At 40.8% G+C, this 144179-nt stretch overlaps 1 non-coding gene and 1 pseudogene across 1 annotated transcript; both read left to right on the plus strand.

Annotated features, from left to right (window-relative positions):
• Positions 1 to 19701: 19701 nt before the first annotated feature.
• Positions 19702 to 19806, plus strand: LOC125932434 (U6 spliceosomal RNA). Its single transcript, XR_007460605.1, has one exon. It is a non-coding gene; the product is annotated as a U6 spliceosomal RNA (small nuclear RNA).
• A 10032-nt stretch (positions 19807 to 29838) lies between these two features.
• Positions 29839 to 55621, plus strand: LOC125931267 (60S ribosomal protein L10-like; annotated as a pseudogene).
• Positions 55622 to 144179: the final 88558 nt, after the last annotated feature.

Consider the following 144179-nt stretch of genomic DNA (forward strand, 5'->3'; position numbering starts at 1 on the left):
AATGGGGAGGAACAGGGCGAAAGGGGTCTATGCAATCTTGTCTGGAACTGGAAGTCTGGACTGATTTTTAAGATAAGCAAAGAGGTGGCCATTTTAAGGTAAAAATTGAGGTGATAGGTAATGGCTGTTTTTTACTGTCTTTTTTTTTTTTTATCTATTCAGAGCAATATTACACAGCAGCAGCTCTGACCCTGACTGGTTTCAGCCTTTTGCATGTAAGATTTCCCCTAGTTTTCACATATCTAAGCAGATTGCTACCCTCCCATCTTTTATTATGGGGTAGGAGTGGAGTGGGTGGATGGAAATAGGAAGTTTCACCCTCATAGTGGACATTTGTTTCAAAGGACTCATGCCCCTTTTTCTAATTTCTTCTAGGGAAGAAATGACTGTTGTGAAATTCAACCCATACTCCATGGCCTTATTGAGGTGGATCAATGGGAAGGTACTTCCCTGCTCTTTAGAACCAACGTTGAACATCAAGCTTTAGACAGACACCTGCCAGAGACTTAGCAAGCATTATATGTTCCATTTGTTCCAACAGCATGAAATTTATCTTTCTGAGAAAGGAGCACTTCGAATTTTGTTGGACTAATTTAAGAAGAGCTAATAGACACGATCTTTTATTTCCACCTTTTCTTTTTCTTGAGAGACAGAAGACTAATGCATCCATGACAGGGGTCAGGGGCTTTAAGCTTCTGAAGTAGAATTTTTCCCAAGAATCTTCTGAACGATGCTCATAAGAATCCTGTAAGATAGGTATTATTTCCTCCATTTTATAGATGATGAAGCTCCATCTCGACAAGGGTAAATGACTTAACCCCTGTCTAATGAGGGACAGGAGAATCCACCCAGCTTTGAATTCTAGTCATGACTCAAAAGCCCATGTTGTTCCCTTAATTTAGTTAAACTTTTATTAAGTGTCAAGCATTGTGTTAAGCTCTATACACATCAAACGCTGTCTTAGCCAAGAAATGCTCTATTATAAATTTTTAAGTCCTGTGAAATTGTTCTCCTCAGTTTTCCTTTAGGTGAAAGCTACATGGACACAGGAGCAAGGTACAAATGTAATGGCCAGCAAGGGACATGATCCATTTCCCATACTACAACTGTAAGGAATCTCTGTGTTCTTTACGTCTGATGTCTTGAAGATAATGATATTGATTGTATTTCCATCCAAAATATCACTAGTACAGGATTTCCTGAATAAAGGATATAATTATAGTCACTATTTAAGTGGTAGTTTAATGGGGAGATTTTTAAAAATTTATTTTGGGAAGAGAGAGAGAGAGTGCATGTACGGGAGGGACAGAGCAAGACAGGGACAGAGGATCCCAAGTGGGCTTTGTGCTGACAGCAGAGAGCCTGATGTGGGGCTCAAACTCACGAACCACGAGATCATGACCTGAGCCAAAGTCGGATGCTTAATCACCTGAACCACCGGGGCACCCCAATGGGGAGATTTTAAAATAGATTAGATGTTACAATGTTCAGAAATGTAAATTTTACTCATATTAAGAAAACAACAATTTCTTTAATTCTGCATCATGTTTCTCTTACCCTACTATGGTAAATATTTTCTCTCTTTTAACTTCATTTGGCTATGGCAACGGGTAGCGAAGGAAGAGTACAACTGTGAAGTCTTTGCAGCTAGAGACATCTGGTTGGAATTCCCGCTCTGCCACTTACTTTCTCTGTGACCTTAGGCAAGTGTCTTCAGTTCGCTGAACCTTAGTGTCTTCTGTGTGAAAATAATAGCACCTCTCTCATATAGCTGCTTAGAGGGTTGAATGTGGTTAAGTACCTGGCACATAGTAGGGTCCCCCAAATGCTAGTTCTTTCCCTGTTTCCTCTGTCCACTCTCAGAATGACCTTTGATTAAAAGGATTTATATTAAGTTCTTAGAGAGGAACAAGTCCCATTTCCCATTGAGTCTGAATTCCTGAGTTGAATCCTTTGTTTTGTCAATGACACGTGTAACAGAATCATCTCTTCCTGGGGCGCCTGGGTCGTTCAGTCAGCTAAGCATCTGACTTCAGCTCAGGTCACAACCTCACATTTCTTGGGATTGAGCCCCCATCAGGCTCCCGGCTGTCAGTGTAGAGCCCGCTTCAGATCCTCTGTCCCTCTCTCTGCCCCTCCCCCACTCACACTTGCGCTGTCTCTCTCAAAATCTCTCTCTCTTAAAAATAAATAAACATTAAAAAAAAAAAAAGAATAGCCTCTTCCTATTGCTTTGAAAAGTGTGTGCGATAGTCTCACCCCTACCATAAGCTAAAAAGGGCAGTCTGAGTTTTGGTTTCTGAGTTCAGAACTCTTTGTCGATGAGATTGTTATTGGCTTGTGTACTGCAGAGCTAAAGATAGAGTTTTTGAGGCATGGAAAAAGCCTCCCCACTCAGGGGATTCTAGAAATTCCAGGCCTGAGAGGCAGAGATGGGCCCACGAGGAGATAGGTGACTGGGAGGACAATTTTCCCCAAGGCCAGAGAGGGTTTATTTTAGAGAAGGACTTTCTCATAAGGTGTCTCATGTAGTACCATGGATGTCTATGACCTTTTTATCATGAATTGCCAAGAGGTGGCTAGGACTGAAGGATAAGAGATATGAACTTGAGAGTTCAGATACAGATCTTTGGGCCACTTTTAGGCTTGGACAATAAGCATCTGCTAAGACTACAGGGCCCTGCCAGAATATCCTATAAGAACCTCTGTGAGGCAGGTTAGGTAAAGTACTATGGAAACAAGGAACTCTTGAATCTCAGTGACCTCACACGAAAGACGTTTATTTCTTGCTCACAGTCTTCATGGTTGACTAGGGACTCTGTTCCACATTGCATCCACGCCCTGGGGCCCACACAAGGAATAAACCCTCTCTGAAAACATTGCAAGGGATGCAGTGGATCTCAGAGAGCTTCTTCCTGGAGTGGCACACATCATTTCAGCTCACTTTTCGCTGGCCAAGGTAAGTCTCTTTTTTTTTTTAATTTTTTTTAAATGTTTATTCATTTTTGAAAGACAGAGAGAGACAGAGCACAAGCAAGGATGGGGCGAAGAGAGAGGAGGACACAGAATCTGAAGCAGGCTCCAGGCTCTGAGCTGTCAGCACAGAGCCCAACACGGGGCTCGAACTCAACAACTGCGAGATCATGACTCGAGCCAAAGCCGGACGCTCAACCGACTGAGCCACCCAGGTGCCCCTGGCCAAGGTAAGTCTTATGGCTGCACCTAACTTTGTGCAGGTAGAAATACAATCCTGCCATGTGCCCTGGAGGAAAGAGAACAGAATATTGTGAACAATCCTAATGCTTTTAACAGTCTGCCTTTCTGGTCATGGAATGCTCAGTTTACTCCCCTCTTACGCATAAAACATTCAGACTTAACTCAAAGGAGGCAATCCAAAAGTCCCATTTAGTCTTGGCATCAAAGTTCAAAGTCCAACATCTCTGGGTCATGCACGGTAGTCTCTACATCTAGGAGTGATATGCAATGATGACTATTTCAGGTCTAGATGGAACTTCTCTTGATCCAGAGACGTATGAACTAACACTGGGAAGTATCCCCACGTATATAGCATTCACAGTAGAATAGAGGCAAGCTAATGGCAATAATGTTTCTATTTTACTTGGAAAAATGGGAGACGTTGGTCTGTAGAGATTCTACTGGGCAGGAATTGGAAGGGTCCTCTGTCAAGGAAATGGAGAACACTTAATTATTCAGCCCCAGTTCTATTTCTTAGCTCTTAGTCACTCTCTTGGGCCTCATTTAGAAAGGCATAGGAGGGCATGTTCTCCTTGGGGGATAAGCCACTGCGTCAATCTACTTTGGCTCGGTCATGTCAAACTGCCACAGACTTTCTTTATCCAGGCCCGTGGCTTCTTTGTCAGTACAGCTCCCTCAAAAAATTTGCTTTGTATCTATTTAATTCCACTTATGTGTATATTCCAGTGACCACACACACACTTCTTCTGTAGATATCTTTGTTTTGATTTAAATGAAGGGACTTTACTACTCTTTGATGGGAGAGCTACGTTCTCATGTTTGTAACAATTATGAGAGGTTAGTTGTTTATGCTATACTAACAAACAAATGCAAAATTACAGCGGCTTAAATAAATAAAGATCTGGTCTCTCGCTAGTGCTTTGAGACCACTGAAAGTCGGCTGAGAGCTCTACTCTGTCCCCTCACTCTGGTAACCAGGCTGAAAGAAAAGAAAGCATAGTGAATCACAGTGTGGCTCTTCGAAGTCCTTTCTTGAAGGTATGCCTTATACCCACTCACACTTCACGGGATGAAACTTTGGGACCGATGATCTGATACAGACATAATTGTAGTGGGGTAATATTTTACTATTAACTGATATGTTTTCCTTTCTCTGTAAGTACTTTTGCCCCATGGCTCCTCTCTCGCCTCATCTCCTTGGGCACCCAGGACTTACTGAATCAGTGAAGGAAGGACACAGCACAGTAAGAGAATACATTCTCAGCTGGGGTGGAGATCTGTGGAAGATTTCAAAATAAATGGTTCAAGCTCCTAGCAGAAACAGTGGGTTGAAAGAATGGGTTTTGAATCTCAACAGCCTGTGTTTTGAGTACCAAAAATCAATATTTATGCCATAAACAGTAGATTGGTGATGCCACATGCTGAGAAGGTCGGTTCTCCTTCCTTAGACTCCGTAAGGATTCTATTGTCAGGGTAGTAGAGAAAAGGGGACATACAGATAAAAGCTGGAGTGGTCTGACCCTGTACTGTAGGCTCCCTCTCCAGGTTGTCTTGATCTCTTATCATTTTTTTTTTAACTTAACCGATTTACAAAAGTAAATCACCGTGGCTCTTTGTCTCACAGAGCTCAAAACCTTGGGGGAGGAAACAGATATGTTAAGAAATAATTATAGAATATTCAGCAAAGATTTAAATACCAGAAGTGCAATTGTTAGGGGAGAAGAGGAAACTGGTGTCTCTATGGGAATCAGGGACAAGAAAAAAGCTTACAATTTCCCACCTCTTGTAGGGAAAAGCAGGGACAGAGCTCATGCAGCATTTCTTAAAAATGCTATTATTACTCTTATTCCATTCCTTCTTCATCCTCTGCCACCCCCACCCCCCACCATAAACTGGTTTCCATTGTACTCGTGCTCAGAAATTCCTGCTTTTTTCCAAATTGGTCCTTTCTTGCCACAAAAGCATAAGATCTTCCATTGATTGATTGATTGATTGATTTATAATCTTTTTTAAAAGATTTCTTTAATGTTTTTTTATTTTGAGACAGAAAGCACATGCATGAGTGGGAAAGGGACAGATTGAGAGAGAGAGAGAGAGAGAGAGAGAGAATCCCAAGCAAGCTCTGCACTGTCAGCTCCATGCAGGGCTCAATCTCACCAATTGTGAGATCATGACCTGAGCTGAAATCAAGAGTCAGACACTTAACCCGCTGAGCCACCCAGGCACCCCTAAATCTTTTTTTTTTTTTTTAGTTTATTTTGAGAGAGAGGGAATGAGTGCTCTACTCCACAGGTGTGGGATAGGAGCAGAGAAAGAGGGAGAAAGAGAATCCCAAGCAGGTTCCTCATTGTCAGTGCAGAGCTGGACATGGGGCTTGAATTCAGGAACCATGAGATCATGACCCGACCTGAAACCAAGAGTCAGATGCTTAACTGACTGAGACAGGCAGGCACGCACCCTTCCTTTTATTTATTTATTTTTTTAATGTTTATTTATTTTTGAGAGAAAGAGAGAGATACAGAGAATCCCAAGCAGGTTCCTCACTGCCAGTTCAGAACCTGACACCAAGCTTGAACTCACACACTGGTGAGATCTTGTCCTGGGCCAAAGTCAGGAGTCTGACACTTAACCAATTGAAAACCCCCGGGCCCCCCAAGATCTCCCTTTTAGACCTTCCTCAACACAACCATCATGGCTGCCTCGTGTCAGAGGAAGATTTACCATGAAGCTAATGAGTCTTAAGCTTCAGGGCCCCTCACTTTCCTGGGCCCCTCCCAAGGCCATGGGAGGGGCCTAAGTGATAGGCTCACATTGTCATAGGATTTTCTACAATGAACAAAAGTATTTCAACAGCAATTGGTTACAATAACTGTCTCATTCTCCTCCAACTTCCCCTCTTTTACATTTCCCCTAATGTAAAGTGGGTATGGAAAAGCTATGACCCTAGATGGGATCTGGCTGTAAGGAAGTGGAACTGGGAGTCTATATTAGTTCCTTAGGGCTCGTGTAACAACGTTTCACAAACTCAGTGGCGTAAAACAATAGAAATTTCTTCTCTCATGGTTCTAGAGGCCAGATGTCCAAACTTAAGGTTCAGCAGGGCTCCCTTGGGGGGGTTCTGGAAAGCAGTCCGATTTTTGGCCCCAAATCTTCTAGCTTCTGGTGGCTGCCAGGATTCCTTGGTGTTCTTTCGCTTTATGGCTACATCATTCCAATCTCTACCTCTGTCTTCACATCACCTTCTCCTCTGTGAGTGTAATCTCTCTTTGCCTGTCTAAGGATACCTGTCGACACTATTTAGGCTCCACCTGGATAGTCCAGAATAATCTCTTTATCCTTGAGATCTTCAAGATTCTTAATTATATCCCCAACACTCTTTTTGTTTATAAGGTAGCAAGGGCATGTTCCAAAGATTAAGATCTGGTATCTTGGGGTTGCCATTATTCAGCTCACTAGAATCATTTTAATTGTGTTTAGCAGGATACATCCGTGCAGCCTGCAGTCATTTCTTTGCACAGTTAAGTAGCTGCTAGCCATCCAGATAAAATTACCCTCCTTCCCAAGGTGGTGACTCACCTCATATTGTCACATGAAGGTACAGGGCCGTATTGTGATGTGAAACTGCCCCATAGGGGCCTGGAACCAGAAGTATATAGAGTTAACTAACTGGGATTTAAATAAAAACTTAAAAAAAAAAAAAGGGAAGTATGTAGCTAGGTCGTGGAGGAAAGACAAATGTAAGGGGCCTGAAACTGATCTGTGAAAAATTATTCTAAATATCACAGCATATCTATAACAGAAATTTGACACAGATTTTCCTAAAATTAAAAATGCACATGCCACAGGGTGCCTGGGGGGCTCAGTTGGTTAAATGTCCCACTCTCGATTTTGGCTTGGGTCATGGTCTCATGCTTTGTGAGTTTGAGCCCTGCATCAGGCTCTGCACTGACAGCACAGGTTGAGATTCTCTCCTTCCTCTCTCTCTGCCCCTCGCCTGCTCATAGGTACTCTCTCTGTCAAAATAAATAAATAAATAAATAAATAAATATTTCTTTAAAAAATTTTAAATGTACATGCCAGTATCCGTAACAGGTTGTAAAGTGGAAAGAAATTTTTCCTCAACTGTGAATAAGAAAAAATAAATCTCTGGGGCACCTGGGTGGCTCAGTTGGTTAGGTGACCGACTTCGGCTCAAGTCATGATCTCACAGTTTGTGAGTTCAAGCCCTGCACTGGGCTCTGTGCTGACAGCTCAAAGTCTGGAGCCTGCCTCGGATTCTCTCTCTCTGCCCCTCCCCTGCTCATGCTCTGTCTCTCTGTCTCTCTCAAAAATAAACATTAAAAAAAATTTAAAAAAAAATAAATTTCCATCATCTATGCTAGAAGACTGAATTATCTTTCTATTCCCTGTATAGAATATGATTTTTATAAGAGATCAAGCAATTGGTGGCCCCAACTTAGGAAAACCCTGTTGTTGAGGAGTGTCAGGCAGTTAATTCACACAAGGAAAGAAGTTTTAGAGATTTTTGTGATATCTGACAAGTTTTTCTAAAATTTGCATTTTTTGTGTGTTTTTCCATTCTAAATAGCAATTAATTTATGTAGTTGATTTTGTGTTCATCTCCTAAAGGGACTCTCAGAATTGTATAAGCTTCTGTTGCAGTAAAATCTAGACAATCCCCAAACTGAGAGCTCAGACAGCTCTAAGGTTCAGGCTCCTTCTGAAGTGAGTGAAGGGGACAGCTTCTTATCTTCTTACGGGCAAATAAGGGGAAACTGCCCCAGGAGTTGAATCTCCTCAACATTCCCATGAAGTTACCCTTATTTTTCTGGCTTGGCAAAACTGGCAACACAGAGCAGGTACTCTCCAGCTTTTTGTCCGGGGCATCAGGCTGAACTCAGTGCTTCTCTCAAGCTTGGGTGAAAAATCAAATACTTGAGGGTGATTGATTGAATAAGTGATGTGCAGTGCATCGGTCCATTTTTTGGTGTGCACTGATAGGCTGGCCTCGTGTAAGCCGGGCCGTCGGAGATGTGTGTAGATTCCCATACTGAATTGCTCTTCCTGGCTAATGTTTATATGGTGGCACCAAGGGGAGGATAAGAAACTGATCTGTGAAGCTGGTGTCTGTGTTTACTGTAAGGATGCTGTTGAGGAAGTTGTCCATTACGTTCCTATTTATGAGGACCCAAGGGAGGCATTTTGCTCTGGCTCTCCTGAGCATCAAGTCTGATTTTTATCTTAGGGACACTGCAAATCATGTATCTGGTTTTGTCTCACATCTTTGGTTTTTAGTGGAACTATGAGGACTTAGAACGACAAACATTTCAGGTACGAATATTATCTTATATTAACTGCTTGAATTTTTCCCTTTCCCCGATTTTCCTATTTGCTTCTTCTTTTTTTTTTTTTAATCTTACAATATTAAATATATTTATGGGGGCACCTGGGTGGTTCAGTCAGTTAAGCCTCCCACTCTTGATTTCAGCTCAGGTCAGGTTGGTGGGTTCAAGCCCCACATTGGGTTCTGTAGGGAGCTTGCTTGGGATTCTCTCTCTCTCTCTGTCCCTGCCCCCCCTCAATATAAATGAACATTAAAAAAATAAATGTGTTTATGTAAGTCACCCCAAAATCAGTCCGCATCAACCTGGGCATAAATAAATAATAATTTAAAAACCACATCCAGTGGTTAAAAAAAATAGCAAAACACCTAAAGTATATTTCCCTTCAAGGCATTATTAATTACATGATATTTCTGCACGGGCCTTTTTCCAGCAAGTTGGAACCTCATTTAGAGAGAAAGGATCCAAGTTGCATTAATGAAACCTTAGACATTCTCAGCTGAGGGGGGAAAAAAAACAGCCTCATTTTCTTTCCTCTTCCTTTTTTCCCTTTTCCCTTTCTGCACTATGATTATTGTTCACTTAAGAGTACAAAGTTTCTCTGAGGCCATCCGTTCTTTCTTCTTCAAGTAGGTTTAGTCAAATTACACAGGACAGAGATGACAAAGGCTTTCCTGCTTTCCGCTCTGGAGAGAACTGGCCACATGTTCTCCTTTCCTTTTCCCGAGTCAGCATTTGGTTCATCCAAAGCTTTGGGAAGACTGCTTAAGTTAGAAGAAAGAATAAGCACAGGGAGAGACCCACAGCCCATATTTTAAATTTGAAAAGTAACCCTGCTCTGTCAATGACTGAACAATTGTGTTGTTAATACGGTTCAGAAGAGAGACTGGGGGATTCACTTAACTTCACCGTGACACTAAACTCTAAGGTGAGATCATGCTTTTCAGGCTAAAGAGACACCCAAGATACCCACCTAAGGTTATTTTACCTACCCAGGGCCGATTCCCCTTATTTTCTCGTTCCCCAAAGGAACATTCATCTGGTTGGTTGCTGATTACGTGATACAAGCTGAATAAGTCTATATGAATTCTGATAGCCTTTTTTTTTTTCATATTTTCTTCAGCACCAGTTCAAAGTCTCTAGTAGGGGCACCTGGGTGGCTCAGTTGGTTAAGTGTCTGACTTTGGCTCAGGTCATGATCTCATGGTTCATGAGTTCAAGCCCCACGTCGAGCCCCACGTCGGGCTCTGTGCTGACAGCTCAGAGCCTGGAGCCTACTCAGCACAGAGCCAGGAGCCTACTTCAGATTCTGTGTCTCCCTCTCTCTGTCCTTCCCCCACTCACACTGTGTTTCTCTCCCTTTCTCAAAAATAAATAAACATTAGAAAAATGAAAAAAAAATAGTCTCTAGTCAATGCTTCACATGATTTTTAGACATTTCCAACTAGGAGGTAATCTGGTGATTTTTTTTTTTTAATTATCATTATTGCTAAAATCTCTTGCCCCCTTAGCATGGGCAATTTTTAACTGCATATCTAAATTAGATTCCTCTTTATTTTTTTTTTATTTTTTTAGATTCTTCTTTATTTTTGACCTGGTGCCCCACCTGATTTCAAGTTCAGGTAGTTATGTTTTGTCTCAAAACTTATGAATCAATGTTCTGTTCTACATCTCCCTGAGTGTTAAGGTTCTTATGACCTCGATATGACATTCCTTTACTTACCCCAGGCTCACACTCCATCTTATACATCATCCTCCACCTTACAATTGACTGTCTGTTTCCATGTTCTGTCCACGGGCCGTTCCACAGGAACACTTCCGATCAATGTCTGTCTTGTGAACCTATGCTAACTATACTCCCATTTTCATGACAATTTCTGTTCACTCTGCACCCATTCATGATGGCTCCTGGTCTGCCTTGTCCTGAGCTGCTTAGAGCTCCTCTGAGGCCACATCCTGCTTTGAATGGTAAGGACATGAAATTGAGGCCCCTAAACAAATCATTTAAAGTAAACAAGCAATTCGAAACAAAAGCCTCCATCAGAGAATACATTTGTAGAGAATGAAGGTTATTAAGATCGATTTTGAATGGCTCTCCACAGATGGTTGGGGGTTGTGTGTGCTTGTGTGTAGGTGAGTAGGAGAATATTTGCTGTATGAAAAGAAATAGAGGCAAGACCTTACAATGTAGAGGCTAACCTGGGGCTCCTGGTGGCTCTGTCGGTTAAGCATCCAACTCTTGACTTTGGTTCAGGTCATGATCTCATGATTTGTGAGTTCAAGCCCCACATTGGGCTCTGTGCTGACAATGCAGAGCCTGCTTGGGATTCTGTCTCCCTCTCTCTCTGCCCCTCCCCCCACTCTATCTCTCTCTCAAAATAAATCAAAATGAACTTAAAAAAAAAAAAAAACAATGTAGAGGCTAACCTGAACCCATAATGGGAAGAGATGTGAGTGACATTACCAGGGCCCTGTTTACTTTGCCTCCTTACTTGGTGCCTTGGATACTGGCTTGCTCTGAAAAGGAGAGAATGCTAGGGAATCTTTTTACTTGACCGTCCATACTCCTTAGTACATAACAAGGAAACTTACACATCTTGCCACCATGCCATGTCCCAGAAGGGATCCACCTGTCACCCCCCTGACTGTCTTATACCAACCTTTCCAGGCACAAGCAAATCAAGTGCTCCATGACTGCTTAATTACAATGAACTGGCAAAACTATTTGTTTTACTTCAAGTGCTCCATTTTTTCCTCCATGTTTGACTCATGGAATATGCTTATGTGACAACTGCTAAATCAGAATCCTTTCCATTTGGTGCCTTGTCACAAGGCTTTAGAAGTTGTGTGCACCACATGTAAATCATGCTTCACCTACATTCTCTTTTTTTATCCCAAGCCCCACAATCTCAATGTTATGCACCCTAATACAAGCATCCCAAAAAGGAGCCCAAGAAAAATATTACACATCATTTGGTAAAGACCATATTATGCAAAGGAACATTAAACACAATAATAGCAGGGCGCCTGGGTGGCTCAGTCGGTTAAGCGGCCGACTTCAGCTCAGGTCATGATCTCACGGTCCGTGAGTTCGAGCCCCGCATTGGGCTCTGTGCTGACAGCTCAGAGCCTGGAGCCTGTTTTGGATTCTGCGTCTCCCTCTCTCTGACCCTCCCCCATTCATGCTCTGTCTCTCTCTGTCTCAAAAATAAATAAACGTTAAAAAAAATTTAAAAAAACACAATAACAGCAGTTCTTAACATGTTGAGAATTTACAAGATGGCAGATACAAAGGCACAAAGCAATTTGCATGCAGTTTATCTAATCCTAACAGCAACCTTGAAGAGTGGGTATTGTAGAAATACAGACAAGTACAATTCTTGTCCTCCACTCCAGAAGGGAAAAGACCAGCTGGCTGGTTCCTAGAGGAATTTGTTACCTTTGTGAATATCAGTCTGACTCTCAGCCTCGTGGGCCTAAAAACTCGACTACATTGGCTCAGTGAATGTGGAACCATCTCTCAAGGGTAAATCATAAGCCAAAGAGAAACCACCATCAGACAAACCAGATACTCAAACCCACATGCTTAGCATATGTATCAGTCAGGGCTCAACAGGAGACAGATGGCATGCTGAGATCAGGATAATTGGGAAAAGGCTTAATAAAAGAGTTATTTACAAAAGTGTGGGCAGGAGTAGGGAAACCAGATAGGATAGTGCAGAACTGGAGTAAAAATTGCTCCATTTTTACCTCTAAGTCTGAAAAGATGAGGGAAAGGATTGGTTTCAAAGAGAGAGTTTTAGAGAAGGGATTATCTTAACAGGAGCAGCAATCTTCAGTCCAGGAACTCAGCTTACCCAAATCAATCTTAGAGGGAGGTACTATAAGGATCAATCCTCTGAAATCACTCTCCTTCTCTCCAGTTTCCAGGTAAAGCTTCCCACTGGGGAAGCCCAATAAGAAGCCACAAGGCAAGATTGTTCCTTGAGGGAATCTATACAGATGAACTTTCTGGACTAAAGAGCAGGATAGAGAAGAATGGAGAGCAAATGTTTAGAGACATAGGATATACGCTCCTGAAGCCAAACCTTGGTCAGAAGACACGTCATTAATTTGTCATAAATAATTGCCTTACCAGGGGCTAGGAATCCTTGGGGTTCATGTGGTCAGTCCATTGTCCACCTAGGTAAACTATGTGACAGGCCAGATCATGATTAGACATTTGTTGGCGAGCATGGCCTCAGGGTAAGAGAAGTGAGGAGAATGGAGTCTTTGATGATGTCAACGTAAAATTGCCTGATACATTCATATACATATATACAGAGTGGATGACCTCACCCCTGAGACTGGAATACCGAAAGCTAAAAAGTCTTCTGGCGTCTGATGTGGTATAACAAACTACCCCAAAACTCAATGACTTAAAACAACAAACAACCATTTTTCATAATGCTGTGGGTTAGCTGTGGTTCTGTGGTTCTCCTTGTTTGGGGAGATGGTCTAGGACAGACTTGTTTGGGGAGACTTGTTTGGGGCTAGATGGTCTAGGACAGCCTCACTCGTACGTACAGGGCCTCAAATGTGATGGTTCAGATGGCTGAACAGTTGAAGCCTCCCTACAGGTAGGCTCTCATCCTCCAGTCTAAGTCACATGATGAGAAAAGATATCAGCAGCAAGAGAAGGCAAGCCTCACTCTGTAAGCACTGTTCAAACCTTTGCTTGTGCCATATTTGCCAGTGTCCCATTGGCCAAAGCAAGTCACATGGACAAACCTGTGTTCAAGGGTGGAGGAATACACTCTACCTTCTGACACGAGGAGCTTTTAATCTACTGCACCTTTATTTCTATGTTAGGTATAGTCTACCCTGTTGGGCAGGAAACATCCGAAATTTGTTGGCTCATACTCTGGCTCCCTTTTCTGATATTTGGACAATTGTGTTTGTAATGTTCTGCTATGTTTCCATAGCTAACTGCAGCTGCTATTCTGATTGCATTTGTTACCAGGTCTCACAGCCATTTTGTATTTTTAGGACTATCGGGCAATGAGTCACGGTGTTGATGTTTAAGGTTCATTCTCAAACACAATTTTTATTTTCCTTATTTTCAATTCTTTTGGGGGGGGGGGCTCTAATACGTCCCTAACACTTATAATATGTATTGTTATTCTCATTTTTCAGATGGTAGCATTGAGAACACAGACAGTAGAGGTTGGATTTGAACCCAGATCTAGCAGAATCCACAGCCTGTTCTCTTTCCTTTGTATTCAATTACTTCTCCAAATTTACATGGTTTTGAAACCACAAAGTACAACTGAAAAATAAAGGAGCAGCAGCAGCATTTTTATTATTATTAGCATTGTCAGTATTATTCAAGGTAGAGTCTGAGTTCACAGTGAGGCAACAAGCACTCCACGGGCAATATTTCATTCTTCCCTTTTCTCAGGAGCCAGTAATTAACACTTCATAAGACTTACATAAGAATCAGTCTTTATTAGAAGGTTCTGGGTTTAATGGTTTCCCATTCTATTAAATAGCCATTTATTCTTTTAAATTAGCTGTCATTTCAATAAGGAAGCCAATTGGTTGAGCAACTGGACTACCAGGTGTACAAATTAAACCATCTGTGGAGCAAGCATGTCTCACACTCCCATTATACTCCACATCAGGGGCAAGGACAAGCCCACAGTTGATGAGTCCCTGCCTTCAGGAAAATTGCTGTCCAATTTAGGGCCATCAACTAATATCTAATTATGATTTAGCTAAGTCAATGTCCCCCTATATTCAAATGGATTGCCGTGGCAAGAGTTGATTGAAAATCAAAAGAGGAAAATGAACAGGTGTTAAGGGGAAATAGTGGCTTCTTCTATAAAATACTGTTAAGTAAATATTTTGGCTTTGTGGTGTCACCACAAAATGGTGGCTTTGTGGGTGTCACCAATGACAATATCTTCCTGGGTTTTTATAATATGCATTATCAATTCATCAGCGTCTCACAACACATACTTTGGAAAATGCTGATCTAAATGAAACGTTTTGTTTTATAGATCCAACAGAATTTTATTTAACAAATATTTATTCAGCAGACAGTATATGCCAAAAACTGGTTTTTAAGCTCTGTAAAAGGACAGATAAGGAAATTAAGACCCAAAGGGGTGAAGAAACTTGAGAGTTGATACATCAAGTAAATGGACTGAGCCAGGACCAAAGTCTGAGCTCTTCAATTGCCATGTTCTTTGACAAACATGATTAAGTCTCACAAAAAAAAATTATTTGGGCAGGTATTATTATAATTATTCTCCTTTTTCAGATCAGTAAATGTGGCTCAGAGAAAAAGAGTAACCTACCCAATGTCATCCAACTAACAAAATATTGACCAATAACTCTGTCCTGACCGGTCTGACCCCAGATATTTACTCTTTTACTACAACATGTTTATTATTTTCTTATTATATCTTTGATATGGCAAAAGATAGAACTGGCTTTGGATACAGAAGCTGGCAGGCTCTAAGGACGTCAGGGCTGGGGTTTAGGATTAGCTCCTTATCCTAGAGGGAACTCCTGTGGGGACATGGAAACAAAGGCTTGGACATTCATGGTCTCAATGAGTTGGCCATCTTTGATGGGGATTACTGTACATATCAAGCTGTACTCTGCCCATCTGGGGTCACCACAGACTCCAGATGTGTTAGTGCCAGTCTATTTCAACAGTCTTATTGCTAATAGAGAGTCTTCAGTGCATTTTTGCAGACATCATTGTCTCAAGTCCTGGGCAGGACCCAACTTACCAGATGTAGAGTAGTGACTTCCATGAGTTTTCTGACACTCCATGAGTTTTCATAATCTAGTCTTTCTTTGCTACACACTCTTTTTGCCCTACTTGCCCTTTATATCCCATCTGCCACCTAGTACTTCCTAAAGTTTCTTCCTTGGATAAGTATTTTGAAGAATTTCCTTTATCTATTCTATTGTTGGCCTTCAATGCTGCATTCCTGGATTATTGTCATGGAGAGACCAAATAGGAGACTGTCACCGGCCTCTGCCATTCTACAACCCATGGCTTTACACTTCCAGAAAAATCTTCTTTAAACCTTATGACATATCCATGTTCAAAATGCATTCATAATACCTAGCCTGTCATTCATGTCCATTGTCAAATTTCGTAGGCACTCCTAATGGCTTATCCATGTCCCTTTTCTCCTTATGGCTTAACAACAGAACTCTAGTTTTATTCAGGGCAATAAGATGCCTGATGAAAAGACTACATTTGTATGCCATTTCTTGAAGATATGGTTGGCCTATCCACCACAGTAAGAGAAAAGCATGGGATAGGCTCCTAGAGAAATCTATTAAAAGTGGGATGACTTAGCTAAGAGCTGTTGGAATGTGGACTTGATGACTAATGCTCCATCTGGTAATTCTGAGGGAGATGAAATTCATACACAAAGGAGAAGGAAGACAGAAGACACTTGTCTTTGAAAACTTCATGTCTCCCAGACAGGCTACTTCTAGGAGAATTTTCATGTGAAAGAAGAAAAGTCTAAGCCAAATATAGGCATTTCCCGATTAGCATCAATAATCCATTACAGGAAATAAGACATACTACATAAAAATGCTAACCGGGAACCTATTTCCCATTATTTTAAATGAGAAAAAAAATGGGTTAAATGTCAACCAAAAGCAGCTTACCAATTTCTAGAACATAACTAAAACACAGTCAAATGCCAACATGTAAGTTACAATAAATTGTGTTGATATGTAAAATGCTCAAACTATCACTTTCTGACATGCAAACAATCCATGTGGTTAGCAACAACTAGTTAGACTTCCAATTCCAGCCCAAATGGAGTAATAAGCACCAGATTTATTCACCCAACAGAAACAACCAAAAATTGGACAAAACCTATGAAACAATGGTTTTTAAGACATTGACTATCATGTGGCAAAATACAGTGACTCCTGAGAAATGAAAAACAAATGCAGTAAGCCCAATGACTAGCCCAGTTTACTGATTTGGAAGAATTTCCAGGTTGAAGTGCAGAGAAGGGGAACTGAGGCAGAGCCAGAAGGGCTCCCTGAGTTAAGGAGATGTGCACGAGAGTCTAGAAAGAATATGGCTAGAATTTGCAAGACAGGGTATCAGAGAAGAGATAGCTTCACACAGAGAGGACTTTGGTGATTTGTGGGGGCATCACTCTTGAGTAGTTAGCAGAATATTGATCAGTGCATGCAAGTGTGAAAAATTCTAAGGCTGGGGAAAGAACCACCGAAAAAGATTATAAGTAACAGTGCATAATGCTCATAGTGAGTTGAGAGTAATCCCCATAGCTATACTGGAAAACCTCATGATTCATGAAGCATCAGCCAGAGTACACAGAAGGGCTTTACCTCAAAAAGAAGGGATAATTAGTGTTAGACAACATAGTTCCAGTCCCACCCCTGATACATTTTAAAAACATAACTCAGAATATCTGGCATTTAATCAAAAATTGCCAGGCTTGCAAAAACAAAAAGAAAAACAAAACAGGGAAACATGACCTATAATGACAAAAACAATCACATAATCAAAACTGACCCAGAACAGGTAAACTGATTAGAATATGTAAACAATGATGTTAAAACTGTTATTATAACTGTCTTTCATATGTTCAAAACTTAAGTAGAGATATGGAAGATATAACAGAAATCCAAATCAAAATTCTGGAAATAAAAACAGCAATGTCAGAGATGCAAAATAGGATTAATGGCAGATTAGTCATTGGAGGAGAAACGATTTGCAGAATTCAAAGACATAGCAAAATAAAGCACACATAGAAAAAAATAATTTTAAAAAGTAAGGGGTGCCTGGGTGGCTTGGTCGGTTAAGCGTCCAACTTCAGCTCAGGTCATGATTTCATACCTAGTTCATGAGTTCGGGCCCCACATTGGGCTGTCTACTGTCAGTGCAGAGCCTGCTTCAGATCTTCTGTTTCATCCTCTCTCTGCCCCTCCCTCCATCCCTCCCTCTCTTTCTCTTTCTCTCAATAATAATAACAATAATAAAAATAATAATAAACATTAAAAAAGTAAAAAGAGCACCCATTAGTTGTGAGCAACAGCAAGTGTATTAACCCATGTGTAATTGAAATTTCTGAAAAGAAAGTAGGAGAATAAAGATAATTTGAAAAAATAATGGCCTCCAAATCCAAGTTTTATGAAAAATATTGACCCAGAGATTCAAGAAACTTACCATACCCCAAACACAAGAAAGATGAAAGCAAATAGTGCAAAGCATATGACAATAAATTTGCAAAATCAGTGATAAAGAGAAAATCTTAAGAACAGTGAGAAAAAAAGCATATATACAGAGAAGCAAAAATCAAGATGACAGCAAATTTCTTGTGGGGGGAAAACCAAGTGAGAAGACGAAGCAATATTTTATTGGAAGTAAAAAAGGTCAATTTAGAATTCTACAGCCAGTGAAAATATCTCTCAAAAAGGAAGGCAAAATAAAAATCTTTCAGATACAAAAGCTGAGAGAATTTATCACCAGTACACATGCACTATAAGCAGTGTTAAAGGAAGTCATTCTGACAGAAGGTAAATGATACCAGATGGCAATAGAAATCTATACGAAGAGGGGCATCTGGGTGGCTCAGTTGGAGGAGCATTTGACTCTTGATCTTGGGGTTGTGAGTTCAAGTTCAAGTTCAAGATTACTCAAATAAATAAAGCTTAAAAAAACTGAGAGGAGAGAATTCTTTAAAAAAATCTATATAAGGAAATGACAAGACCTGGAAATTGTAACTACATGGGTAAATTTATAAGATGTTTGTCTTGTCTTTAAGGATTTTTAAGTCAAAATGGACTATTTAACATAATAACAGTGTAGTTCAGTGTTTATAACATATGTAAAAGTAAAATGTATGCCAACAACAATACAGAAGTTAGGAGGCAAGAAATATACTTTTGTTAAGTTCTTATACTATATGTGAAGTGGTATAATACCATTTTAAGGCAAACTGTGATGAGTTCAAGTTGTATACTATAAACACCAAAGCAACCACTAAAATTAAAAAAAAAAGCAGAGTGAAGCCAACTCAGGAGAGAAAGTGGAATCATAAAAAATATTCAATTAATCTAAAAGAAGGCAGAAAAAAAGGAAAAGGAGAACACAGACCAGATGGAACAAATAGAAATCAAATAGCAGGAAGATAAGTTTAAACCTAACAGTATCAACAATCATATTAAGTGTAAGTAGTCTCAGTGTCTCAATTAAAAAGTGGAGATATCAGATGTGATTTTAAAAGTAAGATTTGATTACATGCTGCCTACAAGAAAACATTTCAAATATAAATACACAAACAGTTCCAAAGTAAAAGTATGGAAAAAACATATACCATCCTAACACTGATAAGAAGAAAACTTCAGTGTCAATATTAATATCAGACAAAGTCGATTTCAGAACAAAGAATACTGCCATGGACAAAGAACATCATTTCACAATGATAAAGGATCACTTTATCAAGAGTATGTAAAAAATCAAAAATATGTATGCACCTAATAACAGAGTCTCAAAATACATGAAACAAAACTGATAGAATGTCAAGAAGAACTAGATAAATCCACCCATACACTAAACAATTTCAATATCCCCTCTCAATAATTGATAGACCAAGTATACAGAAAATCACTAAGGATAGAAACAAAAAGCCTAACAGTAATGCTAACCAAAATGACCAAATTGATGTTTATACAGAACATGCCACCCAAAGACAATAGTTTTTGTCAAGGACACATGGAACATTTACCAAGGTGAGCATATGATGGGCCCTAAAATAGTTGTCTCAATAAATTTAAAGTGTTCATACCTACAAAGTACATTCTCTGACTACAATGGAATTAAATTAGAAATTAATAATAGGAAAATTTCCAGAAAATCCCTAAATATTAGGAAACTAGTCCACTTCTAAAATACTCATGGGTCAAAAAAGAAATAAAAAGAGAAATTAAAAAGTATTTTAAACCAAATAAAAATGAAAGCACAACTTTTTGTGGGATGTCACTAAATAATATTTAGAGAAAATTTATGGCACTAAACACCTATATTAGAAAAGGAGAAAGGTCTCAAATCAATGGCATCAGTTTCAACCTTAAGAAACTAGAAAGAATGCTCACTTCGGCAGCACATATACTAAAATTGGAACGATACAGAGATATGCATGGTCCCCTGGGCAAGGATGGCACACAAATTCGTGAATCCTTCTGTATTTTTAGAGTATTACGCTAAGTGAAATACATCAGGGAAAGACACATACCATATGATTTCACTCATATGTGGAATTTATGAAACGGAACAAATGAACATGGGTGGGGGGAAGAGGAAAACCAAGACAACTATAGAGAACAAACTGATGGGCCTGGAATCAGTATTTTTTTATGTTTCCAGATGATTCCAATGTGTAGCCACGTTAGAGAACCATCGAATGACTTCAGTCTCCTAGCTGTCCCTTCAATGTTCCATGTTGGTTCTCAGCTCCAAGTGGTCTTCATGCCTTCACTACGTGATGAAATGCTACCTTCATCTCTAAATACTATCCATCATCCAAAGTACATTTTAAGTCCTGCCTCACCTACATATCTTTCCCTAACCAGTTTATCCTTCAGGATATTTTCCTTCTTTCTACATCATCTTTATTAGCAAGGCATCCTCCACACCTCCCTTAGTAATCTATAGTGAAACTTTTTAAAAATTTTCTTTCCAGGGGCACCTGGGTGGCTCAGTCAGTTAAGCGTCCAACTCTAGATTTTGGCTCAGGTCATGATCTCACAGTTTGTGGGTTTGAGCCCAGCATCAGGCTCTATGCTGACAGTGCGGTGCCTGCTTGGGATTCTCTCTTCTCTCCCTCTCTCTGCCCCTCCCCAGCTCGCTCTCTCTGTCTCTCTCTCTCTTTCTCAAAGTAAATAAATAAACGTAAAAAAAAATTTCTTTCCGTACTTAATTGCTTTTCTCTTTCCACCCACCCTTGAGCTCCTAGGTTTTAATTTACACACGTTCTTAACGTGAAGGGGTTCTTCCGCTGAAAATTATGTTTGTTCTATTTTGAAAAAGTTCAGTGTGGCAAACAGATTTTAAGGTGACTCTAATAATCTCTATCTTCTTGTGTTCATGTCCTTATATAATCCTCTCCTTTGGAATGTGTGTAAAACCTATGACTTGCTTCTGATCAATAAAATATGACAAATGTGATGGATGTCATCCCAATGTTTATGTTACATTATATAAGACTCCATCTTGCTAGTGGTCTCTTTCTTTTTCTGTCTCTCTCTCTCTCTTCATTGCTGGCTTTGAAGAAGCAAGATTCTATTAATCCTACAGCCCCAAGAAAATGAATTCTTCTGGTAGCCTGAGGGAGCTAGGAATCAAATTATTCCCCACTCAAACCTCTGATTCCTGGCTGATCCTTTGATTTCAGCCTTGTGATACCCTAAACAGAGGACCAAAGTAAGCAATATCCTAACTTCTGACCTACAGAAACTGAGATAACAACTGAATCTTGTTTTAAGTTGCTAATTTCATGGTAATTTGTTACTCAGTGATAGAAAACCAATACATATTTTGGTACAAAAAGTAGGCTTTGCAACTTAGCAGTAGATAGACTCTGGAAGAATCTGGAGGAACATTATAGAGAAAGCCTAAATTGCCTTGAGCAGACTGCTAGATTGCTAGTAGATTTTTCCAGTAGAAATCTGGAACTGGAGGATGCTGTTGGTGAGGGCTCAGATGAAGTAAGGAGTATGTTTTAGGAAACGAAAAGGAGAATCTTTGTTATGTAGGGGCTGAAGGCTCAGAAAAATGATTTCCTATTGTTATATGCAAAGCACAACTTATAAGTGGTGAACTGGATTATCTAACTAAGGAGATCCACCAGTGAAGTGTTAAAGGTATTGCCTAGTTTCTTCTTGGTGCTTGGAGTAAAATGTGAGAGGAGAGAAATAAATTGAGGGAAGAACAAAAAAGAAAGAGGACTTGATGATCTTGGAAACCCAGTCTTTTCAGATGGCAAAAAAAGATGCTAATGTTAAGACAGCTTCATCTAGAGAAAATGTTGAAGAGTGGAACCGTACAAGCTCTTGCTAGAACATCAGAAAGGTAAAAAAGTCAGAGTGTTCAGTCATACAAAGGATTGTTTCAAGAAATGGAGGGAGGATCATAGATCCTCTCAATCAAACTGGAGGCTTTCTCAAAAGCTTCTATGCCCTCTCAACAAGAGGTCCAAATAGAGAAGGGATTGTTTGGAAAAAATCTGTGGGTGTGGCTTTTGTCTACTGGAGTAAACCCCTTTGAAATCCATGGAACACCCACAAAGTTCCTGAGAAAATTGTTTCATAATAAACACTGCCAGCTTGAACTGAAAAGGAAAAAGAGAGTACAAAATGGAGAGGTTGTTGGATCCCCAAAATCACACTGGCAGGAAGCAGGCTGATAAAACTAATAAGCTGAAAACACATGCTAGCTTTCATGAAAAAGGAAGGACAATGACCACAGAACCAAGAGCCCAGAGGGTGGAGCTGAGCCATGAAGAATGATTCCCAGACTGAAATCTAATCAAGTAACTTGCATTATTTACCTGGCTGGATTTCAATATGGCTGTGGACCATTGACTGACTGCTTTTTACTTTCCATTTTGTCTTTTTTTTTTTTTTTTTTTTTTTTTTTTTTTTTTTTTAGAGGGTAGGGAGAGGGGTAGAGGGAGGGAGAGAGAGAATCCACACTGAGCATGGAGCCTGACACAGGGTTCGGTACCACAACTCTGGGATCATGACCTGAGCCCAAATCAAGAGTCGGATGCTCAACTGACTGAGCCACCCAGGTGCCCCCATTTTGTCCCTTTTTGAACTTCAACGTCTACAGCTGTTGTGCTGTGCTTTCTCACCATTGTACGCTGGATATGCTGAGAGCAGGTAATGTGTCTCTTTAGTTTCACAGATCTGCAGATGGAAAGCAATTGTAGCTCCAGGGCTGTGCTTAAGTCATGACACCCAGGAGCCTCCTCTATACTTGGACCTGATTTAAATTAGGAGATTTTGGACTTTAGGCTGATGCTTTAATGCCATGAGATTTTTGGGAAACTTTGGACATGGGTAAATGTATTTTCCATGTGAGAGAGACATGAATAATCACTGGGGGGCAGAGGGAAGACCATAGAAGACTTTAACATGGCTCTTAAGATCCTCACCTCCCTCTGTTCACACCCTTGTATAATTCTCTATCCTCTGCTTGTGTGTGGGTGAAACCTCTGACTTATTTCTAAACCAATAGAATGTGTCAAGGTGATAGGTTGTCACTCCCATGATTGTGTGATGTTATATTAAACTCCATTTAGCCAGAAGTTTCTCTCTCCACTACTGACTTTGAAGAAGCAAGCTTCCATGAACCCTATAGCCACAAGGAAATGAAGTCTGGCAACAATGCAAGGGAACTTGGTGGAAAATCCTTCTCCAGTCAAGCCTCTGATGGGAACCCAGTCCTGGCCAATACCTTAATTGCAAGTTTGTGAGAGACTAAAGCAGAGGACCCTGTTAAATCATGCCCAGACTTGTGACCCACAGAAACTGTGAGATAATGAATGTGTGTTGTTTTAAGTTAGTAAATTTGTGGTCATTTGTCATGCAGAAATGGAAAACGAATACGGTCAGACTTTCCACTACTGTATTTTAGTCACCATTCCTACTCAGGTAAACCACAGGGAAATTATGAGATATTTGCCTTCTATTTTCGAACTTTGCTTGTAGTCTCTTTATCATGCACACCCTTGCATGTTTGGACATTGGGAGTTGAAGCTACATTTCCTGACCCTTAGAGCAGTGGTTCTCAAATTTTAGCATGCATCTAAATCACTCAGAAAGCTTACAAAAACACAGTATTGGGCCCCACCCCTGGAGTTTCTAATTCAGTGCATCTTGCGTGGGGCTCAAGAATCTGCATGTGTAATAAGTTCCCTGGCTGCTGGACCAGGACCAATATTTTGAGAACTTCTACAGACTGTCTCTACTACAGTTCCTCTTTCTATGGCCTCCATGATATACATTTTTTGCAGTTTGCTCTGACCCCTTTTCTCATGATGATTGATATCGTAAGCTGCTGGAATTTCCAGATTCTGGCTGGCAGTTGCTATGGCAACACACACAGGGTTGCCCTGTGCTTGGGGCCCTGAGTGAGGACGGCACCAGATGAATCACTGGCATAAGTGACTTATAAGTGGCATGGATGTTTCTCTCGAGTCGTCCATTTCCTTCTGTGACCTCATTCCTGGTTTCTTCCCTTTTCTGGTAATGTGTTTTTTGAGTTTCGCTCAAGATTCTTCTCTATATGTGGTAATAACAAAACCTTAGATGTATGCGGTCTCCACATTTATAAGACAATATCTTTTGCAGCACAAAACTAAATTGTATCAACATCGCAACCCTATGAGACATGCTGGGTAGGCCTTATTATTCCCATTAACAGATAATGAATAGAAGGCTCAAAAACCCTCAGGTAACTAAGATTGTTAGTTAGATTGTGTCTTGTCGGTCACGCCAGACAGAAAGTGACAGAGGCAAGTCTGGAATCCAGAACTCCTGATTTCTCCATTAGCCCTGGGATTGCCCAGGGACCTGGCAGAAACCAGAGTACGGTCAAAAGGATAACTAGAGACAGCTTACCAGAGAGAACTAACAAGCGATGGTGAGGTACCCCAGGATGAGAACGTAGCCTGGAGGGTCAAGGGGACAGAGTGGTTAAATAACCTTAAGGGAGAGCTATAGTACCAGCAGGTATCTAACAGGAGCTGTGGCCTTCGGGGAGGAATGCAGATCAATGCAGATCGGGTCAAGCCACGGGTCAGCAGGAAGGGGGCTGGGACAATAAACAGCCAACTTCTCTTCCCAGCATACGAGGGAGGCTTAGGGTGAGGCAGAGACATTTTTCGTTGTTGCTGTCCCATTAGGAGGCCGTTGCAGATTTCTGAACAGGGAGCAATACCTGAAAATGGGGTATTAAGAGAACTGGCCTGACAGTGGGATACAGGGCAGATGGGAGGGAGGAGACGCTGGAGGGACAGAGATGAGTTAAAAGGATGGTTTACAACTTACAGCAGCTTCCATTTCTGGCCACACTGCAGTGGCCCTGAATAGAACAGGGAAGGAAAGACACAACAGAGTTGTACGGAGGGAGGAGGGGCACTCCTCCATCCCCAGGACACGTTTGTTTAAAAGAATTATCCTCAGGGTGCCTGGTGGCTCAGTCGGTTAAGGGTCTGACTTCGGATCAGGTCACGATCTCGCAGTCTGCGAGTTCAAGCCCCCTGTCGGGCTCTGGGCTGTCGGAGCCCGCTTCAGATCCTCTGTCCCCTTCTCTCTCTGCCCCTCCCCAGCTCACTCTCTCTGTCTTTCTCAAATGAACTTAAGGAAATGAAAATAAAGGAATTATCCTCATATACTTGGAGTTTGAAGTCTTTCACAGGCTTTAAGTGGGGTATGACTGGCCTTTTGGTTTTTGTTTGGGTTCCTGAAAAGCAAACTCAGGGAGATAAGGATTTGAGTCTTAGTAGGTATTATCACCTACTACCACCACACATCTCAGGAGCATCCCGTTCGAGAGGCAAAGGACCTGGAACATTTGTATACCGACTCCTGAGTATCATTGGTTGAGAGTTGCTATTGGGGAGTGTTAATTCCTGACACATCCAGCCAGCCACGTGCACAGGCAGAGTGACCATCCGTGGCTTGGGACATGGCCTCCTGACCCGGAGATGTGGATGTTCGCAGTTGGAAGTAATTTTGAGTGCAGTGAACTGGGTGTGGGCGGGGCATCAACAACACCTGCTACATTGTCATTTGCAGGATGGTGCTCATCAGCTCTGTGGTCTCAACCCACTTAATACAGTGCCCTAAGCTGTTATTTCCAAACAATTCTACTCGATCACGTACAAAATCAAGCCAGCATGGTGGTTTTGAAGGTTATAGCACTGTTGAACAAATACCATACAGGGCAGTGGAATGTGTAGTTAAATGCAGGAGGTAAATTTTGATAATTTTTTAAGGTTCTGGGGAAGGGAGTGGGAAAGATATATTGCCAAACTGCTGGGGGAATCAGCGCAACTAACGTATCATAACAAACCAATGATTTGTACCCAGGACTCTGAGCCGTCAATCCAAAAGCAAAAAAGGAACACGATCTGCAAGGAAAGTAGCCAGAAAGCACTCACCCTGTTTTGCATAGTATGTCTGTTTATTGCTCTGACCTGGCTGCAAAAGACACCTAATAGCTCTTACTTCACCGAAAAACAAAAGCTTCAAAGTGGTGTCATTTTCCATCAAGTTTTGAGAACAGCCAATTGTCCCATGACTTACACTTCACTGAGTTTGTATCTCTCGATTGAGCCAGGACATCTGCCCTGCTCTATATCAGAGCACTCAGCATGATCTTGAATCCACACAGACACAAGTTTTGAAAAAATGAGGCAGAGGGAAGCATTTTCTGTGCCACACTGTGCTGAATTATTTACTCCCAGGCTGGGATTCAGAGAGCTAGCTCTTCCTCAGCCTTGAATTTTACCGCAATACAAAGAAAGAAAATAAGTAAATAAGGAGAGAGAGGAAATAAATCCCTTGGAGACCTACCGGCATATGAAGTATCTTTTGAAATGGAGCCTGATGCCGAAACAATTGTGTCATTTCAGAGTGCGGTACTAATATGCTCACAACTATGGCTAAATGCTGGAGCAAAGCACAATTTGGAAGCAATAGATTTGTGGTCGTTTGTTTAAGCAGGAAAAAAAAAGAACCTAAAATTTGCATGCATTTATTTAATTAAGCATCTCAACATTTAGAAATTGACTCCAAAATAATGCCTTTAAGCATTGTGGGCAAAATAATAAGTGCAGGTAATGGAAATGAGGACGTCTCCATTTCCTCTGAGAAAAGGGTGAGGAAAAGGGATACGATACACATTGGGTGGTATTCACGTGTCCGTAAAAGAAAACAATCTGCCTCTTTCCAGGGTATGTATCATGGAGAGGGATCACGAACATTCCCAATGTATTCTGAAGGGGCTGTAACCACGTAGTCACATAAATAGACGGTAACTTTATTTTTTGTCTCCTCCTGCTCCCTTACATTTATTCAGAAGGATAATTCCTTCCCAGCCCCTAGACAAAATACTGGGGAGCCCCATTTCTTTTCTGGAGTGCTTAGGTAAGACAAATTCTTATGGTTACTTTAAGTCCAAAACACATTCTCTTTTTAGTAATTAGCAGTAACCAAAATTTCCAGGTCCGTGTGGTGATGAAAATTTTGAACATGACCGGATGCTGGTAGGAAGCCTGGAGCAGGGGGTAAGGTGGGGGAGAGACATGATCAGCTTTTTATCTGGAGAAGAAATAGTGCTTCTTCATTTTCTTTCCCCAGCTGTTCTCCCCGTCCTTCACGCCCCCTGCACGGGTGTGGGAAGAGGGAGAAGTATATAGCTGGGGGTGGGGGTACACGGGCCTTTTGCAACTGCGATGTCTCCCCCCACCAAATGCTTGGAGGTTCTCTTGCCCCAGGTGATGGACTCTCTCCTGTCTCATCTCTTTGCTTCTCTCTCTCTCCCTCCCTCCCTCTCTCTCTCTCTCTCTTTCTCAAACACACACACACACACACACACACACACGTCCAAATCTGTTTCACGGTAAACACTTATGCATCCTTTTCTCCAATAGATTCCAGAACTGTTGGCCCTTGGTCCACCCAATGCAGCTACTAGACTAGAGCAGTTAGTCTATCCATTCCAGGTACGAAGTAGATGTTAATCTACTGTGTCTCCCCTTGAACGATGGGCAACACATATTACCCTGCCAAATGGTTTCTGGAAAGCCCCTCTCTCATGATCTGAGGTAAAGAAGGAAGTATTTCCTGGCCTTCTCAACAGAACTTTCTCAAATAAATCATGTCTAAAAAAATCTCCCTCTCAACTCTAACCCTCGACCCTTTCTCCCCATGTTGTGAGTGAGTCACAAAACTCCTAATTGTGGGTTTTCGCCATTTCTTTCTGCAAATCCTGTAGGAAAGTTTATCTCACATGTCATTTTGGTATCTGGTATCTATTAGTGTCTCAGCAGAAATTTCTATTTTAACATCCAATTATAAAGTAAAAAGTGTGAGGAGGCTATTTTTTTTGCCCTCAGCCAAAACTTGGAAGTGATCACAAACTCAGCAGTAAGGAACCCTTGGCTGGTACTTTTGGATTTGCAGAAGACCTCAGAATTACTTTTAATGGAAAGCTAGTATGTCGACTGCATTTACTGGGAAACCACTGTGGGTCCTCAAGATAGATATGATGTGTAAAATGTCATTTCTCTCCCCCCCCCACACACACACCCTAGAAGGAGAACTAGAGATATAGAAACATGAAGTGGTTTTCCTGGGGACAGTAATGAGTTGTTAGAACTTCAGAAAGAACTCTATTATTGTGTGATCAACCAACTGACTAAGCCTGTTAACAAACATATGACAGAATTCAATTTAATAATTTCTTTCTGTCCCATAGGCTTAGATTGATCTGAAGGATAAGACTGCATGTGATCCAAGATCAGAAGAGTCAAGGAAAGTCTTTTCTGTAAAAGCCTTCAGGAGCCAGAAGTAGTACCAAAGCTGGAGGGCAGGAGATCATCGGATTAATCATATGGGCAGACAGAACTTCAGAAGAATAAATGCACTAGAGACAAGAAGAACTTGAAGTTGAAGCTAAGTTCCCCCACCTTGGGGGATTCTTTCACACTCCTAGCTCAAACATGAATCACCCTCATGAAGAAGAGATATACCTTGGAAATGACCATAACTCATCTCTCTCAGCACAGCTCAGAAGTCTACTGGGGAGGGCACTGGTCTAGCTTTCTGCTCCCTTACTTGTATCCATCTTGCTCCAGATAAACCCTCCTATGCCGAAAGCCACACACACACACACACACACGCACACAATGGCAGAGAATGGCTGCTGCTCATCAAAGCTTTTTTCTTATCTCCCTGAGTACACAGCTAGATCACATTTTTCAGCCTCTCTTGAGGTTAGTTGTGGTCACGTGACTAAGGCTTAGCCACCAGAATGAACCGGGAACTCTTGTGTTCCACTTTCATATCTGGCCCATAAAAACCTCCCACATGCCACCCTCCATGTTGCTTCTGATGCTACTGACTTGATGCAAATGAGCCCAACAAGCTCCGAAGCTACACGCTGAAGATCGAAGAAGCCTGGCTCCCCGAATTGCTACTTGGAAGATTGCTGCCCACCAGTTGGACCACCCACTTTGGACTGCACATGAGAAAGAAAGAAATTTCTGTTGTGTCTGAAGCATTATATACATTTGGATTTGTATGTTGCAGCATCTAAGGTTACCTTAAGCAGTACAGACACCAAGAAACATTGTTGGATTAATACACATGTCAGCTTGGGTTTCAGCTGAGAAGTTCAGAATAAATATTGTAAATGTGACTTTGAGCTCCTTTATAGCAGAGTCCATATTCTAGCTATCTTTGTGTCCTCCTTAAAAAATAGTTCTTGAGGGAGTATCACATAGAGTAAGAATTGAGTCGTTATTTGTTTAAAATGTGCAAATGTTCAAACCTTAAACAGATGTATTGGCTGTGAAAATATTGAAGAGCTCATACTAGGGCCAAATAAGGGTATATTGAGTAAATGAGTGAATTAATAAATAAATGGTATCGTTTGGTGAAAATAAGTCCCACCTGAGGAGTTGTAGAAATTTGCTCATCTGGAAAATGAAGACTATAATATCTTACCCTTATTATCAAATCTGAAAATATACTTCCAGGCCTTTAATTGCTAAATTGGTAAGTGGTAGACACATGTAAGCTCTCTGTATAATTTGGATAAGTTACTTTGTGTGTTGGTAAGTTGGCAATATGTCCATGTTAGGGTTGAAGCTCGAAGAAGGTGAATCAGGTGCAAAGCACTTTGGAACATCTTGAGAAAAAATTTTTAAAAAGTTGTATGAGTGCCCTCAAGACTTCAGACTTCTCAAAGTTCCTAGTCTCTTGTGATTTTCGGGCAATGTAATACCCACCATTCACCACTGGACTCAAGAGAACAGCTTTCCATCAACGGTGCTCTGCAATCAGGAGCAGACATACGCCTTCTGTATCTCCCTAGGGAGTACCTGCCACTTCTTAGGTTCCTGCTTGGTGATCACAGTCAGAAAAGAATTAAGCAACACTGCTGTGCCAAATACCATGGAAGTTCATTCAGCCGTATTACGTGATTGAAATGTCAGAATGTTTAAACACTTCCAGCCACATGAAAATACATTTGGACACGTTTGGAACAAAGCTGGCAGAGAACAACCGCGGGAAATGTTCCTATAAAATAGAGATGATCCAGCGATTGAGAGAATGCTTCTGTGTTGACTTTCGGCCACAGAAGCCTGGGAGTGGGGATTGGGCAAAAGTGGCTGCCCAGTATGCCAATGGGTAATGACAACCCCTCACCAGCTAAAGTGGGGAGGTATATGTCAGAGGCTGCCATGGCTGCACTCATCCCTGCAAGAATGTCTCTTGTATTGGCTGGGCAAACGACCATCACCAGGGGTCAAGAGATTTCCTGTGAGTTCAATGTAAGGTCACCCCTCCTTGAGTCTCTAGTCCTCCACCAGAAAGAGGAAGCCCACATGCTAGGGGTAAGGTTTCCTTTACGCAGGCTTCATCCTCCACCCATAGAAGTCAAGCAGTGGCTCCCCAATTCTATACATCCCCATCACTCCTCTCAAGCTGCCTGACACTTACTAGCACAGTCTGCTTCAGAACAACATGTTCTGTGTCAGTCACTGGAAGACATCTAGGGTTCCCAGCCATCCCCTATCACCTGGCTTCTAGTCTCCTTATGGTTTAAACACTGCCTTTTCTGCAACCATCTCCCCTCCCACAGACCCATCTCCTGAAAGAACTGGAACTTTCTGCCAAGCATCTATCAATCATCAGCCAAATGCCTCATATCCCCTTACACTTCCTTGACTATTCCCTTCACCTTTTTACTCTAAGTGAAACTTACCTTTCCTCAGATGCCTCCTCAAACAGTAGCCGTTCCATCTCCCAGACCCTTCATCTTCACTGGGTCTAGATGTGAGGTAGTGTCTTCTTTCCTCCTTATTATCTCTTCCAGATCATCCATCACTCCTCCCTAAAACTACACAGTTTGGATGACCTCCATATTGCTAAATCCAGTAGTGCGTTCTACATTTGCATTTTACTTGCTAGATCAGCAGCATTTTACTGAATTGACGACTCTTCCTGTTGAGACACTTCCTTCACGTGGCTTCCAGGACACCATACTCTCCTGCTTGCTTCCTACCTATTGGTTGCTTCTTTTCCATCCCTTGATACTTCCTTCTCATCCCACCGACCTTTAAATGAAGCCACAGGACTTCATCTTTGAATGTCGTTTTTCTGGATACACTCACTATCTTGATGATCTCATTCAATCTCCTAGATTTCTATACTCCCTATAGGTTCATGACCCCCTAAATTTTATCTCCATCTCAGACCTTCTCCTGCACTTCAGATGCATACACCCAAGGGCCTGCCTGACATCTCCATCTGGATGTTAATAGGCATTTCATGTGCAAATTGAACAAACTCCTGGTCTTCTTCTCCGAACCTCTTCCTCTTGAAGTCTCCCTAGCACCACTAGAAGAGTAAATGATAATTCTAATCTTCCAGTCGTTCAGGCCAGAAACCTTGAAGGCATCCTTGACTCCTCTCATCCTCACACTGTACATTAAATTCATCAGAAAATCCTGATGGATCTACTTTCAAAATAGATCTGGAATCTGACCAGTTCTTACCAGCTTTCCTGCTACCACTCCAACCCAAGCAATGGTTATGTCTTGCTCGGATTGTTGCAGTAACCTCCTAACTGGTCTGTCTTCCTCTGTCCTTGCCTTCTTCATTTTGATTCTAAACACAGCACCCAAATAATCCCATCAAACATCAGCAGAACATATCATTCCTTCACTTAACAACCCTACAATGGCTTCCTAGCTCATACTGTAAAAGCCAAAGTCCTTACAATAATGTGCAAGACCCTTTGTGATTTGGTCAGGCACGACATCTCTAACCTCATCCCCTACCACTCAAGACCCCAAAGCTTTCTTGCCATTCTCTGACCATCCGAGGCACAATTCTTCCTTGGGGCCTTTGTATCGCTCTTTTCTCTGCCTAGAATATTTCTTCTGTAAGTATCCATATGGCATACTCCCTCACCTCTTTCAGTTCTATCTAGAAAGCGATCACTACTCCACATCTGACCCTCTCTATCTCCATTCCCTCCCTCATTTTTATTTTAACCTCAGCACTTATTGCCATCCATCATACTAGTTTAGTTATTTACCTTATCGGTAGTCTGTCTCTTCCACTAAAATAGAACTTGCATTTGGGCAGGGGTTTTGGCCTATTTTACCCACTGTTGTATACCTAAGACCTAGAAGTATACTGGTGCATAGTAGGTGCTCAAAAAATATTTGTGGAAATAACTGTCTCACAACATACTCAGTGCATAATAGGTGCTTAGAAAGTGTTTATCAAATACTGTGTGACTTCTCTTTAATGACCAGAAATACAATGCAGGACCTCTTCGGCCCCCAGTATCTTAGTTAGCACCGTGACCGCACATTCAACATCTATATCTTCCTCAAGTGCAACTTCCATTAGCATTACCTGGGTTGTATCACCATCCTGCTTAACAATCAGCTAACATTCTACCCACATTACCATGTGGTTTGAATTACAGTGACATGTCATGTTACAGCATTTCTTTTTTTTAGTATCCATATTTAGAGTCTGAAGTAGTATCAGAAGACTCTACAAAGATCCTGGAGGAATAGGGTGGAGATCACACCCATAGTCATAATAGGTCAGACCATTCTTGAATGTCCTCTAAAGGGCCAGTGTATTTGTGAACCAGCCCCCCATGATTTGGAGACTGCCTGAGAGACAAAATCATGTCTAGAGTTCTAGAGCTTTAGGGTTCTTTGGGGTCCCCAGAACCTCTTAGGAACAGATTACTAAAGCTTTACTACCATTAACCTTTACTGAGTTCTTACAACGTGACAGGCATGGTTTATGCACTTCCCACGATTAACTCATCAAATACCCTCAACAACCTAATGAGGTTGGAACTATTATTTAATTTTTTTAACATTTATTAATTTTTTGAAGGAGAGAGAGACAGAGGGTGAGTGGGAGACAGAGAAGGCAGAGAGGGAGACAAAGAATCTGAAGCAGGCTCCAGGCTCCAAGCTGTCAGCACAGAGCCCAATGCGGGACTTGAACTCACAAACTGTGAGTTCATGACTTGAGCTGAAGTCAGACACTTAAGTGACTGAGCCACCCAGGCGCCCCAGGTTGGAACTATTATTATTTTCATTTTCCATGTAAGAAAACTAAAGCACAGAGAGATTAAGTGGATCCAGAAGTCACACAGTTTGAAAGTGGCAGAGACTAGATTCAAACTCAAACAGTAATCACTGCCAGCGTACCATGGGAAGTTGTGGTCCAAACACTATCAAGCTACAACCAAGGAGTTTTAATCTTGGGACTTCCTTCTCCAGTGGATGAGAGAGAAGAAGCAGGAACTAAGTCTTCTACTCTGGCTGTGTGGGAACTCACTTTTCCTGCTGTATATTTCCCGCTCCCTACCCTCCTATACATTGAAATGGTGGCTGAGGGAACATTCTCACCCTTCTGTTGTCAGACAAGCAAAGACGAGATGCGCTTTTCCACCTTTTGCGCCAGCTCATACTTTAATGGTTGGAAGTTTCAAATCACAACCCAAGTTTCTTGGAACTCAAAATTGAGTTATCTGATTCAGTAAAATGTAGCTCTCTCGCTTAAAAGGATTTGCCCAAGGGACCTCTGGGATTTCAAACATACTTAAAAGCAACAACTGTGTTGAATCACAGAAGCATAAGGGATTGCATTTCCCCTGGAGAACACACAGGATGTATTAAACAGAGGAGGAAATGTTTGAAGTCCAACAAACTTTGAGTTTCATCCCACCTACCACATCTGAAAACTATCTGAGTCATTTGATGGAGGCAGACTACAACTGGGCTTCCTCATTCTTAGTGTTATTGTGGCTCTCCTGCCTTGACATAGAGATGCTAGCTCCACAGGAACATTTTTACCTACATCTGCTAACCCCTTTTTATGAGAATCAGGAAGGGCCCATTTTTTAAAGCCTATCTGGAGGAGGGTGGAGTGGGGGTTGCTGGAAGCAACCATCCCGTCAACAGAAGGCTAGGGTTCTCACGGCAGCAAATACAGCTCTGGAGGAAACAGCAAAGGGGAATACATAGATTTATTCATGCTTAGCTGCTACCTAAGAGGTTCCAATAATAGATTAAAAACTATATAATTAGACTTTGGGATAATTACTTAACCTCTCTAATTAGGTGTTACTTTCATTCCTATTAAATGGGGATAATAATAGTTACTAAATAGGGTTGTTGTGAGGGTTAAGTGAGAAAATATTTGTAAGGTGCTTGGGGCAGTGCTGAACACATAGCAACTATTCAATAAACATAAGGTATTGTTATTGTTGTTTGTGTTGTTACTGCCCATCGCTCAAATATCCATTGCTCTTTACTCTGTACTAAAACCTGCTCTCAGATGTTTTATTCACCTAGGGAATGGATGAAAATAATTCAAAGTCTTACCTTCCTTCCTAAATTCTTGATTCCAGATCAGCACCTAACATGAAACTCAGAGGGCAAAAGATGAATAGAATAGAATAGAATAGAATAGAATAGAATAGAAAAATAAAATAAAAGTGGGGTTCTCCCAAGGAGCAAATTTGTTCCAGTCCTGTCCAGACCTCCACAGGCATATAGTAGAAAGAGTACTGACTTTGGGGCCAGATTTGCAGGTCAAATCTAAGGAAATCCAGATAAATTTGGAACAAGTCACTTCAATATCTTGGGCCTCTTTATAATATGAAAAGACTTCGGGCTCTTAGATCAATGCTTTTCAAACGTATTTTTGACATGATTTTCAACAGATCTGGGAGGTAAATTTCAGAAGCCCCTCTCCCCAGGCTTCGGGAGGGTTCTATGAGCCCCTAGGCCCTGCAGAGTCACTACTTAGCTACAAGATCACCAAAATCTCTTCCGGGTCTAATGCCCTAGGCATGCTACCTTCTCTCCTTAAACACCAGGCTAGAGTGCCATGACCCTCTGAACGTGCTTTGCTTAAGTATAAGTAGACTTTTCACCCTGAGATTCCTCTGCTAGAAAGGCATTCTGGTTTCTCCTCCCAGTGGGATCACCATCACTAGGCATAGTCTCTTACACTTAGACCATTCTAAATGGCAAACCTCTTTCACTTGATCAGCATGATGTTAACAATTCTATACTGACAAAGCTCTAGGTGAACATGCATTTTCCAGTTCCTAGTAGGCCTCATTCAGACATGCATATCACCTGCCTGGCCCCCAAAGGCATCTGAATTTATGATGCCTGGTCTTCCCTGTCATTCAAGGTTCTGCTCAAGTTTACCTTTCAGGGTCCTCTGGTTGCTCTCATCTCAAGGATCTTATTGTACTTATAATATAGCTGTGAAGATAAAAATAACAAACATAGAAAAAAGTGGAGACTAATTTAGAGTTTAATTTTGGAGAACCAATTACAAAAAGAGAGCAGCTGGTCAACTTTTTCTGGATCTCTTACAACAACTTACAACAAATATGCAATCTCTTCTTGATTGAGTGGTCAAATATGTGTTCATGGAACAGAATTAATTTGAAAGGATTCTGCTTAATAATTATGATCAACAGTACATTAGGATGACACTAATTTCAATTAAGAAAAACCCTCTGAATTTCAAAGGCTTAACACAAGAGAATTTAATTTCTTATATACAAGTCCAGTGTGGATGTACTTAGTATATGGATAACTTAAAAATCTTTTATTTTGAAGTAATTGTAGGTTTACGGAAGAATTGCAAAGATAGTACAGGGAGTTCTCAGATACCCTTTCCCCAGCTCTTCCTAAAGTGAGAATCTTATATAATCATGGTGCATTTATTAAAACTATGGAATTAACATGGGTACAACCATATTAACTAAACCACAGACTTGAATCAGATTCCACCAGTTTTCCCACTAATAACCTTTTTCTGTCCCAGAATCTAACCCAGAATACCACCATGCATTCGACTGTCATGTCTCCCTAGTTTCCTCTAATTGGTGACAGTTCCTCAGTCTTCACTGGTTTTTCATAACCTTGACACTTTTGAAGTCAGGTGGTTTGTAGAATGTCCACCAAATGGGGTCTGTCTGATGCATTCCTGTGATTAGATTGGAGTTATGGATTTTAGAGAATACTTTCTTACTGCATCATATTAGGAGGTACACGATACCCACATGACTTATCCCTGATTATGTTAACCTCAATCCTCTTGGTTAAGGCAATGACTGCCAGTTTCTCCACTGTAAAGACCAGCCCATATTCAAGGGAAGGAGAATTATGCTCAGTCTTCTGGAGGAAGGAGTAGCTAGGACTTCATGGGCATATGCTCAACAACCATAATAATTAATAAATATTTAGAGGGAGATACTTTTGAGGCCATGCAAATATTTTGTTTCTCCTGAAAGTTTTTTCCATTAATTTTTGCATCCATTAGGGGTCTGCTATGTAAATTATGACTATACTGCTCTGATTTTCTATTTCTCTCGTTCCTTCTACATGTATTATTTGGAATTGCATTATAACAAGTTATTCCTTTCTCCCCACTTGTTTTTTTTATTCAATTATTTATATCAGTGTGAAATCATGGATATTTATTTGCTCTCTAGGTTTATACTCCAAAATTAATGTTATTTATTTTGTTCTTCAAATTGTTCCGGCTTTGATCATGGGGAGCTCTTTCAGGTTGGCTCCTGTATCTTTTTGACATGCCTCCAACTCTTAAAATTTATTTCCTATTTAGTTTTCTTTATTAATTAATTTATGTTTTAGAACTTCCTTGCTTTCTGTTACTACAAGATGCTTCAGGGTGATTTTCTGCCTGAGCCTTAGAATCAGCCAAATTTTGAAAGGCTGTATTTTCCTTCTCATTTAAGCCAGAATACTTTTAACTTCCATTGAGACTTCTTTTTTGACCTATAACTCATTTAGAAATGTGTTGTTTAATTTCCCAATATTTGACGATTTTATAAATAGCTTTTCGTTATTGACTTCCAGTTTAATTCTAGCATGGTGTAAGAACATACTTTGCATGGCTTCTATTTAAAATATCATAAGGCTTGTGTTGTGGCCCAGAATGGGGTCTATCTTGGTACATGTGCCATGTGCACTTAGAAAGAATGTGTATTCTGCTGTTGTTGTTTGGCATATTTTATAAATATCAATGAGGTCAAGTTGGTTAATAGTGTCGTCCAGATCATCTATATCTGTCCTGATATTTTGTAGGCAAAATATCAACCAGTATATTCCAACTAGAATTGTAGATTTGTCTATTTGTCCCTTCAGATCGGTCCTTTTTTATTCCTCATATATTTTTAAAAGTTTATTTATTTGTTTATTTAGAGAGAGAGAGTATGAGCAGGGGAGGGGCAGAGAGAGAGGGAGTGAGAGAGAATCCAGAAAGAATCCCAAGCAGAGTCTGCACTGTCAGTATGGAGCCCAAGGAGGGGCTCAAACTCACAAACCATGAGATCATGACCTGAGCCGAAACCAAGAGTCAGACAGACACAGGCTCAGACCGAATGAGCCACCCAGGTGCCCCTATTCCTCATATATTTTGAAGCTTTATTGTTAGGCACACACACGGAGGATTATTTAAATAACTGACTTCTTTGTCATTATGTGATGTTCCTCTTTATACTGACAATCTTCCTTGTTCTAAAGTTTACTTTTGTTGTAATCAGTATAACCACTTCAGTTTTCTTTTATGTAGTGTTTGCATGGCATGCATTGCTCTATCCATTTATTTTTAAGCTACCTGTGTCTTTATATTTAAAGTGGATTTCTTGTAGACAGTATGTGTTTGAGTCCTGATTTTTTTTAATACAATATGAATATCTCTGTCTTTTAGCTGGTATGTTTAGACCATTCACACTGAATGGGGTTATGTATGATTGGATTAAAATCTACTATCTTGTTAGCTGTTTTCTATTTGCCTATTTGCTCTTTTTTATTTCTTCGTTTCTGCCTTCTGTAGGTATAATTTAACACTCTTGTGAATACATTTCATCTTTTATTGAATTATTATTTATCCCTCTTTAAAAACATGTTTAATTGGCTTATAATCAGAGTCTACCTTCAAAGACTGTTATATCGCTTCATATGTAATGTCAGTGTATTTCTACTTCCTTCTCCCATTCCTTGTGCTTTTGACACACATACAGAGAAGAAGGCAATGTGAAGAGAGAACAGAGATATTTGAAGATGCTGGTCTTCAAGACTGAAGTGACTCAACCCCAAGCCAAGGAACGTCAGTAGCCACCCATGACTGAAAGAGGCAAGGACTAGATTTGTCCCTATAGCCTCAAAAGAAAGTACATTCTGATTTGACTCTGGCCCATGATACTGATTTCAGACTTCTGGCTTCCAGAACTGTGATTGACCAAATCACTGTTGTTTTAAACCACCAAGTCTGTGGTAATTTCTTACAGCAGCCACTGGAAACCAACGCACCTAGGTTTTGTTTTTTCCTTGCTTAATGCTCTCTGAGCCTCTTGGATCTAGAATTTGGTGTCTGTCACAAAGTTTGGGAAATTCTCAGCCATTACTTCATTATTTCTTCAAATATTTCTTCTGCCTTGTTCTCTCTTTCTTCTCCTGAAATTTCATGACAAACGTGTTATATCATTTGGTATTGTCCCATGTCTCTTTGATCTTCTGTTTTTCTTCCCACTCTTTTTTTTTCCCTCTTCTTATTTAAGTTAAGATAATCTCTACTGATCAAAATCACTGATTATATCCTTGGCTGTGTTGAGTTTACTGGTGTGCCTTTTGAAAACATTCTTCATCTTTGTTACTTTGCTTTTCATTTCTAGCATTTCCATTTTGTTTCTTCTTACTGTTGCCATCTCTCTGATGAAATCAACTATCCTTGCATGTAATCTTCCTTTTCTTTAATTTTTTTTAACGTTTATTTATTATTGACAGACAGAGAGACACAGAGCGTGAGCAGGGGAGGGGTAGAGAGAGGGGGAGACACAGAATCTGAAGTAGGATCCAGGCTCTGAGCTGTCAGCACAGAGCTCAATGCAGGGCTCAAACTCACAAACTGCGAGATCATGACCTGAGCAGAAGTTGGTCGCCTAACCAATTGAGCCACCCAGGCGCCCCTTAATCTTCCTTTTCAATTAGAGACTTTAATGTATGAATCATAGTAAATTCCTTACTAGTTCCAATATCTGTGTCATAACTGAAGCTGTTTCTGATCATTGCTTTGTCTCTTTAGACTGTTTTTCCTGGACTTTTTGTATGTCTTTTTTTCTTTTTCTTTTTTTTTTCTTTTTTTTTTTTTTTGGTGGAAGCAGGATGTATTATGTAGGACAGTAGATACATTTTTTTAATGCTTGGAGATGAGCAGGCTCTTCCTTCTGCGATGCCCTTAGTATGAAAGCCTGTAGTAACATGATCGGGAGATGGGTTGATTTTGAAGTTTGCTTTCCACTTGGCTTTGGGTCTTCTTACTGTCATGCTCCTCGAAGACAATTCCCAGCTCTATTCTACTATTATTTTCATTTGACACTTGTTAGCATGGAGGTGGCAGTGTGGTGGGGGGAATTCTCTGATGCTCTGCATTATCTTCAGTCTCAGACAGGTGCTATCAGTCTGGGTTGGGAGTTGTAGCCTTCCCAAGTATCTCTGCCCCTCTTCCAGACATAATGCTGGGCCAAGCATGCACTCCTGTCTTATTCCAGGGACAGAAACTTGTTGGTTTTTTCTCTGTTTCTTTCCCTTAGATGAACTCTGGTTTCCACCAGTGCCATAAGGCTACAGTTTTTGTTGCCCTTAGCCCTGCAGATTGTTTTTGTTTCTTGTGGGAGAGAGGGGTGGAGTCTGGGTGGAGTTTTTACCCTCCACCAGTCAGCGTCACAGAGAAGGGAGAAGCTTTCTTAGAATTCTCCCCATCCACGCCTGGGTGGCTCAGACAGTTAAGCGTCCAACTTCGGCTCAGGTCATGATCTTGTGGTTCGTGGGTTTGATCCCCAGGTCGGAATCTGTGCTGACAGCTCAGAGCCCACTTTGGATTCTGTGTCTCCCTCTGTCTCTGCCCCTCTCTCACTTGCACTCTGTATCTCTCTCTCTCTAAAATAATAAATAAATAAACAAACAAACTTAAAAAAAAAAACAGTGCTCCCCATCTGCCACCCACCCCCCACCCCCCACCTTCCATGAGCACCTGTGGGTCCCAAAAGGAAAATCCTACAAGAAGATGTGAACATTTCTATGCCTGAAGCTAAGGGGCTTTATTCTCTCATACTAGCCTACACTCAGCCTTTAGCAATTTGATTTTAAAAATTCTAGCTAAATCCTCTGCTGGGCTTCTGTGGCTTTTGGTAGCCCCTGTGACAGGTTGGTAAATGCTAGCATCCTGTTTTTCCCTGCAGTCACCTATCTCTCTCTAGATTTCAGGCTAGTTGTTTGCCCTATGACCTCAGTTCTTTCATGTGTTCAATAAAAGCCATTACCGTGAAGCTTGTTCACCTTCTTTGTTATTGTTGTTGAAAGGATGAGAGCAAAGCTTTTTCCAGATGTCTATGGCTTGGAGATCCAAGCTGAAACTGGTGGATGAAATTTTTCACACACTGATTCAGGGACCTAGGTTCCTTCCTCTTGTGGTTTTACCATCCACCAGGGTTCATATATAATTCTTTACATTCACAGTAGGCTTTTACTTCAGATATGTTCTTAGATGTTAAATTCCCAGGTGCTGCTATGTGTGTTCTCCGGGATGCAGATTCTAAGATGGCGATCACCTTGCCCAAGTTTTTTAGGAAGTACTCTTAGAATCAAAAGCTCTGGGGGGAGGGGGAAGCAGGATTGGGCAGAGGGAGAAGTTGAGTTGTGACAGAACCACCACAAAGGTTCAGTTGATCCCATGGGAAGCTCTGCAGCAGCGACGGTCCTATAGAGTTGTCCTATATGCAGTGAGGGAGCTAGGCCTTTATATTTTTGTGTCATCTGGTCATTGCACCTGGGCCAGTCCAAAGTCATATGGTGACAAGGCAGATGTCTCCAGCTGAGGACAATAGAGAGGGCTGAGAGCTGAGGACCATCAGCTGGCGGCAGCTGGAGGAATAAGTTGTGAAGAAGACCTGGGCAATGCACCACAGCTCGAACTATATTGAGCCAAAGCATGTGCATATTTTAAGGCTCCTTATGGATACCATCAAAAATTTCACAATTTACCCCAAACTGCTCCAGAAATGGTACACTTAAATCTTTTATATTTAGTCTTCTCATCTGTAAAGTGGAAACAATAATAATAAAAAAATCTACCTCACAGTTTTCATTGTGAGAAGTAAATGAGTAAATATTTATAGTACGCTTAGGACAGTGGTCAATGTCCACTAAATGCTAAATTCTCGTTAGCTATTATTATTGTGGTTGTTGTCGTCATTTTTCAACTGGCACCAGTGAAATGAAAAGGCAGGTGCTACAAGTCTGGGTTGGGAGTTGCAGCCTTCACAAGTATCCCTTTTCATTAAGAATAAAAATTTCCAACTTAAGACCACTTACATTTCTTCTATTGTCAACTAGCTGCCTGCATCCTTTATTTTCTGTTAGGACGTTATTTTTTCTTATTGGGTTGTGAGGATCTTTCTCATTTATTTAGAATATTCATCATTTATCAGTCATATAAGTCATATAAACTAGAAACATATTTCTACCTTCTTGCATATCTTTCAGCTTGTTTAGACTATTACATTTGAAGTATTTGTCGTAGGGAAGCTAACTACTGGATTGATGTCAAAATAACATTAATGATAATGATAATTACAAAGATATTGTGTCATGTTGGCTAACATCTAGTGAGTATTTACTATCCTAGCGTGGTAAGAGGCACTTATTCATTCATACATTATCTTAGTTCATTCTCACCACAAATGTATGAGGTAAGATCTTCTTTTACACCCACTTCATAGATAAGAAAACGGAGGATTAGAGAGATTAAGTATCTTTCTCCAAACAGGCAAGTGGTAGAACTGGGAGTGAAACTCAGGTCTGCTCCATTCCATAGTCAACGTTTCCCAAGTTGAACTTTGTGAAACCCTATCTTGTGCAATACTACACAATACACACGTGTACAAATATGCACATACACACAAACATGTGTGAGTGTTCCATAGTCAAATCAATGCGGTAGTCTTGAAGATCTGATTCCAGAGATAGCCCGTAGACATTAGCATGTTAATAGCTCTAAGGGATACTTTAAGAAAGAAACTTGTTTAATTTGTGCAACCCAGGGTTTTCCCCAAAACTATTTCATCATGATCTTTTGCCTTCCATTATACCATCAACCCACTACAGAAATAGTGTTCTATTTCCCACACTATACTACTCAGTCTCTCCACCAGAGGAGGTCTTCCGTGCCCAGCTGTCTGGGATTGTGTTCAGTCATCAATACAGGGGTGCCTGAGTGGCTAGTCGGTTAAGTGCCCGACTTTGGTTCAGGTCATGATCTCATGGTTTGCGAGTTTGAGCCCAGCATCGGGCTCTATGTTGACAGCTTGGAGCCTGGAGCCTGCTTCAGATTCTGTGTTTCCCTCTCTCTCTCCCTTTCCCTTGCTTGTTCTCTCTCTCTCCCTCTCTCTCAAAAATAAATGAAACATTACAAAGAAGTTTTTTTAAATCATCATCAATACAGATGAAAACAAAGAGAACGACCTAATGCAATTAGCTAGTGACTCAAAGTGGAGAGGAAAGGTGCTACACTAGAAAACAAAATAAGGATTTAAAAATCTGGAACAATGGACAGAAGTAAATAAGATAAAATCTGACAGGGATAAATGTAAAATCTTGCAGTTAGGTTACAACAGAAATCGATGACATGAGTACAATTTAGGAGGAAGCTTTATTTCACAGTAGTTTGTGTGAGGAGGCCTGGGGGATTTAATTGATCATAAACCCAATTAAAAAACAATTGAAATGCATTCAATAAGCAAGGAACCACAGTGTTAAACCTGCATTAATACAAAGGTAGCATTCAGAGTGGCAGAGATTGGTATCCATTACCCTGGCTGCTGTGCTACTCAGAGGGTGTCAAGAGCATTGTGGTAATTCCTGGCCACATGCTTCAGGACAGGCAATGAATGGCAGTCCAGAACCTGCCCAGATGGCGTTGACTTAGATAATAAGGAATCCAGCACACATGACCTTTGAGTAATAGCAGAAACAACTCAAGCTGTTTACTCTGGCGGGAGTAGATTTAGGGTAGCTGTTGGGATTGGATGATTGTAGTGGATAATTTTTATTTGTCTCTCCCCATTCTTTTATTCTCCGTCTTTTTCCATTGGGCCTTGTATCCTAGGAGGCTCCCTGCCCTTTATCTACCAGTGAGAGGCATGGGGTAGGGGGGTGGATTAAAGGGTGGGAAGAATGTGAGATGGGTATGTATTCCCTCGATTGGCCACCTTCCTACAGGCTTGGTGGGTGGTCCTCTCCTCCAGCTTCAACTACTCTCTCTGGCCTCAGGTAAGCTTTCCTTCCCCTCGACCCTTCAGGTTTAAGATCTTGCTCTTGCTAGCTCTGGGGTGTGCCCATCTTTGTAAACACCCTTTTATCACACTGTCCTCAATTACCCTGCCTGAGTGTGGGATTTGTTTCCTGCTGGGACCAGATTCGTGCTGATGCTGGAATGATTAGGATGATGGTCTTTGAATATTTCAAGGGCTGTCATATGGAAGAGGATGGAATTAAGACAAGAGAGTAGAAGTTACAAGAAGATTGGGTTCATGTACTCATTTATTCATTCAACTAATCTCAGTAGGCCTCTACAACATGCCAAGCATTGTGCTAACCCCACAGCAAATGCTTCAAGAGCTCAGGGCAAAGGGAGTTCATCAGGGTTAGAAGTCAGAAAGGTCTCCCAGAAAATGATGCAGGGGAAAGAAAGGCCAACCTGGGCAGGAGTGTTCCTGGGGGGCGCCTGGGTGGTTCAGTCTGTTGAGCGACCGACTCCTGATCTTGGCTCAGGTCATGATGTCACAGTTAAGTGGGCTTGAGCTCTGCATCGGGCTGGGCACTGATGGCCTGGAGCCAACTTGGGATTCTGTCTTTCCTTCTCTCTACTCTTCACCTGTTCGTGTCCTCTCTCTCAAAATAAATTAATTAAAAAAATATTTTTTTTAAAACAGAGGAATGTTCCCAGAAGAGGAATTTATAGGTGAGAGGGCTGGAGGGTTAAGAGTGAAAGAGGTTCATTCTAGAAAATGAAAGAAACCGTATGTTAAGCATCTGTCTCTTCCGGGGGTGAGAGTGGGGGTGGAGGGTGGGAGATGTTATCATGGATGAGGCTGAGAGTGGGGAGGGCCAAACACACAGAGCTGTTGTGAACATGGACTTGATCCCAAGGGCCATGGGAGCCCCTTGATGGGTTTAAAGCTACGGAGACACCTAGTATGATTTTCTCTCTCCATTATAGAGTGAAGAGAGCAAGAATGTCCAAGGATCAGAGCTGTTCAGATATAAATCCAGCTCCCTTGCCAGAGAAGGAGCAGCCAGTTCCCAGAAGCAGCCAAGGAGAGAATTCTTCTTCTTGGATGACAGCCTCAGGATATTTCCAACGAGGAAGCTGCACCGAGTGTGAAATGGACCTCAAAAACATCCATGGCCCTTTCTAATTCTGAAAATTTGGAAACTCTTCTGGTCTGGACCCCATGCTTCACAGTGGGATGGAAGGCACCTAAGTTTGAGAACCTGTTTGCTTTCTTCCAAAACTGGCAACGAAAAGTCATTCTCTTCTTTCCCAGCCTCCCCCCTTGGGCCTAGAAAGCAGGATACACGTCCAGACCGGAGCCTCTGGGAATACGCAGGGCTCTAGTGTTTGTGTTCTTTTCTCATCGCAGCTGACACAAGAGGGGCACTGGCCATGGCAAGTTCAAGAGAATAGCTCTGCCAGCAACTGACCTTCAGCCTTGCTAACAGTTGGCTCTATAGTCTAGGATATTAGACAGTTTCACTGATTTTCTTTCTTTTAAAATTAAACCCGTCAGAAAGAAAAAGAAGAAGAAGAAGAAAGAAAGAAAAGAAAAAAAAGAAGAAAGGGCAAGGTCTGAGGGCTCTGAAGGCAGCGGTGGCATCAAGCACAGCAGCCCTCTTGTTCTGGAACTCCTTCTCAGGGACTGGGCAGATCTGTGTGTGATAACGCAGCTGTGTGCAAATGCCAACGCTGGGGCGATAATTATAGAAACCTTCTCATTATGCTTGAATGGGGGCCAAGGCATGGCCCTGGCAGTGAGGGGGGTGCGAGGCTACAAAATTGGCACTCTTTAGAGCGAGTTGGCTTTTGCAGCCTGCATGGGTATGTGAGGTGTGCCAGAGAGCCCAAGTTAGCACATCCTGTTGTCAAGCGCCCCTAGTGCCCGCTTCTGCTCTCTTACCTCGATCAATCTCTTTGTTCCTAACCAGACTGCAGCCAACATGGCCCTCTAGCAGTAAGGCTCAGTTTTCTAGTCTATTCCACTCAGCTGTTCCTGTGACTCCTCTTCCAGCCCCGTGGCATACTTCTCTTTCTCCTGGCCCCTGGAATGACCTCCTGTTCCTTAACATTCCAGGTATAGAATGGGTTGGATCAGAGGTGTCCTGATCAGTGCTGATCAACCCAGTAAGTCCTTGCTCTCTGCCCTACAATGACACCAGAAGCAGCCTAGCTTTCCAGGACCTTCTAATGGTCTTCAATGAAGACAAACTTATCTTGGCTGAAATACCCAGTAGCGAAAGACGATTAGAAAATTATCAAATTGTACTTCAAGTCCTATTTAACAAGAGCACGGGAGAGGTCCCCCTAGTCTGGCCAAGATCACCATATCAGGGCAACAGGAGGGAACAGCAGGGGCATGGGGAAGAGGAGAAGGAAAGAGGGAGCTGATATGAAAACAACAGCCATGAAGGAGGGAGCCAAGCATAATGAAGTGAATTTGCAAGGGTTTCATTTTCTTCATGGAAAATATGCCATTATCAAAAAGCAACTTCCTCTACAGGCATTTTTGCTTTTTCCAATAGAGATGAAGAAGTACAGTTTTATGTAACACATATAACAGGGAAAAGTAGAACGGTGACCCTGCGAAAATTACAGCATTAAAAGTAATAAGCCTGCCATTGCCGATAAACCACACAGACACCATGCTGTGCTATCTTGAGTATAAAGGTGACATTTTTACAGTTATTCCTATAGTAACTTCTTCAACAGCAACTGCATTTTGAATATCATGCACTCACACAGAGACGTTTTCCAGAGTTTGAGAATTTCTGAGGCTTTGTCCTTCAAGGTCCAGGTCAGGCATCCCGTTCCTAAAAATGCCCGCCCCCCCCCCAACCTGGGTTTTTGGCTCCCACAGTATCTCCCTCTCATGCAAACGATTTCCATCATTAGTAACTGTTTACTTCTCTTTCCACCCACTAGATTATGGGCTTCCTGAAGACAAGAACCACATATTCATTTCTGAATCCCTGGTGTCTGCCAGTGGCTTGCTTTATAAATGTTTGGAGAGTTTAACAACTAATGAGCCCTATTTCTTGTCTTATCCTTTAAACCAATGAGAATACAGCTGGGAGCCAACTGAGTTAAATTAGATACATTGACTAATCCCTTCTATCCCCAAGATGCTGTAATTTTAGAACGTGCTGTTTTCTGCCTAAATCAGGAAGTGAATGAGGTTCTAAAGCAAGATAATTGTTTGGCTACATGAGAATGTGAAAAGAGAAAGAAAAGGATGTCTTCTAAGCAGCATCCTTCATTTAAAAGAGTGAGGTAAAGTGTGCCAAGGGTGGCCTGGAATTTAGGCTGGGTATATACAATGATGTATAAACAAAATTATAGAGACATAGAAACATGAATTCTCATTGTTAGCAGAGAAGAGTCAAGAATTGAAGTCCAGAAGCAGTGACAACTGAAATTCTGACTGCAAGAAAAAATTGGAAGCCCTCCCTCCTTTTTTTTTTTTTTTCTGGAAAGGAAAGCTTTGACTTCATAAAACTAAGTTCAGAACGAAGGTGAAGCTTGCTTCTTTTCAGAATCAGCGGCTCAAGGGAGGTAGAAACCATTGGTAATCAATACAGAAAAGGCAATTTAATTGGATTTTTATTGTTTTTAAAAGAGAAATGTATAGCATCAGACTTTTCTGAGTTATACAAAAGGAAGAGGGAACATAAAAAATGCAATAAATAGAACAAATAAAATATATATGCACCTCTATTCTCTCTTGTCCATAGTTACTGAAATAAGTAAAAAAGAGGATTAGAGAGAGAGAAAGAGAGAGAGGTGGGTTGGGAGAGGCTTTGGATGCACTAACAGAAGGTACAGGAGGACACCAGTAAACCCACATAAACAGAGAAACATAACTAGAAAAAGACACACTCAAATAAAGACCCAGATAAAGGTTTCCATGGCTTAGAATTTCCATTTTGTGTTTTGGAATAAGCTAGCAAAACGTTTTAAAATTATGCTTCATGTTTGACCTCGGACATCTCCATTTCCGGTGTATGAGTTTGTGAGACTGATGTTTGTGCTGTGTGCGTGTGTGTATGTGTGTGTGGGTGGGGAGGTGTGTGTGGGAGGGTGAGAGAGGGAGACAGAGACAGAGAGAAAATGACTCTCGAAAGGAATTGGCATAAAAGGTATGATGAGAACCTTTGTTCCGAGGAAGGACTGTTTTAGGAAGGGAATATTTTGAGATTTTGAATGGATTCCTTTGCAGACTTATTTTGGTTGCTGAAAAAGACAACATGGCATTATTCGCGGGAGGGTCAGAAAATAGGTTTAATTGGCTGCCATTTCTCTGGATACCCACATCATGTATTTGTCCTCAGCTCACACTAGCCAGAATCCTGGAGTGGGATGGTGCTTGGGGTGTTTGCATTACTGTTAACACGCTGATTCCTTCATGACCCCGTGGAAAGGGGGACACGAACCCAGCATCTAAGATTTTCCATCTTAGAAAAGAGATTCTTAACCAGAGAACCATTCGTTGACACAGTGATTAATCGTGGTCCACCAACGTGTCTACAAAGTTTGCTATGGGGAACATATCTGGGTTTATTCCATGCTAAACCTTTTAATTTTTTACTCTTATGTAGCTAGATACTGGAGATATCCTCCAGATAAGCAACTTCTCACAGCTTTGTCGCCCTTATTATTGCACCTTTTGAAAACATTCCACTTTCTTATTCAATTCCATAGCTATTGATTCAGAAAAAGATAGTATGTAACAGCATGGGCTTATTATTTCATGAACTTAATGTGCTCATAAATCATTGAATGTCTTCTGTCACTGACTGCTTCTCGTGTCTGTGTTATTATGTATTATTGATCCACAATGACTTTGTAATAAAATCAGTTTTCTTTTTATTCCTTCTATTGATGTTCTATTCAATACCACTTAAAACTCTGGTAACTCAATTGTATCCATTTTGTTTTGCAGACAGAAACCTTTTTGAGTTTATTCTATGGGCAAGACATTATGCTAGCCAGTGGAACGGAGTGTCTTATGGCTGGGACTCCATGCTGCAAAATGGCTTCTAGCTTTACGTGTTGATTCATAACCTATTTCACGTCTCAGCTCACTAACATGTTTCAATTAAATGGAGCATTATTATAAAAAGTTCTTGGGGGCACCGGGGTGGCTCAGTCCGTTAAGCATCCGACTTCAGCTCAAGTCATGATCTCACGGTTTGTGGGTTCGAGCCCCACGTCAGGCCCTGTGCTGACAGCTCAGAGCCTGGAGCCTGCTATAGATTCTGTCTCCCTCTTTCTCTGCCCCTCCTCCACTCACACTCTGTGTCTCTCTCAAAAATAAACATTTAAAAAAATTTTTTTAAGTTCTTTAACGAGGAAAAAGCAAACTTATTTAGATGTGTGTTTCAAACAAAGCACCATCAAACAACCATCCTCTAACTTTTCCGTTAGCCATATGGTAAAATATGACCAATACAAATGTTCATAAACTGTAGCCTTTTCCTTTCAGGATGGAAGTGGTTTATAGGAAAGGAGATATTCAAGTGTTATGTGAGATGAAAGCTTAGCTGTGCTTGTCTTACATGAGGGGGAGTCCGGGGCTTGAGTTTACTTACCTTAACAAGATGGATGAATCCTGGCTGTAGCGTTCAGAACACTGATGAGATTCTCCACCGATTCCTCCTCTCGACCTGAACTGGGCCAGGTCTTTCTTCTTTCTCTCTCTTTCCTGTTCCTCTCTCTGGAGTAGAGGTCTGCTCCATTTTACTTCTTAAAAAAAATAATAATACAATAGGAAAAATACAAACAATGATTTGGCTATGGTATAATGACCTGTAGAAAGTTAATTCTGATTTCATGGTATATTTTAAGCCAAAATACCATCGCTTTCTGAACTCTAAACACGGCTAAAATGACTTTTGCTTCTTTTTTTTTTCCTTAAGGCAGAAAATCATAACCACATTCTATAAGAAGATACCTAAAACACTATCTGAAACTTACTTTATTTTTTCTTAGCCTTTTAGATTGGCTAATACTGGCAGAATTTTAGATCTTTTGCCATAAGTCAAACTGAAGCAAGCATTATAAAATAAGTATTAAAATAAACAGAGAAGAAAGAAAAAATTATTATACTGGAGGATGAAGGCCTGTGAATAAGAATGTTTCACGGAGGGGAGAAACTTTAAGGAAACCAACTGCTTCATAGACTACCCAAAATATTTTGATGAAGAGGGAAGGAAGGAAGGATTATCAGGTTTAAGTGAAGGCATGCCAGTGTTACTGTGTTTGACGTGTGTTTGGGGAGCAAGGAATGGTTTAATGTGGTCCTGACATATGATTGGGAGTAGCTGGACACCAGGCCAGTGAAATATTTTTGAACTGAGTTTTAAGCATTACTAGTGGGAATCAGAAAGACTATCAGGAGGTAAATCATCAGTGTGTATAAATACAGCCAGACCTCTTCATTGATCTATATCTACAAAACCTGCCAAATCAGAAACAAAATCTTTTCTCTCCCAGACTTATTTCATTCTGAATCCTAGGCAGGGGAATGGTACATAATCATTATTGGCTCAGTTGCTTTAGACCCAAAGTATCAGCTATCTATTGTCATAAATAATGCTGCATAACAAATTTTTCTCTCTTCCCCCCACCCCGAAAATAAAACGAGAGGTCATGGATCTGTGGATCGGCTGGGTGGTTCTTCTGGTCTGGGCCAGGCTAAGATGATCGCATCTGGAAACACTCATGTGTCAGTAGTTAGTTGGCGGATCAGCTAGGCACTGGCTGGTCTGTGCGGGCCTTGCTTGAGATGGCTCTCCTCCTTGTGATTGCTCACGTCCCCAAAGGCTGGTCTGGCATTGTTCACATAGATCATCAGGGTCCAAGAGAGCAAGCAGACGTACACAAGACCTTATAAGACCTAGGCTTGGAACTGAAACAGCACTGCATTCTATTGGCAAACCAAGTCACAGGGCCAGGCCAGTTTCATGGGATGGAGATAGAAACTTCACCTTTGATGGGAGAAGTTTCAAAGTCAGGTTGCAAAGGCCATGGATCCAGAGGGGCATGTCCAGTTGTGCCATTTTTACAATCAATGTACTTTGAAATAGGAAGCCTACAAGTTGAAAAGCACATCCCAGGCTAAGGAAATGTCTCCTAGGTTTGAAAGAATTATGGTATTGTTTGGCAGTGAAGAACTACATCTGGCTATGTCTTTGTTTGTTTTTCTTTCACAGTAGCATCCTGGAAAGTTAAAGATCACAAAATTAACTAGATCAAGAGTGACAAGTTATATTGGAGTTAGAGTCTTGTCTTGTTTTCTTTTCAAATTTTTATTTAAATTCTAGTTAGTTAACATATGGTGCAATATTGGTTTCAGGAGTAGAATTCAGTGATTCATCACTTCCATACAACACCCAGTGCTCATCATAACAAGTGCCTTCCTTAGTACCCATCACCCATCTAGCCCATCCCCCACCCACCTCCCTCCATCAACTCTGTTTTCTATCTTTAAGAGTCTTCTATGTTTTTTTCTTCTCTCTCTCTTTTTTTCTTCCCCCACCCCTTCCTCCCAGAATCTTGTTTTAAAAATAAAATCCAAGAGTGCCTGGGTGGTTTAGTCTGTGGAGCATGCAACTCTTGATCTCGAGGTTGTGAGTTCCAGCCCCACATTTGGCATGGAGCCTACTTAAAAAAATATATCTCTTAGGAAATCCACTTTAAGTGTAGCTCAAAGCATACAGTGAGATAATCCCTTATAAGTTAAAAAAAAAAGTTGTAAGAAGAGCTGAGATTTTATGAAGAAATACACAAAACTTAAAGTGCCTGGGTGGCTCAGTCCGTTGAGCATCTGACTCTTGACTTTGGCTCAGGTTGTAATCTCATGGTTTGTGGGATCCAGCCCCACATCCAGCTCCATGCCGAACATGAAGCCTGCTTGGGATTCTCTCTCTCCCTCTCTCTCTGCCCCTCCCCTACCCATGCTGGCTCTCTCTCTCAAAATAAATAAACTTAAAAAAATAAATATACAGAACTTATTTTCAATCTTAATTTGAACTGGAAGTCCTAATTTCATAAATTTCAGTTTGGATACAAAGCAAAGTTCTGTAGCTTGTGATTATGCAACAGGTAGCAAAGTAGAAAAGAGACTATCTTCTCTTTTCCCTCCACACCACTGAACATCCTGGTGTTGCAATGGGCCACGGGCTGCCCAGTGTAACTGCTATTCTAAGAACAACCCATATCCAAAGCCTCGCCTCTGCAGAGGTGTCTCTGAGGCCAAGATCTACATCTGTGACCTGGGGTGGAAGAAGGCAAAAGTGGATGAGTTCCCACGATGTGGCCACATGGTGTCAGATGAATGAGCAGCTCTCTTCTGAAGCCCTGGAAGATGCCTGTATCTGCGTGCACAAGTACAGAGTGCAAATCTGTGACAAAGAGGGTTTTTCACTTCTGAGTGCAGCTTCACCCCTTCCACGTCATCCTTATCACTAAGATGTTGTCCTGGGCTGGACAGAGCTGACAGGCTCCAGACAGCTATGTGGGGTGCCTTTGGAAGACCGCAGGGCACCGTGGCTGGGGTCTACATTGGCCACATCATCATGTCCATCTATACTCAGCCGTAGAACAAGGAGCATGTGATTGAGGTCTTACGGGTCCAAGATCAAGTTCCCTGGCCACCAGAAGATCCACATATCCAAGAAGTGGGGCTTTACTAACTGTAATGTGGATGAATTTGAAGGCATGGTGGTGAAAAGTGGCTCATCTCAGATGGCTGTGGGGTCAAATACATCCCTAATCGGGTCCCTCTGGACAAATGGTGGGCTCTGCATTCATGAGAACCTCAGCATTGCCCTCTTCTTATTCATGCCCACCAATAAATCTTACTTCCTGTCTAACAAGGAGAGAGAGAGAGAGAGAGAGAGAGAGAGAGAGAGAGAGACTATCTTCTCAGGAAAACCCACACTTCATTCTTGGGGAGGTGGAAAGTGACTTTCTGCTGCCTCCTGATGGCAAATAACTCCTGATGGTCTAAAGGTATGACTCATCTTATTACCATCATAGGCTTTGTAGTCTAACTTTGTTTTCAATAACTGTTTGACTAATAAATCTTGATTTTGATAAGGGAAGCTACCAGACTCAGCTTTTCCAAATACCACTTATATAGATGCAATGGATACTGTTCCAGTAGTGTAAGGAATAGAGAAAGCAGGCTCATAGCTCTGGTGTTAATCCTCTATGCCCTTGATTCTCTAGAAATCGGCACCTTGATTTCCTCAACTATTAAATATGGATGCCTTAAATTTTTCCTACATAAAGTTTGTAAGTACAAATGATATCACATTGAAAAAGTGCTTCATGCATTGTTAGGAGATTAAATTAGAGTGAAGGTAGTTTTTTTATTATTAAAAAATTTTAATGTTTACTTATTTTTGAGAGAGACAGAGACAGAGACAGAGACAGAGTGTGAGTGGGAGAGGGGCAGAGAGGGAGACACAGAATCCCAAGCAGGCTCCAGGCTCTGAGCTGACAGCACAGACACACAACTCGAACTCACAACTTGAACTCACAAACCGTGAGATCATGACCTGAGCCGAAGTCGGACGCTTAACCGACTAAGCCACCCAGGCGCCCCAGAACGAAGGTAGTTTTGGTGTCAAAAGCCTTTGAATTTCACATACTTCTTGACCCAAGAATTCCACTTTTAGGGAATTATTTTAAGGAAAGAATCCGGGATGTACACAAAGCTTTAGTTGCAAAGACTCTTATTCTTCTGATTTCATGACAACAAAAATACTGAAAATGACAAACATGACCCAGATTAGGGGTCTGGATAAATAAGTTATAGTAGATCCATACATGGAAGTGCTAAATAGCAGTGAGAAATGAGAATCTGGAGAATTTTTATGAATATATACTGAATAGTCTCCATGTCACTAAATGAAAAAGCATGCAAAAATAATATGTTCAGCACAATTACATTTTTGAATTAAATATGTGTATAAAAAGACTGAGAGAATATGCTCTAAAATGTTATCAGTGGTTATCTATGTTGGAGATAGGAATGGATTTCATTTTCTTATTTTTGCTTAACACTATTTTCTCCATGTATTGCTTTTATATGATAACGTTTATTGTTTTTTTCCTTATTACAAAGGTTTGTGGAATAAAATTTATAAGTATAAAGCATCTTTTATACTTACTTCTTGAATCAGGACACGGTAATAATGAGAACTCAAATTCAAAAGTCTGCATCTTTAAGAGCTTTGCCAAGTGACATTTGTCCTTGTCACAGAGAAAACACTTTTCTATTTATGTTTACAGCATTGAAAAATGCACAGTATCCTACAGCACAAGGAGGGAGATTTATAATAAAGCCCTTCATCTCGGTGCATGAGGATACCTGTAAATCATTCAACAGACTCACATTAAGTATAAGCCTCAAAGCGCAGATGTATCAAACAAACAATAAAATTTGAGTGTGTCTGCACTATCTGCACCTTTGTTTCTCTGTGTAAGCATGAAGGTCTTGCTAAACTCTCTATTCCAGAGCCATCTCATTGTTGATTCAACATATATTTACTTGGGGACTATATTATCACCTGAGCCTGGTACCATGATTCTGGGCCATCAGGTTGCCAGTGATTTCTTGGAATCAGAATCCTTGCAAACACTCAGCAATGCCTCTAGCATAGGGTAGGTCTTATAGGTAATGTCAAATAAGCAAAATACATTAGCTCTGCCCTCAGGAAACGTATTTTCTGGTTAAAAAAAGAAAAAAAAAACCCCATACACTGCATGACCAGGGAAGAAATGCCATTCATCCCTCCTTTCAACCACATTTATTTGGAACTTATTGATTGGCACCTTGCCAGACAGAGTGCAGAGGATATATGGAACAAATTTAGAATATAATTCAGAGTCAACTTTTGCCAAATGGTGTAATTTAGAATGGGGGGAGAGTAATATTAACCCCCACAAAATTCGTTTCAGAGCTGGAAGGGGCTTTGGGAGCATCTCGTCCAAACAAACCTAGCATGATTTCATAGAGGTAGAAATTGCATAGGTGGGGAAGGTTTCCTAGTAGAAACAAAACTTGGGATGGGGTTGTAATGAGGGATAGAATTTGAAGGAAAGAATGACAGAAGAGTGCTCTACCAGAGGAAGAAACAAACAAAGGTTCTGAACTAGGCAAGGATATGATGTATCAGTGAACCTAAGAAATAAGAACAGAAGCTGAATGAGCATCTACACAAGGTTCAAACACAGAGAGAAAGGTTCTCTGCTGATTCACAACAAACACCAGGCTTTAGAGAATGGAGCTCTACAGAGCTCTACAGAGCAGGGAGGACATTATTCTCCCTGAAAAGAGAGATGGAGAGTAGATCAACAGTCCCCAGTAGCTGCTCACCTGTACTCCTAAAGACAAACAAAGAAACATACAAAAATGACAACAAACCAACAAAAACTAAGGATTAAACATAAAATGAGCAATTATTAAAAGCCATAAGCTGGGGAGGGGAAGGGGAAAGCCCTGCAGTTTCTCCAGCTATACAGATATTTCTAAGATGATGCTTTTGAAGCAGGAGTCAAAAGAATGGGGCATAAATTCTAGCTCTACCACTTACCACAGCACTAAGCCCTCTCGAGCTCATTTTAAAATGGAATAATTGGAGCACCTGGGTGGCTCGGTCAGTTAAGCATCCAACTCTTGACTTTGGTTCAGGTTATGATCTCACACTTTGTGAGTTCTAGGCCTGCCTTGGGCTCTGCTCTGTGTCAGCATGGAGCCTGATTGGAATTCTCTCTCCCTCTCTTTCTGCCCCTGACCCCACTCATGCTCTCTCTCTCTCTTTCTGTCTCTCTCAAAATAAATAAATAAACTTAAAAATTTTTTTAAATATTTTTCATCTTTATTTATTTTTGAGAGAGAGAGTGACAGAGCATGAACAGGGGAGGAACAGAGAGAGAAGGGGACACAGAATCCAAAGCAGGGTCCAGGCTCTGAGCTGTCAGCACAGAGCCCAACACGGGGCTCAAGCCCACGAACTGGGAGATCATGACCTGAGCCGAAGTCGGATGCTTAACCAACTGAGCCACCCAGGTGCCCCCCCAAATTTTTTTAATTGCATGATCATATTTCCACTTCTAGCCAGGGTAGAGCAAGAGGGACCAGATTTATATTCCTGCCTGAAACAACCACAGAAGCCAGACAAAATATTTGAAAGAACAGTGTTCAAGTCACTGAAAATCAGACAGTGAACAATGATCCCTGATATAAGGAAAGATATGAGATGAAAATTATGATTACCTCATCTTACTGTTTGTGTTTCCAGGTTGTGGTGCAGAAAGGGGAATACTAGGCAGAGTTTCATGGTCTCCTTGAGTTGGAGAGAGAAATCTGAGAGTCTGGGGGACCAAGGCAACTAGTAATAGCTGGTCAGAGTACCAGAGAGGAGAGAGGTGAACAAAGAGAGGGTTCTGTAAAGATCTGTAAAGAGTTCCACTCAACTACTTAGGAGGATATTGATCAAACCATGTGTGTGAATAAACCAGCTGAGGGTGGGGAATGAACCATCAGAGAGAATCAGAGAAAACTGTGCCTAACACTCACACTGAGCCAGGATAATATGTTATCACCAGCCAGGCTGGGAAAAGTCACTATTCATGCAGCATTAGGTAGAGTACACAGGAAGTTCTTGCCTTACTAGTAGGGAATAATTAGCCCTAGATTTAAGTAAGAAATTATAAAACACTATCTGAAATGACTGAACTGTTTTCAAATAATGTAACTACATCCCTGAAAAAAAAAAACTCAAGAATATTTATAGGAATATAAAAATATCCAGAACCCAACAAGTTAAAATTCACAATGGCTGGCATCAAATCAAAGATTGCAAGGCAAGAAAACAAACAAACAAAAACTGGAAAATAAGACCCATAGTGAGAAGAATAATCAATCACTCAATCAATCAACCAAATACAACCCAGAGTTGGCATAGATGTTAGAATTATCAGGAAAAAACTCTAAAATAGTTATCATTACTATATTCTATATGTAGAAACATGAAAATTTTTAGATCAAACTTCCATGTCTGAGAAAACACTCAAAGTACCATGAAAACTATCATGTCTGAGAGGAAAAAAAAAGTAAACAAACAAACAAAAATACTAAATGGTATTAACAAGAGGTTAGAAATAGCAGGAGTAAAGACCAGTGGATATTAGGACATAGCAGTAGAAATTATCAAAATGAAAAACATAGAGAAAAAAGACTCAAAAAAAAGGGAAAGAAAGAATGACAGAAAAAAGGAAGAAGAAAAAAAAAGAAAGGAAGGAAGGGAGGAAAGAAAAGAGCATTAATGGGCCATGGGACAACTTCAAGCAACACAAGGGATATGTAATTGGAATCCATGAAGGAGATGGGGAGGACAGAAAAAAAATCTTGAAGAAACAATAGGTATAAGTTTTCCAAATGTGGTGAAAACTTTAAAGCCAGAGATCCAAGAATCTCAGTGAACCCCAACCACACACAAAACAACAAGGAAACTATTCCAAACTGCATTATAATTATAATCAAATTGATCAAAGTCAATGATAAAGAGAGAATACAGCATATTATGTACAGAGGAATAAATGTAAGGATGACATCATATTTCTTGTCATAAAAAATATAAGCTCAAAGACAGAGAGAAAACATCTTTAAAACACTAAAAAGAACCTGTCAATCTACCATTTTTTATTTAAATTTTTGTTAATATACAGTACAACATTGGTATCAGGAGTAGAATTCAGTGATTCATCACTTACATACAATGCCCAGTGCTCATCCCAACAATTTCCAACCTACAATTCTATGTTTAGTCAGAACTATTTCAAAAATGAAGGCAAAACAACAACTTTTTAAGATATAACACTGAAAGATTTAATCACCACCACACCATCAGTACAAGAAATACTAAAGGAAGTCTTCAGGCAGAAGGAAAATGATACCAGAAAGAAATGTGGATCTATATAAAGGACTGAAAAGCACTGGAAATGGTAACTACCTGGGTAAATCTGTAAGAATTTAATTTATGAGGAGCACCAACTTAACAGTTGGTTAAGTGTTCAGCTCTTGATTTTGGCTTAGGTCATGATCTCACAGTTCATGGGTTAGAGCATCAAGGAGCCCGCTTGGGATTCTCTGTATCCCTCTCTCTCTCTCTGCCCTGCTCCTGCTCATGTACACATGTGTGCTCTCCACCCCCTCTCTAAAATAAATAAACATTTTTTTTAAAAAGAATGTTATTTATGATTTAAGTCTTGAAAAGATAATTGCTTAAAAAACAACAAAAAAATTTAAAACCCCAGTGTATAATAGAGTTTTAAACATATGCATAAATAAAATGTATGACAACCATAACATACAAGCTGGGAGGGGAGAAATAGAACTATGCTATTGTAAGATTTTTATACTAAGTGTGAAGTGGTATAGCATCACCTGAAGGTAGACTACAAGGGGTGAAAGTTGCATAGTATAAACCTTAAAGCAACTACTAGTACAATAAAACAAAGGTATAGCTAATAAGTCAACAAAGGATATAAAACAAAGTTTAAAAACACTCAATATAAAGAAGGCAGAAAAAGAGGGAAAATAGGAAGAAAGAACAGGTGGGGCAAACAGAAAACAAATAGCAAGATGATAGATGTAAATCAAAGAATGTCAATATTCTCATTAAACGTAAATGATCTAGCAATCCAGTTAAAACGCAGGTTATCAGATTGACAAAGAAAACAAGACCCACTTATATGCTACCAAAAGAAATACAATTTAAATATTATAATACCAATAGGTTAAAAGTAAAAGAATAATGAAAGATAATCGCACTAACATTAGTCAAAAGAAAGCTTTGGTAGCTATATTAATAACAAAATAGATTTTGGAGGAAGGGATATTATCAGGGATAGAAAAGGCTATTGCATAATGAAAACAGGATTACTGCATCAGAAGGACATAACAATCATAATCATTTATTAACCTAATAAAACAGTTTTAAAATACATGTAGCAAAATCTGATAGAGCTGTAAGGAGAAATAGACAAATACACAATTATAGTTGATTTTAATGCTACCCTCTCAATAATTGATAAAAGTAGATGGAAAATAAGCAAGGATGTAGAAGACTCAAATAACTTTACCTGATTGACATTAATAGAACAACCCACTCAATAAGAACATCAAACCATTTGCCTTTCAAGTACACAAGAAACATTTATCAAGATAGACCATATTCTGGACCATAACACAAGTGTCAATAATTTTAAAAGTATGTAAGCTATACAAATTAGATTCTCTAACAAATTAGATTCTCTAAATTCATTAGATTTCTCTAAATGAAATTAAAAATCAATAACAGAGATATTTGTAAAATCCCCAAGTATTTTGAAACTAAGTAACATAGGACACTTTTAAATAACCCATGGATCAAAGAAGAAGTCAAAAGAGAAATTACAAAGTATTTTGTACTAAATGAAAATGAAATTCAAAAAGCATGGGCTGCTGAGACAGCAGTGCCCAGGAAGAAATTTATAGGACTAATAGCTTATATTAGAAAAGATAGTCTCAATCAAAGACCTAAACTTCTACCCGAAGAAATTACAAAATAAAAGCACAGTAAGCAGAAGAAAGGAGTTAACAGAAGTCAAAGGTGAAATCAACGAAATAGAAAACAAACAAACAAAAACCCCAGAAAAGTAAATCAATGAAACCAATAATTCTTTATTTGCAAAATAAAACAACAAAATTGATAAACGTCTCACCAGAAAAAGAGAGACAATGCACAAATTACCAATATCGGGAATGAGAGAGGTGACATTACAAATCCCACATATATTAGAAGGGTAAGAAGGAAATGTTATGGACAACTTGATGCTAACAAATTTGACAATTTATATGAAATGGACAGACTCCTTGAAAGACACAAACTACCAAGCTTACTTAAAAAGACATAGATAATGGGGCGCCTGGGTGGCTTGGTCGGTTAAGCGTTCGACTTCGGCTCAGGTCACGATCTCGCAGTCCGTGAGTTTGAGCCCCGCGTCGGGCTCTGTGCTGACAGCTCAGAGCCTGGAAACTGTTTCAGGTTCTGTGTCTCCCTCTCTCTCTGCCCCTCCCCTGTTCATGCTCTGTCTCTCTCTGTCTCAAAAATAAACGTTAAAAAAAAAAAGACATAGATAATATGAGTAGACTTATATCTACTAGAAAATTGAATTTGTAGTTAAAAATTTTCCCACAAAGTCATTGCTAGGCCCAAATAGCTTCACTGATAAATTCTACCAAATACATAAAGAAGAAATAATGCCAGTATTACACAAACTCTTCCCAAAAACCAAAGAGCAGGGACTACTTTCCAACTGGTTCTATGAGGCCAACACTACCACCCTCTCACCAAAGCCAGGCAAACACATTATGAGAAAACAAACAAACAAAAACCTACAGACCAGTATTTCTTATATTGCACTAACATAGGTATAAGAACTATAAACAAAGTTTTGTCAAGTAGAATCAAACAATATGTAAAAAGGGTAATACATCATGAGCAAGTGATGTTTATCTCAGGAATTCAGTTTTGGTTTAACATCTGAAAATCCAATCAGTGTAAACAAGCCTTAAAAAGTCACCAGATGAGACGAACTAAGAAAGAAACCACACGAAGTACAATTCACTTGACATAATCCAACATCCGTTTTTGATAAAAACTCTCAGCAAACTAAGAACTGAAGGTGACTTCTTCAACTTGACAGAGGGCATTGTAGTAGGCTGACTATAAGATGGCTTCTGATGTTGCCTGCCCCCTATATAAGCCCTTCCCCTAAGTGTGGGCCAGACCTAATGATGACTCACTTTTTTACAAACAGAAATCTGCAAAAGTGATAAGATGTCCCTTCTGAGATTAGTTTACAAAATGAATGTGACTTTCCTCTTGCTGGCCCTCTCACGCTCTCTCGTTGACTTGTTCTGAGAGAAGTTGAGCTGCCTACGGAAAGCCCCATGTGGCAAAGGGTTGATGGAGTCCCCAGGTCAAGACCTAAAGAGGAACTGACACCCACAGTCAAATGAATCCTGCCAACAACCACATGAGTAAGCTTGGAAGTGGATCTTCCCTGAACTCAGACTTTGGATGGCACGACAGTCACAGCTAATGCCTTGATCACAGTCTTGTGAGAAACCTGAAGGCAGACGCATCCAGCTATGCCATGTCTGGATTCCTGACCCACGGAAATTGTGAGATAATAACTGCTGCTCTCAGTTGCTAAGTTTTGGGGTAATGCATTATGAGCAACAGAAAATGAATATAAGCATGTACAAAAAATCTACTAACATGATACTTGATAGTGAAAGATGAAATGCTTTCCCCCTGAGATTAGCAACAAGACAAGGATGTTTGCTCTCACTACTTCTATTCAACACTGGATTGGAGTTCTAGTCGGTACAATCCAATGAGGAAAACAAATAAAAGGTATTCAGATCGGAAAGGAAGGTGTGAAACTCTCTTTATTCTTAGACAGCATGATCATCTATGTAAAAAATCTGATTATATCTACCAAAAAACAAAACAAAACAAAACAAAACACGCTGCTAGAACTAAAACACAAGTTTAGTGAAATTGAAGGACACAAAATCAATATATGAAAATCAAGTGTATGGCTAAATACCAGCAACAATCAGAAACAGAACGAAGCAGTAACATTTAAAATAGCATCACATCAAAGAAGGGCACCCAGATGGCTCAGTCAGTTAAGCCTTGGACTCTTGATTTTGGCTCAGGTCATGATCTTGTGGTTCCTGAGTTCAAGCCCCGCATTGGGGTCTGCACTGAGAGTGTGGAGCCTGCTTGGGATTCTCTCTCTTTCCCTCTCTCTGTGTCCCTCCTTGTTCGTCTCTCACTCTCTCAAAATAAATTTTAAAAAATAAACTTAAAAAAATAAAATAGCATCAAATATATGAAATACTCAGGGATAAACCTGACAAAAGACAAGAAAGACTTGTACACCAAAGATTAGAAAACATTGCTGAGGGAACAAGACCTAAATAAAGGGAGAGGTACACCTTGTTCATGGGTCAGAAGATTTGATATAATTAAGGTATGAATCCTCCTTAATTGATGTATTGAGTTAATGTAATCCCAATCAAGTTCTCAACAAGATTTTTTTTTGTAAGAAATGAAAATCAAATTCTAAGATTCATATGGAAATGCAAAAGACCTAGAATGGCCAAAACAACTTTGAAGAACGATAATTTTGGAGGACAGATACTACCTGATTTCAAGACTTATTTTAAAGCTGTAGTAATCAAGACAATATTAAATATATAGTAATCAAGACAATATACGATTACACCAAGATAGACAAATAGGTCAATAAAACATAACAGAGAGTTCAAAAATGGACTCACACATATATGGAAAACTGATTTTAAACAAACATATAATGGTAAACTCAGTGGAGAAAGATAATCTTTTCAACAAACAATGCTGGAATAATTGAAAATCTGTGTGCTCTCAAAAAAGTGCTTCAGTCCATATCTCACGCCATATACAAAATTTAACTCAGTATGGATCCTAGACTTAAATTTAAAAACTAAAACTAAAAACTTCTATAAGAAAACACGGGAGAAAATCTTTTTGATCTTGGATAATACAAAGATTTCTTATATACCATATCAAAAGCATGATCTATTTAAAAAATTGATAAATTGGACTTCAACAAAGTCAAAAACATCTGTTCTTCAAAAGACACTGTTAAGAGAATGAAAAGACAAACCAAGGACTGGGAGAAAATATTTGCAAAGTACATGTCTCATGCAGGACTTGCGTTCAGAATATATTAAAAAAAAAAAAAAAAACAACTCCCAAAACTCAGTAATAACAAAACAAAGCACCCAATAAAAAAATGAGCAAAAGATTTTAAGAGACACTTCACCAAATGTATACTGATGGCAAATAAGCACAGGAAAAGATGTTCAACATAATTAGTCAGTAAGGAAATGCAAATTAAAACCGCGGTAAGATGCCGCTATGCATCCATTACATTAAATTAAAATTAAATTGAAATGATAAAGACTGACCATACCAAGATTTGGTGTGAATAGAGGGAACGGTAACTTTCTTATGCTGCTGCTGAGAATATAAATGATATGAACAAGTTGAAAAACAGCTTTGTAGTTTCTCAAGAAATTAAACATATACCTACTATATGATCCAAGCAATTCACGTGGAAGCATTTACCCATAAGAAAAGAAAGCACATATTCATATAAAGACTTGTGTATTAATGTTCACAGCAACTTTATTTCTAATAACCCCAAACTGGAAGCAACCCCAGGGTCCTCAGCAGGTGAATGTAACCTGGTCATACATCCATACAACGGGATGCTACTCAACAATTAAAAGGAATGAACTTTGATTTATGCAGCCATATGGATGAAACTCAAAATAATCATGCGGACTGAAAGAACCCCAACAGCAACAAAAATGAGTGCAGAGTGTGTGATTCTATTCAGAGAAAATTTGAGAATGTGCAAACTCATCTATGGGGACAGAAAGCAGATACTAATCTGCCCCTAGGTTGCTTGGGAGAGGGGTGGGCAAGAGATGATAAAGGGGAACCAGGAAACCTTGGAGGGTGATGCATAGGTTCACCATCTTGATTGTGGTAATGGTTTCATGGGTGTATGCATATGGCAAAACTTAGAAAAGTATACACTTCGGGGCACCTGGGTGGCCCAGTTGGTTAAGCGTCTGACTTCGACTCAGGTCATGATCTCACGGTTCATGGGTACGAGCCCCACATCGGGCTCTGTGCTGACAGCTAAGAGCTTGGAGCCTGCTTCCAATTCTGTGTCTCCTCCCTCTCTCTCTGCCCCTCCTCTGCTCGCACTCTGTCTCTCTCTCTCTCTCAAAAATAAATAAACATTTTTAAAAAATTTTTAAAAAAGAAAAGTATATACTTCAAAATATGTGCAGCCTATTGTATGTCAATTATGCCTCAACAAAGCTGTTGAAAACTAAAAAGCAAAAGGATCATAACTCTTACAGGAAAGGACTCTGATGATACTGAACTGAGACACTGCAAAGCAAGGGCTTTGGAAACAGTCTACAACACGAGCCACTGTTCTGATCTGTGCCTATAACTTATCAACTTTGTTATGTGTTGATGATGTTTACTTAGACACCAATTTCAAAAGACCCTTCTTGGTGTGTGGGGAGTGTGTCCCCAGTGATTTTACCATATATGATGGTTTTGGGTTTTTTAAGCCTAGTTTGGCATCAATCAACAGTTCCTCACTTGTCAGAAACATGACATATATTAAATCTTTCTCCCTCCCTATCCTTCTGTCTCTCAATCTTGACCCTGATTACCTTCCAGATGCTCTATGAGGATGGCTGAAAGCACAATTGGGTTCATCATTTATTCAGCATATATAACGCAGCTATTTAAAAATTTACTGCTGAGATGTATATCATCATTGAGGTTCAAATAAAGCACACTAAGTACAAGTTCCATTTTTCAAAAGGCTTATCCAATAAGTCAAACCAGAGAAAGCAGAAAGTCTGGCTCTTAACTGCAGTATCGGGAAAAATATCTGTGCCTTGTCCAATCAAACATTTGAGGCCAAGCAAACTCCTTGGGAAAGCTTAATTTTTTTTATTACCAATTTATGAGTTTAGGGATGAAATGTTTTAGGAGCCTCGTTGCTAAGCCAGAGGAATCAATATTTTTCTGTTAACAGGCAAGCTGTCACATAAACAAATCAGCTGAAAAACCTTCATTTGACAGCTCAGGGTAGATGCCCGCTCCCGAGGCATACTGGAGCCAGCATCCTGCTGTATTTTGGTCTCTTAAGTTGGGCCAGCCACACCCTCATCAGCTCCTGTTCTAGTGACTATATGTACCTCTGTTTCACACCTATTTAGGAGATTCTAATTCACTGTGCTAAATAATACGTTGTAAGTTGTCGATTCACGAACAAAGCTCGTCTGCCCTGTGATTTGGGAAAGGGGAATTGGATGCTTTGTGTTGGCCCCCATTAATCATATCCCTTCTCCTTCTCTAGGAGTTACAAATGTAATAGATCATAAAGTCTCCTGGCAAAGCTGAGGTTATAACTTTTAAGGTTAGAGACGAAAAGAAAGACCCTGAGACTAAGGTAACCACTTTTCTAGAGGCTTCTCATTCAGAGAGCTATTTCAGTTTCCATCTTATATTTGTCTTTCACCCTTCAGAATCATCATGCTTTATAATCATTAGATGGAGATGAGAGTGAATGATGTTAAGATGTACTGCTGTATGTTGAATGAGTCTTTGACTAGTCATCAAGGTTCAAGACCTACCCCCTCTTTGAACAAGATCAATAGTCATTCGTTCAACCAAGATTCAATTCAACCCAAACCAGGCATTGTGCTTAGGTGCTGAGGAGTAAACAACCTTTAAGATGCAGCCCTTACCCTGAAGAAAAATACTATGTGAGTGTAAAGTCTTTCGCATGTGAAGTGATATATAAAATGTAAGACACATACAACCTTTTAGAAAACAACTTACTACATAACACAAGATATTCTTCTGTGGGTGTATTCACGTGTATGCTGTTTTAGCTCCTTGTTACAACACAGTACTGATAAGGAGGAGCATTTATTAAAATTGGCCAAGGGGCGCCTGGGTGGCTCAGTCTGTTGAGTGTCTGACTTCGGCTCAGGATCTCAGGGTCCGTGAGTTCGAGCCCCATGTTGGGCTCTGTGCTGGCAGCTCAGAGCCTGGTGCCTGCTTCAGATTCTGTGTCTCCCTCTCTCTCTGCACCTCTCTCTCTCTCTCTCTCTCAAAAATGAAGAAACATTAAGAAAATCTTTCTTAAAAAAGTTGGGCACGTATCACCTCCATCAGAATCACATGAAGGTACTTGGAAAAAATACAGTCTTGGGCCCCTTTCCAGTTCTAATTAATCAGAATCTCTGGGAGGCAGGGCCTGTGAATCTGAACATTAACTCAGTTCCTAGACAGGTCTGTGCATATCAAGTTTGCAAAAACGGTGCTATATGAACAAGTCTCAAAAATGACCTCAATTTTTTAAAATGTGAGGGCACAGATGGCCTCCCACAACTCCAGGGAAAGACATATAAGCTTCATGGTGCCAGCAGTGGCTCAGGGGCACAACCTCCAACGTAGGGCTGCTCTATTCCCAGAACAGAAAAGAGGGGTTTGCGAGGGAGAATGTCTGACCAGCAGAGAAGGGCAGGGGACAGAAAGGGCTCCTCACTGGGGAAATGACCACTTGGTTCCCACCCTGCTTCTGCTGCCCAGTGGTTTTGTGATATCGGAAGAGTCGCTTCTCTGACAGTCCCTCACATAGTATGTTTTTTTAACACAAGGCAAGAATCACAAAAATACACTTTTACTCTTTCGAATGTAATTCAATGCCTTCCCTGCCCATCTGATTTGGTCATTGGGAGGTGCCAGTCGAGATAACATCATGGCAGCGGCTTGAAAAGAATAGAGCATTAAACAAAGGTTAAGTATTCAGTTTGGTTTGTTACTATTTCTCCTTCTGAACGTATCTGAAAGCCAAGCAATGTCCTTTCCATTTGGCTGGAAGTGGGGTATCTAAGCTGGCCTGCCTTTACCACCACCTTTCTTGCCAAAGACTAAATAACTACTCCCCCTACTGTCCCTTGCACTCAGTCCTAAACCACTGCTGGCATGCCAAAAAAGACCACTGTGGTGTGATTCTGGGACCAATGGCCATGTGACAGGCCCACTACCTATGTCTCCCTCAACATTTAATTCCTCTTAATTGAGGAAATTTGTGGGCTCAGAACCATCAGCATTGGTAGCCGGTGTTTACACTGGGCATAAGAAAACAGTAATCTGTTGCCATGGCAACAAGATTTCCTGTGAATTTTTTTTTTCCCCTGACTGGACTTTCTCAAATGGAAAGTCCACCCTTTGTGTGTCACAAGAATAGAGGGGCACTGTATTAGTTATCTATGGCTGTGTAACAAATTACCCTCATAACTTAGTGGCTTAAACCATGAGCATTTATCATGGCCCCTTTTCTGTGGGTCAGGAATCTGGGAGCAGCTAGACTGTGTCCTCAGACTCCAGGTCTCTCACAAAGCTGCAGTCAAGGTGCTAGCTGGGGCTGAAGTCTTATCTCAGGGAAGATCAGCCTCCAAGCTCACTTACCTAGTTACTGGCAGCATTCAGATCTGGGGGGGGGGGGGGGGGCCTCTTGGACTGAAGGCCTCAGGTTCTCACTGGCTGCTGGCCAGAGGTCTCCTTTGATTCCTTGTTACATGGACATATCCATAGGGAAGTTCACAACATGACAGTTTGCCTTCCCCACAGTGAGGACTCTCTGAGATCAAGAGAGAAAGGGCTTTCTGTAACCTAACCTCAGAGGGGGCACCTGTGATCTTTGCCATAGCCTACTAATCAGAATCAAGCCACTAGGTCCAGCCTGCACTCAAGGGGAGGGGATTATAGGAAGGGCAAGAATACTAGGAGGCAGGAACCACCAGGGACCCTTTTAGAGGCTGTCCACCACAGGCATTGAACTCACTGAGTTTAGAAGCCCAGAAAAAAAACAAAAAAAAAAAAATGAAAACCAAAAAACGCTTCTCCAAGGTCAGTTTAGTGGTTTGTCAGTCAATGAACAATACTTGTTGTGTATCTTCTCTATGTAGGAGGTAACTAGTCAGTTAGGTGCTCCAACAGTACAAAGTATACTTGAATCTTTCATAAAATATTTGCTCTATCTCCTCCTGTTCCAACACATGGGGCTTATGTTTATTTCTTTGTTTTATTGACTCTTATAGTTACGGAATATAGAAAGTAAAAATTACTTGAGGACATGGGATAATCTGTTCTGGGTAATCCTGTTGGGGAAGTATTTAGGAGCATGTAAATATTATCTAGAGTTGATAGAGGTAATATAGCTTAGAGCCTGAGAGTTTTGACCCTGTAATCGAGGAGTTTTAAATTCAAATATTGACTCCAGCACTTAGTAGTGGTGTGACTTGGGCCAAGTAAGTTAATTTCTCTGTCTCAATTTATTTAGCTACATGATGAGGGTTAAAAATAGTTCCTGCATCATAGGGTTATTATATGGATTAAGTAAAGCCATGCATTTGAAAAAAGGAGCAGAGCCTAACACACAGTCGGTACTCAATAAATACCATGTTATTATATGATTTATTGGGATCTTGATGTAGGGTAGAGGTTACTAGGTCACTTCTAATTGAGGAATCTGGAATTCAGGGCTCATTCTACCTGTTAATTAGAACTCTACACTATGCCAGTACATTTGCCTTTATTCCCTCCCCTTTTTTATTTTTTAAATTTATTTTGAGAGAGAGAGAGAGAGAGAGAGAGAGAGATATCAGGATGGAGGAGCAGAGAGAGAGAGGGAGACACAGAATCTCAAGCACTCTGGGATTAAAATCTGCACTCACAGTGCAGAGCCTGACACTGGGCTTGACTCGGGCTCAAACTCACAAACCGTGAGATCGTGACCTGAGCTGAAATCGAGTCAGATGCTTAACCAACTGAGCCACCCGGGTGCCCTTTTATTTTCCCCTTTATACCAAGAATTTGATCGTGCTTTAATGTCCTTTAATAATACATTTCACACTTTCCCCACACATCTTCTTTGCAGGGTGGGGGCGGGGTCAATCCTTACAGTGTTGACATGTTCCTTAGCAAAATCCACCATTATCGTTTTATGGCAACCCATTTGCAGGTAAATATGATGTATTAGGAGAAGAATTCCTGCCTTCACCAAGCTTGAAGAGTGATTTATATACAATGACAGGTTAAAATGAGCTAGTTTCCCACGCTGATATAAAACAGGTATTGGGAATTTTGTCCTTCCTGGTCCCTGACTCTGCTCACTTAAAAGGTGATTTATTCTGATCTACTCCTCTATTTTTCCTGACTTTGCCATTATTTTCTCATGAGCTGACATCACTCTAAGTTTTCTTACTGCTTTTTGTCCAGGAGGCAAGTCTCCAGAAATCACTGACCCTCTTGCCTTTATTATTTTTCTTAATGTTTATTTATTTTTGAGAGAGAGAGAGAGGTGGGGGAGGGGCAGAGAGAGAGGAAGACAGAGGACCCAAAGGGGCCTCTGCACTGACAGCAGAGATCTCGGTGCAGGGCTCGAACTCTGGAACCGGTGAAATCGTGACCTGAGCTGAAGTCGAGCGCTTAACTGACTGAGCCTCCCAGGCACCCCTCTTCTCTATTTTGACGAGGCTTTGTTTACTCCCTGCAGCAGAGTCAGTGTTTACATTCTCTTTGGAGTTTATATCAGCCCCAATCTTGGGATTCGGGGGGCCCCATCCCCCCTCCACCACCACCTCTATGTTTCCAGCTCTGTCTGGTACCGGCCAGAGTGAGCTGATAGGAATAGGGACTGCTGTTGTTCTGTGTGTTCCTGGGAATGTTGTAGCTCAACATTCATGTTTATCTGCTCCTCTGAGTTCTTGTTAGTTTGATGCCTTTGGTTGCCTGGGGCATAGGAAATAACATGTGTTTTGATTGATAGCTTTGAGTTGTAATAGATAATTGATGCTGTGCATCCTCAGCCAGTTACCGTTACCCAAACCATATGGTTTTGTATGACAAGGAGAGCATCCTCTTAAAAAAGAAAAAGAAAACAACTGGATATCAGCAAGTTATTCTTGTAAATATGTATAGTTCCAGGTACTCCTTGAAAACAACTGAACTAGGCCTTCACCCCAAAACTTGAGTACCCGCTTTGTTTAACGTTGCTGAAGAACTGAAAACCAGTCAGCTTCTTCTTGCGTTGAGAGTTTCGCCCTATGTGGAATCAAAAGGGACATTGTGGTGCCAAGGGGATCAACGATTATGGTACACTAATCACATGCCAGCCTCTGAGCCCAGAGCTTTACTTGGTCAGCTCATCGAACACTCACAACCTTGAGAAGTACTACTATCCCTGTACCACAGAGGGGAACCTTGAGGCCCAGAGGGGGCTCCAGAATTACACATAGATGGTTGATCCAGGATTTAGTCTCAGCTCTGTCTGATTCTAAAAGCTCACTCCTACTGTGTTGAACAGAAGGGCGCTGTACTGGTCAACAATGTTGAGGCCCAGCTCTATGTCACAATAATAACAGCTAAAATCTAGGCTAACGTTAACAACTCAGGGTGAGAATGTGGAGAAACAGGATCTCTTTGGCCCTGCTGGTGGGAATGCAAACTGGTGCAGCCACTCTGGAAAACAGTATGGAGGTTCCTCAAAAAATTAAAAATAGAACTACCCTACGACCCAGCAACGGCACCACTAGGGATTTATCCAAGGGATACGGGGATGCTGTTTTGAAGGGGCACATGCACACCCATGTTTATAGAAGCACTATCAACAATAGCCGAAGTATGGAAAGAGCCCAAATGTCCATAGATGGATGAATGGATAGAGAAGATGTGGTATATATATATATATATATACACACACACACACACACACACACACGCACGCACACACATATACACACAATGGAGTATTACTCGGCAATCAAAAAGAATGAAATCTTGCCATTTGCAACTACGTGGATGAAACTAGAGGATATTATGCTAAGCGAAATTAGTCAGAGGAAGACAAATAAGACTTCACTCATATGAGGACTTTTAAGACACAGAACAGATGAACACAAGGGAAGGGAAGCAAAAATAATGTAAAAACAAGGAGGGGGACAAAACATAAGAGACTCTTAAATACAGAGAACAAACAGGTTACTAGAGTGGTTGTGGGAGGGGGGGATGGGCTCAATGGGTAAGGAGCATTAAGGAATCTACTTCTGGAATCATTGTTGCGCTATATGCTAACTAACTTGGATGTAAATTTAAAAAATAAAATAAAAATAAAAATAAATAAATAAAAATAAGAATAGCTAAAATCTATATAAGGGCTTCCTAAATTTCCAGGCACTGTTGTAAGTTTTCAGTATTCAGTCCCCAGAACAACCCTGGGAGGTGGCTATTATCTCCATTTTACAGATGAGAGAACTGAGGCACGCGTTGCTCAACAGCATAGAGCTTTTAAGTGGCAGATCCAGAATCTAAAGGCAGGCAGTACGACACCACAGTCTCAAAAATGCATCTAAGCTCCCATACTTGCCAGCATATTTGATTAATGAATCAGGTTATTTGCAAATCCCTTTGTTTCAGTTATCTATTGCTACATAACAAACTACTACAAAACTTAGAGGATTGAAGAAATTACTTTATTTCGTTCATGATCCAGAATTCGGGATGGGCTCAGCTGGGCCCTTCTTAGATCCACATGGCATCGGTTGGGGTGAGCTACTTCCAAGATGACTTCTTCACATGCATGCTTGGTGCTTTGTTCTTTCTCTCTCTCTCCCTCTGTCTCTCTCTCTCTCCCTCCCTCCCTCTATGTCTCTGTTCATATGGGATCCCATCTCTGTGTGGCCTGGGCTTCTCACAGTATGGTAGTTCCGGGGGGGTTACATTTCTAACCCAGCAGCTGGCTTCTAAGATGCAGAAAGAAGTATTTGCCAAGCCAACTGAAGGTTATGCTTGGAATAGGCACTGCATCACCTTTACCGTATTCTAAAGGTCAAAGCACTCAACAGGGCCCTACCCAGATTTAAAAGGTGGAGAAACAGACTCCACCTCTTGCTGGGGTGGTAGCAAGGTCACATTGCAGAACAGCATGTGGGGTGGGCCATTTTTGAAAAATGTAATCTGCCACACCCTCCTTCCCAGCATGATCAGTCATGGTTTGGAGACTTAAATGTCACAAACAGAATCAATCTGGTAAAGGAATTGCTGTTTACCTCACAGTGCTGTGTCATTTATTTTAGCACTGTAATTTAAGAGAGTGTCCTTACATAATATATGAAGGCATGTCTTATGCATTAAGCCTACAACAAAGCAATCCAACGGTGTTTCTTGATGGAATAAAATTTTGTAATTTTTGATGCCCAAGAAAAGTATCCGTCAAGAGAGACCCATTCTTCACCTAGATTTGAAATAACTCCCAATATAATGCAAAATCTATTGAGGGCAGGGGTCATAGATGAGACACCGTTTGTTTTGTGGAATGAGCATTGTACATAAGCCACAGACGTAGACCTTTTGTCATCTGGACTGGCACAACTCAGGAAAGTCTATTGATCATCCTGGACACATGTCAACCATCCCAGTATGTGGAGGTGTGCTCACTCAAGGATGTTAAATGCACACTGTGCATGAAGTCGGACTGCCTTTGAAAGAGTATGACAATTAAAGGCTGTTAAACTCCATTCAGGAGCTATGAGAGCAGATCACACGACCTGGCTTCAGTACCAACATGTTTCTGCACTGTATGGCATTTCCAATAATGTGCAGTATGGCTCTGAATTCAAAATGGAGGTGTCTCTGTTGCGTGGAATCCGTGACTGGTAACAACATTTCCGATCTTTTTTTTTTTTTTAAATGCCATTTGCCAGTGTTGTTAGAATTGCCAAGTATTCATCAAAATAACAATGGTAACTTTTCTATGAATGTAGCATGCTGCTATAATCTACACTGAATTTGCATAAGTAACTGCTACCATCCCTATTCTTTTATGTTTCGGTAAGTATTTATCCAATATCCCCGTACGGTTTGCTACTGTGTGTTGTTACAAAGAGCACAGCAAGAAAACTTGGGACCCGGCTGGTTTATCATACTGGGTGTCAGTGTTCAAGCCAGTGGTACTATTAGAATTATGTATCTTCAAGAATTTTGTAATAGCATTCTCAAGACACTGTGTGAGAATTTAGGAACTCACAAAGTTAAACAAATCCAGTTAAGCTGGATCCAGATCTTGACCCACCTCACATTAAGGATAAAAACGTACTTGTTCCTCTAAGCTTAAGATGAGAAACAAAGAAGATCTTTCACATCTAATCAGACAAGGCATTTTTGAACAAAACAGATTGTCCAAGCTTTCTTGCTTACGGTGATTATATAATCACGTGAACACTTTGAAGAACAAGGCATTTAAACAGAACTTACACTCTACTGTTCCATAAACTCCTTGGTTTTCTTTCCGAAGGGAGATGTTACGTGATTTGACCTCACCCAATATTATTTCACCTGTTATTTAACAATTATAATTGGAATCACTTAAACTCTCATTCATTAAAGATCAGTTGGAGTATAGGACTTTTGGTTGGAAAATTCTATTCACCCTGGACTTGACCATTATTCTATGGAGAGTGTGCATTCTTGGATTCTGACTGTAGCCAGGTGCTTTGATGAAATGTGATCCAGGGACCAATAGATGATGACCTTGTTGAAGAAATTAAGGAAGCCCTTAAAGAAGATTGCAATACATAAAGATATCTCTGTGAAAAAGGGAATGAGATATCAGAATGCCCATGGTTTCATATCACTGTAACTGGTATACACTCTACTCACTGTGTACCTTTTGCAGGTCAAGTTTCCAAGAACTAGACTCTGACACAGAGATTTGCATGTAGGAGGTTTATTGCAAAGTGTTTTTTGGATTAATAACTATGGGAGAGTGGAAGAAGCAAGATGGATAGAGGAAGAAGTTGAATTGAGAAGCAATTACTAGAAAAGCCTCAACCAATCATATGGACTGGCCCTGAAGAATGGTCTCGCATTGGGTCAAATGGGGCAGCTCTTTATATACCCAGATTGAGCCGTCATTGGCTATAGGTTCAACATGGGAAGGGGGTATGACCTTGGATGATGCAGCACTCTTCAGCAGAGGACAATTTCTAGAGAGGGCTAACAGATAAAGGCTTGCTGCTGCCAACACTCTCACAACCTGAAGAAATGAGAGCTTCAATCTGCAGGTAGCATCTGAGCTGCACATCACAGCATCCACCACAGTATTTATACTGTATAAAGCAAGCACTCTTGCAACAATTAAAGACATTTGCGTCTTTCTAGTTATTAACGTCTACTGAGTTTTTATTCTACAAACGGCACTCATTCCTGAGCCCCTTCGTGATAATACTGAAAAAGATAGTTCAGGAATATCAAGCAGTTGTTCATTTCTTAACCTATCAGTGCATTTTCGTGAACATGTATTACTTTTTCTTACAACCCATGCTTCACCTTAGGGGGAGAAAGTGCCAGATAGTTCTTGAGGCATTGGTTGCTTTGTACTCAAAAACAATGTCATCTGCATAACCAAAATCCCACGCAAATTGGAAAATGAAGATCTGCTATTATTTCAGGATTCTAACACTTTCTGACTACCTCACTGTCATGCCTTCACAATTCATAAGAATCCCTCTGCTATTTTTTTTTCTAAAACAAGCCTCACTTATTTCTTTGTCTATTTTTTCCATGCTTCCACATGCTTCACAAATATTAACTCATTTAATCCTCAAAATGACACGACGGGTTAGGGAAAATTATTACACACATTTTACAAGTGAGCAAATGGAGGAACAAAGGTTAAGTAAATCACACAGCCAGTCAGTAGTAGAGACAAGATTCCAACCCAGAAAGTCTAACTTCTAGAGTCGCTGTTCCTTATCCCAGTGCTATGCTATGCTCCCTTGTGATATCAGATGCTGATGCCATGTGTCTTCTGATACCCCACATGAAAGATGATGTGAGATCTTAGATGTGAAACACCCATTTTCCACCTCTTGGAGCTATTTAAACAATTTATTAATCCCATGCGATCCCAGTTCTGCCTCTTAAATGTGTATATGGTATGTATGTGTGTGTGCACGCACATGCGTGTGTGTTGAAAGGAAAGTGCTGCCGAAGGTGATAAGGGGGTAAAGCAGAGAGTGTGAATAAAAAAGAAAAGATCTGTGTACATATGAAATTTATGTTCTTATTCTAAGAGGAAATAATCATATTATTCTGCCAAGATTGTGTCCTAGAATCTCATGGAGGTCTACACTAGAAGTTAGGCTGGTGGTCTAAAGCTACTCTTGATAAAAAAAAAAATTTAAGGATGGAAACCTAAAGCAGTTGCATCCAGTTCAGATTAGTTAGGAGATCCTACCAAAGTGATCCATTTTTCCATGTGAGATTAACTAAAAAATTTTGGTCAAGAATATATAACCATTTTTCCAGACCACAGTAAGAATTTTTTTTCTTACTATGCTCAATTCCTTTACAAAATATCTTGGATTTCTTCCAATTTTATCTTAAATGTCACAGATACGCACCAGTTATTGTAACAGATATTGCCTTCTACATCCATTTCTAATGGTAGGGCCCTATTTACCTCTCTTGCGTTATGCTTTTTGAAAAAGAACTTTCTCAGAACTGTCACCTAGAACAGTGCAGGCTCCTAAGACCTGGGCAAAAAGCCATTTTGCCTGAGCTTCATTGCCTTACATGCTATTTTCCCTTCAACCTTAAGACCCAGTCTTGCCTTATGACTGATGGGCCAGCATCATAAAATTTGCTCTCAGGCCTTCCTTCTGCCTTAGCTGTAGATTTCAGGCACAACAGAAAAGGTGCAGATGCTGCTTGCCTAGATTCTAATCTCCTCTCTCTACTGCAAAACTGACAGAGTCGTTTCCTGCCCAGATAATTGTGGGTAGAAGATCTAGGCGGCACATAGTTTCAATCGCAGAAGCTTCTCACAGGTGGGTATGACAACAAAAGACTGAAGGTTGTTGTTTTGGATTTACTTTCTAGCCAGACATCCTGCAGATTCCCCAACCATGTGTTGAATCATTCAGCCATATCACCGGAGCTGAAGTGGAGAAATCTTGCTAGTGGAACATATGGCCATAAGCCAGCCAGGATGAAGGCCAGCTTCAAAGCATTCCCTCCTGGTTTCTTAAAGTGGGATTCCTCAGACCACACGAGATCCATGAACATATTGTCAGAAGCCTGTGACTGTTCTATGAAACTTTACTAGTTCAGTCTTTAGATTTTGATAATAATTTTAAAATATTAAGTTAAACATAATCCATATGATCCTGTTGACCAATTAACCCTGAGTTCCATCACTGTATTTCAGGGTCTGCATGTGTGGTTAGGTTTGCTATCACATTGGTGTTAAATAATATATCACTTGATTGTCATTACCTGTATTAGGGTTCTCCAAAAAACCAGAAACAATAGGATATAGGTAGGTAAATAGATGATGAGGATGATGAAGATAGATAGATAGATAGATAGATATTATGGAAATTGGTTCCTGTGAGATTATGAGGTTTGAGAAGTCCCACAATCTGCCATCCACAAGCTGGAGAATCAGGAAAGCCAGTGGTATAATTCAGTCAGATTCCAAAAACCTGAGACCCTAAGGGCCACCAGTATAAGTCCCAAGTCCAATGATCAGAGAACCAGGAACTTTGATGTCTGAGGACAGGAGAAGATGGGTATTTTAAGCTCAAGAAGAGAAAATTTCCCCTTCCTTTGAGTTTTTATTCCATTCAGGCCCCAGCGGATTGGATCATGCCCACCCACACTGGAGAGAGTGAATGTCTCAGTCTCTTGAATCAAATGCTAATTTTTTCCAGAGACACCCTCACAGATGCACCCAAAAATAATGTTTTATCTGGGCATCGTTTATGCCAGTCAGGTTGACACATGAAATTAACCATCATATTATGTAACTTAAACAAAATGAAGTAGATATAATATATAAAAGATGTCTTTAGTCTCCAGTAAAAGACAAATGACCTAACAGCCAAGACAGGAAGAGCAAAAGTTTCACAATAATTTGAAAAAGGGGAAAGTGATGGAAAAATCGAGTTGTCTTAGGGCACATGGTAGTAAAAGTCTGTTGAACTCAAAAGAACCTGCCCTATAGCAGAACCACTTACAAACAGGCTCACCCCTGCCCCAGAGCCTTTGCACTCACTATTCCCTCAGACTGGAACATTCACCATGCCCCGCCCCCAATAATACCCAAATACTCACTCAAGTTTGTTTGTTTGTTTGTTTGTTTGTTTTGTATAATTCATTGTCAAATTGGTTTCCATACAACACCCAGTGCTCATCCCAACAGGTGCCCTCCTCCATGCCCATCACCCACTTTCCCCTTTCCCCCACCCCCCATCAACCCTCAGCTTGTTCTCAGTATTTAGGAGTCTCTTATGGTTTGCCTCCTTCCCTCTCTGTAACTTTCCCCTCGCTTCCCCTCCCCCATGGTTTTCTGTTAAGTTTCTCAGGATCCACATGTGAGTGAAAACATATGGTATCTGTCTTTCTCTGCCTGACTTATTTCACTTTAGCATAACACTCTCCAGTTCCATCCAGGTTGCTGCAAATGGTCAGATTTCGTTCTTTCTCATTGCCAAGTAGTATTCCATTGTATATATAAACCACATCTTCTTTATCCATTCGTCAGTTGATGGACATTAGGCTCTTTCCATACTTTGGCTATTGTTGAAAGTACTGCTATACTCACTCAAGTTTTTATAACAAATGTCACCTTCTCCATGAGGCCTTCCTGTATCACAAGTGGCAATTCCCTTTTCCTCAAATTCTTTCCCTCTCTTTCCCTAGATTCTTCTCCTTAGCACTCATTACCATCTGATACACTATATATTTTACTCATGTATCCGGTTTATTATCTATTGTATCCCAGTAGAATGTGAGCTCCATGAAGGCAGGGAATTTAGTTTTGTTCTCTGACGTATTTACAGCCCCTAGAAGAGTGCTACTGGAAATAACAAGCACTCGATTAATGTGTACTGAATGAATAAATGCATAAATGAATGAATATTTACACTGTGAATACCAGCTTGGCTTTGTCACAGCCACCTTATTTATCACATTAATGTTGTTAATTTATATTTTGTCACTTTGTAGTTTTGTTCATATTTCATTTGTAAGCCTATCTTTGATTTATATTTGTACAATAGCAATACACAGGAGTGGCTTATTATACCTAGCATATGTCCCTACATATTTAAATAACGTAATAAGAAATAGTAAAGCTGCCATTTGAAGTCTTTGGGGTTTTTCTTTCCTTTTTAGACATTTTTATATTGTTCACACTTAAAAATAACATTGGAGGGGCGCCTGGGTGGCTCAGTCAGTTAAACATCCGACTTCGGCTCAGGTCATGATCTCACAGTTCATGAGTTCGAGCCCCACATGGAGCACTGTGCTGACAGCACAGAGCCTGGATCCTGCTTTGGATTCTGTGTCTCCCTCTCTCTCTGCCCCTACTCTACTCACATTCTGTCTCTGTCTCCCTCAAAACTAAATAAAAGTTTAAAAATATTTTAAATCACAAAAGATAATATTGGATAAGAAGAGAGCTGGCTAATGAGAGTGTCAGGAGGGATCCTATTTTCTGGGGCATTCTGTGACTCAATCCTTGTGTTGGATTTTTCATATTCCCCTTCTCCCCTTGCACCTTGCCTTGGGTAGCAAGAATCACGTGGAACAAGAAATAGGATGTGGGTTGTTAAGTAGTAGTTTTTACAAGGAAAAATAAAACACTGTTACTGAAGCCAGCTCCTGCCTTGCCCATTAGTGTTACTCAAAAATTGCAACAGCTTTAAGAATCCATCTTTAAAATAAGGTCTCATTTCTCCGAAATTGTAGCTATTGTAAAGCACATTCAGAGGTTTATATGGTAGTATATATTTTCCCCCTTAAGTTGATGGGTGTAACTATTAGGCAGTTGTTGAATGCACTGAAAAATCAATTGTTCTGGGGAAGATTTCCCCACCAATTGTTCTATCCCAAAGTGTTTTGATGGTGTTAGCTCAGTGTTTCAGATGCTTGCTAAGCTCTTTTTTTTTTTTTTTTTTTTGAGCGATTTCTTTGATTGTTCGAGAAGGCCCAGGACAGTATTTTCAAATATAGAAGGAGCTCCATAATTTTGAAAATATTTTATAAACAGGCTCTTCCAGCTTCAGTCTTAGAGGCAGGAATAAAACACTATATTCGAATGCTCCATCTCATGGCTCAGCCGGTTAAGCGTCCAACTTCAGCTCAGGTCATGATCTCGCAGCTCCTGAGTTCGAGCCCCGTGTCGGGCTCTGTGCTGACAGCTCAGAGCCTAGAGCCTGCTTTGGATTCCGTGTCTCCCTTTCTCTCTCTCTGCCCCTCACCTGCTCATGTTCTGTCTCTCTCTGTCTCTCAAAAATAAACAAACATTAGAATGTTCCACCTCAGCCCACTCCCAAGCCCCACATCAACCATGGATACCACACACAGTAATTCTTTAATTTTTTTAATGTGTATTTTTTTTGAGAGAGAGAGAGAGAGAGAGACGAGACACACACACACAGAATGTGAGTGGGGAAAGGGCAGAGAGAGAGGGAGACACAGAATCGGAAGCAGACTCAAGGCTCTGAGCTGTCAGCACAGAGCCTGACGTGGGGCTCCAACTCATGAATGGTGAGATCATGACCTGAGCCGAAGTTGGACTCTGAACTGACTGAGCCACCCAGGCGTCCCATACATGCAGTAATTCTTAAATCCCTCTTTTAGCCACGAAACAACAACTAATTTGCAGCTTAAGCTTCGGAACTGCGTGCAGGAAATCTAGTGATCACAAAATGGCAGAGAAAAGAGAAAAGACGATGCTTCAGCCTATATGTAGGAAGTATGGATTACCAATGGGCAAACTCCCCTTTCTCTCTTTCTCCTTCTGAACACAAAAAATACCTCCTGCTACTGGATTCTGTGTCTAAAGAAAGCCAGAATAAAGCAATAGTCCCTCGTGGTCCCGACCACCAGACCACATTTTTCTGAGACCGATGATTCACCTTTTAATGTATGCATTATCCTACTACTGCATCCAATGGAGGTAAAGATCGTTGTAAACATCATACTGTCTTCTTTCTGGGCTGTGATGTTGGATCGCATGTGTCCAGTGGGAATCTTCCATCCCCTGGGACAGTTAGCAAACACAGAGTTTACTTTTACTACTGCATTTCCCTTTCCTCAGTGTTTCATAGAGTGCGTGGGCTTTGAGAAATCTTTTGTCTGCCTCACTTAACCCCCACCCCAGCTACCCATTATCAAATCCATAAAATTACGTAAAGCAAAAAGACTTGGGACCCTGAAAACCATCTGAGGAAGTCTTACTATGCACAAAGCTTTGCACAAGCATGTTTCTTCTTCATTGTCTAACGGGCTCTCGTTCTGACACACGAATCACACATTTGCACTGAACGTTCTTGTCATTGAGCATTTCCAATTGCAACCTCCTAAAAATATCTTTGAACTTGGCAATAGGATGCCAAGACCTTTCCTGTTGCCCAAAAGGATCGCCATGTCTGCACCTGATCTCCAGCCTGTTCCATTCCGCAGGGCCTTTTTATTTTATGCTAGTATTTCCTAACTCTCACCAGAGGCTTGTCTTGTCCCTTAACCAATCCTCTTAGCCATGCCTCATCTTGGATGCCATAGTAGTTATCTATTGCTGTGTAACAATACTACCACAAACTTAGCAGCTTTAAACAATGCATTTCTACTTCTTCTCTCAGTTTCTATAGGTCAGAAATCCATTGCAGCTTAGATGGGCCCTATACATCAGGGTCACTCACGAGGCCTAACCAGTAGCTGGGGGTGGAGTCTCATCTGAGACTCAAATGAGGAAGGATTTGCTTCTTTTTTTTTTTTTTTTTTTTTTTTAGTTTTTAAGGTTTTTATTTCATTATTTTGAGAGGAGGGGGCAGAGACAGAGGGGTACAGAGGATCCGAAGTAAGCTCTGTGCTGAGAGCAGAAAGCCTTATGCAGGGCTCAAACTCACGAACTGGGAGATCATGACCTGAGCTGAAGTTGGGCACTTAAACCAACTGAGCCACCCAGGCGCCCCAAGAAGGATCTGCTTCTAAGTGCATGTTGTTGCAACAGGATTCTGTTCCTTGGGGGCTGTTAGCCAGAGGCCACTTGTGTTTCCTTGCCATGTGGACCTCTCCAACATGGTGGTTTACTTCATCAAAACTAGGAAGGGAGAGAATCTGCTAGAATGACAGAAGTCACAATTATTTGTGGCCTAAGTGTGGAAGTGACATCTCATCAATTACTCTATTGGTTGGATGAAAGTCACAAGTCCCTCCCCAACTAGAGTAGAGGAGATCACACAAAAAATGTGAATATCAGGAGGCAGGGAAAATTTGGGGCCATCCTAGAATCTATTCACCACAAATACTCCACAACCAAAAACAATCTCTAAAGCTTTACTAATAGAAATGAAGGAGTGCCTGGGTGGCTCAGTTGGTTAAGTGTCCAACTCTTGATCTCAGCTCAGGTCTTGATCTCAGGGTCATGAGTTCAAGCCCTGCCTTGGGCTCTGTGCTGGGCAGGAAGCCTACATTGAAAAAAAAAAGCAAGCCTACACTTCTGGGGTGCCTGGGTGGCTCAGTCCATTAAGCATCTGACTCTTGACTTTGGCTCAGGTCATGATCTTGTGGTTTGTGGGATGGAGCACCGAGTCAGGCTCTGCACTGATAGCATGGAGTCTACTTGGGATTCTGTCTCTCCTTCCCTCTCTGTCCCCCCCCCACCCCCGCTCTCACGCACAGGCTCTGTAAATACATACATACATAAGATAAATTAAAAATTAACACACTTGCCAAATCAGTCCAGCTGCAGCAAATACTGTTGATATCTCCTTCATATTCCCCTAAGCTCAAGTAATTTTAATGCACCCTGGCTTGACTTGTAACTGCTGATATCTGTATGTCTGTATTTGAAACCTTCTCTCACATGATGAGCCTGCTCTGCCCAGAGGATACATTTTTCCTTCTTCCACCGTAGTGGACTGTTCTGAGATGCAGTGGTTCATACAGCCTTTCTGTAGAAGCCTCATAAGACCAGGCAATTGCCTCTACTTGTTATGAAGCTGTGGCTAGCTTGAAACAAACAAAAGCCTCTAATATCTTTCTCCTCCCTTCCCTACTTCAGTACCTTTTCCCCTCACTCCTGCTTTCTTGGATTTGCTCTCTAAAGTAAAGTGGGGCATGAAAACTTGTTGCTTAAAACTGTTTCCTGGGGAACTCAGGCTAAGACTGATAAAATGTCCTCTCATTCTCAAACCTCAAGCATTTTTCAAATATTACTTCTTCCTCACCCCCAGGTACCTATTGGGTTTAAACCCTGCCCTGAGGTGACCATGAAGTACTAACACTTCTGTGCCTCCCAGTCCCATTTGCCCATAACCAAGATGGAACGGCTGTCCTTCTTCCTGACGCCCTTGTTCTAGTACTGGGGAGCATGTTTATTATATATGATACTCTCTTAACTTATCCTAAGGGTATTCCTGTTGATCTTTCAGGGTCATGGTTCACCTTGTGAGCTATAAAACCACCACGGGAGAAAGAGTAGTTCTAGCTAAGATACAATTTTAAGAAGACACACAAAACAAAATGGAAAAAAAAAAAGCGGGGAGGGGGGCCTCAGGCTGCTCTACACTTCTAAAGTAAAGCTCCAAAAAATAAAATAAGCAGGCCACACACAAGGAAGCAGGCAAACTTTGTTTTGCTGAGAGGACTCTTTTCCTTGGGTTAATTCCAAGAGGGAACAGGCGCTGAGTGAGTCACAGAATAAGTAGGGCAGAGTTTGCCTTTCAGGGAATGCAATAGTGTAGGCGTACCCAGAGCCCCTCAGGGATGCTCAGCAGGCACGACTTCCCAAATCCCAGACTGTGTCAGGCAGAAGCCTACCATGCAGAACTTACACATCCATGCAAGCTCGCTCTGCTTCTGTTCCCATGCCAAACTGAGTCTTCAGAGTGAGCTCATCTCTCTGTTTGATCTGTCTTCTTAGTGAAAAGATGGGTGAGGCAGAGTTGGATCTGTGGTTGATAAGGGATCCCCCAACCTGGAGCTGTGCCAAGCTGTGGGAAAGACACACTAGAAATTTGGCCTATGCGGGCTGAGAGTTGCTCAGTGGGGTGTCATAGCCAAGGGCTCCAAGGTAGGTCCTGAGACCAGCATACAGGGCCAAGGGTGGGATGTGCGGGAGGGGGAGTTCTAGAAGGAAAAAAATTCCAATGGGCAAGGAAAAGTGACCCTGTCTAGTACCAGGGTTCAGAAGACTACTGCCCATAGCTGGGTATTTATGGAACTGGGAAGTCCCATGTTCCAGAGGCAGCAGAGACACTGCTCTAAAGTCAATGAATACATCACAGATTTCGATGTGTGAGATAGACTCAAATCCAATAACTCATGATTTAGTAGTTATTTTGTGGTGATTGTTTTCCCCTAGAAGCAAACTCTTTCCTCAAATGCAAACTGACAGGGAAGCATAATAAATAAAGCAGATAAGAGAGAAGCTGTTCTTGTTGACAATGAGGCAGTAAAGATGAATGGGTTAGATGTTTCCCCACCTCCTCCAAAATCTGAGCCCGAGTTCCTTCTATGCCACTTCAAATGTTCCATGGGATATCCTGTGAAACAAAAATTCTATGCTACCTGAGAGCAGACAAGTAAGGAGACTGGGGTAGAGCATTAGGGGTAGTGGAGGGGAGGGAGTTGAAGCAGACAGTTCCCACTCATCCTGCCACTGATAAGCTTATGAGTTGAATATTTTAGAGTGCAAGTCTTGCCTCCACAATGCCCATGGAAAACATTCATGAGCATTCAAAGCTCTAGTCACTGTTTAGAAAACACTGATAGTCTTGAATGTTGTTCCTCATTTTCTATCCGTGTGTGTGTGTGTGTGTGTGTACCATAAAATAAAGACCTCTTTCTTGCTTTTTAACCTGCAGATAAATTACCCAATACTTCTTGTGCCTTATCAAAACAAGACTTTCAGAATCATGATCTTTGATCAATGAATGATCTTAGACTTTATTCTGCATCATCAAAGACTAAATTATATTCAAAGTGACTTTAGTGTTAAATTTATTTTATTATACATCACTTCTTTGAAAAACCATCAATGTCTATGAGTACAGTTACTTGCAGTCTATTCCTATCTAGTGGACATTTAGTTTCTAGCATTTTAGATAAAAGAGAATGTACTAACCCTTGTTTGAACATTATTATTTCATAGACCCTCCCTCCCCCCAAAACACCCTCAAATTTTCTGTCCTCTGTCTTCTCTACCTCACTTGGCAAAGTTTACATCATATTTTATTTTGCTTTCTTACTTTGACCATGTTCTTTTGGTCAGTTTTTCCCCTTTGGGCTTTTTAATTGCCTATGGTTTTTTTTCCTTGTTATTAAATAGAGCATATGTTTTCACCTAATCACCAAGATGACCCACTTTGCTTAAAGACATTTTTATAGGAACTTCATATGCCTGTGTTTAATACTGACCTGTTGCCTTAGAAGCTTTGCTGTATAATTGTCATCTTGGAATTTCTTTTCATTGCACTGTTTCTTGGCTCTCAAGTCTTCCATGTTTTTCTCATTCTTGGATTCCTTCTATTTTTGGTTTTGCTGAACTACATTCTCAAGTAACTTTATTTTTTTCAGAAGTATGTGTAGTTATTAAACTTCCTCAATCCTTGCCTGTCTGAAATGTCTTTATTTGGCTTCTTGACTTTGTTCAAAGTTTTCTGGGATATTAAATAGCATGTTGAAAAAAAATGTTTCTTCAGAAGTTTGAGACATTGACCCATTGTCTTCTAGAATGTGGTGTTTGTAAAGTCATGTATCATTTTGGTTTCTTTTTCCATCTGCCACTGACCCCCAGAATCTTCTAGGATTGTGTCTTTATCACTATTATTATAAAATTTTAATTATGTGTCTCAGTGTGAGCTTTTCTGTACTTATTCTGTTAGACATTTATTGAGCTTTAAAGTTGAACATATGATTTTATTAAACTCTGGGAAGTTTTCTTCTATTATTTCTTTGGTTATTTCCTTCCCTGCATTTTCTTGCTCTATCTTCCTGGAACTCTGATTAGATAGATACTCAACTCCCTACATGTGATCTTCTGTATCTCTTAATTTTCTTTTTATTTTCTCTCTTTTCTCAAGTGTATTTAATAAATATTTTTGATTTTCAAGAATGTTTTCCTTTGCATACTGCTTTTTATAACATCTTATTCTTATATTATGCATGCAACATTTTCTCGAATCTCCCTGAGGGTTTTAAATAGCTTTCTTCTTAACTTTCAGTTAAAGCTTTTTTTTTTTTTCTTTCGGTCTTATCTTATATTCCCTGAATTCCTTTTTCCTCTGGGATCTTTTAAAAATTATTACATTAAAAATAATAATAATAAAAAATAAAAATAAATAAAAATAAAATAAATAAAAATAAAAATAAAAATAAAAATTATTACATTAAGGGGTCACCTGGGTGGCCCAGTCATTCTCATCACGAGAATCCAACTCGTGATTTCTGTGCTGATAGTGCAGAGCCTGCTTGGGATTCTCTCTCTCTCCCTCTCTCTCTGCCCCCCCCCTCAGTATGTGCACACGCATGCATGCTCTCTCTCAGTCTCCCTCAAAATAAATAAATAAACTTAAAAAAATTATTACATTGGGTTCCTCTGTCATGAGTTTTTGGTTTCTTCAAATGCCATGCAATCTTTAGTTGTACATTTGAACTTAGAAATATGGGAACAGGTTGATTTTTTAAAAACAGTTGATATTAATTTCCCTCTGGAGTTATGTAGATCTGTCTTCACCTGAGAGGAAAGGCATATCATTCATGAGGGAGCTTTATTTTGGGGGGTGAAGGACAGAAATAAGGGAGGCAGGCTGAAGATCTTCTCTGTAGTTAAAACTAAGAAACTTTTCCTGTAGGGCACCCCAGAACCACAATAGGACTCCAGACCTTTCAATTTCTTTATAAAGTCATTCTCCTATTCGAAAGTAGAGGTAGTCCTCCTACATGGGGGTGTGGGGAGTGGAGTACCTGTTATAGCTATTTTTGACTATATTGACTAGTCAATATTGACTATTTTGACTAGTATTTCTGTTAATCATTATGAATTCTACCCCACTTTGCAATCCAACTCTTTGTACCTGACAGCTTTTAGCTCAGAATCCCCCCACCTTCAGAGGCTGTTCAGCGACCTCTCCCCCTTCTGTGTTGTGAGCTTTGCATCCACCACTATTTCATCTGTCAAAATAACCCCTTATGTTTTCAGTCTTTCAGAAATTTGTCAAAATCTCTGGCCAATCCATGGCCCTTTATCCCCTTTTTAGTTCTATTATAGATGTATTCCCTTTTATACTTCTTTACTGTCATTTCAGTGATGGTGGGAAAGAAAAAGCGAAGTCTGCCATCCTGAAGGAGGCTGAATGAATTTTAGATAAACTTCATTCGACTGAAGTCTGCTCCAAGGGAAAGAGAATTATAGAAAGAAGTCAGGCTATTTATGCTAATTTTTATGTAGTAGTTCTATCTTTCAAATTCTGTTTCCAGAAGTTCCCTTGGCATTCTAAATATTAAAATGCTGGTTGGCATATATGCTCTATTACTAAATTACACATGATCTAAATTTAATAATTGTATGCAAATGTTAATTGTTATTAAACTACACATACTGCACAACTAAAATCTGTAGGCACGTGTTGACAAAGTTCATAGTTTACAAAGTATTTACATATATCTCAGTTGAGCCTCTCATCACAAGCCTTTAAGGTAGGTATATGTCAGGTTACACTAGCTGTTACATAGTTGTGAAGACAATTAGACTGGTTTGTTTCTAGTCTTGGAGTCACCAGTGAACTTGTGAAAACTACCTCCATCTTCTACAAACGACTTAACTTTTCTTGTGCCCAATTTTCTTATCTGTAAATTTAGATTAATAGTGGTAATTCCCTCAAAGGGTCATGAAATTAGAATACCTGTAAACAAGAACAGAGCCTGGCACATAATAAGTGCTCAAGAAATATTAGCTATTGTTGTTGTTGGTATTATTTTCTCCATAATTGTCTCTTACTCCCTTTTACATATGACAAAACTATGTGGCATTAGTCAAGTCACTCTTAGACTCAGTTAATAAGATACAGATCCTGGATACAAATTCATGTGTTCTGACTCCAAATTCAAGTTATTTCTTATACACCATATTGTTTCAACATGCTAGAAGATTAAAGATTAAAGCTAAGCATGATCATAAAATTCTCTTCCCTCTCCTTAGCCACTAACCAAAAATGTGGTGCTATGCAGATTCTATGGATAGAAGAGGGGGGATCTATTTAAAATAGACATTCAATATCCTTTGTCTGTGCTTTCTCAACACTTGCCTATTAAACCTTTGTCACAATGTGTTGCAGTTATTAAGCAAACATTTGCCCCAGTAAAAGGAGCTCCTTGAGAACATGGACTGGATCATTCATTTTTGCATTCCTAATGCAATATAAACAAAATTTACGTAACATTTCAAGTTCAAGGATATTTGATTAAAGTTACTTAAACGAAGAGGCATTAGTGATAATACCAAAATCTACGTACTCACTTACACATTCTTGGGTCCTCTCGAGACAAGCAACTTACAATGATGAGACTTATTGTATGGACTTTTTCAGATGAGCTGAACTACCAGCATATCAATACATGGAGGGTAAATGTTTAAACAAACAAAATGGTTGGAGTCCCAGATGGTCAAGAACCTGCCAATGCGCATATTATGTACCGCTAGTGACAACATAATGAAATATAATGAAAATCAAATGTCAATATTGTTTTGTCTGTCTTTACACAATAATATACTATCTTGTTTCATGTATCTTTCATGTGTCTGTTGGCCATCTGTATGTTTTGTCTGTGGCAGGAAGAAAACAGCAACATATGATGGAGAAGAATAAAAGTAATGCGCATGCTATTTAGCATTACTTACTTATTTTCATGCAATACCATTAATATCCCTGGAGGTATCCCAACCTGTTTATATTCCCATCTGTTTTCTAGATATGTCTCCTGGGGCAAGGGAAATAAAAGCAAAAATAAACTATTGGGACTACATCAACATTAAGAAAAAAGAAAACAAAAGCTGGAGACATCACAATTCTGGGTTTCAAGTTATATTACAAAGTTGTCATAACCAAAGCAGTATGCTGCTGGCACAAAAATAGACACATAGATAAATGAAACAGAATAGAAAACCCAGAAATGAACCCACAATTATATGGTCAATTAATCTTCATCAAGGAGGAATGAATAGCCAATGGAAAAAAGACAGTCTCTTCAACAAAGAATGTTGGGAAAATGTGAAAATTGAATAGCCACATGCAAAAGAATGAAGCTGGACCACATACAAACATAAACTCAAAAGAGAGTAAGGACCTAAATGTGAGACCTGGAATCATAAAAAATCCTTGAGGAGAACATAGATCGTAATCTCTCTGATATTGGCAGTAGCAACCCAATGTCAGACAGGACATAATTTTTAGGAATAGAAAAAGCAGACAGAAAATTAAAATATAGTTTCTTTCTTCTTTATCACAGGGCACCAGAAGGGCACTGATTAGAGTCTTGGAGTTGATACCCCATAACTACAGATAGCACTCAAACTATGACAAATCTTTAGTGAATTCCAAAGGTAACATGGAGGAGCTTCCACCCCATGATGATAACTTGCATGTATTTTCTAACAGATGGCATGACCATCCACATTTTGGGTATGTTGGATGGATTTTTAAGAATGTAGCTGGTATTTATTTGTTGTTGGTTGGACTTGAGATTGTCATCAATCGGTGTCCACACAGGGGTTCACTCCTGATCAGAGTCTGATAAACCAACAGGCCAGAAATCCCCAATACATTGTGGATAGATAAAGTGAGATTCGGGGGTCCTGCAGGACCTGAACAATAGGCTGATTAAAGCTCCTATGCCAAGAGTTGGGGACAAGGGGATCCTGTCAAACCAATCTCTAAGTGTGGCAATGCTTAAGGCAGGTGTTCCAACCCCTGTTTATTTCTCTCTTTGTGCCTTTGTTACTAGCTTTGCACGCCACCTTGCCAAGAAAAAGTCAGTAACCACATGTATCTCTGGCACTGCAGCCAGCAGTAGATGGTATAGATGACTCATTTCTGACGACTGGACAGAGATGTTTTGGTTTGACATTAGATCATTCTCAGCTCTGCATTTTTTTTTGAGAGAGAGAGAGAGAAAGAGAGACTGTACACATGAGTAGGGACAGAGGGAGAGAGAGAAAATCCCAAGCAGGCCCCACACTGAGCACAGAGCCTGACACGAGGCTCAATCCCACAACTGCTAGATCATGACCTGAGCCAAAATCACGAAATCAAGACTCAGACTCTCAACAGACTGAGCCACCTAGGCGTCCCTCAGCTCAGCACTTCTAATGTTAGAGGTCTGTCACAGGTTGGTTTTCCTAGGAAGCAGACTTGGGGAGTTATTAGAGGGGCTCTTGGGAACAGCACCAGGTTTGGGGAGGGGAAGGACGAGAGACTGGGCTGAAGGAGAAGCCCATCTGTGATGAAGTCTCAGGGCTAAGTCTTGGCCAGTTCCACAGGGAGTTTTGAAGCTGGAATTGCCTTTCAGAGTTGTCCTGAGTTGGGTCCAAATGAACAGGCCCCTTAGAACCCTACACTGATCAGTCATTGGTTTTGGGCCACCTCAGGAAGGAGCTGTGATCTTGAGCCAAGTGTTTCTCTTCAGCTGAGCCTGTCCTGGAGAAGAGTGGGCTGACAGTGGAGGGCTGTCTGTAGAGGACACTCTCAGCAGCTCTAATGCTAAAGGGGGTCTGGATGGGATATCACAGTGTTCACCACAAGGTCCAATAATGGTGCAGCCAGGTCTCCGTTCAAGAACCAAGCCTAGTCTGTGATGTGAAGAGTATGCTGGCTCCTGTGATGTGTCCCGCCTACCTGTGAGCAGCAGAGTTTTCCCTTGTTCAATGCCAGGTTGTGATTGATCCTGTAGCCCCATGGAGAGCTCCAAGACAGTGCTAACAATATCAAAAAGAATATTAAATAGGGGCGCCTGGGTGGCTCAGTTGGTTAAGCGTCTAACTCTTGATTTGGGCTAAGATCAGGATCTCACAGTTCGTGGGTTCAAGTCCCGCATCAGGTTCTGTGCTGACATCGCAGAGCCTGCTTGGGATTCTCCCTCTCCCTCTCTGTCCTTCCCCTGCTTGTGCATCCTCTCTCTCTCTCTCTCTCTCTCTCAAATAAATAAATAAGTAAACATTAAAAGATATATATATATATTAAGTACAGGCAATGGTGTCTGGCACTGTTCTAAGCCCTCTTCTTGTGTTATTTCATAAGTCCTCACAACCCCACGACATCAGTAGTTTTGCATCTCACAAAGAGGAAGCCAAGGAGACAAAGAAGAACGGGACCATGAGCACCTCTTCTTCTGTCACTCAGAGAAGATAGGAAATTTAGACGTAGTGGGTTGTCCCGAGTGCACCACTGATCTTTCTTGTTTTTCTGCATTTTCTGCTCAGGCACCCCCAGAGGAACAAGGTACCTCCTCACACAGCTAGAAAAGGCACAGCGTCAGCCAGAGAGGGTGTCAGGTGCTGGTCTGTGGTGAGGTTTTCTAGGAAAGGACAGATGTTCCCTGAAGGCTTTTCTGAGTTCTAAATATAAGAACATCCCCCGAATCAATTTGAAAACACATTTCAATCTGTCTTCAATTTATATTCCCCATATATAAAAGAGAGATGGTGTGGCTATATACAAATATGGCTTCCCCTTGGCTTCATAAGCCCTGGGTGATCTTTTGGCCTCTGCTGCTTATGAGACAGAGAATTTTACCTCTAAGGTGAGGGAGTTGGAACAAAGGGTCTTTAAGGCCCCTTCCAGCTCTAAACATTGTACGCTGCTATCAAAGTCTGTAGTAGCTAATAAAGAGACTTCTGAAGAAAAAAAAAACATTCTGAGAATATAAAGTGCTGTGTGTTACTGTAAGTAACTGAATGTGGTTCTTACCTTTGGCTTGGATTCATAAGACAGAATTAATTCCTTTATTTCATAAACTTGAAACTGTTCTTGAAGTTTCAATGAATTTTATTTATTTATTCATTCATTTATTTTAAAGTTTACTTATTTATTTTGAGAAAGAAAGGACGAGCAGGGGAGGGGCAGAGAGAGAGAGGGAGAGAGAGAGTCCCAAGCAGGCTCTGCACTGTGTGCCCCATGCGGGGCTCGATCCTACCAACGTAGAGATCATGACCTGAGGGGAAATTGAGAGTTGAATGCTTAACCGACTCAGCCACCCAGGCGCCCCAAAGTTTTAATGCATTTTAAAATTAAAATGTATACCTGGCTTTACATCTAAAGCCTGCTTCCTGCCCTCTCATTTCATCTCCTACTCCTGGTGATGAAGACACCAAAGACGTCTTCAAAGAGAAGGTTACTTGAAGCAGCGGCCACTCAAGGCTTGCCTTGTGGGAGCATTTCACTCTGTCTTCACTGGTGCCCCTCACAGCTCATGGCCCCAAAGCTTGAGGGGCCTCAGGTAACAAGCTCTATTTGAGCGTGGCCACAGTTCCTGTCTCCAAGAGGCCCGTGGTCCAGTTGGAGACAAGAGATACGTTCAGAAATATCTGACACTGTTACAAAAATGATCAGCACTTTAGCAGGTGTAGAGAAAGATGTGTGCACGTGAGAAAAATGGTATTTTTGAATGTATATTCAATATTGATTTGAGTAGTTTCAAATATCGAATAAGAACCATTCAATAACATGTATTGAATAGTTACTAGAGGCCATGGGTTTTACTAATATTTTTTCATTTAATCATTCCAACTACTGGGAATGGAAGGTATTATTTATTATTGTCTTCATTGGATTGTGAGGAAACTCGACTCAAAGAGGTGACAAGCTTTGCCTCAGATGACTCAGCTAATACATGGTGGAGCCTGGGTACACATCCAGATCTTTCTGACTCTAAATCTGCTATTGTCAATTACTAGACTCTTCTGCCTCCCCCAAGGCAGGCACCCACTATTCTGACTCAGGAGTCTGAGGTGTGGTTTGCACTAAATGTGGAAGACTGAGTGAAACATGCCGTGAAAACAGGAAGACAGGGACGCCTGGGTGGCTCAGTTGGTTAAGTGTCTGACTTCAGCTCGGGTCATGATCTCACGGTTGGCGAGCATAGAGCCCGCTTCAGATCCTGGGTCTCCCTTTCTCTCACCCCTCCCCCACTTGCTCTCTGTCACTCTCAACATAAATAAATACACTTAAAAAAAAAACACAGGGAGACATGTATTCTGGGCAAAAGGAAGAGCCCAAGCAGAGATGGAGATGTGGGAAAGTCTTGGGACCCTGTAGTGGCAGCAGGAATGCCCATGGCAACAGTGACTGAGTGTGTATGTGGGTTGGTGGGTGAGGATGTGGTGTACGGGAGGATGAGGAGGAAGGACTAGACAAAGAGTAGCAGGAGGACAGGTAGGGACAGTGGTCTGAGTTCGGCTGCGGTCTGAATCAGGCAGCATACCTGTGGAAGTTTCTTGGCAAACCTGTGCACAGTCCTGCCATTCAGTGTGATAAATTTCTGCAAAATTGTATATACATCACACACACGCACACACACACACACACACACACAGTAACTGTGAGGTCTGACACACACACACACACACACACACACAGACATACACACACACAGTAACAGTAAGGTCTGTCCCACAGAGTTGAGCTCAGCTAATTAAAAAGCTGTATTGTAGAGGAGTGGTTCTTAAACTTGACCGTCCATAACAATCCCCTGGGAAGCTTGTTAAAGCACCAGTGGCTGGCACCAGTCCCAGAGATGCTGACTCAGGAAGTCTGGGGCTGGCCCTGAGAATTTTGCATTATTATTATTATTATTATTATTTAGGTAGGGTTCACACGCAGCGCAGGGCCCAACTTTGGGCTTGAACTCATGACCCTGAGATCGAGACCTGAGCTGAGATCAAGAAGCAGACGCTTAACTGACTGAGCTGCCCAGGCACCTCGAGAATTTGCATTTTTAAGCAGCTTCCAGGTGATGCTCATGGCGCCAGTCTAGGGACCACACTGCCTGGTGCTAGTGTAGAGAGGGCTCTGACCTGGCTATGAGTGAAAGGTGAGAGATTCAGCATTTGAACATTATAATCATTCCCTTTCTGAGACCAATGTTACATCTGTGCTCCTGTCCCCATCTCTGTCCTCCCCACCCTGTTCCATTCCAGACCCTACTGTGTGGCCACGGGGTCTTTCAAAAATAAGAGTCTATGTTGCTCTCCTGCTAAGCATATTAGCGGGTCCCTTGCCTTTGTGTGGTACGTGAATCCTTCCAGAACCTTTCTTGTCTCTTTAATCCCTCACCTTCCCTGGAAAAGGACACCTTGCAGAGCCCTGAAAAAGCCACATTACCTCTTTTTTTTTAAGTTTATTTATTTATTTTTGAGAGAGAGAGAGAGAACAGGGGAGGGGCAGAGAGAAAGGGAGAGAGAGAATCCTAAGCAGGCTCTGCACTTAGGCTCCCTGACATGGGGATTGATCTCATGACCATGAGATCATGACCTGAGCGAAATCAAGAGTCAGTCGCTTCACCAACTGAGCCACCCAGGCGCCCTGGCATTGCTTCTTTTCTGCATCGGGAATGCCAATCTTCCAGGGCCTGCCCCTCTTCACTCAGAAATTCCATTTCTGGGGCGCCTGGGTGGCTCAGTCCGTTAAGCGGCCGACTTCAGCTCAGGTCATGATCTCACGGTCTGTGAGTTCGAGCCCCGCATCGGGCTCTGTGCTGACAGCTCAGAGCCTGGAGCCTGTTTCACATTCTGTGTCTCCCTCTCTCTGACCCTCCCCCGTTCATGCTCTGTCTCTCTCTGTCTCAAAAATAAATAAACGTTAAAAAAAAATTAAAAAAAAAAAAAGAAATTCCGTTTCTTCTGCAAGTTGTTATCCTCAAACTAAACTCCACAGAAAGGTGTTTCAAGACCTCGGACAATGCCCCTTAAGTGCCTCTGTATAGCACTCCGGCACAGTAGAGAAATGGTCTGGTGACAAGGCCGAGCTCTCCACTGATCTGGCAGCTTCTTGAAGACAAGCTCTGGGTCTCAGCATTTAGTGCCTGAATAAACAACTTAATATATTATAATTGAACTAGTGTTATTCTAGACCTGGCAAGAATTAACCATCACATCGGTTCTTCCTGGAGCAAAGGATTATGTGCTTTCTTCGAGTCGGAGCTACCACAGGAAAAAACTCACTCACAAATAGCATAAGGAAATGACAACATGCCATTAATATCCCAGAAGAAGCTGTATCTGTTTTAGGATTTTTCCATCTGGGCATTACAAACCACAAAAGCAACTGTTTTGCCTCCACAAAGAACATATTTTTTTTTTTTTACAGCACACTTTCCAAAAGGACACTCCTTCTGTTGCATTTTGATCTCTCCTGATTTAATTTAAAGTTTGGAGATGGGGTCTGACCTTATCTATCAGCGGCTGAGCTGTTGTGTCATGGAAATGCAGCTTGAAACTCATTAATAGGGTAGCCTGTGTATTATAACTTAGAAGCTCTGGGTTATCACTGATGCTTGCAATTGCTATGGAAACCGGGTTCATATGCACCTTTCAAAGAGTCTACTTTAAAACAGGAAAAAAAAAGGAAGAGGAAAAAAAAGTCTTCTTGAAAGAATAAGATATTAGTACCCAACACGCATAGTCAGGTTCAGTGATGCAAAAATGCTCAGCCTACACGATGATAAAAACAATTCTTTATATTTTTTAGGAGCTAATAATGTATAACCTTGTACTAGAGAACTGTGTTTATCCTGGTGAGGAAGAATGCCTATGGCAGCTTTCCCCCCTGCCCACACACATGCACGCGTGCGCGCACACACACACACATGCACAGACACACACCTGCAATTTTCAGCTTTCCCCTGACTTTCCACAACCTGCATCCTTAAGTCCTCCGAAAGCCGCTGCATATGCAGCTTCAGCCACTCAAGCCCAACCAGTGTGGACATTAGCAGACAGCTCAGCCCCTGCTGCTCCCCACCCGGACGAGTACCGCGTGCTGCGACCATTGCTTATGGGCTGAATTTCCCCATTTGGAAATGGTACCGCTAAGTGGATCAAGTTTCTTATCGAAAAAATTCCAGCTGTATTCCTCCACCAATCTGGGTTTGGGAGGCTCCATCTTTCATCCCTCTCCTTGCCCACATTTCTCCCCAATAATCCTGTCAATGGAAGTGTGGCCAGAGGATAGGGTGCGGGGCGGAGGAGGGTGTTTGATGACAAACGACAGAAGTGGCTCCTGGGTGGTGTGGCCCTACACACGATTATCATCTCCCACTCCTCTCACCCCTGAATCTCTGTCCTTCCCAGGCACCTCATTTTGCTGCCACTCACCAGTCTGGAGCTAAGGTGCTCCAAAGACTCGATGTGTCGCCAGGGTGGCACAGGAGTGGCAGGACTCATATCCCGCTTATAAACAGAAATTGCCTTAAGAATCCAAGAAAGGGACACACAATTTTAACACCTTAGAAAAATCCAGGAAGTTTATGGTCTTGAGTGCTGTCGTTTCTTTCCAAATATTTCCCAACAAAACTTGGCTCTCCATCTCCTTCTTTTTTCTTCCCTCTCTCCTTCCTTTCTGCTTTGCTCCAGCCCCACGTGACTCTCTTCCTGCTACTCCCCTGAGCTTCTCTGTGCTTCCTCCCCGTCAGTCTAGGTGCGGGGGATTAAAAGTATAGGGATATGCACTTCTCAAACCAGCACTCGCCCTGACCCCGGGTTTCAACAACGGGCCCCAATGTTCCAGAAGAGGACAATAGAGCTCCAGAAAGCACCATCCAACAAAAGGAAGCATGGCTTATAGTTCAGATTTTACATAATCTGTTTCACTTCTGAGACGAAGTATCTACATTTCCTCATGCAAATAAGACAACAACAAAACTCTGAGCATCATCTTGAGGTAAAGGATTCTCCAAGTCGACGCCCTGCTCTCAATGCAGAACCATTTGTTATTCCCTCCAATGATCTCATCTCTGTTTACCTCCCCACTTGTGAATCCTTCTCGGGCTTTCCACTAATCCCTTCTGAGGGATTTCCACTAATCCCTTCTGTCCTCACGTCCAGACAGAAGGAACTCAGAAGACAACACCTCTTCTGAAGGCTGGTGCTCACCCTTCGGGCATCTGGAAACCACTTACTGGCTTTCAAGTCATTATGTCTTGTCCCTCTTTTAATACAAGCACCCTCTTTCTTGGAAGACATCATAAATGATCATTTCAGAACCATACAGGTCTTCCCCACTTGACTCAGACCTCCTTGGGGGGGCGGAGGCTGTGTTTCATTCATCTTTTTCTCCCTAGCACTGGCTACTGCCCCTGACACATGGCCATGCTTGGTAAAGGTTTGTTCACTTGTGGAACGTGCAATTGATACATACACTACATCCATCCAGTGGCATCTTTGAGTGAATGTCTCGGGTTCTTTGCTGAACACCGACTCAGAGCAAAGAGTGGGAGGGAGTAGCACAAGGACCTGGGGCTCAGGGCAGTGTGGGGGCGGGGAAGAGGGGGCAGCTCCCAGATTGGAGAACATTCTCCTTTGACCACTCCCACTTTACAGCTGTACATAAAAGCAGCCCCTGCTGCACTGTCAGGGTAGACACGTGTGCTTAGGGAGCAGGCAGGAAGAAGCCTTCAGTCCCCATTAAGGACCTGAATAAAGCCAGTGTTGTATAGTGGGAAGGAGACTATGCCTGAGTAAGCCAGGCCTGGGCTTAAATCTTGATTCCATCATTTAGCAGCTGTGGATTTGGACAAGTTACATAATTTCCTTTATTTTGTATTTATTTTTATATTTATTTTATTTTCTTTATTTTATTTAAATAGCCTAAGGTGGAGCCCAATGCGGGATTCAAACTCACAACCCTGAGACCAAGACCTGAGCTGAAGATCAACAGTCAGACTGCTTAACCAACTAAGCCACCCAGGTGCCCCCAAATTTCCTTTATTTTAAATTACCTCAAAAAATGGGAAAAACAATACTATTTCAAAGGATTATAGTCATAATTGAAGGAGACAATGTTTTTGAAGCCCTACCGCAGTGAACAACACATCACATATACTCAATAAATGGCAATTATTAGTCAGAGTACTGGTAGTCGTATTGATACAATTATTGGGGTCAGCAGAAAAGAGAACTATCCTTTTCCTCATCGCCCCTTCAGTAAGATTTTGTGTCCTTTTTATAACAGTTCAGAGAGTTAATGATTCATTGAGAACCAGTCAGAACTTTTAGAGCTGGTGAACTTAATCGTTGATTCCTTTTTTCTCATTTTTTTCCTCCCCTCCCTTTCCAATCCCTCACTATGGCTACCTCTTTCTCTCCTTTTGTCTGTATAATGACCCCTGATTCTGACCCATTCCCTTCCCAACCAATCCTTGATACCACGGTCTTCATTTATTCTAAGGTGTGAATGGCTGATAAGCACCTATGAGGGTATTCCCAAGTGATACTTGCACACGAAGAAGAACAGAATCCTTTAACTGAAAATATCAAGATCCTTTGAGTTCAGTGTTTGTCAGATTACAGGTTGCAATTTAAAGGAACCAAGTGAGTGGCTCTTGGCTATCATTCTTTTCATATTATTGTGCCTTATTACATGTTACTCAGTGTACTAATGTAGAGGGAAGAAAACGTAAACAATTTCCAAGTCTAGGGGACATGTAATTGCTTTAACCTTCAAGTAGAAGTTACTCTTATTTAACTATCCATTTTGCTCCATTACATGTCCCAGGTTTTAAATTACCAGCCCTGCTGAATCTCAGACTGAAAAATGAGTAAACAAAGGCTGACATCAGAAGAGTTAAGGAGAGGAAATGATATTGATAAAGAGTTCAGCCTGGAACTGAACATTCTCAGATTCCTTTCTCCAAAGGAAAAATCTAACTTAAATAATAAGAGTCGATTTTCTTTTTATTTTTTTTAATTAAAAAAATGTTTTTAATGTTTATTTATTTTTGGGAGACAGAGAGACAGAGTGAGCAAGGGGCAGAGAGACAGGGAGACACAGTATCCGAAGCAGGCTCCAGGCTCTGAGCTGTCAGCACAGAGCCCGATGAGGGGCTCGAACCCAGGAAGCCCATGATCATGACCTGGGCTGAAGCTGGATGCCTAATCCAGTGAGCCACCCAGGCACCCCCATTTTCTTTCTTTCTTTCTTTCTTTCTTTCTTTCTTTCTTTCTTTCTCTTCCTGATGTTTATTTATTTTTGAGAGAAAGAGACACACACATAGAGAGCAAGCACTGGAGGGGTAAGGGAGAGGGAGACACAGAATCCAAAGCAGGCCCAGGCTCCAAGCTGTCAGCAACGAGCCCCATGTGGGGCTCCAACTCACGAACTGTGAGATCATGCATGACTTGAGCAGAAGTAGGACACTTAACTGACTGAGCCACCCAAGCGCCCCATAGAGTCCATTTTCTATACAGCTCAAGACCATGTCACTTAATTAGGAAATGACAATTTGCAAAAAGAAAAAAAATCTTTCTGGCTCACATCTGACTAGGGTACCAATGGCACCATGCATCAAAGGAAAAACTGATAAATTGAACCACATCAAAACTAAAAACTTTTGCAGAGCAAAAGTATCCATAAGTGGACAAAATAAGCTACAGATCATAGGAAAGATTTGCAAATCAAAGAACTCCCAAAACTCAACAGTGAAAACAATCAAACTAGAAAATGGGTGAAAGACATTTCACAGAAGAGGATATACAGATTGCAAATAAGAACATGAAAAGATGTGCAACCGCATTAGGCATTAGTGAAATGTAAATTGAGACATCAGGCTACTTTTATAAAAATGGCTTAAAAATAGTGATAATACCAAATGTTGGTAAGGATGCAGAGAAACCGGAATGCTCCTTTATGCTGGTGGGAATGTAAAATGGCACAGCCGCTCTGGAAAACAGTTTGGTAGCTTCTTGAGAAACTGCGACTACCATACGAGCCAGCAAGTGCACTCCCGGGCATTTATCCCAGAAAAGTGAAAACTTATGTTCACACAAAAACCTGCGCATGAACGTTCACAGCAGTTTCTTTTGTGATCCAAAACCTGGAACCACTCCAGAGGTCCTTCAATGGATGAATGGATAAACAAAGTGTGGTACATCCCCAAAAGGTTATATACTGTACGATTTCATTTATAGAACATTCTTGAAATGACAAAATTATAGAAATGGAGAACAGATGTGGCTATAAAAGGGCAACATGAGGGATCCTTGTGGTGATGGAATGTTCCGTAGCTTGAGCGTATGAATGTCAATATCCGGGTTGCAGCATTGTACTATAGTTTTGCCATGTGTTACTGGGATATAATGATTTATAAGAAATATATATTTGCTCATTCAAATGACCCAAAGTTTATTTCTCAGATACATTTGGACTTCCTCCACAGTTCCTGAAAACACTTCAGAGCCATAAAGGTGAAATGGGTATCTTGTTAAGGAAGGTGACCTTTGGACCCCATGCAAGGACAAAGGCTGATTGCCAGGGGAACCAAGTCTGAATAGAGGGTTGGAACTTTCAGTCCCACCCCCTGACTTACAGGAAGGGGAGGGGTCAAAGGTTGAATTAGCCAATGGTCAATGAGTTAGTCAGTCCTGATATTATGCAATAAAGCCCCCATAACAACCCAAGAGGATAGGGGTTTTTCGGTCCTTGTTTTTGGAGAGCTTTCATGCTTGGGGAACCAGAATGCTTCCACGTGCCACCGAGCTGGGCTCCAAGCTCCATGAAAACAGAAAGTCCTTTGTTCAGGACCCCTCCCCCCCACCACCACCATGTATCTCTTCATCTGGCTATTGATCCACATCCTTTAATAAACTGCTACATGTAACTGTTTCTCTGAGTTCTGTGAGCTGCTCTAGCGAATTAATCAAACCTAAGTTCTTTGTCCTTGGAACCCCCCAGTCTGTAGCTGGTCAGTCAGAAGCAAAGGTGATGGCCTAGGGTAGTGACTCATGTCTCAAGTGGCAGTAGGAGTGCACCTTTAACCTGTGGAATCAGATGCTATCTTCAGGTAGTGTCACAATTGCTTATTGTGTGGGAAGCCCCTCCTCCCACACTCCAGTTGGGTCCAGTAACCCTAAAAGAGTTAGCTGGGTAAAGAGAACTCAGGATCTCTCTGTATCATTTCTCACAATTGACTGTGCACCTACAACTATCTCAGTAAAATTCTAAATTTAAAAAAAAAAAAAAAGGAAATACAGAAAACACCTCTGGGCTTACTCCTGTCCCAGAGCTATAATCATGTTACTGGTTGTAAAGGACTTTGTCATAAAAGTAAAATCTCAGTTTCCTAAAAGCTAATTAGGTCACATGGTCAACTAATAATAGCAAATTATTTACCAAGCTGTAAACGAAAAGATGTAGACACTTGGCAGCTGAATTTTATTTCCTACTTGTCTGCACATTGGAAGACTGAATAGGCCACAGAAATAACCCTGTTTCAACAAATGATAAAATATTTGAGAGAAGGAAGGGTTGCCATTGTCTAGAGAATCTATGATACTCCATAAAGGGTTGTGTGTAGGTGCCACGAGGATTGTGGAAAGGGTTGAGGTTAAAGGCAGTTGGGGGACAGTACTGAAGTAACATTGGATTTTTAAAAATCTTGACATCAAATCTGCCCACCTAGTGTACAAGACACGGTCCCGATAGGCATTGGCACAATTTTAATCTAATAACTAATGAAAAGGAATTTTTTTTTTTTTGAGAAAAAAAAGTTGCCATTTCCTTGTACACACCAAAAGAAAACTAAGAGAAAGTGTAAGGGTATTAAGTTAAGGAAATGGAACAATAAGTCTTAAAATATATCCTCCTCCCCCCTAAAGAGAAGTGTTTTCCAGCCTGAATATTCATCAGACTATGTCACGTACCATAGCAATTGCATTTTGATTTTGTAACAAAACGTTTTCTAGAAAAGGTAGGACGTGGAAAAGAAAAAAAAAGAAGAAAGCTAGCATATGTACAAATGAATACAAATTAGTCGTCTTTAACATCTATCAAGCTATATAGTGTATACAGTAACCACTATTTGTATAAAAAGATGGTTTTGGACTGATGCCACAAAGAATCGTGCACAAAAATATCAGGCAGTCATTTTGCAGGTAGGGTATTATTCCCTACAGTTACAATTTAATTACCGAGGTACAATGTAAGTGACGAGTATTTCGGTGTTACAGCAGGAGTTCCAAGGCAGCGGCGGCACGGTGGAAGGTAACTGAGGTTGTATGTGGCAAACGAGTGTGTGTTGTGGAGCAGGTGTTGTCTAGGCGTGGCATGAGTGGGTTTGAGGTTCATCAGTTGTCGATCCTTCATGTGAGTCTTCAGTGGCAGTGCTGGCTTCGTGGTTACTAGGCGGAGTTTCTTTGCCGTCGTCGTATAAGAAGTCTTTAGAGATCATGTTTCTAGAGACCTTGATGTTCAGGCCTTTGTTGTAATGCAGCTTCCTTTTCAGTGTGAACTTCTGTTGTTTTACGCGCCTGTTGAGAAAGATCCTAGTGCTGTGTGCTCCATCATTTTCAGGCTCCCCCACCTGACAGTTGAACTCGGAGGTATCAGTGGCGGCTGGTTTCTTAGCTGAAATGTCCGGTGTCATGGCTTCTCTTCAGGATCATTCACGAGGTCTTCGTCATCTGCCTGGCCGAGATGGTGACTGCTGGGTTCGTTTATCTTCATGAAGTCATAGTTTCTGTATGCGGGACGGGATGTCGCCAAGATGTTCAATTGGTCCCACTTTTGGGTCTTTTTTCTTTGTACCTCCGGAATGACCCCTCTGGACTGCTGGGTGGAGACCACCATCGAAGAAACAGTGGAACGTTTGTTCTTCAAAATCCCCTTGATGGGCCGGCGGGAAGCACCGGAGGCTGTCACGCTGGTGGGGGAGCGAAGGGCCTACCCGTGCACCCAGGCTGAAGCCGCAGCGTACTGTGTTCTGGATGAAGGTCCCAACGCCCTATGAGCTTCACCCCAACCCAACATCACAAAATGGCACTGCAGACCACGCCACAGAGGTGACCACCACCATCATGGCCGCCATCATGGCCGCCGTCACAGCCTTATGGCCCACGCTGGGTTTCATTTTATAAAGAGTAATATAGGAAATATTCCCGCATTGCACATGAAACAGGGAAGCACTATTTTGTGAATTTCTAGGTAGCCTGTCTGTGTACGGGAGGCTCTGTAAAATGTAGGTCTTACCGTGGGTCCCTGTCAAAAATTGCAGTCTCTACCTTGGTTGGAAAGATTGGAACTGTAGGTGCTAGAAGATGATTACCTTCTGCTCCTTCGGTTGCCATGCACACTTCCCTCTCCCCTACCTACTTACTTACACAAACACACGCGCACAGGACACTTGCTCTTGGCTTCCTTCTCCACCTCTTGGGAAATGGCCCCAATATCCAGCCAGTTAGACTAACAGGGAAACGTGGCATCCTCCTGGGTGATTCACCCTCCAATCCAGCCACCACCCTCTTTCAAGTCACCTCCATCTCTCATCGGGCCTATAGGCATAGCCTTTGAACTGCGCTCCACCTCCCAAAACCCTGCCTGCCGCGGTCCTGCCTCTTATCCACCCTCTACCGAGAGCAGTCCTTCAAAAACGCCTGTCAAATCTTGTCACTTCTCTCTTTCAAACCCTTTAACAGCTGCCCATTTTCTGTAACACAAAGGCCAAAATCCAGAAAAGGCCAAAAAAAAAAGCAGCTCTCTGAACTCGGACATACATCTGGAACACTCTTCCCCTAAATTCTCCTCCACCCTGCCTCCAGCTTTCAATTCTGGCCTTTCCATTCCTTTCACCTTCCTTTTTGCCCAACGGGCTTTTTCTAGGTTCTTCCCACAGCCTGGAATGACCCTTCAGTTTTCAGCTCAATCATTATTGCTTTCTACAGCCCTGTTTCCTGAGCCCGAGGGCACACTGACCTTCCTCTGCTCTCCTGGTTTCTCATGCCCCTTGGCACTTGTTGTGATTATATTATCTGTAGACACACTAGATGGTCACCTCCAAGAGAGTAAGGAAGATGTCTGTTTTGCTCACCATTATCTCCAGCTTTGTATCTTGCCAACACGATGCTGTACCTGGCACATAGTAGGTATCACAAAAATATTTATTGAGTGTATGATAAATGAGGGGTAATGGGAAACTGAAAGAATGAGATGTGTGAATACAGAAAAGAGGACTCCAAGTCATTAACGACTTGTCTAACCAGTCATGTGGAAAAAAAGGAAAAAAAAAACCCATATGTGGAATTTGGGGGCTGTTATGCGAGTGACTTTGGAATGTTTTGTCCCTTGCAGGCCTCCTGTTTCACATGCGGTGACATTCTTCCAGAAAACGAAAAGGAAATTAAGACCCAGTTTCACATTCCCCCCTCCAGGTAGCAGTCACAAGATTTTTTTCATTCCTTCTGATAACATTTTGCTTCCTCTTCTCTCCCTCAAGGTCTCTCCGCATTTTCGAAACACAAAAGCAAAAGCATGAAAGAACCATAAAACTTTTACAGGGGCCTTGAGCACCTCCGAGTTCAAGTTGTCCTGTATTCTCCAAAGTCCTGCTAACTTTAGGAACTCTGCGATCACTTTAAAACTGTGTTATTCATCTCAGAAAAAGACATTTCCTGATACCATACTCTTTGGGAAAAAAAAAAACCAAAAAAGCTGTATTATGTGGTGAGGGCTTTCAGGGATTCAAAAGCTGATATTCAAGGCTATAGGAAAACCCTCTGGTATGTGAGAGGAAGAAAAAACAACCTTCATTATGCAGAAATACTGCAGGCTACCCTTTTAAAAAGCTTAACTGAAAGGCAGCACAGAGCTACACAAATGTGATTTGTCCTCCTGGATGGCAGGCACAGTGGGCCTGTGCATGTTTAACCGTAAACAGGATGTTAAGGGAGACGCTGATTCCATTGCACTGGGATCCTGCTTTTATCTGTACACAGCACCCACCCCCACATACTGTGATCTGAATATACGAGCTGCTCAATATATAATGAGTCAGCGATCCGGTAGTTCTTGGCGTTTTCTGAAATTCATGTTTCAGTAGCACAGTGGCAGCTCTTGCTGGGGCAGGAGCACGGCAATTGTGACCTATTACATGGGCCACAGACACGATTGTTTAAAGAGCGAAACCACCAGGCACGACAGATTGCACCTACCGTTTGCTAATTAGCTGCTTAATGAAAATCTCCTTAAGAGAAATCCAAGTTTTGACTTCTTGTCATCAAACTAAAAATTCTCAATCTCCGCAACACTACCACAAGCTTCAGAGTTAGAAAAGATCAGCAGTCTTTCCAACATTCCTCTTTCTTTACACCATTCGCTTGCTATTGCCCTAGGACAAGAGCGGAGCAGGTATGTCTGAGACTCCAACGTGCACACACACACACACACACACACTCCAGGGTTAACTAAAACTTTTCCAGTCAATAATACATTATATGAAATTTAATAACAAGCCTAGAAAGTCCTTTCAATAAATATTTAGTGACCCTCTGCTGTATTTCCAATAGCAGAACTTTCATTTCAAATACACAAAAGGTGAAATGGTATTTCAGTGGTTCTCAATAAGTAAATGTGGTTTCTTAGTTTGGTTTGGTTTTTAAAGTTTATTAACTTATTTTGAGAGAGAGTGTGTGTGTGCATGTGCGGAGGGGGGAGGGGCTGAGAGAGGGAGAGAGAGAATCCCACGCAGGTTCTGCCCTGTCAGCGCAGGGCCCAACGAGGGGTTCGAACTCCCAAACTGTGAGATCACAACGAGCCCAAAGAGGGGTTCGAACTCCCAAAGTGTGAGATCATGACTAGAGCTGAGATCAAGAGTCAGACACTTACCTGACTTGAGCCTTCCAGGCACCGCCTCAGTGGGTTAATATTTGATGACTACATCTAAATATCCATGCTGTTCTTTCATCACAGTTTTAAAATACATTAAACTATAATACTGATATTTGAAATGTCATTTGAACCCTCTGATATTTGCACAGGATCAGAGTATTCTACAGAGCACTGCTTGTTAATTGTGGCAGTAGATGACTCCACAGCTTTGTTTCTTCAGCTGAAAATCACCTCTTTTCTATGGAGACTTCTCCAAGTGCTGTAAGTACGGGAGTTGGTTCAAAAGGAGAACCAGGGGAACAAAGAAATTCTCAACTAAAGGTGGGAACACCTAAGAAACCAAGACTTCCCATCAACAAAGAAGGTATCCCAGATGTCCCACTGGGTGCCATTAGTGAGAGATTAGTAAAATTTTGAGAAGGCACTGGGTTACTTGGGGATCAATTGTGCTTCCGGAAGTGGAGATTAATACTAGTTTAGCCACGTAGTATCTGAAGTCATGCATCAGTTTATCCAAGAATGGTTCATAGTACTTGGAGAACTGTGTTAGCTACTGTGTGGTATGAAAACAGAAGTTCTACTTGGTTTTGAATGTATGTTTCTTGCCCAGTTTCTCTCTCTCTCTCTCTTATATTCCAAACCCGGATTTCTGACATTCTAGTAAATATCCCTATCTTAGATTGCATTCCCTTACATGCTGACCCTGAGACAAGGATTCAAGTGTCAGTAGTCTATACTTGGGAAGAGATTTGCAGAAAACACTCGTAGGGGAGTGGGGAGGGGCATTAATTCCCTAGCACTCTGGATTCCTCCAACACATGGAGGGCCCATGTGTTGATGCGTCCTCTTGTTGGGTTCCTCCCATCCCTTTTCACAAACCTTCTCCTGCTGTCCTGCTCCCTGGGCTCACAGTCCTAAATGAAAGGCTCTCCACCTCTGCTTTCACAGGCAGAACCCAGACTAAGACAAGGATTGTGCATGTTATCTTCAGTTCCCCCACACCTAACACATAATTCACGCCTATCCATACTCTGGCACTTGCCCATATTTCAATAAAGTGATGAATGAACTGAGGAAAGTGGACAAAAATCTTTTGAAAGGAGGAGTCTGACAATATGGGCAGATCTAGAGGGGTTCGGGGAGGCAATGACTTTCTATCTTTCCCGTTATAAGTTTTAAAGTTGTAAAGCTTTTATTTTCTCTTTCCAAATGAAATATTACATAGCACTCCAGAAGAGCCACCGATGAAATTGGAGCTAGGAAGCAATGGGGTTGGTCTGTCTGAGTGAAGTGGGGACCCTGGAGTCATTATCGCTTGGCCTCCCCGAGGTGGTTCCTAAGGCAGCACGGAACCTGAGGAGGGAGACCAAGTTGAAAACCACCACAAAAGTGAGTTATTGCTCAAAGCATGAGTGTTCGGTTAGCCCAAGTGTTGGTTTTCTCAGTGGTCACTTGTTTTGAGATTTTCTACTGTAGTGATTGACAACCACACTCACTGACAGTAGGTCACAAAGGAAACAGGACATCACTGAAGATTTGTGATGTCACATAGTAAACATCAACTTAGCCCCCCACCCCCAAGGGGATAACCTAGTTTGGGAATGTTAAGTGAAGAGAAAAGTCATCAGTGGGAATGTCTGCCAAGAGTTATACAAAATAAATAAATAAATAAATAAATAAAGTCAAAGATAGCAGAAAACAGGCTTTGTAGGGACTGGCTGAAGAGTTTATAATAGAGAAGTGTTCTTCCTGCCCCCTAAAGGACCCTAAGGTGTGTCATAGGAAAATGAAAAGGGGTTCCTCTTCTTACTCTTGACTCTGCATGTTCAGGGAAGGAGCGTATTGATAAAATAGAACATGGTTTCATCAAGTTCTTTTCATATATAAACATTATAAAGTTAGATTCCAGACAGTACTGCTCTGGCTTAGATGGAACTCCTGAAAGTTCTATCAGCCAAGCTCGGGACTCAGAGATGAGAAGGGGGGTTGATGTAAACTTGGGGAGGTATCTGATTTGAATAGGAGACGCATACTGGAACCCCTGACTCCCACCACTTCTAGAAGGGACATTTAGCAATGGGGCACATGTACCACCATAGCAGTCCCAGAGGACTCACTGCCTAGCCTGCTTCAGATTCTGTGTCTCCCTCTCCCTGCCCTGTCCCCGCTCATTCTCTGCCTCTCTCTGTCTCTCAAAAATGAATAAACGTTAAAAAAATTTTTTTGCTTAAAAAGGTATGGTGGCTTGTTCAGGGTCACACGGGCAGTCGGTGGCACAGCCAGCACTAAAAATCTGCTGTGGCAGTGCACTTCCCCACTTGCTACACGCTCCTTCCAGAAGCGGGTGGTGGGAGCCAGAGTCCCAGCACATGTCTCCTATTCAAATCAGATACCTCCCCAAGTTTACGTCAAACCCCCTTCTCATCTCTGCCTCCTTGGCCTACACGTTCTCCAGGAGCACTGGCACTTGGAAAGAACAAAAGAAACAGCAAAACCACCATTTCAGAAGGATTAAAATCCTGAACCTTGTGGCCTCTGGGTAGGAAGTTAAAATATGAGGCGCGAGCCCAGCTGGAGGCACAAGTGGAAAAGTTTTTTGGGCAAGCAATCAATAGGCCAGCTGACCCAAGTTTTCTAGTTCTGGATGAACCATAGTCAAATTAGAAAAGCAATAATGTGATCCAGGGCAGCAAAATTCAATTTTGCCAACAACACTGAGATTCCTTGAGGCGGCCCTTTAAAGATGACATTATAGACAGGATTATTTCCCATGTGTACAAATATGGCTGGGGGAGAAAAACACACACATGGAGATATAATCCGATGTGTGATCCATTCTATCCTGGAAACAAATTTTCTTGTTATTATATATCTATATTTTTTTAGAAAGAGCATTATAAAAACAGCAAGAGAGTGTAATAGAAAAAGAAATGAAACGCTGCAGTCTTTTTTATGATGTTTCACACGCAAAAAGAAAAATAACTCACGGGATCGTCAGATTTCTTAGAAGCTGCGGTAAATATATTGTTAGCATCCCCATGACTCACTAACAAGATGCTGTCTGCAGGGAGGTGGGGCAGGAAAGCTGTCACCAAATTCCAGTCAATGATTTATAGTATTTGTGACTACCACATGCAAAGATTGTCAGCTGGCAATTTATTCTGGCTGATGTAACCCGACAGAATCTTCTTCCTTTCTGACAACCAGTCCAGTAAGTAAGGTTAACACGTTTCAGCTCTAATAAACAGAAGGAAACCTAGCAGTGAAGTTTGGTTCCGTCTTGGTCATGCCTGTGTGTTGGTTGTGTTTAAACAGAGGCAGCGAAACAGTTCATGGCAGCCTCTAAGACACGGACAGGAAGGAGGGAGTCGAAGAGAGTAGAACAGTGGTTGTCAAACTTCAATGTGCAACAGAACTCCCTGGAGGGCTTGTTAAGATGCGGAGTACTGGACCCCTCCCCCGGGGCTTCGGATCCTGTAGGTCTGGGGCAGCAGGAATCTGAGAATTTGCATTTCTAACAAGTTCCCAAGTGATGTTGACGGCGTGGGTCCCAGGGCCATATTGGAAAACCAGTAGAGGAGAGCATGGTTCTCCATCTGGCAGGGGAATCAGACAAATCCAGGTCCATAGCTGGAGACCCTACACTCTACTCTCTGGAAAGATGAGCAAGTACAGGGGATGTACAGAGGGAGGGGAATGCATTCAGCCAGAGGCAGACCATGAAGGCCCTGTGTAGTGGGTGTTTTTCAAACTAGGCACTGGAGTGAGGACGGGCGAGGGAAGGGCACTTCAGGCAAAAGATGGAGAAGGTGGTCTGTGGCAGATGAGTACAAACGGTCTTTGGGATTGATCCGTAACATCCTGCAGTGGTAGACTGGCTACTCCTTTTATAACTACATGTAAGAACAGCCCGTTGCTCTTTGTGTAATCAAACATTCACACTGATGACCTGAATCGATAGCACATGTAGAAAGAAAAGTAGGAGTTGGCAGGGTGGGTTCCCTGGCATTCCCTCTAACTGATTCTCTACTGTTGTCTGTGCTTTTTCAGTACAGACCAGAGTCACATGAATAATTATTCCTCAAAGGCAGAGTCAGTTTCTCTTAGCTGATAGTTTTCCCCAGGGGACTGTCATTGTAACAGGTTACATAAGCCTACATATATAGGCCTAGGTGACCTATATATAGGATCTGTAATATATATATATGATATATAATCCTATGTATAAGATAGTGCGTTGGTGGCATTTTAGGCATCTGATAGTGGTTGCAGTATATATTCTTTTGGACAGTGCAACTCTCTCGGCACCATTGAAATATCGTCTCAGAGATAGTCCCCTGCAGGTTAGGCTGGCCATAGTTGTCCAAGCATGCTTCCAACAGCCAATTTCAGTGGCTCTCATGGCCCAGTTTTCACAAGAACGCCAATTACAGCTAGATGGAAAGTACCTTACATGCAGAGATCCTGTTTTTTTTTTTTTTTAATGTTTTTTTTAATGTTTTTATTTATTTTTGAGACAGAAAGAGACAGAGCATGAGCAGGGGAAGGGCAGAGAGAGAGGGAGACACAGAATCCTAAGCAGGCTCCAAACTCCGAGCTGTCAGCACACAGCCCGACGCGGGCCTCGAACTCACGGACGGTGAGATCATGACCTGAGCCCAAGTTGGACACCCAACAGACTGAGCCCCCCGGGCGCCCCAAGAGATCCTGTTTTTGATGTCTTCTGTGTCTTCTGTAGCTCCTCATGCACACAGTAGGGGCTTGATAGTGCTTTTGTTAATAAATAGCAGGGAATCAATCCAAGCACGTCTGTCAGACAGTCTTTGTTTGGGGCTGGGCCAGCTGAAGGCTGCCTTAGCCCTGATAGAAAATCCTGCAGCAGCGGACACAATTCTCCAAAGGGATTAGCCCCCATCCCAATGTAAAATGGTCACTTTAGATAATCGTGTTCAAAATTATAGATTTTATCATCAGGGTTTTTTTGTTTTTGTTTTTGTTTTTTTAGCAACATGCACTTAACAAAAGATAAAACAGAATATTGCTTCATGGCTCGAACAGTATATCTTTGCCTCCACTGTTTGTTTGTCTTATTAGGGTCAGTTGTGACCTGAATTGTTCCATTTCTCTGTGCCATTATACTTCCAAATATTTCAGAAATAAAGTCCCTTTTTTTTTCACTTTATTTTTTATGGGGAAGTATTGAGTATGACAAGGCCTGTCATCACCTAATAAGAAATGGCTCTTGGGCCACTTATGACTATTAGTAAAATGACGTTTTCCCCTGTGAGTATCAACAAGAAACTGAGATGCATGGGCTCTAAAAAAAAAAAAAAAAAGAAGGACCCAAGGGAAGACAATAGCCAAAGAAAAATAGAAGAATCAGGTTTATGAATTTAGCCTTGGACTGGTAACATTTCCAAAGGCATCTTGAAAATTTTCCTTTGGGGAAAAACAGAGAAAAGCAAAGGGACACGAGGAAAGTGAGATTTGGCAGATCGTGAGGTTTATTACTCTTCTGTAGGCTTCTTGAATTAGTGACCCAGTTTTCTGACAAAGAAAACAAAGTCCCTCCCATTGTCTGTTCATCAAGAAACCTGTAGCAGAGACAGTCATTTGCAGATGGGTTCTGAACTACAAGATGAAAATCAGTAGCACGACAGACATGCATACATAATGCGTTGCTGCAGAATTGAGACTGGGTATCAGCGCAGCCACGAAGTAATGTATTAGAAAACCGCCATGAAGTATTGAATACTTACAAACACCGTTTTTCTTTCCTGACAGCATAATGAAAAGTTTCAAAGTGCTCTTGGCTTTCAAATTATAGTACCATTTTGTTTTTATGGTTTCATTTCCCAATAGATCTTGAGATATGTGCCAACAGTCATGGGGATGAGGATGGGTATGAAGATGAAATCACCAACTCAAAACTGTCGCAGCCAATGCTTGGAATCTTGAAACTTAGAGCAGATGCCTGAGTTATGGATCGCGATCGTGTGTGGCAGCCATCTGTCAGCAATTTAGTGCTGAGTAGCAGTCGTTCTCCAGAAAATAGCTTGTCCCTTTTGGTAGCCATGGCTGTGCTTGAAGGATAAAAGGTTGTCAAAAGGTCATCTGAAATTTTGGAGGCATGGGAGCAGGAATACAGGGCTAGGTGCTGTTGCGGCTGCTGATGTCACATCCAGGCCCGTCATTTTTACCTAGATTCCCCGAGATCTCTGAGTTGGAAGGAATCCAGGATTTCTCCAGGCCAGTGCTTCTCAACTTTAATGTGCTTATGGATCATCTGGAGATCTTGTTAAAATGCACTCAGCAGGTCTGGGGGGCAAGATTCTACAAATCTAACAAGCTCCCAGGTAAGGCCAGTGCTGCTGGTCTGTGGAGCACATTTTGAGTAAGGTCTAAGGCCAGTTTTACTTGTTTTGTTTTTGTTTTTGTTTTTCACCTATAGTTTTTAGACATATAGTGCTCTGTAATTACGTCACAGGTAATTTGTTACCAGTGCAAGTGAATCACCAAGTTTCTTCCACTGTAACTGTATGAGTTATCTATTGCATGTTTCTGTCTCTATTTCTGTCTCTATATCTATATCTATGAATTAAAGTAATCTAAGATTATCCCCATAGCGTTACTCTCTTTGACATTGTTGGGGAGGAAATATTTTACTCTACCCTTTAAGATTCTTTTGGCTGGTCTATCAATGGCATTGACATAAGACAGATTAACAGGAGGAAATACAATTTAATTACATACATATGGGGACTCCATAAGAATATGAGGCCCCACGCAGTCAGGCAGTTGAGGCTTAGATGCCGTCCAGAGCTAAAGGGGCTGAAGTCTGGGACTTCAGAGGGGAGAGAGATAATTCACAGGAAGATGAAAAAGAGTAAATGCTTGGTAAGCAAATGTTTGCTGGGCCATACAGAAGCCATGAGACACGGAGAGGAATTTTAACAGACTTTACTAGGTTCTTCTCAGTCTACCACACCTAGTGCCTATTATACTGTAGTTATTATCTATGGTGATTGTTCCCTCTCCGAAACGGTCCTCTGTCTAAATTCTTTTAGGCAGTTAGAAGGAAGTTCAAAGTTTCTTCCTGAGCCTTCCATTTCTTAAAAATAATCAGCCTGAAATAATCCACATGCCAAAGAGACATTTTAGAGTGGCAAGTCTTGCTTCACTACAACATCTAGCTTCTGACACACTCTTCTTGGTGGAAGAGAAAAAGGTAGACTCCTGTCAGGGAATTACACATAAGCCTGGTTATGGCTTTGGGAATGTGTTACACATGTGAATGTCATCTGCCATGAGTGGAGAAGAGATTGAGAATCGCTAATCTAGTTCAATCTCTCACCCGATGATTTGAAAAGCAGGTCGCATTAACCCCTAAATAAATATGTATTAGACTTTTTTGAATTTACAAAAAGAACACATCTCCATTAACAAATTTAAACAGTGAATATCTATGCACAGGAAGAAATAATCAACCCTGTGTTAACTGTTCATTCTGTGTACTTCACAATGGGAGCTTTTCTATACTTATGTAAACATATTTTTTAATAAAGTCTGTCAATTGCTCTGCAACTTGCTGTTGTTATTTAATATTTTGGAAACTATTGCAGGTCTATTAGAAAAATATAACCAAGCATTTTCTTATTTAACGTTTTAATCAGCTTAAAAATAATTTTCTTGGTCTTTAATTCTGCTTTTGTGTTCATAAACTACTTTTATTAAGCAGAGAATGAATATCATTCAGAGTGTGTTCCCAGGACACTAAAATGTAAGTTCTATGAATTAGATCTTTGTCTGGATCAGATGTATCTCAATTTCCTACAAGGGAGCCAGATACATAGTAAGTACCTGACAAATATGTATTTAATGAGTTAATATCAGCTAGACAGTGTGAGGGCAACTGGGAGATGGGTGGGGAGATCAGGATAGATCCCAAGGGAAGGGGCTGAAATATGCCTTGTATCTATTAAATGTTGGTCCTTGACATCATCCAGTAGGAATCAACACATTAGGTGGGTAAATTGGGTTTGTGTCTAAATTTTGTTTAATGGCTGATCACATAATGAAATGGTTTTTCTTCCCTAGCAACGTGGTAAAATGGATATACATTTTATTTGCCTTTTTAATGTACTAAGATTACCCCAAGGAGATCAGTTAATTAAAAAAAAAAAAAAAACAAAAAACTAAAGAACACTATATAATTGACAAAATTCTTTCTTGTGGTTTATTTATGTTCTCTTCTCTGATAGTCATGATATATCTATATCTTAGATATAGATAAAAATCTAGATATAGGCTTTTGACCCCGGTTCCTTGTAAACTGCAAAAACATTCACTTATTAAACAAATATTTCTAACCTTAGCACTAGGACCTAGGGGCCATGCATATAGATCTTGGGCACTAAAATTAGGGTATGAAAGCAAGATGGAAGAAACGCCAATATAATATGGACCCTCATGCTTAGCACAGTACCATCCCTTAGAATGTTGGAAACCTTCACAGCCACTCAATAATTCTTATACTCAACCTCCAAGTAAAAGAAATCTGGGTATTCATTTTGAGAATCAGGAGCAAAAGAGGCTTAGCCATATTTTGTAGTGTGCTGATAACACTCAAGTACACTCTTCTTCCATGGCCTTTGGCTCCATCTGGGGACAAAAAATTATCAAGTCATGTGGTTTTCAGCTGATCTAGGACATCTAGAATTTTGACGTTGTTATGCAAAGAGGAAAACAAAGACTCTTTGCTTCAGGGGAATTAGTTATAAAGATTCATTCAAGCTTTGAACTTGTTTGTATGCAATTCTACACCTTTTAAGATGCAAATCATTTTGCCAGATAAACCAGAGGAGATCTGTTGAGAAATACTGTGGACTTTGGCAGTTTAATAAAAGGTCCATTTTCAAAACATTGCCTTAGGTAGTGTGGGTCATGTCAGGTGATCTCATTCTGAGGCTACTGGAAGTTAATGAAGGGGCGATAACTTCTGACAAATGGTGTTGCAATTTAATATAATGAACACAGTGAGGATGGAGGAGGCCAGATTCTATCCTTGCTTCTGTAGCTTAGAATCTTTGTGAACTTAAACAAATTACTTAGCCACTGTGAGCCTCGGTTTCCCCAGGTACAAACCAAATAAATGCTAATATCTTCTTGACAGCATTGTAGGAAAAAAATCAACTGAGATATTGTGTGAAACACTGGCTCAGTGCCTGGTCCTCAATAAGTGGTCAACAAAGTTAACTAGGATTATTGGTAATAAGAACAAAACATACATTCTAAGCACGAGAATGTATTAGTTTGGTTTACTGTAAATTCCTTCTACCTCTCTATTTGGAGAAACATCTAGCCAACACAAGGACTCAGCTTCTGGTTTTTATTTGGCCATCATTATAGCTTGCTTTTAAACTTTTGTTTTGCCTGGACCTTGAGTGTCAGAAAACTTAAAAGAGAAGACGCAGGAGAGAGAATATTATCTTAAAATTGCACTTTCTTGCAATCTAGCCTTGAACCTATTTGGCCAGATCAGTCCAGAGTGGCGCTGAAGACATCTTTTGCCCTCTTACTGGTTCAAGACGAGCTGTCAGGAATTGATTCCCTGTTCCACTTTAACAAGCCCATTTTGAGTCATTATGGTTTCTTGGTTAAGTACTTCTGAAACACATATTCTTTAACTGACAGATTATTTCAGCTCCTTTAGAACCACTGCCATCTATTATGCTGAGCAATCTTAGTATTCAACTGTTGTTAAGTTAATGCGTATATATGTAGTAGAAACTGATATGAGGAAGAGTTACTATGCTAAGGCTTGTGATAGAAAAGCAAATATTTCAAATCTGTCATAGTATGACTGGGTGGTTACAAGGCATGGCATTTTTTTATGTATAATTTAGTAGTCATAAGCTTGCATCTCTCCCAAAAAACATGAATTATGAGTCTTGTTATTGTCCCCCAAACATACATTATTAGTTACATTATTAGTCCTTCATTACTATAGGTGTTGTAGGAGAGACATGAACTTGGCCTTCAGCTCATTCTGTCTAGTCTTTCCTGTTAGGTCTGTACACTGTCAACTTAAAATTGTCAGGAAGCAATAATTAAATAAAAGTGTTCATTTGGAATCAAAGAATTGCAATTCGGGGCACATAGATTTGGGCAGCCACTCACATAGCGTCCCACTAGGGAGCAAAAGTCAGGAATTTTTAAAGACAAAAGGGGATGCCTGTACATGTTTATAAAGAATTTTGATTGGTGTTAGTGGCAGAAAATTAATCTTGGCTAAATATAATTGGTTGCTAAGGCTGTCACTAAGCAAACATCCATTACTGTAGCAAGCTGCAGATGTTCCTGCAGAGTCCTTGGAGTACTGGGGGTTTGGTTCAATTCAAAAGTTCATGGTTCTACCCAGTAAGGATGTGCATAAGGCCCACCTCTTTAATAGCCTCCCTGCTCCATTTGAAAACCCCTTGACATAACTGATCCCATCTCATTTCATCTTCCACAACATTAACCTGGAGTAAACAATGGACAACAACAACAACAAAAACAAAGAAACAAATACAACTAGGTTCAATAGAAACCAGATGACTTCTGTCCCTTCTAACACCCATTCTCTAGGCAGGAACCAACGTGAGACTTTTCAGTGAATCAGATCGTGTTATTCCCTTGCTCAAAAGGCTTTATTGTCTTTCCACTAAATCCAGAAAAAGAATCTGAATTCCCTCCTCAATAATCCACCTGGTGTATTATTGGGGCCTTGCCTCTTCCTCCCTGTCTTCATCTTCCACTGTCTCCCCTCTATCACTGCCTGCCTGTTTCTCTAAATACAGTTTGCTTCAGCCTTGAGAACTCTGCATTTGCCTTTCTCTCTGTTTAGAGTGCTCTGTCCTTAATCTTTTGTATTCAAGACTTTAATGTCTCAGCCCAAAGGTCTCTTTCTTTGATACGCCTCCCTTGACGCCTCCCTTGACACCTCCCAAAATAACACCCTCACCATCCAAACACTCTCCATCCTTTTGTCTATTATTATTACTATTAAATACAGCACTCATCACCACCCAAAATTACGTTCATTTCTGTTTTCTTATTTGCTGTGTTTTCCCACTAGCATGTTTTCCAAGTAATGAATGCATCTTATTCATTGGTATACCCCCAGTGCCTGAATCAGTACCAGGCACAGGGTATGCACTCAATAAATACTTGGATGAATCTTATGGTGATGCCTCAGAAAGGTGCTATGTCTCTCTTAGGTGCCTGATAAAGTGTGCTATTACCTAAAGACAGGTTCTCATTTGAGCTCTGCATTTGCTTAGCTGTGTCATCTTAGACAAAGTATCCACATTGTTGATTTCTACTTGATTCATCATTAAAATAAAGAGAAGGATGTAGCAGGGTCTTTCAAACTAGAACCAAAAAATTAATCATGGGTATGCCTTATTTTGAATATTTCCAAAAGATTGATGAAAATCTGACACTGTCTCCATATTATATTTGTAGAGAGCAAGTACAATATCAATTTTGTTTGGCTTTGTCTGAAATTCTATTAGTTCAGAATAATTAGCAGTTTTATGTCTTTTATTTATTAAAAGAGTGAACAAATCAAGGATAATTTAATTCTTTAGTTAAAAATTTTCAAGTGGGAAAATAAAAGAATGGGTTATTGGGGCTGAAAAGGCATTGGAGAAAATGAGCTGTAAGTGTCTTATCAGCTTCAAAATTCTGTGATTCTTAGCACACCATTCAGAAATTCTAGTTGCGAGCAACAGTCCATTCTAGCCAGTTACCACAGAAGGGGATTTAATAAAGAATGGCAGGTACCCTACAGAATCTCCAAGGCAGCAAGCAGCAAGGACTAAATACACCCTGGGATTGCAAAATAATGATACACTAGTTCTATCATTGTCAGTTGAATTTTTACACAAAATTTCCTGGTCAAAGCTTATTGCATGATTTATGTTGATAGATAATACTAAATTTATACCCACAAATCTTATGACCAACAAAGAATGGGAGAGAAGGCCCTTTTCCTCACATCCATGCCAAGTGCCAAGGCATTTGTGGATTGTTGGTCATCCATCAAGGCTATGTTGAGACATCTTATTCCTCTCTGCGTGGCCCTCTTCACAACCATTTGTTCTCCTAGACTTTGTTGCCACTTTGGGAATCCAAACAGATATTTAAGGTACAAATCCCTTTGTTCTTTGGTCCTTTGGCTTCCAATGAGGTCTTTCCAGCTCCTTAGAACACTAACTCAAAAACAAAGGCTCAGAGATGCCTGGGTGGCTCAGTCGGTTAAGATCTGACTCTTGATTTATGCTCAGGTCAAGGTCTCATGATTCGTGGGTTTGAGCCCCCATGTTGGGCTCTGTGCTGACAGTGTGGAGCCTCTCAAAATAAATAAATAGGCCTTTAAAAAAAGAAGGAAAGGTAGAATTATTTCTCTCACAGAATCACAGACTTCTGGGCTCCTTGCTTCTCTTCTGTTTCTCCTACTTCCCACTATTCCAAGAATATTTTTCCAATCTGGGTAGGAGTGGTGGTGCTCTATTGTCACTCATGTTATTCTTCTAAGCATTGTCTATGCCCCTGCTCTGCTCTAATTAAAACAGAAGTCACAATATGGTGGCCAAGAGTCCAAATTTGACCATAGATTAGTTTTATTTGGGTAGTATTTTTAAAAGAAATTAATTGAAAGCTTTTAAGTAGACCAAATATTTTTTGACCCAGAAAACATTTTGTCACCAAAACAAATAAAAACCCTCCATAAATGTTTAAAAGTATTTTTTCTGCCTGTGCATTGTCTTTGACCAATTGCCAATTACTAGAACTTTCTTCAGAGCTCAATACTAGGTTCTTTTCTCTTTTCCTCTTTATTCTGCCCCTAGCACATCTTTTCTATGCTCAAGCCTCTAATCCCCATCTATATGTAGTGATTCTTAAATTCATATCTCTAACCTAGATCTTTGATTTTCAGCCTCTTATTTGGCATCTCTACTTCTGTGTCTTGAATATGTTCAAGGTCAACTATTTCAAAGCCAAATTCATGATCACTGTTTGGTCTTCTTCCATTATGCTGTATTTCAGCAAATGGTACCATAGTTCTCCTGGTAGTACAAAACCATGCAAAAGAACACAACAGAGCAAACAACCAAAAATTGGAGTCACCCTTGATCTCTTTCCCTTCTTCATCCCCTGTATCTTATCTATGAATACTAACTATTGCCAACTCCTTTATATTGTTACCTGCAAAGCATAATGCGTCTGTCCATTTACCTGTATTTCTACCATGACCTCTCCGATCCATGCTACCATCATCTCTTGCTTGAACAGTCACCTAAGTGATTTCCTTGCATCCATTTCTTTCCCTCTAATTAGCTTTCCACCAAGGATCCTAAGTGAGCTTTTCAAAATGCAAATCTGATCATGTAAGTTAGCCAAGGTTCCTTTCCCCCAATTACCTCAAACAGATGAAGATTTCAATCTTCACAGGGTCTACATAGACTGTATGGTCTGGCCCCTGACATTCCTATCATATCTTGTGCCATGATGCTCCTAGATTTTCCTGCTGTAATCATACTGGCTTTCTTTTGGGTTCATCCACTAGCTATATTCTCTCCTTTAAGACTTTAGCAATCTTCTCCACCTCCAATCTCACTCCAAAGCTGGAGAACTCTTATTTCTCCTTCAGAACTCAGCTCAAGTAATACCTTCTCATGGAGATTTTCTCCAACTCTCCAGACAACCTTAGATCCCCGTGGTACATGTGTCAAAATGCCATTATTTTCTTGCAAAGCTGGGTGGACATTTGTCTTTTTTGTTTTCCTTTGGCCTGCCACTAACCTAACTTCTTAGTTAAGAAAATTCCCTGTTGTGGATATTCTGGAGTCAATATATTTGGGAACAAATTCAGCTGACTCTTGATAAGCATATGACACAACTGATGGAGACAGAAAGAGCACAGGAAATCAAGAGAGAACCTATACCTCTTAAATATGTGGTGTGCCATAAGCACCTGTCAGCATGTTGAACAGGGGGAATGGAGATCCCTATCAGGTGTCTACAGTGGACTTATTTGAATAAAGTCTCCATATTAGTTTCCTACTGCTGCTGTAATAAATGATGACCAACTCGATGGCTTACAACAACACACATTTATTCTCTCACAATTCTGGAGGTCAGAAGTCTGAAATCAAGACTTCTTGATTTCAGATATCCCTGGGCTGAAACCAAGGTAGCTGCAGAGCCACACTCTCTCCATAATATCTAGGGGCATATCTGTTTCCTACCTTTTCTTCTAGAACTGCCTTCCTTGCATTCTTTGGTCCGGGGCTCCTGCCTCCATGATCAAAACCAGCAGTTTAGAACCTTGCTTCAGTCTTCACATTTGTTCTCTTCTATTCATAATGTCTTCCTCTGCCTCCCTTTTATAGGACATGTCATTACATGGGACTCATCCATATAGTGCAGGACAATGTACCCATCTCAAGATCTTAACTTCATCACATTTGCAAAGTCTCTTTTGCCAAATCTGGTCACATTCGTAGGTTTCAGCGATTATGACACAGACATCTTGGGGCCATTATTCAACCTACCATCATCTCTGTCCTATATTAGCTTTTCGGCTTCAAGACCTGCATCTATTTATGTTCGCTGTTGTGCTTAGCAGACCCCTTGACTTCTAGTAGAAACTTAGAAAATATCTTCTAATGAGTAAATATGATTGAGCATCTTTTTGAAGGATTATTAACCCCGTGTGGCTTACTTTTAGAGATTTTATTTTATAGTTTTGTGCTGGCATTAGAGTCGGGCACTTTACACTTTCACTTGCTAACCTTCACAGAGTAAGTGCACACTTAGTGTTAACATTACTTAATATCAGCTCTAATGTTTAACAGGTATTCATATAGGTTTAGGGCTATAAGATAATTTGTCCTAACTTCTCTTTCACAGAGGAGAGAATAGAAGTCTAGGAAACAGAAAATGATTTGCTCAAGAGTAAACTGTGAAAGTGAGGTCTAGTTAGGATTTGAACAGAGATCGTGTTCATTGCACCAAATGAGATCATGTGATATGTTGGTCTTTCCTATCACATGCTGTGAGACTAAAAAGAAGTTACTTTTTCTTTCCATGATTTAGTTATATGTTTCATATAATAAAGGCAATATTTGCCTTTCATATTTGTGATAAGGATTAAGTTATACAATGCATATAAGTATATCTAAGACACCAACAAACATTACTGACTCCTGCTTTTAGGTTGTTGATGGCATATTTAGGCATCTGAATGCATTTCATATTTGTAACTTTCTTTCAAAAGCACTCACTAAACACAGAAAATTTATATTTTTTTATTAAAAAAAGACTACCCAATAAGGATGTAAGGCAAGGAGGATTATGCATATTTTAGAATTCTTTAAAAAATTTTAATGTTTATTTATTTTTGAGAGAGACATACAGAGACAGAGGGCAAGTGGGGGAGGGGCAGACAGAGACAGAGACACAGAATCTGAAGCAGGCTCCAGGCTCCGAGCTGCCATGACAGAGCCCGACGCGGGGCTCGAACTCATTAACCGTGAGATCATGACCTGAGCCGAAATTGGGAGCCTAACTGACTGAGCCATCCAGGCACCCCAATATTTTAGAATTCTTAACAGATTTTTGGGACCTAAAGGCTGACCAATTCTTAGTTGTAATGGCTAGAACAACTAATTTTCCCTGAAAGCCCAAGTTGCCAAATAACTGGAAGCTATTAAAGGGTAAAGATTAAAGGGTAAAGATTTAGAAGGTTAAAGGGTAAAGATTTTGTCACTTAATTTTTGCTTTTAAGTATTTGTCAAGAGAAGCATCTTACCTAATCCTACCTTTGTCCCTTGAGATAGGATATCATAATTCTATAATACTGAGTAAATGTCTTAGTGCAGAAACCAATCATAAAAAGGATAGTTTAGAGATTTCTGTCAGGAGGCCCCTTAATCTTGCTCAACACAACACAGAAGGAAAGAAAAGATCATGAACCTTGAGTGACATGACAAAACTTGTCACATTCACAGAAAGCTAAAACAGGGAAACAAGGAGGTTCTGGTGACATTCATTGTGGGCAAAAAGAGAGAAATGAAAAATAAAGAGCATTTTTTGCAAAAAAGTTAGAGCCTTGGGCACTAGGAGGCTTGTATAAGGATGTTCACAGTTGCATTGTTTATAAAATAAAAAAAACAACTGGGGAATGTTTGTCCACTGATAGATGGGTTATTAAATTGAGTCATAATGCATTTATATGCTAGAATATGGCACAGCAGTTAAGAACAACGATGTAGGTCCCGAGAAGCATCCTTATAAAGAATATAGATACGTTCTGAAATTGAAAAGCCAAACTGCTATTTATGTTAGAATAAGACAAAATAGAAAATTATTTATTTCTGCTTTATTTATATAGGAAAATACCTGAAAACATACACATCATAATGACAGAAGTCATTGATAGCTTCTTTTTTGTTTTACTGGGAGACACTTCTGAGATAGGTTTCAGCAGACAAGGATTCTCTTTATCTATGTTATGTGCTTTTTCAAAACTTATAAAACATGTTCGGGGAACCTGGGCGGCTCAGTCGGTTGAGCGTCTGACTTCAGCTCAGGTCATGATCTCGCGGTTTGTGAGTTCGAGCCCTGCATCGGGCACTGTGCTGACAGCTCAGAGCCTGGAGCCTGCTTCGGATTCTGTGTCTCCCTCTCTCTCTGACCCTCCCTCACTCACACTCTGTCTCTCTCTCTCTCCTTCAAAAATAAATAAACATTAAAAAAATTTTTTTAAACCTATAAAACATGTTCACGTTGATTATTAATTGATGTAATAATTAATAGCAATTTACTAATTATTATATAATGATAATTTGGTGGGGAGAGAATTCTACTTGCAAATCATTACTTAATGGCACTTTTTATAAAAGATGCTCCATTCTTTTCTGACATCCAGTGTGGATGATCATGTTACGGTTAAGGTAATTCTCATTTCAATAGAAATGACCTATTTTTATCTCTCTGGAAGGTTTTAGAAGTTGTTTCTTTATTCTCATTATTTTCAAATCTCACAGTGTCTTTAAATTTCACATGGTAGGCCTTTAAATTAGCCCTCCAATTACAGAATCTCCACTCTTCTCAGGTTTTAGAAAGTTTCTTATTTATTCACTAATATTCTCCTCAGGACTTCCTTTGGTACATATTTGTGAGATGTAGAGATTATTTTCTATACCTGTAATATTTCCCCTCATAATTTTATTCACTTTGTCTTTTGGGGGGGGTCAGTATTGTGGGAAATTTTCTGAACTGAATCTTACAACCTTTAACTGAACTTAATATTCCAGTAATCATATTTTTAATTTCAAAGAGATCTTTATTGATTTGAGATCATTTCTTTACCATTGCATCCTCTTCTTGTTTTGTGTATGGCACACATCTCTTTGTGTGCTCTGCTTTTCTTCTAAGTTTCTAACTGCTTGTAGAATGATCTTTCTTTCTCTAGAAAGCTCGTTCTCTCTCTTAATTTTGTTTTCATTCATGTAAGGTGTTCCCTCAGATATCTAAAGATCCCTAGCTTTTAATGCAAATACAAAAATTGGCACTTATGGGGGCACCTGGGTGACTCAGTCAGCTGAGTGTCCAACTCTTGATTTTGGCTCAGGTCATGATCCCAGGTTGGATCAAGCCTTGAGTCCGGGTCCCCACTGAGCGTGGAACCTGCTTAAGAGTCTCTCTCTCTCCCTCTATCTCTCTCCCCCATTCATGTTCTCTCTAAAAATTAAAAAATAAATAAATAAATAAAATATTTTTTTTAAAAGTGGCATTTATTGGAACACTAACTGTAGTGGTTAATTTTATGTGTCAACTTGCCTGGGCCAAGAGATACCCAGACTTTTGGTCAGTCATGATTCTAATTATGTCTGTGAGGATGTTTCTAGATGAGGTTAATATTTGAATCCATAGACTAAGTAAGGCAGAGTGCCCTCCCTAACATGGGTGGGCCTCATCCAATCAAAGATTTGAATAGAACAAAAAGGTTCAGCAAGCCAAAACTCCTCTTGCCTGACTACTTGAGTGGGACATTGGTTTTTTCCCCAGCCGTTAAACTCAGACTGAAACATTGGCTTTTCTTGGGACTTGAACTCACCAATTTTTGAACTGGAATTTATACCATTAGCTATCCTGGTTCTCAGGCCTTCAGAGTCAAACTGGAACTACACATCAGCTCTCCTGGGTCTCCAGGTGGCCAACCACAGTCCTTGAGACTTCTCAGCCTCCATAATCACATGAGCCAATTCCTTACAAGAAATCTTTTTGTATTTACATATAACATATATTTTATAAGTTTGCAAAAATGCCTTGGTCATTTTATTAGTCAGGGTTCTCCAAAGAAATAGAGAAAGAAAATATGCACGTGTGTGTGTGGATGCGTGCGCACGTGGGTGTGTGTATCTTATTGTTATATATATCAACCAATTGTTAACAACAACCTGGTGATATATGTGTGTGTGTGTATGCGTGGTGTGTATATGTGTATTTATTGGTTATTATAAGATATTGGTTATTGTTGGGGCACTTGGTTGGCTCTGTTGGTTAAGTGTCCGACTCTTAATCTCAGCTCAGGTGTTGATCTCAGGGTCATGAATTCAAGCCCTGTGTTGGGCTCCTTGTTTGGCTTAAAGACTACTTTAAAAAAATATATATATAGGGCGCCTGGGTGGCTCAGTCGGTTGAGTGTCTGACTTCGGCTCAGGTCACGATCTCACAGTCCGTGAGTGCGGGCCCCTGTCAGGCTCTGTGCTGACAGCTCAGGGCTTGGAGCCTGCTTCTGATTCTGTGTCTCCCTCCCCTCAGCTCCTCTCTGCTCACATTCTGTCTCTCTCTCAAAATAAATACAGATTAAAAAATTTTAAAAAAAGATATCAGTTCTTGTTAACAATTGATTAATATATTTAACAATAGGATATCCTATATATATCCTATTGGTTCTGTTTCCCTGGAGAACCCTGACTAATACACTGACCAAGAACTTATTGCAAGTGGCTGGTGTTTGACAGCTGTGGACTTCACATTAAAGAAATCAGGTGAGGGGTGCCTGGGTGGCTCAGTCGGTTAAGCGTCCGACTTCAGCTCAGGTCATGATCTCAGAGTCTGTGAGTTCGAGCCCCGCATCAGGCTCTGTACTGACAGCTCTGAGCCTGGAGGCTGCTTTAGATTCTGTGTCTCCCTCTCTCTCTGCCCCTCCCCTGCTCATGCTCTGTCTCTCTCTGTCTCAAAAAAAAAAAAAAAAGGAAAAAAAGAAATCAGGTGAGATGCAGGTGGGGAGGTAACTATCATGCTGGGATTCCCCAAATTCCAAAATGGGGAGACTGTCTTCTGGGGCACCCTAATCCATCATAGATACCCAAATGTATCCCATATATTTTTATTTCTTTTAGTTGGATATCCTTTCTTCTTTACACATTGAGAGATGGGGAATGCACATAATGTATGCTGTTTTGCGTGCATGTATTGGAAAGAGACTGGGGAAGCCAACAATTACATGTACAAATACAGCTTTTATCACCCCTTCTTACTACTGCACCTGTCATGCTGGCTAGCTTCCATGCTGAATTCCTTTCTAGGCTTTTTCCAAGTCAGTTATCCCCCCTCCCTTCCCCACTGCAACCCATCCCTCTGTAAATAGACTTTGGTTTTCTCCTCTTTGCTCCAGGTGTTATTACCTTTCTATTCTCTTTCTGTATTCTAGAAAGTTGTTGATATCCCCCATCTGATAATGACTTGCATTCTCATTTTTTCATTTTTATGGGTTCACCTGTTTTTCAGTAGCTTTGCTATTATTTTAATAGGGTTCCTTGAGAGAGAAGAAAACCACATATGTGGTCATTTGCCATCTAGAGTAAAAGAAGGGCTTTAGAAATGCTTTGGGTTATAGAAGAAGAATATTAAAAGGAGAGAATTTTTTGATTATTCTTACTCTGTAGTAATACTTTTCTCTTTCTTTTCTTTTCTTTCTTTCTTCTTTTTTTTTTTTTTTGTCAGAACTAGTGTGCATCCTTTATGACTTTTAAGAGTCCTGGAGTGAGGTAAAACTAGACCTTTTAAGACCATTCGCATAGGTGTGAGCATGTGTGTGTGGACCTATGAATGTGTGATTATCTCTTGGTGTAGTATTGGAGGTTCATCAAGAGCCTTGGCTCTACAAATGGGGGCTTAGTGTGCCGCAAAAATACTAAAAATGTAAATAGTAGATATATCGATAGATGACAGATACATAAGACTTGAGATGAATCTGATCTCTGAGTTTGGGGCTAGGAGGGGCTAGAGGTTAGTTTAAAGCAGGAAAGCCAAATAATGGTCTTGGTTATATAGCAACAATGTTATCCTGACCTTAGATTACAAGTAGTCAAGACTCCAAAGGGCTAAGTATTAATGTCTATTCCACAATGTTGCCTATGAAGCATGAGGATAGATGGAAGGAAAGTCAGGAAGAAAAGCAGTATTATTTCTGATCCTATGATCAAACACTTCTTCTTGGCCAATTCAGATTTTTCTCTTCTCTCCTCCATTTTTTCTGCTAGCGAGTGACTAACATGGTTTTCTGGTGTTCCTTTCTCTCTACTAGCGTGTACTGGCCTCTTTGATCTTGGAATGTCCTTCTGAAAATCCTCCTAGATGAGCAGAAAGTATGTGAGTATATGAGTCCTCCCTATCTGGGTGGTTATTTAATCCTCAATTTCTACCAGTCCTTATTCATCAGATCCCAGAGAAATAGCCCTATTTACAACAGACACCAGATTTTTTAAAAAAAATGAGGTCTTGATTTAAGCATGAAACAATACTAGGCTTGAAGATATCTCTGGTCCTGTCTAGACAAAGAGAATAAATATCTTACCTTTGATGGTCATGGTCTGAGAGGCCAAAGTTAGCCTTCCTTTTCCCATTTCATAGATTTCTTGAATGTTCTAGTTGAAAAGGTCCTTACAGTTCTCATTTCACAGACGACAAAACTGAGACCCAGAGACATAGTAATTTACCCAAGGTCAAGTGTTTAGTCATCAAAGATCTGGGTCTAAAATCCTTGTCTGCTATTATATATAGTTCTTCTTCCATAATAATCAAAATCATGCTAACAAATGTATAGACATAGACATATAGACATAGTTACAAAGTACCAAGTTTGCATGTTGTCAGTTTCCAACCTTCTTGGGAGCTCTATGGATATACTCTGAAATCAATCCCCATAGGAAGAAGGCAGGGAGAGACCAAAGAAAGAGGGAAGCCACACCAAGTTGATAGGTGGCCATGTTAATAAGCAAAGGGAACTTACATACAAGGCTTGTTTTGGGCGGCAGCAAGAAGAATGGATCCCTGAACCTGCCTACCAAAATCTTAAAAGTTTATAAAGAGGCGTTAACGGGGTTCAGTCAAGAATACTGTGCAGGTGGTCTCAACACCACATCACTATCTCAAGGCTCTGTCCTTGGACCAGCCTCTGGGAGACAGAAGGGCAAGTGGGAACCCACAGTCCAAGGGCAAAGGAAGGGCTGTGGAGCTTCTGACTGCTTGGGTCCAGTTCATGGGTCAACTGGTGGTCACACCCATTTGATAACCTTCCCCAACGCATGTGTTCTTATAATATCTCCCAGGTATGCATGACTATTGTCATGCCCATTTGTTTGACAGATAAGAAAGATGAAAAAAGAGCTGTTAAATAACCTATCCAAAGTCACACAGTTAACTTGCAGACCTAAAGTTCAACACCAACCAATCTGGCTCCAGAATCTATACTTCTTCTGCCTCTCTACATGGTGAGGGTCCCATTTTGGTGAATATGTTTCCTTTTTGTCAAATGTTTATTTTTTAGAGAGAAAGAGACAGACAGAGCATGAGCAGGGCAGGGGCAGAGAGAGAAGGATTCACAGAATCAGAAGCAGGCTCCAGACTCTGAGCTGTCAGCACAGAGCCTGGTGCAAGGCTCAAATCCACAAACCGTGAGATCATGAGCTGAGCTGAAGTTGGACACTTAACCGACTGAACCACCTGGGTGCCCCTTGGTGGCTATGTTTCTAAAATGAGGCTCTTCTCAGTAATCTCTAGAGTGATAATAGTATAAATAACACTCGAGGCACAGAAGTCCTTTACTTGGATAAGAAAATGACAAAGGGGAGAAATTAGAAAGACTTTCCATTTGAACACAAATGTAAGCTACAGAGACACTGGAACATAGCTGGGACATTGCCATTGGAAAATGAAATGATCAAACATGGACAGAGTCACCTAGAGTTGCATAAGCTTTTTGTATTCTTTTCTCACTGGCATTTTGCCAGTTGCTCTTACAAAAAGCAGGTCATGTCCTCTGCTGTACTTTCAGACCCTGCACATAGTAATATAAACTGGAATGAAGAAACATACACCACTGGGAAACTTGGCCTTGCAAGCTCAGATGAAAAAGTTGGCTTCAACTCTCCTTGCAATCCTAGGCCCGTTCAGGAGCCTGTGACTGGAAGGCACATGTAGTTCACCCTTGCCGGGAAAACCAACTCTTGGCACTTGACAAACAATAGCTGTATCAGTTATCTATTGCTGCATAACAAATCACCCCAGTACTCAATGGCTTTAAACAACAATTTATTATTTCCCATGACTCCATGGGTTAGTTGGGTGGTTCCTATGCTGGTTTTGCCCAGAATCACTTATTCAGCTGTATTAAGCAGAAAGGACAGGTGGGGTCTGAGTTCTGTTAGAGTAGCTGGGAGGGCTGGACGTTTTGTAGCAGGATTGTCTTAGGTTTCCAAGACAGCAAAAGAAACTGTAAGACCTCGTAGAGCCTTAGTCCAGAACTTATATAGCATCACTTCTACCACACTCTATTGGCCCAAGCAAGTTATAAGGCCAGCCTTCATACAAAATTGAAGTAGACTGCTCAAGTCCATGAATTCAAGGTGGTAGGATTCACTGGGGACTATGTGGCAGTACTCTAACACTCAGGACTTTAAAAAAAAAAATTTTTTTAATGTTTATTTATTCTTAGAGAGAGAGCACAAGCAGGGGAGGGGCAGAGAGAGGGAGACACAGAATCAGAAGCAGGCTCCAGGTTCTGAGCTGTCGGCACAGGGCCTGATGCGGGGCTCGAACTCACGAGCCACAAGATCATGACCTGAACCGACTCAGCCACCCAGGCGCCCCTAACACTCAGGACTTTTTAAAGCCAAACCAGTCTTTCTTTTATATGATTGGCTGGGGTAGCAGCGGCTTAAGCAACAGGAGAAATAGCATTCATTACTCAGCTCCCCTTTCAGAAAAAGGTATCATGCCAGAAGAAATGTATGAAACATGGCTATCGATTGAGTCTTTCTTCATTTAAATGATTTTCACGGCATCTAAGTGACTCTTACATGGTCACAGCACTAAGAGGGTGGGCCAATGTAGATTTTACCTCAGGATGTAGTCGAGTATTTCTGGCTTAAAGTTGGTTAGGGCTGAGAGAAGGGAAGGAGGTTGTACAGAATAGTGTTGCCACAGGGCTTTTCATACCTTAAAGCCCGGGTTCACAAAATAAATACCCATGTGGGAAAGGGGAGGGGATCATCACCGAAGTATTAATTAAAACTTTGTTTCCCCCTTCAGAACACTTAGTAACAAAGCTGGCAAAAGTTTCCAATGATAGAAGGTTGGTCCTTCCCAGTCCTTTACTAAAATATGCTGCCAAGGAGGTAGCATAGTAAGGTGTGTGTGTGTGTGTGTGTGTGTGTGTGTGGTGTGTGTGTGTGTACGTGTGTGTTGGGGGAAGGGTGGCAAGAGATCTTCTGGGACAGATGCTCTAAAAGGATATAAATATTTGCATCAGATAATCTTAAAATGTAATCTTGCAAAAAGTTTAATAAACTTCTAATTTTGTAGAAAACAGCAACAAGATAGGCATCTGAGTACCGCAAAGGGATATAATAGCAAAAAGGTTCTTTCGTTTATCCATACAAATCCTGATTATCCACAGAGCAAGTGGGGTCAGCTTGATCAAAGTCCAGTTATCAGGATATTTCTGCTACATTTCTTGTTGGTATCCATACCCAAAACAAGTGCCAAAGGTCAAGGTATTCCATAAGCCCCTATAAAAATGTGTGGCAACCATTTGGTATAGTTCTGCAACCGACTGCCCCTGAATGGAAGGTTCATGAATGTTGCGAGTGGGGTAAGGCCTTTCCTGAAAGAAAATATCAGATATAAATTTCACTTCATTTGCATTGTCTATCAATCCACCTAAGACTAATCTTTTAAATACAGAGGTGGCTCAGATCTGTCAGATGAATATTTAGGCCCATTGTTCATGGCTTCCTGCTTGAAAGAAGATAGGTCAGCAATCCAGCTAATGCAGTCCACACATTCTGGTATCTGTCCAGGTAAAAGATACTCAAAAGTCAATGATGAAAAGAAAAATTATACACATTTACACTTCCTCAACAGTATTGAGCATCCAACCTGGATGCCTCTCTCTCCCTTTCTCTCTTTCTGTCTCTCTGTCTGTGTCTCTTTTTCCTCTTTTGCCTAATGACTCTGGTTAGAACCTCCAGCACAATGTTGAAGAGAAGAGGCAAGAATAGACATCCTTGTATTGATTCCGATGTTATTAAGGAGAAAGCTTTCAGTCTTTCACCATTATGTATGATGTTATCTGTGGGTTTTTCATAGATACTCTTTAACAGGGTGAGGAAGTTCCCAGTTTGTTGAGTGTTTTCATCATGAAAGTGTGTTTGATTTTTTTTAATGCTTTTTGCATCTACTAAAATAATCGTGTTTTTTATGCCCTTAATTCTACTAATGTTGTATATCACATTGATTAATATGTGGGTGTTAAGCCAATCATGAATTTCTAGAATAAAATTTTTAGCTGTGTTCTGAAGAGCTTGTGAGAGTATAACTGCAGGGGGAGTAACATTAGTGAAAGCCCACCCCACAAATAGGAGAAGCTACTGTATTGGATTTGTGTGTGCATGTGGACACGTGTCCACCCGCGCATGTGCACACATCTTTGCTTTCTATCCCTCAGCCTTGAAAAGTTGCAAAGAATCTAGCCATCCACCTGGGGTTGCATGTAGAAGAGTTACTCAAGGGAAATTAGAATCTCAAGTTCATACAATACATGATTTAAATTCTGTATGCATACTCTACACGAGAGGAAATAACTGTAAGTAATGAAATTCACTTTAAAACCTCATTTGGAACCAGTACGGGAAGGCTGCTTGCTGTCTTTCGAGGAACCAGGAAGTTACATTTATTAGTCACATAGTTTCCTGGGGCTGCCATAAGAAAGTGTCACAAAGTGGGTGGTGGCTTAAGAAAACAGAAAAGTATTCCCTCACAGTTATGGCTGCTAGAAGTCTGAAATCAAGGTATTAGCCAAGTTGGTTTCTATTGGAGGCTGTGAGGGAGAATCTGGTCCATTTGTCTCCCGTAGCTCTTGGCGATTACTGGCAATCCCTGCGTTTTAGCTCCATCACACCGATCTCCGCCTCTGTTTTCAGAAGACATTCTACCTTGTGCCTCTTCATATAGTTTTCCCTTGGTGCATGTCTGGGTCGAAATTTCCCTCAGAAAGACACCAGGCTTTGGGTGAGGGCTCATCTTAATCCAAGATGACTTCATTTTAACTTGATTATATCTATAAAGACCCTATTTCCAAATCAGGTCACATTCTGAGGTTCCAGGTAAATGTGAATTCTGGGGAGATAGTATTCGACCTTAACTTCCTTAAATCAAGGATTGTAGGAAACCATCGCTGATGCTCACAACTTACTGTAGCACCTTGGCAAATATGTGAGCCAAGAATATCCCATCTGATCAAATTATGTTTAAGGTACAAAAGGAGAAAGACAAATAGTTTTGAACATGCAAGAGCTCAGGGAATCTCGTTGCCACAAGCATTTTCTGAGAAAACTAATGGAGGACAAATATAAGACAATAAAGAGATTAACAAGGAAATCGCGAACAAATTTACAATGAATTTTGAATGTATTTAACAGTAGAAACGAGCCTAAAACACATGTGTGAAAGAAAGTACACAATAGAATGTAAAAATGCTATATAATGCTAATAGGAAATGATGGTATAGCTAGGGGATTCTGTCAGTGCCCCATCTCTATCACTGCAGCTTTACCAGCTCAGTCTGTTCTAGCTCATTCTATCTACCAATATAGTTGTCTTTTTCCTGAGGGCAGCATGAAAGAGGTACCGTGGAATTAAAACCCCCCAAGAGAAGGCCTCAACCAATGATTGACGGGATTTGGTGAATAAATACTCTGGATCCCCTGATCCTTGGAAAGACGACTCTGACGCATGTGTATTACAACCTTTTCCAGAAATTCTTCACAATACTGATCTCTAATTACCCACAGAAGTAGCTGGGTTTTATTGGTTGCTTTGTCTTTCCCGTGTACTGCTTACTTTCCTATTGGTATTCTTGGCCCTTCACAAATAAAGAAATTACACTTGAATCATTGTCTCATGATGTGCCTCTGAGGGAACCCAAATTAAGACAATGTAACCAGCCACAATTGATTGGGGGAGGGAGAAAGAAAATATAAAGTATTGCGCACATCTAATTGCCTCATCTGTAATTGCTGGGAGTCCAAGGAGATAATTTAAAGTTGCAAATATGAAGTCATAGAAGCATAAGCACAGTTAACTATAAATGGTAAACAAAAATATAATATAATTAACTAAAACTGACTGGTAGAAGTGAAGGGAGGAAATGAAGAGGAAGAAAAAATATCCTAAGTTTATCATTGCTCAGATAATAGATACTGCTTAAGAAATGGAAGATTAAGGGTATTATGTAAATTTACAGTTAGAAAGTGAAAATGGCAAAGGAAGGATGCCAAAAATTCTCTCCTCCATAAAAGCAATGAGAAAACTGGCAAAAAAAGAAAGAATCAGCTTTTTCAGAACTATGGAAATTAACTAAAAGCTTGCAGCAATCCAGGGAATGTTTATTCAAGAAAGACAGCTGGTAGATCTTGGTAAAAACAGCAAGCTTTGGGGGCATCTTAACTTGTCCTGGGCTCATTCTCTGCTTTCCAGAAGCACGGTGACCTTGAAACGTATCAACCCACACTGATGGTGAAGACTGGCAACTACTGGAGAAAGAATAGTGCCGAAGCTAGTTTAAAACGTCATTCCCCCAAACTGTCAATTCGTGACCTGCCTGTCAGTTGTGGCCCCACAAGACCACATTGGCAAGCTATCTGTATCTTACCCAACTGGAAGCTTACCCCGTGTGAAAAGCCTTATCCCCCAGGGACATTTATCAAAAAGCAATTACAGACCATTGTTGACCTTCATGGCTGCCTAAGGCAGTGCATAACAGTTGAGGCAAATAACAGACTAACCACAAAAAAACTTGAAAGCAAAACTTGAGGGATGAAATTCCAGTGGGACAGTCAAAAGCTCTGATATATTCCTGGAAATCTAGAAGTCCAGGCATATGCCTAAGGCTGTTTTGCATGCTTAGGGCTGTGCACATGAACACAGGACCTGAGGAGGCCCTAAGCTCTCACCTCTAGCTGACATTGAGATTCTGTGCAAGTAAGAAGTGAAGGCTAAGACAAAATTTTAAACTGCTTGGCTAAATGTTGAAGACTTACCCTAACACATACACAGAGCCCCTCAGCAAAGACTAGGAGAGATTTGCCAGTCTCAGGCATTTAAGAAAATCTCTGTCCAATCATTAGCTGGCAACTCAGTTAACCAACTAGAGACTCAGTGGCCACACATGACAAAGACTTTATGGAACTAGTTCAGAAAAGTCACTAAAAATAAATAACAAATATGACAAAAACAAAAACAAAAACAAAAACCTAGGGAGGGTGAAGAATCTGATTTTCAGAGTTATCACATGATATTATTTCAAATGTCCAGTTTTCAACCAAAAAAAAACAAATTATGAGACATATAAGTAACAAGAAAACCTGACCCATGCATAGGTAAAAAAAAAAAAAATCAAGCCACAGAAAATGTCCTTGAGGAAGCCCAGACTTTGGACTTACAACACAAAGACTCTAAGTTAGCTATTTTAAATATGTTCAAAGAGCTGAAGTAAACCATGTCTAAGGAACCAAAAGTATGAACATGATGTTTCACTGAATAAGAATACCAATAAAGAGACAGCAATTGTAAGGAGGAAGCAAGTAGAAATTTTGGAGTTAAAAAGTACACTTACTGAAATGAGAAATCCACTACTGCGACCCAGTAGCAGATTTGAGCAGGCAGCATACCTCCATGCACATAGTAGGAGTCCTTGAAAGAGAGGATAGAAAGGGGCAGAAAGAATATTTGAAGAAATGATTGCCAAAAGCTTTCCAAATTTGATGAGACAGTCCGAACCTACACATCCAAGAAGCTCACCAAATACCAAGTAGGATAAACTCAAAGAGCTCTACACTGAGACACATAACCAAACTGGCAAAAACCAAAGACAGAATCTAGGAAGCAGAAAGAGAGAAGTGACTCATCACATAAAGGAATCCTCACTAAGGTTAATGATTTCTCATCAGAAACCAGGGAGCCCAGAAAACACGGATGTTTATAGCAGCATTATTCATAATAGCCAAGAGCTGAAAACAACCCAAATGTTCATCAAACTGACATGGATAAACAGAAAGTGGCCTCTTCATACAGTAGAATATTATTCGGCCATAAGAAGCAATGAGGTACTTATACATGCTACAACGTGGATAAACCTTGAGACGTTATGTTACATGAAAGAAGCCAGTCACAAAAGACGGTATATTATATGACTCCATTCAGGCACAAGTTCAAAACAGGGAAATTTCTAGAGACAGAAAGTAGATTTGTTAATACTTAGGACTGGGGAGTAGATAAAGGAATATGTTTGCTTATGGGTACAAGGTTTCTTTTCTGAGGTGATGAAAACGTTCTCAAATTGAATGGGGTGGTGACTGCACTAAATGAATATACTAAAAACCGCTGAATTGTACATTTCAGTGAATTGTGTGGTATGTGACTCATATTTTATTAAAGCTGTCAAAAAGCAAAAATACTAATGGGAGTCCCTCAGGCTTACATGGAAGGATAGTAGACAGTAACTTGAATCCACATGAAGAAAGACAGAGAACTGGTTAAAAATTCGGCCATCCAGTTGTTCTCACCACCACCATGCTATGAATGCATTTTTGTGGAGAACCTTCTATACACTAGGTCCCATGCTAATGAGACCAGCAATCTGTACCCCTAGACCAAGGAAGAGGACAAACATGGAACATATCCTTTTCCTTGGGGTACGTACTAAAATAAGCGACAGCCGGGTCACTGCAAATTATCAGCCCAAAGCTGGAGGCTTTCCATGCATCTGTTCATAGATCCTTAATACCCCCGTGAGGCAGAGACTGTTGACTTCTCTGGAACTCACTTTTCCCATCTGTGAAATAAACCCAAAAGATTTGCCCCCAGGTCTCAATTCATAATAGAAAATAGGCTCGACCCCAGATTCCAGTAAGTTCATTATTACATCATATCAACTCAAAGGAATATTATGTAAGCATTCTTTATGTAGTTATTAAGACTATGGTTAAACATGGCATATATTTTGACATGTTAAATGAAAGAAACACAATACGGAGTTTCATTTCTGCTGTGTTTACCACCTTGTAATATATGTAAAATTGAAATAGATTACAGTTATAAAGAAATTACTGACATAAGAATATAAATCTTCTTAAAAATATGAAGAGTCTACATAGTGAAAGACTTGAAAAATTATAAATATAGAAACATAAAATGAACTATTAAGACAAAAATGAAACTGAATATATTTTTCATGTCAATAAATTTAAATGGGCTAAATTCCTTTATGAAAAGAGTTCTAGGTTGGTTCATAAAATGAGTTTAAACGCATAAAAAAAAGTGATTCCAAAAGTTAAAGAATTGGTAAATGTATATTAGGCATACCCAAACCGAAAGGAAGAGAGCTCATGATCTTAATTTCAAATATAATACACTAAGTAGAAACTCACTAATAGCAGCAGGAAACAAAATATATTCTCATTGTCCAAGATAAATCAAGTTGGTAAAAAAAAAAAAAAATGAGATCACTGGATCTTCAATTTGCCTCTCCAGACGCACATTCTTTCCTCTTCTATCTTGCTCTGGTGCCCTGGGAAACCAAACTCTTCTGTGGACTATGCCAAATGCATCACTGGGTCCCCTTGTCTCCGGCTCCTGGTTAGGTTCGGTCAGTGGCAGAGTACTACTGGTAGAACAGAGGATGGAAGGAGAATGAGAGCAGAGACTTAATTACAATGTCTCTCTCCCAGCTGAGTTGCTGCAGGTTAGCAAGATCCTTCTACCAAAGCTCCTATCAGGTGGCCCTTTTCACATATGCTCTCCATCTCAAGGTACGTTGACTCTCCTTCTCCTTCACCTTCAGGCCTGTGTGTGGTAATGGCACTCCCTAAAATAGCTGAGTTACTGGGGCGCCTGGGTGGCTCAGTCGGTTGAGCGTCCCACTTCGGCTCAGGTCATGATCTCGCAGTCTGTGAGTTCGAGCCCCGCGTCGGGTTCTGTGCTGACAGCTCAGAGCCTGGAGCCTGCTTCGGATTCTGTGTCCCCCTCTCTCTCTGCCCCTCCCCCACTCATGCTCTGTCTCAGAAATAAATAAACATTAAAAAATTTTTTTTTAAAAATCAGAGTTACTGTTCTATCCCTTGTGCTTTCCCCTCTACTCTGTCTCTACCATTGTAAATTATCCTTTTATTAATCATTTCTCTTCTGCTCAACATCACTCATCATCAGGGAAATACCAATCAAAACCACAATGAAGAGCACCTGGGTGGCTCAGTGTGTTAGGCATCCTGCTCTTGGTTTTGGCTCAGGTCATGATCTCACGGTTTGTGAGTTCAAGCCCTGCATTGGGCTCCTTGCTGATGGTGCGGAGCCTGCTTAGAATTCTTCTCTCCCCCTCTCTCTGACCCTCCCCAGCTCACATGCTCTGTCTCTCTCTCTCAAAAATAAATAAATAAACTTAAAAAAAACCAACGAGATACTACCTCACATCTGTCAGAATGTCGGAATGGCTAAAAATTAACAACTCAGGGAACAACAGATGTTAGGGAGGATGTGGAGGAAGGTGAACACTTTTGTATTGCTGGTAGGAATGCAAACTGGTGCAGCCACCCTGGAGAACAGTATGGAGGTTCCTCAAAAATTAAAAATGGAACTACCTTACGACCCAGCAATTGCACTACTAGGTATTTATCCAAAGGATACAAAAATGTTGACTCAAAGGGGCTCACGCATCCCAATGTTTATAGCAGCACTAACAATAGCCAAACAACGTGGCTGCAACCAGAGTGTATTATGCTTAGTGAAATAAGTCATTCAGAGAAAGACAAATACCATGTAATTTCACTCATATGTGGAATTTAAGAAACAAAACAGATGAACATAGGGGGAGGGAAGGAAAAATAAGATAAAAACAGAGAGGGAGGCAAACCATAAGAGACCCTTAAAACAGAGAACAAACTGAGGGTCGCTGGAGGGGTGTTAGGTTGGGGGGATGGGCTAGGTGGGCTACAGGCATGTGGGGGGGGGGGCACTTGTTGGGATGAGCACTGGGTGTTATGTGTAAGTGATGAATCGCTGAATTCTACTCCTGAAACCATTATTACACTATATGTTAACTAGCTTGGATTAAAATAATTAAAATAAAATAAAATAAAATAAAATAAAATAAAATAAAATAAAATAAAAATCATCTCTCTTCAAGTTATCCAATTTAAGTATGCCCCACCTGTTTTCTGATGACATGAAACTAAATGTCTTTCATAAGACGGACCTAATATTTACATATCAAACTCTACCTTGATAATACAGAGGAAATTTTTTTAGTCCCCATTAAACAATCATGAAGAAAAGGCACCATGTATTGGTTGGTCTATGAGGAAAAACAAAACAAATCAAAACAAAATTTCAGTTAATTCCAAAGGGAGAAAAAAGGACAATAAATATTCTCTTGTTCCAGTTCAATAATACCAGAAATTAAACATACAATCAGAAAATACTATCTATTGGAAATTAAGAAAAAAGTTGTTAGTTGAGTCAAGGAGGAACATACAAGTGAAACTTGGATTCTGAGTTACTAGATACACTGTAATACATGTGTAGAAAAACAAAGACAAGTGTTTTTTGTTTGTTTTTTGGAGTTTTTTTTAAGCAGTCAAGGATGAAAGAGCTTACTTAGAAAGATAGAGTGTGGGTTTTTGGCCAGTTATGACAGAAAGAATAGTATTTCCAAAGTGTTGAGGGAAAATATTTGTTACCCTATAATTCAATGTCAGATAAAGGCATTAGAGTTATATGAGAACCAGGAGAGATTACTATTCATTGAAGCTTGGTGAAAGAATAAAAGGAAGGGCTTCAGTAATAATCCAGAAAGAATGTGTAGAATATAAAACACAATGGTGAGCAAAGGAGTTGGAAAGCATGATAGTAATTCTAAGCAATTATCGGATGTTAAGAGAGAAACAAAGTAACTTTCGTGTGTTTAAGACAAGAAGGAGCCAAAAGAAAATAAACCTGAAAATGGGAGAGTAGAGAGTAAGCTCTTAAAATTTTCTGGCTCTTCCTATCCTTTGGACAGAGGCTAGAGATGACGATGACTTCTGATTTTATTTTGTATGTGTGTTAAAATCTATTGCAAAGTCACAAACGCCAATTTACTTAGCATCCAATTGACATTCACAATCTGTATTAGTCAGGCGTTAGCAGATACCCAGCAAGTAAAGGCAAAATGGAGGCCAGCCCATCTTCTGAGCTGTACTTCATAGAATAGAAGAAAATACCAACTGCTATTGATACCGAGGATGCTCATTGTTGGCTCCCACGGAGGAATGATATTATATATCGTACTCTCTACTGAATTGCTTTTTCGGTGAGTTACTTGGTGTCAAGGTCAATGGCCTGCATGTCATTGGTAGATTCTCATTCTAAACACTGGACCTGTTCTCAAAATGAAATGCACATAAATAAAGAAGCAGGCTTGTTGAAAAGATTCAGAGTCACAAAACAAGTATCTGGAGCCTTTGAGACGTAAGAGACTGCTTTCTAATATAGGGTTGTCTGATCGCAAGTTTACTTCATGGGGAACTTCATTTCCCTGTTTTCTCCCACCGGCTTTTCTTATAGCTAACTTGTATCTTTCCAGAGACCAAAACATGACGAGTATTGTGTGTACAACAGTTTTTAGCCCTGGTGAAGAAAGGCCAGCTTCTTTCTGTTCCAAATGAGTCTTCAACTGTCCAACTACCCTGAGTTTCAGAGGCCACGAAAGGCTGGGAGTGGCTAGGAATTTCATCGGATGAACACTTCAGATTGTTCTAGAATGAGATTAATTGCCTTGTCCCCAGGTATAGATGGCACATTTTATTTCTGAGGCCTGCGAAAGAACTCCCATCTTCATTTTAAAGCTGCCTGGGGCCCCAGAAATGCAATGCTTGAACTTACACAAATTGGAAGGAAGATCAGGGAAACTCCCTATTCACATTTCACTGCTTTTTTTTTTTTTCCTTTCCCAGATTCCTGGGATTTTGCTGAGTCTGCTCCTGAAAATGCTTGCTCATCTCCCACACCCCATCTAATTAACTGGAAATTAACCTTCTCATTAACCCACAGATGGGGAAGCCTAGCACACATATTTCAGCATGTGTATAACTCACATGGGCCCTCACGGGCCAGGATTAAAAACTAAATTCCAGTTGATATATGCAGGAGAAATAGAAGATATTTGAAATGGAATTTTCATTTCAGAAATCGGTTGCCGAAACATGTATGCTTTTACGTTAACTAGAAGTCCACACTTGGAATATAATTGTTAATCAAGGAAAATATTGAGTCATCTCAGGAACCTGATCCAAATTTCCATTGATTTTGCCACATCCTGTGGATCTAACCTACTAGCGAACAACATGCAACCTGTTGCATGCAGGTTGGTTTAACACCGCCCAGGGATCACGGGGATCTTCTATAAACCCATGTCTATACTGAGGCCTTTACCTCTGCTAATTCTCCCCCACGTTCAGGCTCTGTATTTTCCCCTCTGTCAAGCCTTATGTAACACAGCAGCTGTATTTATTGACTGCCCGTCATTTTGGGGGCACTAATTTGAATGAAATTTCTGTTCTTTGATAAGTCCCAGGCAAATCGGAGCCTTCATCAACACCCATGCCTCAATTGCCTCCCACTTTACCTAGCCTTTTGGAGTCCTACTGCCAAAATCCAAGTATAAAGGTGAAAAGAAAGCAGACAATGGGTTTCCAGTTTTATGCTTGTCTTAGCAATTCTGTGAGAGATGTTTTGAAGCTCCTCTTGAAAACTCTGTGCCAAAGACCTGGTAATTGTTTTTTATGGTTTTCCAATGAAGTGTGAAGTCCTTCTAATAGCTGTCAATAGCTTTCTCTTCCCTGTAGCAGTGAACACTAAGAAAGAGGCCTTTAACAACTGTTCCTGGTTTGTTTTTTGTTTTTTTCCTCTCTCCCATCATGACTACTTTGGTCTGATGTCTGGTTAAAGACAACATTCGGCTTTTTAGCGCTGAATAGACTAAAAGGAGTCCAGGGTGGGTAGAATTAATCATGTTGAATCCCTCCTAAATTTCAAAAGGAAAGAAAATCATCACAGCTAATACATCGCCCACGGTTCAACTCAAAAATCATGGACTTTTACTCTGTGCTGGGCATATTGCTGGGACCTGAGGATACGCAGATAAATAAAGGAAGACGTTGTTCTCAAGTAACTCGCAGGCTAGTGGAGTAGAGAGAGATATAAATGAGAATACTCCAAAATATATGCTCTGAGGAGAGCGGTAACCAAAAGAAGAGGCTGATTCTAAGGGACTGTGAGCCTCGGTATAACACAGGGGCCAACCTTTAATAGGTAAGCGATGAATGTATGTTGAATTAAATCATATCACCTTACTCTTAGTGAGACATCCATAAGGACCGTGAAATAACCTTTAATATGCTGTTACTTTAATAGTGCAGAGTTTACTAAAAGAAAGACAAAGGCATCTTTTTCAGCTTTCCTGGGTATCTCTTCACAGAGATGAGTCGGCAAAACCATCCCTTACAAACCCCTTTAATTTTTTAAGAAGGCGCATAAACTTGTTGATAAGTAAATGTTTAATTAGTGTTTGTTATACTTAGCGTAACAGTTTAGGTCAAATTTATGATTCATGAGAGCTGTGTTTTTATGTGCTGTACATGCTCCTTACGGTACATTGGAGTCCCTTCTGTGTAATCAATGTGCACAATATATTTCTGCCCATTATATGGGACTTGACACATAATTGTACTCTTTTCAATTGTTATGGAGGCTTGCAGTTGTTGTATCTTTGCTTCTGTAACAAACTGTGGTCCATGCGTACAATTTATTTTATATCATATTCTTAGTTAGAAAAACAATCTCAATTATTACATTGTTCCTCGAGGAGAAAAGAAGTCCTGTTCCAGGAATCTCTGCTCTCCTCTTCGAAACACAAGAATGCATTGTGCTAGAAATTGGTGACTACCGATGCAGTCATGTATCACTGGGTATATTTTTCACAGGGATGTCAGAGTTCTTTCCTCAGTCTGAATGAGAACCCTTACAATGACCGGGAGTCATTTTTTTGCCCCCAGCTCCTCTCTCCTGGTGTTTCCTTTACCTGTCCAGCTTCCTCATAGTTGTTGGTAGGTTTTCCCTTGAGACAAAGCTTGGTCTCAATCCCCGGGTCAATGCTGGGTGCCATAAATAGCTGAAGCTCCAGCTCACATCAAGAGGAACTTAGAATTAAGTTTTAATGCAACACACTAAGAGTCAGGTATGCTAGGAATGCGTATTCTCCTCTAATCCCTATGCAGTAGCCCAGTCAAGTTAGCCCCCAAGTCTCGCCATGAATCCACCTACCACTTAACTGGGTTGAGATCCTGCTAAATTCTTGTCAAGCTCCTCCCTTAAGTTACCAGATCTCACTCCCAATATCCTCCACCACCACCTGAGGCCTACCTTTGAATGGACAGTGTTCAGAAACATGATGTCATCAACTTTTGTCCAACTAACCCCTGCCACCTGACATCCACACTGGACTTTCCCAAAGACCTTACCCTGGGCCCCCAGGGTCAGAATGCCTGACATGCTATATATGCCCTTAGGACAATGGATTTCTCTGTCTAGCCATCCTTCCCAGGGCAAGCCTCGGTAATCTTCCCAGACTTACTTGTCCTTGGTTTGTCTCCTTTTCTACTAACTCATGCTTCTGACGTACCAAGATGCCTCATAGCAGCACTCATTGGACCTTGGTTCCACAGATATGATGGAGCACCCAGAAATTTCTGCTGGGAGCATACTTGGCCCCCAAACAGGGGGCTTGTCTGCAGATCCTGGCTCAGGAACTTGGGGCAAACGGCAGAGAATATGTAAATTAAACACTAAACATTATGAGTTTATAACTTAATGGAGAAAAGGAGATCAACCCACAGGAAATGAGAATGAATAATGCAGACTGTCTGGGCCTCGTGTTTTCTATGGAGATAAATGTTACCCTTTCCTACTCAGTCACTCAAGCAAGAAAATAGGCTACCTCACTTCTTTTTGCCCCTACTCACATTATGGGTGATCAAGTACCATCAACTCCTCATCTTTTTTTATTTTATCTTTTTTTTCCTCTTTTTCAAGTTTTTATTTAAATTCCACTTAGTTAACATACAATGTAATATTAGTTTCAGGTGTACAATTTAGTGATTCAACACAAGCGTAAAATACCCAGTGCTCATCATAACAAGCGCCCTCCTTAATGCCCATCACTCATTTAACCCATCCCCCTACCTACCTGCCTCCATCAACCCCTCAGTTTGTTCTCTCTCGTTAAGAGTCTCTTGTGGTTTGTTTCCTTCTCTTCTTTTCCCCCCACCCCAGCTTTCCCGTATGTTCACCTATTTTGTTTCTTAAATTCCACATGAGTGAAATCATACAGTATTTATCTTTCTCTGACTGACTTATTTTGTTAAGCATAATAAACTCTAGTTCCACCCAGGTTGTTGCAAATGGCAAGATTTCATTCTTTTTGATCATTGAGTAGTATTCCATAATATATATATATATATATATATATACACCACATCTTCTTTATGCATTCATCAGTCAATGGACCTTTGGGCTCTTTCCATAATTTGGCTATTGTACATAATGCTGTTATAAATATCAGGATGCATGTATCCCTTCAAATAAGTATTTTTGTATCCTTTGGGTAAAAAGCATGTATTTACCCAAAGGATACAAAAATACTGATCTGGATCACAGGATAGTTCTATTTGGAACTCTTTCAGGAGCCTCCATACTGTTTTTCAGAATGGCTACACCAGTTTGCATTCCCACCCACAGCAATACCTCATCTTTTTTTTTTTTTAAAGTTTATTTATTTATTTTGAGAGAGAGCGAGAGAGCAGGGCAGGGGCAGAGAGAGGGAGAGGGAGAGGGAGAATCCAGCGCTCACTGAGTCTGACACGGGGTTCGATGCCATGAACCACAAGATTATGACCTGAGCTGAAATCAAGGGCCAGACACTCAACCGACTGAGCAATTCCAGGTGCCCCAGCAATTCCTTTTCCTTAATGTCTCTCATATTTATCCTTCTTTTCTACCGTCAAAGCTACTACCTCAACTAACGTCATAACTGTTCACTTGAACTATTGTTATAGCCACCTAGTTGACCTCCTTGCCTTCAAATTTTTCCTATCTTATCTATTCTTCATTTAGCTGTTTTAATGACATTTCTTTTTTTCATTTATACTGTTTAAAGCTAGCTATTTTTAATTATTTTTTTAACCCAAAGACACACATTATTCGGTCTAACACTGCAGAATAGCAAGAATGGAAAATAATTCTCCCTGCTACCTCAGATGTTCATTTCTTTCCAGTGGTGATTCCAGAACATAGGAGAGCTTTCCTCATCTCCCATTCCTTTCTCGAGGCACTTCCATCTGCTTTTGTTCCTATCATTCGATGGAAAAGGATGGAAAAGGCTCTCACCAAGGACAATGATAATATCCATGTTTTTAAATGCAACAGAATTGAGACTTGCCATCTCAGCAGCATGGTGGCTCTATTGGCTATAGGTTCCTTTAAGAAACTCTCCTTAGGCTCTGTATTTATTTCCTTTTGGTGCAGTAACAAATGCCCACCAATCTGGTGGCTTAAAACAACACACATTCATTCTCTTCCACTTCTGGAGGCTAGAAATCCAAAATCAGTTTCAATGGGCTGAAATCAAGGTATGGACTCTAGGGGAGGATCCATTTCTTTGCATTCTCTCTCTCTTTCTCTATGGTTTATTTATTTTGAGAGAAAGAGAGATGTGGGAGAGGCGGGGGGGGAGGAGAGAGAGAGAGAGAGAGAGAGAGAGAGAGAGAGAGAGAGTCCCAAGCAGGTTCCACACCATCAGCACAGAGCCTGGTGCAGGGGCTCAAACCCCCAACAGTGAGATCATGACCTGAGCCAAAATCTAGAGTCAGACACTTAGCTGACTGAACCACCCAGGCACCCTATGTTTTTTTTTCTCTCTCTCTCTCTCTCTTTTTTTTTTTTTTAGCTTCTGAACGCTGCCTGCATTCCTTGGTTCATGGTCCCTTTCTCCATCTTCAAAGTCAGCCATGCAACATCTTGCTTCATTTGTCATCCTTGCCTCTTCTACAGTCCAATCTCTTTCTCCCTCTCTCTATAAGGATGCTGGATCATTCCATGGGTGCTAAATGTAATCATAAATGCCTTTATAAAGAAAGGTTGTGTGATGGTTAATTTTGTGTCAACTGGGCTAATGGATGCCCAGATAGCTGTTAAAAACATTACTTCTGATTGTGCTTATGAGGGTGTTTCTGGAAGAGATTAGCATTTGATTCAGTAGATTGAGTAAATAGATCCACCCAAAGCAGTGTGGGTGGGCATGATCCAATCCATTGAGGGCTCACATAGAATAAAAAAGTGAAGGAAGGGCAAATTCTTTTTCTCTCTTCTTGAGCTGGGATGTTTATCTTTTCCTGCCCTAAGACATCAGAGTTCCTGATTCACAGGCTTTCAGACTCAGACTGAATTATACCACTGGCTTTCCATGGGTCTCCTGATTCATAGACAGCAGACTGTGGGGCTTTTCAGCCTCTATAACCGCATGAGCCAATTTCTATAATAAATTTCTTCTTGTATATATCTCTATATATATTGTATTTGTTCTGTTTCCCTGGAGATCCCTGACTAATACAGACTGTGTTCTCCTTATATATTTGCTATTTATGAATCATAGTTCTTTTGAGGAAGTAGATTTTTAAATAAATTAATTTAATTTTGATACATTCAAATTACATCAAAGAAACATATTATTAAAGTAAATATTGTGAAACATAACCCACACAGAAATAAGTGCAAAAACCATACATCCCCCTCTTTGTTAAATTTTCCCCCAAGCGTCTTAACTTGTACAGTTCGAGATCTTTTATTCCTTTTGAGAAAGAGGAAAGCAGTGCTTGACATCCGGGAACTGGCTTGGCCCTTTCCTGGTGAGTGTAAACAACAACAATTTCATAGAACACCAACGCCAGACAAGACCATTCTGCAACCCCGATCAAGACAAAGGCCAGACCACTCTGCAATCATGTCTGAACGCAGACGGAAACACGAACTCTTCCAAAGCACAGAAGTGACCCCTCTCCCAGCCAGCATGAGTGACTGCTGTTTCCTTATCAATTAGAGCTTTGGCCTCACTTGAATCTCCTCTCTTTCTAGAGATGGATTAAGATACTCAATCACAGAATTACCCTCGTTTCCGGACAGCATGGGATCCTGAGCAAAGTCTCATTTGGACTCTATCCCGAAGCCCCAGACGCAAGCCTGAATCGTGTAATAAGTCCCTGCTACCACCGTCTTGCTGAGATCATCCCTTGTGGCCTGCATCCTGCATATTCTCCTTCACAACAATGAGCCACAAACTTAACTTGTCCACCTCTAGGTATGTTCATGATGGTCTTTGCCTAAAGGGCACTGACATTTTCCAATGTCAGTGACATTTTCTAAACAGTGTTTTCTAAGTGATTTATTGTATTTTATGTTTTATTTTTATTTAATTCTAAGCGACTTGTATTTGTGCAAAGACAGCCCACATTTTGTGTGCGTGT

Source organism: Panthera uncia, chromosome X, assembly GCF_023721935.1.
Source record: "Panthera uncia isolate 11264 chromosome X, Puncia_PCG_1.0, whole genome shotgun sequence".
Taxonomy (NCBI): Eukaryota; Metazoa; Chordata; class Mammalia; order Carnivora; family Felidae; genus Panthera; species Panthera uncia.